The following is a 137,352-nucleotide window of genomic DNA, read 5'->3' as shown; positions in this document are numbered from 1 at the left end:
AATAGATCGCTCTGTGCGTAATGACTCTATATAATAGATCCCTCTGCGTGTAATGACTCTATATAATAGATCCCTCTGTGTGTAATGACTTTATATAATAGATCCCTCTGTGTGTAATGACTTTATATAATAGATCCCTCTGTGTGTAATGACTTTATATAATAGATCCCTCTGTGTGTAATGACTCTATATAATAGATCCCTCTGTGTGTAATGACTCTATATAATAGATCCCTCTGTGTGTAATGACTCTATATAATGGATCCCTCTGTGTGTAATGACTCTATGTAATAGATCCCTCTGTGTGTAATGACTCTATATAATAGATCCATCTGTGTGTAATGACTCTATGTAATAGATCCCTCTGTGTGTAATGACTCTATATAATAGATCCATCTGTGCGTAATGACTCTATATAATAGATCCCTCTGTGCGTAATGACTCTATATAATAGATCACTCTGTGTGTAATGACTCTATATAATAGATCACTCTGTGTGTAATGACTCTATATAATAGATCACTCTGTGTGTAATGACTCTATATAATAGATCACTCTGTGTGTAATGACTCTATATAATAGATCCCTCTGCGTGTAATGACTCTATATAATAGATCCCTCTGTGCGTAATGACTCTATATAATAGATCCCTCTGTGTGTAATGACTCTATATAATAGATCCATCTGTGCGTAATGACTCTATATAATAGATCACTCTGTGTGTAATGACTCTATATAATAGATCACTCTGTGTGTAATGACTCTATATAATAGATCCCTCTGCGTGTAATGACTCTATATAATAGATCCCTCTGTGCGTAATGACTCTATATAATAGATCCCTCTGCGTGTAATGACTCTATATAATAGATCCATCTGTGCGTAATGACTCTATATAATAGATCCCTCTGTGCGTAATGACTCTATATAATAGATCACTCTGTGTGTAATGACTCTATATAATAGATCACTCTGTGTGTAATGACTCTATATAATAGATCACTCTGTGTGTAATGACTCTATATAATAGATCCCTCTGCGTGTAATGACTCTATATAATAGATCCCTCTGTGCGTAATGACTCTATATAATAGATCCCTCTGTGTGTAATGACTCTATATAATAGATCCATCTGTGCGTAATGACTCTATATAATAGATCTCTCTGTGCGTAATGACTCTATATAATAGATCACTCTGTGTGTAATGACTCTATATAATAGATCACTCTGTGTGTAATGACTCTATATAATAGATCCCTCTGCGTGTAATGACTCTATATAATAGATCCCTCTGTGTGTAATGACTCTATATAATGGATCCCTCTGTGTGTAATGACTCTATGTAATAGATCCCTCTGTGTGTAATGACTCTATATAATAGATCCATCTGTGTGTAATGACTCTATGTAATAGATCCCTCTGTGTGTAATGACTCTATATAATAGATCCATCTGTGCGTAATGACTCTATATAATAGATCCCTCTGTGCGTAATGACTCTATATAATAGATCACTCTGTGTGTAATGACTCTATATAATAGATCACTCTGTGTGTAATGACTCTATATAATAGATCACTCTGTGTGTAATGACTCTATATAATAGATCACTCTGTGTGTAATGACTCTATATAATAGATCCCTCTGCGTGTAATGACTCTATATAATAGATCCCTCTGTGCGTAATGACTCTATATAATAGATCCCTCTGTGTGTAATGACTCTATATAATAGATCCATCTGTGCGTAATGACTCTATATAATAGATCCCTCTGTGTGTAATGACTCTATATAATAGATCCCTCTGTGCGTAATGACTCTATATAATAGATCCCTCTGTGCGTAATGACTCTATATAATAGATCACTCTGTGCGTAATGACTCTATATAATAGATCACTCTGTGCGTAATGACTCTATATAATAGATCCCTCTGTGCGTAATGACTCTATATAATAGATCGCTCTGTGCGTAATGACTATATAATAGATCGCTCTGTGCGTAATGACTCTATATAATAGATCCCTCTGTGTGTAATGACTTTATATAATAGATCCCTCTGTGTGTAATGACTTTATATAATAGATCCCTCTGTGTGTAATGACTTTATATAATAGATCCCTCTGTGTGTAATGACTCTATATAATAGATCCCTCTGTGTGTAATGACTCTATATAATAGATCCCTCTGTGTGTAATGACTCTATATAATGGATCCCTCTGTGTGTAATGACTCTATGTAATAGATCCCTCTGTGTGTAATGACTCTATATAATAGATCCATCTGTGTGTAATGACTCTATGTAATAGATCCCTCTGTGTGTAATGACTCTATATAATAGATCCATCTGTGCGTAATGACTCTATATAATAGATCCCTCTGTGCGTAATGACTCTATATAATAGATCACTCTGTGTGTAATGACTCTATATAATAGATCACTCTGTGTGTAATGACTCTATATAATAGATCACTCTGTGTGTAATGACTCTATATAATAGATCACTCTGTGTGTAATGACTCTATATAATAGATCCCTCTGCGTGTAATGACTCTATATAATAGATCCCTCTGTGTGTAATGACTCTATATAATAGACCCCTCTGTGTGTAATGACTCTATATAATAGATCCATCTGTGCGTAATGACTCTATATAATAGATCCCTCTGTGCGTAATGACTCTATATAATAGATCACTCTGTGTGTAATGACTCTATATAATAGATCACTCTGCGTGTAATGACTCTATATAATAGATCCCTCTGCGTGTAATGACTCTATATAATAGATCCTGCTGTGCGTAATGACTCTATATAATAGATCCCTCTGCGTGTAATGACTCTATATAATAGATCCATCTGTGCGTAATGACTCTATATAATAGATCCCTCTGTGCGTAATGACTCTATATAATAGATCACTCTGTGTGTAATGACTCTATATAATAGATCACTCTGTGTGTAATGACTCTATATAATAGATCACTCTGTGTGTAATGACTCTATATAATAGATCCCTCTGCGTGTAATAACTCTATATAATAGATCCCTCTGTGCGTAATGACTCTATATAATAGATCCCTCTGTGTGTAATGACTCTATATAATAGATCCATCTGTGCGTAATGACTCTATATAATAGATCCCTCTGTGCGTAATGACTCTATATAATAGATCACTCTGTGTGTAATGACTCTATATAATAGATCACTCTGTGTGTAATGACTCTATATAATAGATCCCTCTGCGTGTAATGACTCTATATAATAGATCCCTCTGTGCGTAATGACTCTATATAATAGATCCCTCTACGTGTAATGACTCTATATAATAGATCCCTCTGCGTGTAATGACTCTATATAATAGATCACTCTGTGTGTAATGACTCTATATAATAGATCACTCTGTGTGTAATGACTCTATATAATAGATCCCTCTGTGTGTAATGACTCTATATAATAGATCCATCTGTGCGTAATGACTCTATATAATAGATCCCTCTGCGTGTAATGACTCTATATAATAGATCACTCTGTGTGTAATGACTCTATATAATAGATCACTCTGTGTGTAATGACTCTATATAATAGATCCCTCTGTGTGTAATGACTCTATATAATAGATCCATCTGTGCGTAATGACTCTATATAATAGATCCCTCTGTGCGTAATGACTCTATATAATAGATCACTCTGTGTGTAATGACTCTATATAATAGATCACTCTGTGTGTAATGACTTTATATAATAGATCCCTCTGTGTGTAATGACTTTATATAATAGATCCCTCTGTGTGTAATGACTCTATATAATAGATCCCTCTGTGTGTAATGACTCTATATAATAGATCCCTCTGTGTGTAATGACTCTATATAATAGATCCCTCTGTGTGTAATGACTCTATATAATATAGGAGTTTCACTTTTTGTATTGAAGAACTGAAATAAATTAACTTTTTGATGATATTCTAATTTAGTGAGAAGCACCTGTATGTGGGTCCCATTATACTGTATGGAGGACTATGTGGGGCCCATTATACTGTATGGAGGACTATGTGGGGCCCACTATACTGTATGGAGGACTATGTGGGGCCCATTATACTGTATGGAGGACTGTGGGGCCCACTATACTGTATGGAGGACTATGTGGGGCCCATTATACTGTATGGAGGACTATGTGGGGCCCACTATACTGTATGGAGGACTATGTGGGGCCCACTATACTGTATGGAGGACTATGTGGGGCCCATTATACTGTATGGAGGACTATGTGAGGCCCATTATACTGTATGGAGGACTATGTGAGGCCCATTATACTGTATGGAGGACTATGTGAGGCCCATTATTCTGTATGGAGGACTAGGCGGGGCCCATTATTCTGTATGGACGACTAGGCGGGGCCCATTATTCTGTATGGAGGACTGTGTGGGGCCATTACACTGTATGGAGGACTATGTGGGGCCATTATTCTGTATGGAGGACTATGTGGGGCCATTATTCTGTATGGAGGACTAGGCGGGGCCCATTATTCTGTATGGAGGACTGTTTGGGGCCCATTATTCTGTATGGAGGACTGTGTGGGGCCCATTATTCTGTATGGAGGACTGTGTGGGGCCCTTTATTCTGTATGGAGGACTGTGTGGGGCCCATTATTCTGTATGGAGGACTGTGTGGGGCCCTTTATTCTGTATGGAGGACTGTGTGGGGCCCATTATTCTGTATGGAGGACTGTGTGGGGCCCTTTATTCTGTATGGAGGACTGTGTGGGGCCCTTTATTCTGTATTCATTCAGACGTCTCATAATTTTGATTGTTTTTCGTCAGTGATTTTCACTTATGGATAAATAAATGAACCCTAAGCTTCTATCCAGTACAGTGTTAATCCTGTGCCACACACGGACTGTACGTGGACTGTACATTGATGGTCTCCGTGGGCTGTCAGGGATTTTCATGGACTCTTAGACTTGTATGGATAATTTAGATCTGTTACGTGGATCAAAAACAGACAAGCCTCCATGATTGTTTTTGTGGAACCCCTTAGTCGGCAAAAAATACATGGAGGTGAACAGCCACAAAGAAGATAGTGACTGCATGCTCTATCCATGCAAATCACAGAGAAAAAATGTCTGAATGTCTGAATTAGGCCTAAGGCATGTGATATAATGCAGCGTAAGATCTATGGGAATTCTTACATCTCGCAGCATCCTACTCCCACAGGGTGCAGACAGGTGCAGAGCTGACAGTCCGGCCCCAGCCACGATTCACCCAGCCTGTACGTCCTTCCTGCGTAGCGACACGGAGCTGTAAGACAGGCATGAAGATCTCGTCATAGGGTGCACACATGAGGTATCTGCTCTAATGCTCCAACAGAGTCGTCCCCTGTGCCGTCCTTCCTCCCTCCACTGCATGGTCTGGACTCGTCCCCTGTGCCGTCCGTCCTCCCTCCACTGAATGGTCTGGGCTCGTCCCCTATGACGTCCGTCCTCCCTCCACTGAATGGTCTGGGCTCGTCCCCTGTGCCGTCCGTCCTCCCTCCACTGAATGGTCTGGGCTCGTCCCCTGTGCCGTCCGTCCTCCCTCCACTGAATGGTCTGGGCTCGTCCCCTGTGCCGTCCGTCCTCCCTCCACAGAATGGTCTGGGCTCGTCCCCTGTGCCGTCCGTCCTCCCTCCACAGAATGGTCTGGGCTCGTCCCCTGTGCCATCCGTCCTCCCTCCACTGAATGGTCTGGGCTCGTCCCCTATGCCGCTTGTTTCCCCTCCACTGAATGGTCTGGGCTCGTCCCCTGTGCCGTCCGTCCTCCCTCCACTGAATGGTCTGGGCTCGTCCCCTGTGCCGTCCACTCTTCCTCCACTGAATGGTCTGGGCTCGTCCCCTGTGCCGTCCGTCCTCCCTCCACAGAATGGTCTGGGCTCGTCCCCTGTGCCGTCCGTCCTCCCTCCACAGAATGGTCTGGGCTCGTCCCCTGTGCCATCCGTCCTCCCTCCACTGAATGGTCTGGGCTCGTCTCCTATGCCGCTTGTTTCCCCTCCACTGAATGGTCTGGGCTCGTCCCCTGTGCCGTCCGTCCTCCCTCCACTGAATGGTCTGGGCTCGTCCCCTGTGCCGTCCACTCTTCCTCCACTGAATGGTCTGGGCTCGTCCCCTATGACGTCCATCCTCCCTCCACTGAATGGTCTGGGCTCGTCCCCTATGCCACCTGTTTCCCCTCCACTGAATGGTCTGGGCTCGTCCCCTGTGCCGTCCGTCCTCCCTCCACTGAATGGTCTGGGCTCGTCCCCTGTGCCGTCCGTCTTCCCTCCAATGAATGTTCTGGGCTCGTTCCCTGTGTCGTCCGTTCTCCCTCCACTGCATGGTCTGGGCTCTTCCCCTGTGCCGTCCGTCCTCCCTCCACTGAATGGTCTGGGCTCGTTCCCTGTGCCGTCTGTCCTCCCTCCACTGAATGGTCTGGGCTCGTCCCATGTACCGTCCGTCCTCCCTCCACTGAATGGTCTTGGCTCGTCTCCTGTGCCGTCCGCTCTACCTCCACTGAATGGTCTGGGCTCGTCCCCTGTGCCGCCTGTTCTCCCTCCACTGAATGGTCTGGGCTCGTCCCCTGTGCCGTCCGTCCTCCCTCCACTGAATGGTCTGGGCTCGTCCCCTGTGCCACCCGTCCTCCCTCCACTGAATGGTCTGGGCTTATCCCCTATGCCGCCCGTTTCCCCTCCACTGAATGGTCTGGGCTCGTCCCCTGTGCCGTCCATTCCTCCACAGAATGGTCTGGGCTCGTCCCCTGTGCCGTCCATCCTCCCTCCACTGAATGGTCTGGGCTCGTCCCCTGTGCCGTCCGTCCTCCCTCCACTGAATGGTCTGGGCTCGTCCAATGTGCCGTCCGTCCTCCCTCCACTGAATGGTCTGGGCTCGTCCCCTGTGCCGTCCGTCCTCCCTCCACTGAATGGTCTGAGCTCGTCCCCTGTGCCGTCCGTCCTCCCTCCACTGAATGGTCTGGGCTCGATCCCTGTGCCGTCCGTCCTCCCTCCACTGAATGGTCTGGGCTCGATCCCTGTGCCGTCCGTCCTCCCTCCACAGAATGGTCTGGGCTCGTCCCCTGTGCCATCCGTCCTCCCTCCACTGAATGGTCTGGGCTCGTCTCCTATGCCGCTTGTTTCCCCTCCACTGAATGGTCTGGGCTCGTCCCCTGTGCCGTCCGTCCTCCCTCCACTGAATGGTCTGGGCTCGTCCCCTGTGCCGTCCACTCTTCCTCCACTGAATGGTCTGGGCTCGTCCCCTATGACGTCCATCCTCCCTCCACTGAATGGTCTGGGCTCGTCCCCTATGCCACCTGTTTCCCCTCCACTGAATGGTCTGGGCTCGTCCCCTGTGCCGTCCGTCCTCCCTCCACTGAATGGTCTGGGCTCGTCCCCTGTGCCGTCCGTCTTCCCTCCAATGAATGTTCTGGGCTCGTTCCCTGTGTCGTCCGTTCTCCCTCCACTGCATGGTCTGGGCTCTTCCCCTGTGCCGTCCGTCCTCCCTCCACTGAATGGTCTGGGCTCGTTCCCTGTGCCGTCTGTCCTCCCTCCACTGAATGGTCTGGGCTCGTCCCATGTACCGTCCGTCCTCCCTCCACTGAATGGTCTTGGCTCGTCTCCTGTGCCGTCCGCTCTACCTCCACTGAATGGTCTGGGCTCGTCCCCTGTGCCGCCTGTTCTCCCTCCACTGAATGGTCTGGGCTCGTCCCCTGTGCCGTCCGTCCTCCCTCCACTGAATGGTCTGGGCTCGTCCCCTGTGCCACCCGTCCTCCCTCCACTGAATGGTCTGGGCTTATCCCCTATGCCGCCCGTTTCCCCTCCACTGAATGGTCTGGGCTCGTCCCCTGTGCCGTCCATTCCTCCACAGAATGGTCTGGGCTCGTCCCCTGTGCCGTCCATCCTCCCTCCACTGAATGGTCTGGGCTCGTCCCCTGTGCCGTCCGTCCTCCCTCCACTGAATGGTCTGGGCTCGTCCAATGTGCCGTCCGTCCTCCCTCCACTGAATGGTCTGGGCTCGTCCCCTGTGCCGTCCGTCCTCCCTCCACTGAATGGTCTGAGCTCGTCCCCTGTGCCGTCCGTCCTCCCTCCACTGAATGGTCTGGGCTCGATCCCTGTGCCGTCCGTCCTCCCTCCACTGAATGGTCTGGGCTCGATCCCTGTGCCGTCCGTCCTCCCTCCACAGAATGGTCTGGGCTCGTCCCCTGTGCCATCCGTCCTCCCTCCACTGAATGGTCTGGGCTCGTCTCCTATGCCGCTTGTTTCCCCTCCACTGAATGGTCTGGGCTCGTCCCCTGTGCCGTCCGTCCTCCCTCCACTGAATGGTCTGGGCTCGTCCCCTGTGCCGTCCACTCTTCCTCCACTGAATGGTCTGGGCTCGTCCCCTATGACGTCCATCCTCCCTCCACTGAATGGTCTGGGCTCGTCCCCTATGCCACCTGTTTCCCCTCCACTGAATGGTCTGGGCTCGTCCCCTGTGCCGTCCGTCCTCCCTCCACTGAATGGTCTGGGCTCGTCCCCTGTGCCGTCCGTCTTCCCTCCAATGAATGTTCTGGGCTCGTTCCCTGTGTCGTCCGTTCTCCCTCCACTGCATGGTCTGGGCTCTTCCCCTGTGCCGTCCGTCCTCCCTCCACTGAATGGTCTGGGCTCGTTCCCTGTGCCGTCTGTCCTCCCTCCACTGAATGGTCTGGGCTCGTCCCATGTACCGTCCGTCCTCCCTCCACTGAATGGTCTTGGCTCGTCTCCTGTGCCGTCCGCTCTACCTCCACTGAATGGTCTGGGCTCGTCCCCTGTGCCGCCTGTTCTCCCTCCACTGAATGGTCTGGGCTCGTCCCCTGTGCCGTCCGTCCTCCCTCCACTGAATGGTCTGGGCTCGTCCCCTGTGCCACCCGTCCTCCCTCCACTGAATGGTCTGGGCTTATCCCCTATGCCGCCCGTTTCCCCTCCACTGAATGGTCTGGGCTCGTCCCCTGTGCCGTCCATTCCTCCACAGAATGGTCTGGGCTCGTCCCCTGTGCCGTCCATCCTCCCTCCACTGAATGGTCTGGGCTCGTCCCCTGTGCCGTCCGTCCTCCCTCCACTGAATGGTCTGGGCTCGTCCAATGTGCCGTCCGTCCTCCCTCCACTGAATGGTCTGGGCTCGTCCCCTGTGCCGTCCGTCCTCCCTCCACTGAATGGTCTGAGCTCGTCCCCTGTGCCGTCCGTCCTCCCTCCACTGAATGGTCTGGGCTCGATCCCTGTGCCGTTTGTCCTCCCTCCACTGAATGGTCTGGGCTCGTCCCCTCTGCCGTCCGTCCTCCTTCCACTGAATGGTCTGGGCTCGTCCTCTGTGCCGTCCGTCCTCCCTCCACTGAATGGTCTGGGCTCGTCCCCTGTGCCGTCCGTCCTCCCTCCACTGAATGGCCTGGGCTCGTCACCTGTGCTGTCCGTCCCCCCTCCACTGCATGGTCTGGGCTTGTCCCCTGTGCCGTCCGTCCTCCCTCCACTGAATGGTCTGGGCTCATCCCCTGTGCCGTCCATCCTCCCTCCACTGAATGGTCTGGGCTCGTCCCCTGTGCCGTCCGTCCTCCCTCCACTGAATGGTCTGGGCTCATCCCCTGTGCCGCCCGTTCTCCCTCCACTGAATGGTCTGGGCTCGTCCCCTGTGCACTCCGTCCTCCCTCCACTGAATGGTCTGGGCTCGTCTCCTGTGCCGCCCGTTCTCCCTCCACTGAATGGTCTGGGCTCGTCACCTGTGCCGTCCGTCCTCCCTCCACTGAATGGTCTGGGCTCGTCCCCTGTGCCGTCCGTCCTCCCTCCACTGAATGGTCTGGGCTCGTCCCCTGTGCCGCCCGTTCTCCCTCCACTGAATGGTCTGGGCTCCTCCCCTGTGCACTCCGTCCTCCCTCCACTGAATGGTCTGGGCTCGTCTCCTGTGCCGCCCGTTCTCCCTCCACTGAATGGTCTGGGCTCGTCACCTGTGCCGTCCGTCCTCCCTCCAATGAATGGTCTGGGCTCGTCCCCTGTGCCATCCGTCCTCCCTCCACTGAATGGTCTGGGCTCGTCCCCTGTGCCATCCGTCCTCCCTCCACTGAATGGTCTGGGCTCGTCCCCTGTGCCGTCCGTCCTCCCTCCACTGAATGGTCTGGGCTCGTCCCCTGTGCCGTCCGTCCTCCCTCCACTGAATGGTCTGGGCTCGTCCTCTGTGCCGTCCGTCCTCCCTCCACTGAATGGTCTGGGCTCGTCTCCTGTGCCGTCCGTCCCCCGTCCACTGAATGGTCTGGACTCGTCCCCTGTACCGTCCGTCCCCCCTCCACTGAATGGTCTGGGCTCGTCCCCTGTGCCGTCCGTCCTCCCTCCACTGAATGGTCTGGGCTCGTTCCCTGTGCCGTCCGTCCTCCCTCCACTGAATGTTCTGGGCTCGTCCCCTGTGCCGTCCATCCTCCCTCCACTGAATGGTCTGGGCTCGTCCCCTGTGCCGTCCGTCCTCCCTCCACTGAATGGTCTGGGCTCGTCCCCTGTGCCGTCCGTCCTCCCTCCACTGAATGGTCTGGGCTCGTCCCCTGTACCGTCCGTCCCCCGTCCACTGAATGGTCTGGGCTCGTTCCCTGTGCCGTCCGTCCTCCCTCCACTGAATGGTCTGGGCTCGTCCCCTGTGCCGTCCGTCCTCCCTCCACTGAATGGTCTGGGCTCATCCCCTGTACCGTCCGTCCCCCGTCCACTGAATGGTCTGGGCTCGTTCCCTGTGCCGTCCGTCCTCCCTCCACTGAATGGTCTGGGCTCGTCCCCTGTGCCGTCCATCCTCCCTCCACTGAATGGTCTGGGCTCGTCCCCTGTACCGTCCGTCCTCCCTCCACTGAATGGTCTGGGCTCGTCCCCTGTGCCGTCCGTCCTCCCTCCACTGAATGGTCTGGGCTCGTCCCCTGTACCGTCCGTCCCCCGTCCACTGAATGGTCTGGGCTCGTTCCCTGTGCCGTCCGTCCTCCCTCCACTGAATGGTCTGGGCTCGTTCCCTGTGCCGTCCGTCCTCCCTCCACTGAATGGTCTGGGCTCGTTCCCTGTGCCGTCCGTCCTCCCTCCACTGAATGGTCTGGGCTCGTTCCCTGTGCCGTCCGTCCTCCCTCCACTGAATGGTCTGGGCTCGTCCCCTGTACCGTCCGTCCCCCATCCACTGAATGGTCTGGGCTCGTTCCCTGTGCCGTCCGTCCTCCCTCCACTGAATGGTCTGGGCTCGTCCCCTGTACCGTCCGTCCCCCATCCACTGAATGGTCTGGGCTCGTTCCCTGTGCCGTCCGTCCTCCCTCCACTGAATGGTCTGGGCTCGTTCCCTGTACCGTCCGTCCTCCCTCCACTGAATGGTCTGGGCTCGTTCCCTGTGCCGTCCGTCCTCCCTCCACTGAATGGTCTGGGCTCGTCCCCTGTGCCGCCCGTCCTCCCTCCACTGAATGGTCTGGGCTCGTCCCCTGTGCCGCCCGTCCTCCCTCCACTGAATGGTCTGGGCTCGTTCCCTGTGCCGTCCGTCCCCCGTCCACTGCATGGTCTGGGCTCTTCCCCTGTGCCGCCCGTCCTCCCTCCACTGAATGGTCTGGGCTCGTCCCCTGTGCCGTCCGTCCTCCCTCCACTGAATGGTATGGGCTCGTCCCCTGTGCCGCCCGTCCTCCCTCCACTGAATGGTCTGGGCTCGTTCCCTGTACCGTCCATCCTCCCTCCACTGAATGGTCTGGGCTCGTTCCCTGTACCGTCCGTCCTCCCTCCACTGAATGGTCTGGGCTCGTCCCCTGTGCCGCCCGTCCTCCCTCCACTGAATGGTCTGGGCTCGTTCCCTGTGCCGTCCGTCCTCCCTCCACTGAATGGTCTGTGCTCGTCCCCTGTGCCGCCTGTTCTCCCTCCACTGAATGGTCTGGGCTCGTTCCCTGTACCGTCCGTCCCCCCTCCACTGAATGGTCTGGGCTCGTCCCCTGTGCCGTCCGTCCTCCCTCCACTGAATGGTCTGGGCTCGTTCCCTGTGCCGTCCGTCCTCCCTCCACTGAATGGTCTGGGCTCGTTCCCTGTGCCGTCCGTCCTCCCTCCACTGAATGGTCTGGGCTCGTTCCCTGTACCGTCCGTCCTCCCTCCACTGAAAGGTCTGGGCTCGTTCCCTGTACCGTCCGTCCTCCCTCCACTGAATGGTCTGGGCTCGTTCCCTGTGCCGTCCGTCCTCCCTCCACTAAATGGTCTGTGCTCGTCCCCTGTGCCGCCTGTTCTCCCTCCACTGAATGGTCTGGGCTCGTTCCCTGTGCCGTCCGTCCTCCCTCCACTGAATGGTCTGGGCTCGTCCCCTGTGCCGTCCGTCCTCCCTCCACTGAATGGTCTGGGCTCGTCCCCTGAACCGTCCGTCCCCCATCCACTGAATGGTCTGGGCTCGTTCCCTGTGCCGTCCGTCCCCCCTCCACTGAATGGTCTGGGCTCGTTCCCTGTACCGTCCGTCCCCCCTCCACTGAATGGTCTGGGCTCTTCCCCTGTGCCGTCCGTCCCCCCTCCACTGAATGGTCTGGGCTCGTTCCCTGTGCCGTCCGTCCTCCCTCCACTGAATGGTCTGGGCTCTTCCCCTGTGCCGTCCGTCCCCCCTCCACTGAATGGTCTGGGCTCGTCCCCTGTGCCGCCTGTTCTCCCTCCACTGAATGGTCTGGGCTCGTCCCCTGTGCCGTCCGTCCTCCCTCCACTGAATGGTCTGGGCTCTTCCCCTGTGCCGTCCGTCCTCCCTCCACTGAATGGTCTGGGCTCGTCCCCTGTGCCGTCCATCCTCCCTCCACTGAATGGTCTGGGCTCGTCCCCTGTGCCGTCCATCCTCCCTCCACTGAATGGTCTGGGCTCGTCCCCTGTGCCGTCCGTCCTCCCTCCACTGAATGGTCTGGGCTCGTCCCCTGTGCCGTCCGTCCTCCCTCCACTGAATGGTCTGGGCTCGTCCCCTGTGCCGCCCGTCCTCCCTCCACTGAATGGTCTGGGCTCGTCCCCTGTGCCGTCCGTCCTCCCTCCACTGAATGGTCTGGGCTCGTCCCCTGTGCCGTCCGTCCTCCCTCCACTGAATGGTCTGGGCTCGTCCCCTGTGCCGTCCGTCCTCCCTCCACTGAATGGTCTGGGCTCGTCCCCTGTGCCGTCCGTCCTCCCTCCACTGAATGGTCTGGGCTCGTCCCCTGTGCCGTCCGTCCTCCCTCCACTGAATGGTCTGGGCTCGTCCCCTGTGCCGTCCGTCCTCCCTCCACTGAATGGTCTGGGCTCGTCCCCTGTGCCGCCCGTCCTCCCTCCACTGAATGGTCTGGGCTCGTCCCCTGTGCCGCCCGTCCTCCCTCCACTGAATGGTCTGGGCTCGTTCCCTGTGCCGTCCGTCCTCCCTCCACTGAATGGTCTGGGCTCTTCCCCTGTGCCGTCCGTCCCCCATCCACTGAATGGTCTGGGCTCGTCCCCTGTGCCGCCTGTTCTCCCTCCACTGAATGGTCTGGGCTCGTCCCCTGTGCCGTCCGTCCTCCCTCCACTGAATGGTCTGGGCTCTTCCCCTGTGCCGTCCGTCCTCCCTCCACTGAATGGTCTGGGCTCGTCCCCTGTGCCGTCCATCCTCCCTCCACTGAATGGTCTGGGCTCGTCCCCTGTGCCGTCCATCCTCCCTCCACTGAATGGTCTGGGCTCGTCCCCTGTGCCGTCCGTCCTCCCTCCACTGAATGGTCTGGGCTCGTCCCCTGTGCCGTCCGTCCTCCCTCCACTGAATGGTCTGGGCTCGTCCCCTGTGCCGCCCGTCCTCCCTCCACTGAATGGTCTGGGCTCGTCCCCTGTGCCGTCCGTCCTCCCTCCACTGAATGGTCTGGGCTCGTCCCCTGTGCCGTCCGTCCTCCCTCCACTGAATGGTCTGGGCTCGTCCCCTGTGCCGTCCGTCCTCCCTCCACTGAATGGTCTGGGCTCGTCCCCTGTGCCGTCCGTCCTCCCTCCACTGAATGGTCTGGGCTCGTCCCCTGTGCCGTCCGTCCTCCCTCCACTGAATGGTCTGGGCTCGTCCCCTGTGCCGTCCGTCCTCCCTCCACTGAATGGTCTGGGCTCGTCCCCTGTGCCGCCCGTCCTCCCTCCACTGAATGGTCTGGGCTCGTCCCCTGTGCCGTCCGTCCTCCCTCCACTGAATGGTCTGGGCTCGTCCCCTGTGCCGTCCGTCCTCCCTCCACAGAATGGTCTGGGCTCGTCCCCTGACCATTCACTGCTCGTGACCGCACCATGTGTCCAGGACACACAGGCGCACGGCTGCTGTATAGAATTTAATACATGATATAACAGTGATTGGATGATAAGAGACGATGTAACAACAGAATAGTGACTGCAGCTCTGGAGGTGATTGGAGGATAAGACATGATTTAATAGCAGAATAGTGAGTGCAGCCCTGGAGGTGAATGGAGTATAAGACATGATGTAATAGCAGAATAGTGACTGCAGCTCTGGAGGTGACTGGAGGATAAGACATGATGTAACAGCAGAATAGTGAGTGCAGCTCTGGAGGTGACTGGAGGATAAGACACAATGTAACAGCAGAATAGTGAGTGCAGCTCTGGAGGTGACTGGAGGATAAGACATGATGTAACAGCAGGATAGTGGCTGCAGCTCTGGAGGTGACTGAAGGATAAGACATGATGTAACAGCAGAATAGTGACTGCAGCTCTGAAGGATAAGACACGATGTAACAGCAGAATAGTGACTGCAGCTCTGGAGGATAAGACATGATGTAACAGCAGAATAGTGATTGCAGCTCTGAAGGATAAGACACGATGTAACAGCAGAATAGTGACTGCAGCTCCGGATGTGACTGGAGGATAAGACATGATGTAACAGCAGAATAGTGATTGCAGCTCTGAAGGATAAGACACGATGTAACAGCGGAATAGTGACTGCAGCTCTTGAGGTGAGTGTAGAATAAGACAAGATGTAACAGCAGAATAGTGACTGCAGCTCTGGAGGTGACTGGAGGATAAGACACAATGTAACAGCAGAATAGTGACTGCAGCTCTGGAGGTGACTGGAGGATAAGACATGATGTAACAGCAGAATAGTGAGTGCAGCTCTGAAGGATAAGACACGATGTAACAGCAGAATAGTGACTGCAGCTCTGGAGGTGACTGGAGGATAAGACATGATGTAACAGCAGACTAGTGACTGCAGCTCTGGAGGTGACTGTAGAATAAGACAGGATGTAACAGCAGAATAGTGACTGCAGCTCTGGAGGATAAGACACAATGTAACAGCAGAATAGTGACTGCAGCTCTGGAGGTGACTGGAGGATAAGACATGACGTAACAGCAGAATAGTGATTGCAGCTCTGGAGGATAAGATGTGATGTAACAGCAGAATAGTGATTGCAGCTCTGAAGGATAAGACACGATGTAACAGCAGAATAGTGACTGCAGCTCTGGAGGTGACTGGAGGATAAGACATGATGTAACAGCAGACTAGTGACTGCAGCTCTGGAGGTGACTGTAGAATAAGACAGGATGTAACAGCAGAATAGTGACTGCAGCTCTGGAGGTGACTGGAGGATAAGACACAATGTAACAGCAGAATAGTGACTGCAGCTCTGGAGGTGACTGGAGGATAAGACACAATGTAACAGCCGAATAGTGACTGCAGCTCTGGAGGTGACTGGAGAATAAGATATGATGTAACAGCAGAATAGTGATTGCAGCTCTGAAGGATAAGACACGATGTAACAGCAGAATAGTGACTGCAGCTCTGGAGGAGACTGTAGGATAAGACACGATGTGACTGCAGCTCTGGAGGTGACAGGAGTGTAGGACATGGGTTGATGTGCGGTGTGTATGGGGGGCTCAGCTATGATGTACAGAGGGGCTGCAGGTACTCACTTTTGGCTTGGAAGTAGCAGCGACTCTGTGCACATGGAGACAGCAGGCAGAGGAGCAGAGCCAGGACGGGCAGAGCAGAGGGCACCATGACTGCGGACTCTCGGCTCCGGCGTTCGTTGCCGTTTGAGGGTTTCTTAGTCTCTTGCTCCTCGGATATTTATATGTTTTTGGGGCCAGAACCTGGAAATCCCATAAAACTCATTTCCTGATTTAAAAGGCAGAAAAACAAACCCCAGATGAAGGCGCTTTTGTGTTTAACAAGGTGTGAAAATGTGATTCAGTGCCCTCCGAGGGGGTCTGTGCCGGAGCTGGCAGGGGTCCTGAAGGAACCTCGCAGGTCACTGAGCCGTGTGACGGCCATCTGTCCTCTGCCCCGGGGCCACAGCGCCAGCCGGCGAGGAGCCCACACTCATCCCCTGACCTCAGCCCAGAAGGAGGCAGGTGCCGTGTTATATGGGGGTCCTGTGCCCCCGCAGGCGCAGTGTTATATGGGGGTCCTGTGGCCCCGCAGGCGCAGTGTTATATGGGGGTCCTGTGGCCCCGCAGGTGCAGTGTTATATGGGGGTCCTGTTCCACCTCATGCTCAGTGTTATATGGGGGTCCTGTGCCCCCGCAGGCGCAGTGTTATATGGGGGTCCTGTTCTACCTCATGCTCAGTGTTATATGGGGGTCCTGTGGCCCCGCAGGTGCAGTGTTATATGGGGGTCCTGTTCTACCTCATGCTCAGTGTTATATGGAGGTCCTGTGGCCCCGCAGGCGCAGTGTTATATGGGGGTCCTGTTCTACCTCATGCTCAGTGTTATATGGGGGTCCTGTGGCCCCGCAGGTGCAGTGTTATATGGGGGTCCTGTTCCACCTCATGCTCAGTGTTATATGGGGGTCCTGTGCCCCCGCAGGCGCAGTGTTATATGGGGGTCCTGTTCCACCTCATGCTCAGTGTTATATGGGGGTCCTGTGCCCCCGCAGGCGCAGTGTTATATGGGGGTCCTGTTCCACCTCATGCTCAGTGTTATATGGGGGTCCTGTGCCCCCGCAGGCGCAGTGTTATATGGGGGTCCTGTTCCACCTCATGCTCAGTGTTATATGGGGGTCCTGTGCCCCCGCAGGTGCAGTGTTATATGGGGGTCCTGTTCCACCTCATGCTCAGTGTTATATGGGGGTCCTGTGGCCCCGCAGGCGCAGTGTTATATGGGGGTCCTGTTCTACCTCATGCTCAGTGTTATATGGGGGTCCTGTGGCCCCGCAGGCGCAGTGTTATATGGGGGTCCTGTTCCACCTCATGCTCAGTGTTATATGGGGGTCCTGTGGCCCCGCAGGCGCAGTGTTATATGGGGGTCCTGTGCCCCCGCAGGTGCAGTGTTATATGGGGGTCCTGTTCCACCTCATGCTCAGTGTTATATGGGGGTCCTGTGGCCCCGCAGGCGCAGTGTTATATGGGGGTCCTGTTCTACCTCATGCTCAGTGTTATATGGGGGTCCTGTGCCCCCGCAGGTGCAGTGTTATATGGGGGTCCTGTTCCACCTCATGCTCAGTGTTATATGGGGGTCCTGTGCCCCCGCAGGCGCAGTGTTATATGGGGGTCCTGTTCCACCTCATGCTCAGTGTTATATGGGGGTCCTGTGCCCCCGCAGGTGCAGTGTTATATGGGGGTCCTGTTCCACCTCATGCTCAGTGTTATATGGGGGTCCTGTGCCCCCGCAGGTGCAGTGTTATATGGGGGTCCTGTTCCACCTCATGCTCAGTGTTATATGGGGGTCCTGTGCCCCCGCAGGCGCAGTGTTATATGGGGGTCCTGTTCCACCTCATGCTCAGTGTTATATGGGGGTCCTGTGCCCCCGCAGGCGCAGTGTTATATGGGGGTCCTGTTCCACCTCATGCTCAGTGTTATATGGGGGTCCTGTGCCCCCGCAGGTGCAGTGTTATATGGGGGTCCTGTTCCACCTCATGCTCAGTGTTATATGGAGGTCCTGTGGCCCCGCAGGTGCAGTGTTATATGGGGGTCCTGTTCCACCTCATGCTCAGTGTTATATGGGGGTCCTGTGCCCCCGCAGGCGCAGTGTTATATGGGGGTCCTGTTCCACCTCATGCTCAGTGTTATATGGGGGTCCTGTGCCCCCGCAGGCGCAGTGTTATATGGGGGTCCTGTTCCACCTCATGCTCAGTGTTATATGGGGGTCCTGTGCCCCCGCAGGTGCAGTGTTATATGGGGGTCCTGTTCCACCTCATGCTCAGTGTTATATGGGGGTCCTGTGCCCCCGCAGGTGCAGTGTTATATGGGGGTCCTGTTCCACCTCATGCTCAGTGTTATATGGGGGTCCTGTGCCCCCGCAGGTGCAGTGTTATATGGGGGTCCTGTTCCACCTCATGCTCAGTGTTATATGGAGGTCCTGTGGCCCCGCAGGCGCAGTGTTATATGGGGGTCCTGTTCCACCTCATGCTCAGTGTTATATGGAGGTCCTGTGCCCCCGCAGGTGCAGTGTTATATGGAGGTCCTGTGCCCCCGCAGGTGCAGTGTTATATGGGGGTCCTGTTCCACCTCATGCTCAGTGTTATATGGAGGTCCTGTGCCCCCGCAGGCGCAGTGTTATATGGGGGTCCTGTTCCACCTCATGCTCAGTGTTATATGGGGGTCCTGTGCCCCCGCAGGCGCAGTGTTATATGGGGGTCCTGTTCCACCTCATGCTCAGTGTTATATGGGGGTCCTGTGCCCCCGCAGGCGCAGTGTTATATGGGGGTCCTGTTCCACCTCATGCTCAGTGTTATATGGGGGTCCTGTGCCCCCGCAGGCGCAGTGTTATATGGGGGTCCTGTTCCACCTCATGCTCAGTGTTATATGGGGGTCCTGTGCCCCCGCAGGTGCAGTGTTATATGGGGGTCCTGTTCCACCTCATGCTCAGTGTTATATGGGGGTCCTGTGCCCCCGCAGGTGCAGTGTTATATGGGGGTCCTGTTCCACCTCATGCTCAGTGTTATATGGGGGTCCTGTGCCCCCGCAGGTGCAGTGTTATATGGGGGTCCTGTTCCACCTCATGCTCAGTGTTATATGGGGGTCCTGTGCCCCCGCAGGTGCAGTGTTATATGGGGGTCCTGTTCCACCTCATGCTCAGTGTTATATGGAGGTCCTGTGCCCCCGCAGGCGCAGTGTTATATGGGGGTCCTGTTCTACCTCATGCTCAGTGTTATATGGGGGTCCTGTGCCCCCGCAGGCGCAGTGTTATATGGGGGTCCTGTTCCACCTCATGCTCAGTGTTATATGGGGGTCCTGTGCCCCCGCAGGCGCAGTGTTATATGGGGGTCCTGTTCCACCTCATGCTCAGTGTTATATGGGGGTCCTGTGCCCCCGCAGGTGCAGTGTTATATGGGGGTCCTGTTCCACCTCATGCTCAGTGTTATATGGGGGTCCTGTGCCCCCGCAGGTGCAGTGTTATATGGGGGTCCTGTTCCACCTCATGCTCAGTGTTATATGGGGGTCCTGTGCCCCCGCAGGTGCAGTGTTATATGGGGGTCCTGTTCCACCTCATGCTCAGTGTTATATGGAGGTCCTGTGGCCCCGCAGGCGCAGTGTTATATGGGGGTCCTGTTCCACCTCATGCTCAGTGTTATATGGAGGTCCTGTGCCCCCGCAGGTGCAGTGTTATATGGAGGTCCTGTGCCCCCGCAGGTGCAGTGTTATATGGGGGTCCTGTTCCACCTCATGCTCAGTGTTATATGGAGGTCCTGTGCCCCCGCAGGCGCAGTGTTATATGGGGGTCCTGTTCCACCTCATGCTCAGTGTTATATGGGGGTCCTGTGCCCCCGCAGGCGCAGTGTTATATGGGGGTCCTGTTCCACCTCATGCTCAGTGTTATATGGGGGTCCTGTGCCCCCGCAGGCGCAGTGTTATATGGGGGTCCTGTTCCACCTCATGCTCAGTGTTATATGGGGGTCCTGTGCCCTCACAGGCGCTGTGTTATATGGAGGTCCTGTGGCCCTGCAGGTGCAGTGTTATATGGAGGTCCTGTGGCCCCGCAGGCGCAGTGTTATATGGGGGTCCTGTTCCACCTCATGCTCAGTGTTATATGGGGGTCCTGTGCCCCCGCAGGTGCAGTGTTATATGGGGGTCCTGTTCCACCTCATGCTCAGTGTTATATGGAGGTCCTGTGCCCCCGCAGGCGCAGTGTTATATGGGGGTCCTGTTCTACCTCATGCTCAGTGTTATATGGGGGTCCTGTTCCACCTCATGCTCAGTGTTATATGGGGGTCCTGTGCCCCCGCAGGCGCAGTGTTATATGGGGGTCCTGTTCCACCTCATGCTCAGTGTTATATGGGGGTCCTGTGCCCCCGCAGGCGCAGTGTTATATGGGGGTCCTGTTCCACCTCATGCTCAGTGTTATATGGGGGTCCTGTGCCCCCGCAGGCGCAGTGTTATATGGGGGTCCGGGTCCTGTTCCACCTCATGCTCAGTGTTATATGGGGGTCCTGTGCCCCCGCAGGCGCAGTGTTATATGGGGGTCCTGTTCTACCTCATGCTCAGTGTTATATGGGGGTCCTGTGCCCCCGCAGGCGCAGTGTTATATGGGGGTCCTGTGCCCCCGCAGGCGCTGTTATATGGGGGTCCTGTGCCCTCACAGGCGCTGTGTTATATGGAGGTCCTGTGGCCCTGCAGGTGCAGTGTTATATGGAGGTCCTGTGGCCCCGCAGGCGCAGTGTTATATGGGGGTCCTGTTCCACCTCATGCTCAGTGTTATATGGGGGTCCTGTGCCCCCGCAGGTGCAGTGTTATATGGGGGTCCTGTTCCACCTCATGCTCAGTGTTATATGGGGGTCCTGTGCCCCCGCAGGCGCTGTTATATGGGGGTCCTGTGCCCTCACAGGCGATGTGTTATATGGAGGTCCTGTGGCCCTGCAGGTGCAGTGTTATATGGAGGTCCTGTGGCCCCGCAGGCGCAGTGTTATATGGGGGTCCTGTTCCACCTCATGCTCAGTGTTATATGGGGGTCCTGTGCCCCCGCAGGCGCTGTTATATGGGGGTCCTGTGCCCCCGCAGGCGCTGTGTTATATGGAGGTCCTGTGGCCCCGCAGGTGCAGTGTTATATGGGGGTCCTCAAGCCAAGGCTTGAAAAAGATTCCATGAACCGAAACTTTGCCAACTCGGCTAAATAAAGTCCATTTTATTGGAGTTCTGCCTTTGTTTTTTGATCTGTATATATATATATTTATTCCATACGTTGGAATCGAGGTGTATATACTATATACTGAGTTCCACAATATCCAGCCTAGTAGTGGAAGTAGTCGCATCCTCGTCCGTTCCTCGTCAGCCTTGTCTTGACAATTTGAGGCAGCGGTGTGTTGATTCCTGACAACCTGGAAACAGCGGGGGGATATTTGCGGGATCCCCAGGCTGTTCTTCCTTGACAAATGGCGCCAAGCGGTGGGATATAGAGTGTGACGATCTGAGGTTGTGGGTTGTAATAATGACATAGGCAGGTTAACAAAACTATTTTTTATTCCTTACATCCATGGTTTTACAACAATCCAGGTAAATGGCCAAAATACATTGCCCCTAGCCTACAAGACCCCCTTCCCGGTACGGTAGTTCTACTGTCCAAATACTGGGCAATAATCACTGTCTCCCAACTTTTGGTTGGCCCAAGGTCATCAAATCCAAACTACAGAACCCATAGCACATTTATGCAGGCCAGCCGCCAACCGATCTCCAAACTCCATAGGCCATCCATCCATGAGCTCCAAGACCTCAGCCATAGATCTTCACCCCTCGACGTCAATCCACTCACTCTCACTAAAACGTGTGGCTTAATTGTCCTTCCTCTCCTGGGATCAGCTCTCTGGATGGGCAGAAGTGTTCACACCCTCCCCCTTAAACATTTGCTTTTAGCTCAAAGAATGAAGAATATTCCAGAAGCCCATCACCTGGAACGGCATGTGAAACCCCCCATGGTGACGGTTCCATTGGGTCTATATCCACACAATGGGCCTACTGGCTGGAAGAACAATGGCCCGAGGCCCCTGGATACTAACGAGATTAATGGAATGATTGCTTTACATTTACCTTTAGCAATCTCTTCTCTGGCTTTATGTATACATAGGATCCAACCAGTATGTCTTCCTCTGCTTACTGTCACTGAATGGAAACATTGATTCCTGAGGCTGAACTGACAAACAAGGAAATCTAATAAATAATTAAACACAACAATAATATTGATGGAACCGGTGCTCCTTGCTGGAAAAAGTCTGCATTCCTTAGAGCCATGGACTCCACTCTACATCCATTGGTCCAATAGTCTCTGGAACAAGGTCAGCTCCTCACACTCCTCCCCCGCTTATTCAGCATGGACATGAATGTAAGAGGTTTCACCTTCTTGAGAACGAAACTTTGTATCCTCCAGTTTCCTCAAAGTATATTCCATGTTGTCCTTACGAATAAACTCCACAGTCCCCATTCCACCCTGGTGGACATCAGCATAGTAGACCTCTCCAGCTTCTCTGATATGATCTTTCAAACCCTGCCAACTCCCCGATGGGGGAAGCCCTGAGCCGAGGACTCTGTATTCAGTTTGCTGGGACATGGGTCTGTACCTCCCGCGGGGTCCTCTATATGCTCCCCCTGATCCTCGGTTTGTCCTGGGAAACTCCACACGTACCAACGAGAACTGAACTTGTATAAATTGTGACCAACCAAGAGTGCTGACCCCCAGCTAGGGGGATGGTCACTTGGCGGCCTGGCAAATAGTGTTTTTAGTGTTTTGTTATCCGGACTGATCAGGTTGATGGGAGACTCAGTGTCCCAAAGTCCCTGGGTCACCTCCCTGATGTCATTTACCTCCCCAGGTCACATTCCCCAGGTCATTATTCTGGTGGCTCTTGTAATCTGGTTCTCAATTGTTCTTAGATGGTAGCCCTGATTCAAAAAGGTCTTTCTGAGGCCACCAAGGTGTTTGTCTCTACCCATAGGGTTGCAACATATAATAATAATTTTAATATTTTTTTATTTTTGTAGCACCAACATATTCCGCAGCACTTTATATTTTAGAGGGGACTTGTACAGACAATAAAAGACATTACAGAGTAACAATAATCACATAAATCAACAGATACCAGGAGGAGAGAGGACCCTGCTCGCAAGCTACAATCTATGAAGAAATGGGGGAGACACGAAAGGTGGATGGTAAAAATTGCTTGTATTGTACGGTCAAGCATCAATGTAATAAATAGGGTAATCACATAATGCTAAATGAACCAACCAGTATGTGAACAAGTACAGACACAGAAGTCTATTCAGTACATGGAAATGTGTGAACATATGATATGGAGGTCCTGATTTGGAAGGAAGTTTTGTATGGGAGAAAAAAAGGGATAGTTACATAAGAGATGTGAGGCGATAGGCCAGTCTAAAGAAATGCGTTTTTAGGGCACGCTTAAAACTGTAGGTATTGGGGACTAAACAAAGAGTCCTGGGTAGTGCATTCCAAAGAATTGGCGCAGCACATGAGAAGTTTCATTTGTTTATCCTAGGGTATCACGAGAAAGAAGACAGACATCAAGTCAGCAGGGACAAGGAGCAGCATGGCAGATGTGACAACCTACATGGTGAGCTGCAACATGTGCTACATGTTCACAGATCGACCAGAAGCTGAAACCAACTTCACCTGCCAGAAGTGTAGACTGCTGGCTCTTTTAGAAGAAAAGGTGCGGGGACTGGAAGAAAGAATTGCGACATTAAAACTCATCAAGGAAAATGAAGACTTCCTGGACAGAACAGAAGCGTCACTACTGGTCACGGAAAGTGAAGGAAGCGTCAGAGAACCTCCAGAGGCAGACAAGTGGAGGCAAGTGACCAAAAGAAGCAAGAAGACCATGGAGACACCACCAACCACACAACTGAGAAACAGATTCCAAGGACTTGTGGAGGACGAAGATGGCACACCTAAGGATGAAGAACTACCAGCAAGCAAAAAAGAAAAGAGCACCCAGAAACACCCAGAAGCGACAAGAAAAAGGACAGCCAAGAAGGGAAGAAGAGTGGTGGTGGTGGGAGACTCACTGCTGAGAGGAACAGAAGCAGCTATCTGTAGACCGGACATAACCGCAAGAGAAGTATGCTGCCTCCCAGGGGCGAAGATCAAGGATGTTACCGATAGGATACCGAAGCTCATCAGTTCCAAGGATGTCCACCCATTTCTTCTGATACATGTTGGCACCAATGACACGGCAAAGAAGGACCTACCGACAATCTGCAAGGACTTTGAAGCATTGGGGAAGAAAGTAAAAGAACTGGATGCGCAGGTAGTTTTTTCTTCTATCCTTCCAGTAGACGGGCATGGCGTCAGGAGATGGAACAGGATCCTTGATGTGAACAACTGGCTGAGACGATGGTGCAGACAACAAGGATTTGGATTCCTGGACCACGGTGTGAATTACCTCTATGACGGACTCCTTGCCAGAGACGGACTACACCTCAACAAACCCGGGAAACACACATTCGCCAGGAGACTCGCAACACTCATCAGGAGGGCGTTAAACTAGAAGAAGAGGGGATGGGAAGAAAAATGTCGGACACGAACATGCAACCAGGGAACATACTAATGAAAGATATGAAGTGCGACAAAGAAGGTCCAAGACAAGATACTTGGAAGGGAGGTAAGAAAATTTCTGATACAATCCACTGGGAGAAGATTGGAACAAAACAAAATCGTGTAAACTGCGTGCTAGCAAATGCCAGAAGCCTGACAAACAAGATGGATGAACTGGAAGCAGAAATATCTACAGGTAACTATGACATAGTGGGAATAACCGAGACATGGTTAGATGAAAGCTATGACTGGGCAGTTAACTTACAGGGTTACAGTCTGTTTAGAAGGGATCGAAGAAGTCGGAAAGGAGGTGGAGTCTGTCTATATGTAAAGACGTGTCTAAAGCCTACAATACGGGAGGATGTATGGGAGGGAAATGAGGAGGTCGAGTCCTTATGGGTGGAGATACATGGGGCAAAAAACAAGAATAAAATTATCATAGGAGTCTGTTATAAACCACCAAATATAGCAGAAGCCACGGAAAGTCTATTAATGAGACAAATAGACGAAGTAGCAAAAAATAACGAGGTGATTATTATGGGGGACTTCAACTACCCCGATATAGACTGGGAAACCGAAAGCTGTAGATCTCAGAAAGGAAACAGGTTTCTGTCAATTATCAAAGACAATTATTTGTCACAACTTGTGCAGGAACCAACTAGAGGGACGGCCCTTTTAGACTTAATATTAACTAACAGGCCAGACAGAATAACTGAGGTGCAGGTCGGGGGGCACCTGGGAAATAGTGACCCCAACATTATACAATTCCACATGTGCTTCAGTAGGTGCCCAGCAAGGGGGTCACAAAAACACTGAACTTCAGCTAAGAGATGCCCTTCACCTTATAGACTGGGATAGTATCTTCAGTAATAGGAGCACGGATAGAAAATGGGAAATGTTCAAAACAGTCCTACATAGTCACTGTAGAAGGTCCATACCTTATGGGAATAAAAGGGCTAGGAATAGGAGGAAGCCAATGTGGCTAAATAAGGAAGTCAAGAGGGCAATGAAAAACAAAAAAAGGGCTTTCGGTAAACTTAAAGAAGAAGGCAGCGAGGAAGCGCTAATATCTTATAGGGAAAAAAACAAAATCTGTAAGAAACAAATAAGAATAGCAAAAGAGGAGACAGAGAGACTAATTGCCAAGGAAAGTAAAACCAATCCCAAACTGTTCTTTAACTATATAAACTGTAAAAGGATTAAAACTGATGGAGTTGGCCCATTGAAAAATAACCTGGGTAAAATCCTAGAGGGCGATGAGGGTAAAGCGAACCTACTCAATAGCTTCTTCTCCACTGTTCTCACAAAAGAAAACAATTTATCGGAGGAAATGCAGAGTGATAAAGTAAACCCTCCGCTAAATATCACCCACCTAACCCAGGAGGAAGCTCAGAAACGCCTAAATAATATCAAAATAGACAAGTCACCAGGCCCAGATGACATACACCCCCGGGTACTAAAAGAATTAAGTAATGTGATAGACAGACCGCTGTATCTTATATTCAAGCACTCTTTATGGACAGGGACTGTCCCACTAGACTGGCGCCAAGCAAATGTGGTACCAATATTCAAAAAGGGGTCTAAAAGTGACCCTGGGAACTATAGACCAGTCAGCTTAACGTCTGCTGTGGGTAAATTGTTTGAAGGATTTCTTAGAGATGCTATTGTAGAATATCTTAATAATAACTGTCTAACTCCATATCAACATGGATTCATGAGGGATCGCTCCTGATCGCCTTCTACGAGGAGGTGAGCTCACAGCTGGACCGGGGAGAGTCAGTGGATGTTGTAGACCTTGACTTCTCCAAAGCGTTTGATACCGTGCCACACAAAAGGTTGGTATATAAAATGAGAATGCTTGGTCTGGGGGATAATGTGTGCAAGTGGGTAAATAGCTGGCTGAGTGATAGAAAGCAGAGGGTGGTTATCAATGGAGTAAGCTCAGGGGGTGTCAGGGTTACTAGCGGGGGGCCTCAAGGGTCTGTCTTGGGCCCTATATTATTTAATATATTTATTAATGATCTAGTGGATGGGTTGCATAGTAAAATAGCAATATTTGCAGATGATACTAAACTTTGTAAAGTAGTTAACACAGATGAGGATAGGGCACAGCTACAGGAGGATTTAGATAAATTGGGGAGTTGGGCCAAAAAATGGCAAATGGGGTTCAATGCCGATAAATGTAAGGTCATGCACATGGGAAAGAAAAACAGCAGTCACCCATACATATTAAATGGGAAACCGTTGGGGAAATCTGACATGGAGAAGGACCTGGGCGTCTTGGTTAATAGCAAATTAAATTGGAGTGCCCAGTGTCAGGCAGCAGCTGCGAAGGCAAATAGAGTCATGGCATGCATCAGAAGAGGAATAGGGGCATATGATGAGAACATTGTTCTTCCTCTGTATAAAGCGCTGGTAAGGCCGCACTTAGAATATTGTGCACAGTTCTGGGCTCCGGTGCTCAGGAAAGACATATTGGAGCTAGAGAGGGTACAAAGGAGGGCGACTAAGGTAATAAAGGGAATGGAGGGACTAGAATACCCAGAGAGGTTGTCAAAATTAGGCCCATTTACGTTGGAAAAGAGAAGGCTTAGGGGAGACCTCATAAACATGTATAAATACATCAGGGGGCAGTACAGAGATCTCTCCCATGACCTGTTTATACCAAGGATGGTGACAAAGACGAGGGGGCACAGGAGGTTCCTGCACCAGCATAGAAGGGGATTCTTTACGGTCAGAGCCGTGAGACTCTGGAACTCTCTGGGAGAGGAAGTGGTGATGTCCAACTCACTTAATGAGTTCAAGAGAGGCCTGGACGCCTTTCTTGAGAACAATAAAATTACATCTTATGCTTAGTTAATTAATCCAGGGATTTAATCTGACTGCCAGATTGGTGTCGGGAAGTGAATTTTTCCTCAGTGATGTAAATTGGCCTATACCGCATGGTTTTTTGTTGCCTTCCCCTGGATCAACGCTGCGGAATAGCTGCAGTGCACAAGAAATAGGCTGAACTGGATGGACGCTTGTCTTTTTTCGGCCTTATAAACTATGTAACTATGTAACTATGTAACTTTTGGAGATGGGAGTGGGAGGTTCAGATTATTGAGGATGTTAATCTTAGGTCATTAGCAGAACAGAGGGCACAGGTAGGGTGGTAGACTGAGACGAGGGAGGAGTTTTAGGGCGGTGCTGAAGCATGGAGAGCTTTGTGGGTAAGGGTGATGAGTTTATATTGAACTCTATAGCGGATGGGTAACCAGTGCAATGACTGGCACAGGGTGGAGGCATCGGTGTAGCGGTTGGCGAGGAATATGATCCTGGCTGCCGCATTCAGGACAGATTGGAGAGGGGAGAGTTTAGTAAGAGGGAGACTATTTAGTAGAGAGTTGCAGTAGTCCAGACAAGAATGAATCAGAGCGACAGTAAGAGTTTTTGCAGAGTCAAAAGTAAGAAAAGGCCAAATTCTAGAAATGTTTTTGAGGTGGAGATCAGATGAACGGGCGAGTGATTGGATGTAGGGAGTGAAGAAAAGATCTGAATCAAGTATGACCCCGAGACAGCGGGCTTGTTGCTGGGGAGTAATGGTGGAGCCACACACGCAGATGGCAATATTGGGCATAGGTAGGTTAGTGGAGGGAGGAAACACAAGAAGTTCAGTTTTTGTCGGGTTCAGTTTCAGATAGAGGGAGGACATAATGTTAGAGACGACGCTGGTGTTTTGTAATAATTCAGGGGAGAGGTCGGGAGACGATGTGTATAATTGGGTGTCATCAGCATAGAGATGGTACTGAAAACCAAATCTACTGGTTGTTTGTCCAATAGGGGTGGTGTATAAGGAGAAGAGGAGGGGGCCTAGGACCGATCCTTGAGGAACCCAGACAGTAAGGGGAAAAGGGGAGGAAGAGGAGCCGGCAAAAGACACCGTGAAGGAGCGGTCAGAGAGATAGGAGGAGAACCAGGAGAGAACGGTGTCCTTGAGCCCGATAGAGTGGAGTATCGTGAGGAGGAGCTGGTGATCCACAGTGTCGAATGCTGCAGAGAGATCCAGGAGAATCAGCAGGGAGTAGTGACCATTAGATTTATGTTACGCTCACGCCCGGACTGTTTAGCGTGAGCGTGGTTAGTGGTCCCACTGGGCCACGAACCGAGGAGTGCCTGGAGGGGCATGACTAGGGACCTCACCAGATCCGACCAAGGACGCACGGAACGCATAATCGACTCCCTGGTTCGAGGGGGGACGTGGGAGGTGGCCCAGGTGCTACTCCAGGTCAGACCCGATCACACAGTTGTTGACCCACACTGGGGAATGCAGGAACGGGCAGGTTTGGCTGGTATGCCGACAGGCGGGTACTGGCAGGCATGGCTGGTATGCAGACAGGCGGGTACTGGCCGGCACGGCTGGTATACAGACAGGCGGGTACTGGCAGGCACAGCTTGTATACAGACAGGCGGGTACTCGCAGGTAGGTAAACAGGCTGGATTGGGACCAGTACAGAATGGGTTACAGGAACAGAGCCGCAGGTGCGGAGGGGAAGCGGAGCAGGGCAGAGCAGAACAGAGCCGCAGGTGCGGAGGGGAAGCGGAGCAGAGCAGAGCCACAGGTTCAGAGGGGAAGCGGAGCAGGGCAGAGCAGAGCCGCAGGTGCAGAGGGGAAGCGGAGCAGGGCAGAGCAGAGCCGCAGGTGCAGAGGGGAAGCGGAGCAGGGCAGAGCAGAGCCGCAGGTGCAGAGGGGAAGCGGAGCAGAGCAGAGCCGCAGGTGCGGAGGGGAAGCGGAGCAGGGCAGAGCAGAGCCGCAAGTGTGGAGGGAAGCGGAGCAGAGCAGAGCCGCAGGTGCGGACGGGAAGTGAAGCAGAGCAGCAAAGAGCAGAGCCGCAGGTGCAGACGGGAAGCGGAGCAGAGCAGAGCCGCAGGAGCGGACAGACAGGACATGGCTCTGTTCACATGGAACAGACAGGGACAGGGAAACACAGGAAGATAGCTAGAACACAGGAGGTAGACACAGAGGCAGGGAAATGGGACAAGAAGAACCAGATACACACAGGGTACTTGCTATGAAGTAGCGAGTGGACACAAAACTCACAAACAGAAGTACAGAGACAATGAGTTGGAGTTAGGTACTCGTTCAGACACTGCAGGAAAAGGGAAGGATCAGACATAGAGACAAACAGGTAACGAGCTAGGACACAGTTCAGACAGGAACTGACACAGGAACGAGATACAGGAACGAGCCTGGGCATTCAGCCCCTAGGGTGGTGGAAATAGACTAGAAGTCACAGATACAGGTAACGGGCCTGGGTACTCAGCCCCCAGGGTGGCAGAAATAGACTAGAAGTCACAGATGCAGGTAACGGGCCTGGGTACTCAGCCCCCAGGGTGGCAGAAATAGACTAGAAGTCACAGATACAGGTAACGGGCCTGGGTACTCAGCCCAGAGGGTGGCGGAAACAGGCAAGATTCAGGACAGGACCTGGCAACTCACAGTTGCACAGAACACACTAAGAAAGTGATGCTCAGGCACCTCCCACTGGGTTCAGGAGGTTTAAGTATCCAGTGACTCACAGCAATAGGCTGGGGACGCATTAGGACTGTGCACACTGTAACTTTAAGAATCAGGAAGTTCCAGTGCCGCTGCCCTAAGCCAGCAGACAAGAGACATGCACACAGCAAGTAGAGGAGCATAGTGCACAGCCTGGACTGGTAGGTAAGTTGGCGGTCTTGCATGTTGGGAGATGGTAAGCCATGCCAGCACGCTGCCAGGGATGTTACAATGTAGCTGTTAGTAGATCATTAGAGACTTTAGTGAGGAAAGTTTCATTGGAGTGTAAAGAGCGGAAACCAGATTGTAGAGGGTCAAGAAGAGAGTTATCTGAGAGATAGCGGATTAGACGGGAATGGACCAGGCGTTCCAGGAGTTTAGAGATGAAGGGAAGATTAGACACAGGTATGTAGTTGGCAGCACAGTTTTGGTCGAGGGATGGTTTTTTAAGTAATGGATGTATGCTGGAGTGTTTAAATGAGGAGGGAAAAATACCGGATTAGACAGAAAGATTAAATATTTTAGTTAGATGAGTGGTGACAGCCGGGGAAAGGGACTGAAGGAGTTGTGAGGGAATAGGGTCACTGGTGCAGGTAGTAGGGCGAAAAGATGCAAGGAGCCTGATTACTTCTTCTTCCGTGACAGGTTCAAAGACAGAGAGTGAGCTAAATGCAATGGGAGAGGGAGGACCATGCATGGTATTAGGGGATTGGGAGAAAATTTCCTGTCTGATATGGTCAATTTTTTCTTTGAAATAATTAGCCAGATCGTCAGCGCTGTGGTCGGTAGTCGGGGCTTTCACTCTTGGATGGAGGAATGAATGAAAAGTGTTAAAGAGGCGTTTAGGATTTTTGGAAAGTGAGGTGATGAGAGTATTGAAATAGGTTTGTTTGGAGAGATAAAGGGCAGATGTGACGATACAGCGTAAAATCTTAATTATGCCAGACATACTTTCTGATGGCAAGAGCAGTATACCTTTATTTTTATGTTGACTCTTTAATCTGTGTTTCTTCTTTAGTTGATTAACGCAGACTATTATTTGTATAACCCTGAATGTTATCTGCTCTTTGACTCTGAAGCAATGATGTGTATTTACAAGAGCCCCTGTGATACAAACTATGTAAATAAATTAGCTAGAACAATGAATGTTTGCTAGGTATGTTAAATACCATTGTAGGGTGTTTGGCAGTCAATCTTGGGGGATGAGCTGTGGATACTCAAGCCCTGTGGAATAATAATCATCCCTAACTCTTAACCTGTGGATGTGTATTTAAGAAGGGACATGAGTTTGTGACAGAGTCAGTCTTGGAACAGAGATTCGAAAAGACTTTACAAGGAGAATGACAGACATCCTTCAGGAAAATAAATGGATTGCATGGCATCCAAAAAGACACAGATTTTTATTCTACGTGATTCTAATCTAAGGGTACCGGCCCTGACTGGAAAGATTCGGATCTGTTCCATTAACCATCAAAGAGACATGGATACATTTTGGGGAGACCAGGAGAGGACAAAGAAGTCACCTGGCCTCATGGATATGTTGTTTTGAGGTTGCTAGGAGGGACCCACTGGTCGCCTAGAAGCTATGGAGACATTTGGAGTTGCCAGGTTGGGACTCTCGGGTCTCCTGGCCCCATGGAAACTCTCAGAGAGGCCAGGTTGGGACCCTTGGGTCTCCTGGCCTTGTACCTCGATGGACTGCTAGCTTCCTAAGCTTGCTGCTACCTTCTCTCTGTGGGGGCCCGCCAGAAGCGGGGGGGCCCACTGGTTGAGGTAGTCGACCCTGGAAGTCTCCAAAGTCGCAGTTGTTCTATCCCAGGCGGTTGGAGAAGGAAGGGTGAGACTGTGTAATGTTGTACCATCTTGGGCATTTGCTGGAACTCTTCTATGTTTTTATTGTCCGCTTCGTGGTTCAATAAAGTATTGCTGTTTTACCCTCACCCTTCGCTGTCTGAGTAGCGATACGCCCACGGAAGACCCCCGGTCTTCACAGCAGAGTTGTGTGTTTGAAGCATAAACTTATAATGAATGATTGGATTTTCTCCACAGACGTTCAGCGCACCTGGAGCACCGCTGGAGAAAACGTGTGTGCCAGGGTTGTCGCCGCCTGTGCCGAGTTGTTCTATGTGTGGGAGGTGCAGCTTCATCCAGGGCACTCTTCAATGTATCATTATAATGTTTCAATGCAGAGTCAGGACATGAGAGGGAGGAGATCAGGGCCAATGATGACTGCAAATTTCTTTATAAGTTTCTGGGTGTTAATGGCACGTATATTTCTATAAGTGTGGTAAGTGGGGGGTCCTGAGCGGAGCGACAGTTACTGACAGAGAATGACAGAAGGTTGTGGTCAGAGAGTGGAAGAGAAGAGTTAGTAAAATCTCGCACATATCCGATTGTATCTGATGGCTTGGCTGTAAACAATAGAGTTTATGTGTTTCGGATGGAAACTGTCCCATTTAAGGTATGTTGGACGGTTGATTGGCTTCCGGTACAGGGATGTCTCTATTTCATTGTTCTGTAGTTTGATGATGGTGTCCAAAAAGTTAATTTCAGTACAGGAGTAGTTGAGTGTTAGGTTGATGGTGGGATGAAATTGATTAAAGTGTTGATGGAACGTCTTCAGCTGTTCCTCAGACCCCGTCCAGATGATTAAAATATTATTAATGTAACGATAGTAGGCCAGAGGCCTGATGGGACATCAGGACAAAAAGTCACTTTCAAGTTTGGCCATGAAAAGATTTGCGTACTGTGGAGTCATTTACTTCCCATCGCTGTACCAGTCTCCTGTAGATATATGTTATCAAATTCAAAGTAATTGTGGGTGAGGATGAATTTTACAATACAAGATACAATTGGATATGTTCCAACCCTATGGATAGAGACAAACACCTTGGTGGCCTCAGAAAGACCTTTTTGAATCAGGGCTACCATCCAAGAGCAATTGAGAACCAGATTACAAGAGCCACCAGAATATCAAGGAATCATCTCCTACATTACAAAACCAAACAAGAAAGCAACCGGGTGCCTCTAGTAGTCACCTACAATCCAAATCTGGAGGCGCTAAAGTAATAGTGGGGAAGGGCGTAGCCTTCCCTTGAGACTGAGAGAGTAAAAGGAAGAGTTCCTGAAGACAGACCTCCCCAACTGTGGTAGGCCAAGCTAAGGGGGTTAGCTTTAGTGGTCCGGTTGGTAGAGCAGAGGGGGAACTTAGTGCCCTTATCAAGCCTAGAGAGATATAGAGCTTGTTCCTGGTATAGTTCCTTCTGGGCTGTAGTACCTGAAAACAGCCACAAGATGCCACTGTTCGGGGTGCAGATGTCAGGATGAGTCTGCTAGCCGAGCTATAGACAGTGATGGGTTAAGGTTCTGTGATGACAGCTCACTGAGGGTGGGCATATTAGGAAAGTCTCTGTTTTAATTTCCTGAATCAGGAAGTGATAGAGTAGTACAAGAAGGGATTGCGACCTGATGAGACAGCCTTACTATAGTGGCTGCTAGGGTAGACGGGAGCTCCGAACCCTCAGACAGTGAGATCCCAGTGCGCAGTTCTCCCCACGCAAGAGCACGAGTCCTGTTCGCTCGCCGTAGAAACTCACCAAAGCGTAGTGAGGACACGGGGCACTTCTGGTCTGCAGGCAGCAGAGGAAGCTAAACAGTACTCCAAGCCAAGACGTGGGGGAGAGATATCGGATCCGTTCACTGTTAATACAGAGGAGTCTCTAGGGCCAGGAATTATAGCCACAGAGATGCTCCGCTTAAAGAGGGAACCAGGGCTGAAGCAGTTAACGGCGCCTGTGAGGGAGATGATTACCTGTCGGGCCTTATCCATTATATCTGACTGTAAATACTGTAAATATTCCTCTTCCCCAAGTAAAGTCCAAGTTCTGGTTAAGAACCTCGTGTCCTCTGAAATTATTGCTGCCCTGGTCCCAGAAGAAAATTGCCTGGAGACAGCCGCGATCGGATGGCGTGAAGTAAGTGAAGAGCACTACATACACAGCCACACTTCAGAGAGAGGACACGTATTGTCTGTAGGGTGCCATAGCGAGAGGGGGCTACAGCTCGCCCACGACTACCTCGCTGGGGCACCTTACATTTGGCGTAGTCGGCAGGATGCGAGCTCCTCGCATGAAGAAAGCGGGTAAGAGCCGACACAGAACACTGAGGAGAAAGTGTTGGAAGGCATGCGGCCCAAGATGGCGGCCCGAAGCATGGATTCCAAGATGGTGATGACGGCGGTAAAGTCTGGGAGAAGAACCGCCCATCGTGGGAGTGGACGGCGCTGGAGAGCGCGAAAAGATGTCCAGCCCCTACGAGTTCCGGCCCGAAGAGGGATGGGCCCAGCGGTGAAGATGCGCCCCAGGATGGGACGTCCAGTGAGGAAGAGGGCGCGGCGCAAAGTGAAGTCCGGCCCCGTGAGTATCAGCGCACGCAGAGAGGGGGCGTGGCTGAAGGCGGAGCGGCCGAGAGTGACGAGTGACGCGGCGGTCGCGTCAGAGGTCCGGCGCAGGAAGAGGCGGAGCTGGACGCGCAGGACGCGCGTCACCGGTAAGCGACCGGCGCCATTTTCTGTCCGGCACGTAAGGAGAAGGAGGTGCGGCAGCAGACGTCCTGAGAGGATGGCAGCCCCAGAGCCTGACAACGTGCGCGAGGCAAGCGGTGAGGAGGAACCCCTGAAGATCACTACACCAGGGGCCGCGGCTGGAAGTCGTCCGCCGGCGGGCGCTGCCCGCGATCCGCTGCCTTTACCCTCCCAGTGGCTGTTCAGTGGGTCACTAGGCCTGATCCGGAGCTGGGCCTGCTAGTCCACGAGCTTCACATGTGGTGCTGGAGCCGGATGCCTGAGGAAACGTCCCCCTCAGCTGAGGGAGGAGAACATCCAGGTGGGGCCGGAGCAATAGCTGCAGCGAAGCTTACAGAAGGTGAGCGGTCCATGCCCCAGCGGCCGGTCACGTCTGCGGTACCTGCCCCAGTAGTTTCCGTGGCAACAGAGGCCCCCAGGCCTTCAGGGGACGGTGCGGAAGGGAAGCCCCCTAAAAGAAAGGCCCCGCGGGAGAATTTCTGATCGTTGGCCTTGGAGGCCCTACATTCCCCCTCGGCAGAGCGGTACGCCGAGCTCAGGAGTCCTAAGTGGGCTACCCGGGACCCCCCGATGACCGCGCGAGAACAGCGGCGATGGACCGATACCTTCCTGAGAGGCTGGCTGGAGGGGTCCAACGCGGCAAGAAGGGAGTCAGTGGAGGAAGCTCAGACCCGGGGGCGGGTCATAGAATTCCGTATCCATGAGGGGTACAGGTTTCTGGAAGAAGAATGGACCGGGCACGAGGTGTTCGTGTCCCGCGAGGCGGTAAAACGGGACTATCTGCCTGACCGTTTACACAACCTGCACGTGGGGGACATCGTGCACTTTGTAAAATGTGAGTGCCAAAACGGGTGGTATGCAGCTGCGGTCACCCGCCCATATAAATGGGAAGACGTCCTAGAGAAGGACCGACAGGTCTTCGAGAGGAGGGCCAAAAGAGAGGCTAAGCAACGCTGGGCTAGGGAAGCCCCTAAAGGCTTTCTGTCCCCACCTAAGGCCAGTACTCCACCGACAGAGGAGCCTGGGAGGCGGCAGTGGGGAGATATTGTGAGCGACGAGGAGGAGGATGTCGCCAGCAGCAAGGAAGCCAATTTCCTTAGTGAGGTGCCAGAGAAGGAGTCGGCACCACAACACCCAGGAGGGGCTGAGGCAGTTGAGCAGGGGGCTGCCAGAGAGACTCAGGCTGGTGTTAGCCAGGAGGTCCATCATTTTTCTGTCACCAGCTACGGCCCTACCCAGGTCGGCTGTGGCAGTGCTACGTCCTTGGACGAGGACCCCGGGCCTAGCAGATACCCCGATCAGCCGTGGAAGTGGAGGAAGCCACCTTCATCTGCAGCATGGGCCGCCTTCATGAGGGAACAGAGGGAGGCCCGGAAGAAGTGAGCTAAGTGGGCTAAAAGGTCCGTTGACCTTTCACTTCTTCTCCTACTAGGACCCATCGGTGGTGGTCCTTTCTGTAGTTTGGGACTGTTACCCAGTGGGGGCGAAGTGCCCCATGTTGACTTCAGTTGAAACAAAAAAAAAAATGGAGGACTGTTCCCCTACCTCCTAGGCCAGGAAGGCCTTAAGCAGCACCCAAAAGTTGCGTGCCCGGGAGAGCTGCTCTTTTTGTTTTTATTTTTGTTTTCTTTTTGTTGCGCTTGTTGCGCCTTTTTCTGCTGGAATTTAAATTGCTGAGGCACACCTTGAGGATGGATATCCTCCGAATCTAAGAGACTTGCGGCCTAGCGGGAAGAACCGGTGACCCCCGCTAGGGCCAAGAAGAAAAGAGACTCACAGGGTGTTACCTGTGACGGTGTGCCTCAGAATGTAGCCCCAGGAGGGGATTAAGGGCTATTGAAGAGTTGACCTGATTTAAAAATGTGGACATGGACACTTCGTTTCCAGGGTCCTTACCAAGAAGGACCGGTGCCTCTGAAAAAGTTGATAGTGGACTGTCCTGAATTGCTGTTCCAGGGCCCTTAACCGAGAAGGGCTGGTCTTCCATTCAAGAAGATGACCTCAGGACCAGTCGCTTACTAAGAATGTTTTAGTAAAATTTAGTAATGTAATTTTATAACTGTTGATTGATGTTTATTGCCTAGTGTGGTCAGGGACGACCAACATTAAAGTGTCGGGGAATGTAATAGTGGGGAAGGGCGTAGCCTTCCCTTGAGACTGAGAGAGTAAAAGGAAGAGTTCCTGAAGACAGACCTCCCCAACTGTGGTAGGCCAAGCTAAGGGGGTTAGCTTTAGTGGTCCGGTTGGTAGAGCAGAGGGGGAACTTAGTGCCCTTATCAAGCCTAGAGAGATATAGAGCTTGTTCCTGGTATAGTTCCTTCTGGGCTGTAGTACCTGAAAACAGCCACAAGATGCCACTGTTCGGGGTGCAGATGTCAGGATGAGTCTGCTAGCCGAGCTATAGACAGTGATGGGTTAAGGTTCTGTGATGACAGCTCACTGAGGGTGGGCATATTAGGAAAGTCTCTGTTTTAATTTCCTGAATCAGGAAGTGATAGAGTAGTACAAGAAGGGATTGCGACCTGATGAGACAGCCTTACTATAGTGGCTGCTAGGGTAGACGGGAGCTCCGAACCCTCAGACAGTGAGATCCCAGTGCGCAGTTCTCCCCACGCAAGAGCACGAGTCCTGTTCGCTCGCCGTAGAAACTCACCAAAGCGTAGTGAGGACACGGGGCACTTCTGGTCTGCAGGCAGCAGAGAAAGCTAAACAGTACTCCAAGCCAAGACGTGGGGGAGAGATATCGGATCCGTTCACTGTTAATACAGAGGAGTCTCTAGGGCCAGGAATTATAGCCACAGAGATGCTCCGCTTAAAGAGGGAACCAGGGCTGAAGCAGTTAACGGCGCCTGTGAGGGAGATGATTACCTGTCGGGCCTTATCCATTATATCTGACTGTAAATACTGTAAATATTCCTCTTCCCCAAGTAAAGTCCAAGTTCTGGTTAAGAACCTCGTGTCCTCTGAAATTATTGCTGCCCTGGTCCCAGAAGAAAATTGCCTGGAGACAGCCGCGATCGGATGGCGTGAAGTAAGTGAAGAGCACTACATACACAGCCACACTTCAGAGAGAGGACACGTATTGTCTGTAGGGTGCCATAGCGAGAGGGGGCTACAGCTCGCCCACGACTACCTCGCTGGGGCACCTTACACTAAGAAGAGCTGCACGGAAACTACAACCCTTACTACAAAAAGATGGCCGATTACAATCCATATTTCCAGAACCCCCACTTCTGTGTTTCAGGCAGCCCCCAAATCTAAGAAGCATCATTGTCAGAAGCTCCCTGTCATCTCCAACAGCTACAGGTACCTTTCCCTGCAACCAGAAAAAGTGTAAAACCTGTCCGTGTATAATGACCACAGACAAGATAAAGATCCTCAATTCGCCCAATTCACATCAGGACTACAAGATCCCAGGGACTTTCAGCTGTATCACATCTAATGAGGTGTACTTAATTATATGTACCAAATGTACAGCTGGGGGTCTGTATGTAGGGGAGACAGGGCAAAAACTTAGGACAAGGATGAGTCATCATCGCCACACAATAAAAGAAAAAATAATAGATCTACCTGTGGCCAAGCATTTTTGTTTCCCTGATCACATCATCATCAATTATCGGTATTAAAAGGTAATTTCAAATCTCAGAGAGACAGAAAAGTTTGGGAATATATATTCATGGTGACCATATATTCATGGTGACCATGATAGTTAATTAATCCAGGGATTTAATCTGACTGCCAGATTGGAGTCGGGAAGTGAATTTTTCCTCAATGATGTAAATTGGCCTATACCGCATGGGTTTTTGTTGCCTTCCCCTGGATCAACGCTGCGGAATAGCTGCAGTGCACAAGAAATAGGCTGAACTCAATGGACGCTTGTCTTTTTTCGGCCTTATAAACTATGTAACCTTCCGAGCAGGAATGAATGTGTCGCATGGATTTATGTCATTCTACATCAACTAAGGAATGTGCTCCTCAGAACTGTGGGGTCATCACAACCCTGGACCAAACCTCAATCATCGGATAATAAAACTTTCACACTCCTTATCTATGAACTAATCCAATATTTACAGCCAGAACTGTTTATCTCTCTCCCATAGTAATAGCTCTGCTTTACGTCACCTGTCTCATCTATTGCATTATTTCTGTGTCCTATTGTGTATAAATATGTGACTCTTCAGATTTTGTGTTATATTAGCCTGATGAAGAGACCTGAGTAGTCTTAAAAGCTTGCAACTTGTTAACATATTTTCAGTTAGCCATTAAAAGGTATCAACCAATGAGGACTCTCAAATCTTGGTATATTGCTAAGCATAGATCTGAGGGGAATGCTTCCCCTGGTGGGTTGGGTTTCAGACTGATCCCCAATTTCTGTGTCTGAATGTTGCATCCTGCCAATTACGCCAAATGTAACAAAGGTGCCAGAATGCAACGCACAGAGACCACGAGGCGGGAACAGTCAGGGGTTGATATAACCACTTTATATACGCTGCTCAAAAAAATAAAGGGAACACTTAAACAACAGAATATATCTCCAAGTGAATCAAACTTCTGTGAAATCAAACTGTCCACTTAGGAAGCAACACTGATTGACAATCAATTTCACCTGCTGTTGTGCAAATGGAATAGACAATAGATGGAAATTATTGGCAATTATCAAGACACCCTTAATAAAGGAGTGGTTCTGCAGGTGGGGACCACAGACCACATCTCAGTACCAATGCTTTCTGGCTGATGTTTTGGTCACTTTTGAATGTTGGTTGTGCTTTCACATTCGTGGTAGCATGAGACAGACTCTACAACCCACAGAAGTTGCTCAGGTAGTGCAGCTCATCCAGGATGGCACATCAATGCGAGCTGTGGCAAGAAGGTTTGCTGTGTCTGTCAGCGTAGTGTCCAGAGGCTGGAGGCGCTACCAGGAGACAGGCCAATACACCAGGAGTCGTGGAGGGGGCAGTAGGAGGGCAACAACCCAGCAGCAGGACCGCTACCTCCGCCTTTGTACAAGGAGGAACAGGAGGAGCACTGCCAGGACCCTGCAAAATGACCTCCAACAGGCCACAAATGTGCATGTGTCTGCACAAACGGTTAGAAACCGACTCCATGAGGGTGGCATGAGGGCCCGACGTCCACAGATGGGGGTTGTGCTCACATCCCAACACCGTGCAGGACGCTTGGCATTTGCCACAGAACACCAGGATTGGCAAAGTCGCCACTGGCACCCTGTGCTCTTCACAGATGAAAGCAGGTTCACACTGAGCACATGTGACAGACGTGACAGAGTCTGGAGACGCCGTGGAGAGCGATCTGCTGCCTGCAACATCCTTCAGCATGATCGGTTTGGCAGTGGGTCAGTAATGGTGTAGGGTGGCATTTCTCTGGAGGGCTGCACAGCCCTCCATGTGCTCGCCAGAAGTAGCCTGACTGCCATTAGGTACCGAGATGAGATCCTCAGACCCCTTGTGAGACCATATGGTGGTGCGGTTGGCCCTGGGTTCCTCCTAATGCAGGACAATGCCAGACCTCATGTGGCTGGAGTGTGTCAGCAGTTCCTGTAAGATGAAGGCATTGAAGCTATGGACTGGCCGCCCGTTCCCCAGACCTGAATCCGATTGAGCACATCTGGGACATCATGTCTCGCTCCATCCACCAACGTCACGTTGCACCACACACTGTCCAGGAGTTGGTGGACGCTTTAGTCCAGGTCTGGGAGGAGATCCCACAGGAGACCATCCGCAACCTCATCAGGAGCATGCCCAGGCGTTGTAGGGAGGTCATACAGGCACGTGAAGGCCACACACAATACTCAGCCTCATCAGGAGCATGCCCAGGCATTGTAGGGAGGTCATACAGGCACGTGGAGGCCACACACAATACTCAGCCTCATCAGGAGCATGCCCAGGCGTTGTAGGGAGGTCATACAGGCACGTGGAGACCACACACAATACTCAGCCTCATCAGGAGCATGCCCAGGCGTTGTAGGGGGGTCATACAGACACGTGGAGGCCACACACAATACTCAGCCTCATCAGGAGCATGCCCAGGCGTTGTAGGGAGGTCATACAGGCACGTGGAGGCCACACACAATACTCAGCCTCATCAGGAGCATGCCCAGGCGTTGTAGGGAGGTCATACAGGCACGTGGAGGCCACACACAATACTCAGCCTCATCAGGAGCATGCCCAGGCGTTGTAGGGAGGTCATACAGGCACGTGGAGGCCACACACAATACTCAGCCTCATCAGGAGCATGCCCAGGCGTTGTAGGGAGGTCATACAGGCACGTGGAGGCCACACACAATACTCAGCCTCATCAGGAGCATGCCCAGGCGTTGTACGGAGGTCATACAGGCATGTGGAGGCCACACACAATACTCGGCCTTATCAGGAGCATGCCCAGGCGTTGTAGGGAGGTCATACAGGCACGTGGAGGCCACACACAATACTCAGCCTCATCAGGAGCATGCCCAGGCGTTGTAGGGAGGTCATACAGGCACGTGGAGACCACACACAATACTCAGCCTCATCAGGAGCATGCCCAGGCGTTGTAGGGGGGTCATACAGACACGTGGAGGCCACACACAATACTCAGCCTCATCAGGAGCATGCCCAGGCGTTGTAGGGAGGTCATACAGGCATGTGGAGGCCACACACAATACTCAGCCTCATCAGGAGCATGCCCAGGCGTTGTAGGGAGGTCATACAGGCACGTGGAGGCCACACACAATACTCAGCCTCATCAGGAGCATGCCCAGGCGTTGTAGGGAGGTCATACAGGCACGTGGAGGCCACACACAATACTCAGCCTCATCAGGAGCATGCCCAGGCGTTGTAGGGAGGTTATACAGGCACGTGGAGGCCACACACAATACTCAGCCTCATCAGGAGCATGCCCAGGCGTTGTACGGAGGTCATACAGGCATGTGGAGGCCACACACAATACTCGGCCTTATCAGGAGCATGCCCAGGCGTTGTAGGGAGGTCATACAGGCACGTGGAGGCCACACACAATACTCAGCCTCATCAGGAGCATGCCCAGGCGTTGTAGGGAGGTCATACAGGCACGTGGAGGCCACACACAATACTCAGCCTCATCAGGAGCATGCCCAGGCGTTGTAGGGAGGTCATACAGGCATGTGGAGGCCACACACAATACTCAGCCTCATCAGGAGCATGCCCAGGCGTTGTAGGGAGGTCATATAGGCACCTGGAGGCCATGTTACAACTCTCCTGTTAGGTTTTTTTAGTTTGCTAGTCACATGACCATTTTGCCTATTTAATCCGGCTCCGCCCTTCTGGCTTTGCTGGACTTCATTTGTATTTACTACTGTTGAGCTAGCTTGTTGCTCTGTTGCCGTTCTCTGTTAGTTTTGCTAGGTCTTCTGACCCCAATGCCTTTTTGTTGTGTGTTTGTCTTTGACTGCTACGATTTCTGCTAGGAGGTGTCCAACTTTTCCCAGTCCCTAGATCTTGTAGGGATCCCTCCCTCACATCTATAGGTCTGCGTTCAGACTAGCCGAGGACTTTAGCGGGTCTGATCGCAGGATCAGGTTCCCCGTTACATCGTAGGGATCCAGTTTAGTTGTATTGTAGGGACAGATCTCCTGTCTTTCCTTAGTTTCTGTAGCAGATCATAACAGTAAGTCCAGCCATAAAAAAAAAAAAAAAAATTTCTCTAAGGATAGACCTCCAGTTTTCCATCATGGTCTCGGTGCAAGATTTGGCTCAACGCTTGCAGGGACTCTCTCTGGAGGTGACCAAGCTCCAACAACACGTGAGTAGCTGTTCTGGAGCGCATTTTGTGGAACCTAAGGTACGTCTGCCTGATCTATTTTTTGGCGAACAACAAGATTTTTTTTCTTTTAAAAATGCTTGTCTATTATATTTTCGTTTGAGACCCGGATCCTCTGGTGATGAATCACAGCGCATAGGGATCATAATGTCACTTTTGCTCAAAGATCCTCAGGGATGGGCCTTCTCTCTCCAACCTAGTGATCCGTGCTTTAGATCAGTGGATAGTTTTTTTTCTGCTTTGGGTTTGTTGTACGATGATCCTGATCGTGTCTCATCTGCTGAGTCTGAATTAAGACGTTTGAGGCAGGGATCAGGTAATGTGGAAAATTATTGTTCTCACTTCCGTCGGTGGTCTGCCCAGGTGGGGTGGAACGATTCAGCTTTGAAAAGCTTGTTTCTTGCAGGGCTATGTGAAAGGGTAAAGGATTTACTGATTGCTTATCCCACACCTGGAAACTTGCAGGAGGCAATGCAATTAGCTATACGGGTGGACAGGAGACTGCGTGAAAGGGTTAATGAGAGCAAATCCTCTGCCATGTCAGCTCCGAGTCCTGAGAGGTTCTGTGCTGACAATGGAGAGCCGATGGAAATTGGGACGATGGCGCCCCGCTCTCAGGAAAAAGACCGCCGACTTTCTGAAGGCTTGTGTTTCTATTGCGGAAATTCTGGTCATTTTATTAAGAGCTGTGTGCTTCGTATGAAGAAAGAAAAAAAAATGGTCAGTTATGCCCGTATTGCCTGTTTAAATTATAAGGGAGTATTCCTATCTGCCACTACTGCTGCTCAGGATGAATTAATGGAATTTCGGGTATTTGTGGATTGTGGATCTACTCTGAATGTGATTGATGGGGGATTCTTGGAAAAACTTAGATTAGAACCTAAAACTTTGTCATCCCCTATTGCTGTGGTTTCTGTCGATGGCTCTCCCTTGAAGAGTGTTACTCACAAGGTCAGTGAATTTCCCCTCACTATTAATGGTGTTCACCATGAGAAATTGGATTTGGTAGTGTTGAATAACTTGCCTTCTCCAGTAATATTGGGATTGCCCTGGTTAAAATTTCACAATCCTGTACTGGATTGGTCTACCAGTGAAATTAAATCCTGGAGCCATAAATGTTATGACAAGTGTTGTAACGGGCGTATTGCAGCTTTGGATAGGGGAGAATTGCCTGTTCCTATTCAGGATTTTTGGAGAGTTTTTTCTGAGAAGGAATCGCAGGTTTTGCCTCCCCATAGAGACTATGATTGTTCTATTGAATTTGACCCTGGAGCGACTCTTCCTAAAAGTCGTTTATTTAATCTTACTATTCCTGAGAGGAAGGCTTTGGAGGAATACATACAGACAAGTTTGGCCGCCGGTCACATTAGGCCCTCTAAGTCTCCTGTGGCTGTTGGATTTTTTTTTGTAAAAAAAAAAGATGGCGGTTTACGTCCTTGTCTGGACTTTCGTGAGATTAATAAAATTACTGTACGCAATCCTTACCCACTGCCATTGATTCCTGATCTGTTTAACCAGTTAGTGGGGGCCAAGTGGTTCTCTAAAATTGATCTCCGGGGGGCATACAATTTGTTGCGCATGAAGGAGGGTGATGAATGGAAGACTGCTTTTAACACTCCTGTGGGTCATTTTGAGAATCTGGTGATGCCTTTTGGTCTTACCAATGCTCCAGCATTTTTTCAGAATCTTATTAATGACATCCTTAGACCTTTAATCAGCAAAAATGTGGTTGTGTATTTGGATGACATTTTGATTTATTCGCCGGATCTGGAGTCTCATTGGCGGAGCGTACGTGAGGTATTACAGTTATTAATGGACAATTTGCTTTTTGCTAAGCTGGAGAAATGTGAGTTCGCTGTACAGAGAATTAGTTTTTTGGGCTACATTATCTCCAGTGAAGGTTTTGAGATGGATCCGGTTAAGGTTCAGGCTGTGCAGGAATGGCCTAGGCCTATTGGTTTGAAATCGATACAGAGGTTTTTGGGTTTCGCCAATTATTACAGAAAATTCATAAAAAAATTTTCTAGTATTGTCAAACCTCTGACCGATCTCACCAGGAAAGGTGCTGATGCGGTTCAGTGGTCTTCTGAGGCCATTGAAGCTTTTGTGTTTCTAAAGGAGAGGTTCACCTCTGCTCCCATCCTTATGCAGCCTGATGTGACTAAGCCGTTTTTGGTTGAGGTTGATGCTTCTTCGGTGGGGGTTGGTGCGGTGTTGTCTCAGGAAAACAAGGATGGAGTACATCCCTGTGCCTTTTTTTCAAAAAAATTTTCCGAGACTGAACTGAATTACGATATTGGTAATCGGGAATTGCTGGCGATTAAACTCGCATTTGAACACTGGCGTCATCTCTTGGAAGGTGCTGAATTTCCCATTCAGGTTTTCACTGATCATAAAAATCTGATATATCTTGATGCTGCCAAGCGCTTGAATGCCCGTCAGGCTAGGTGGGCACTTTTTTTCTCGCGGTTTAATTTTTCCGTTACTTACATCCCGGGTACCAAGAATGTTAAAGCGAATGCTTTGTCTCGCAGCTTTTCTCCCATGGTCGGTGTTGAGGAGGAAGAGGAGACCATTTTACAAGAAGGTGTTGTGATTGCTGCTTTGGACTCCGTTTTGGAGGATGAGATTCTTAAAGCACAGGAGAATGCCCCATCTAACACTCCTCATGGGAGGTTGTTTGTGCCTGGGACCTTTAGGAGAGATTTGTTTGTTGAGTGTCATGAGTCTCGGTTGGCAGGTCATCCAGGAATTTCTGAGACCAAGAGACTTGTGGGTCGCAGTTTTTGGTGGCCTGGATGGCAGAAGGAAGTCATTAAGTGGGTGCGCCAATGTACTGTGTGTGCAAGATCCAAGTCTTCGCATGCTCCTGCTGCGGGGTTGCTTTGCTCTCTGGAGGTTCCTAGTGCACCTTGGACACATCTGGCTATGGACTTTATTACTGACCTTCCTCCCTCTGAAGGTTTCACGGTCATCTGGGTGGTTGTGGACCGTTTTAGCAAGATGTGTCACTTGGTTCCCTTCATCAAACTGCCTTGCGCTAAGACACTCGCCAAGGCCTTTGTCAAGGAAATTGTCAGACTTCATGGCGTTCCTACTGACATTGTTTCTGATAGGGGACCTCAGTTCGTGGCTCGTTTTTGGCGTGCCTTTTGTGACAGGTTGGGAGTTCATTTGTCGTTTTCATCCGGATATCATCCTGAGTCTAATGGCCAGACAGAAAGGAAGAACCAGGATGTTGAGCAGTTCTTGCGTTGTTTTGTGGCAGACAATCAAGAGGAGTGGTCTGAGTTTCTGCCACTTGCTGAATTTGCTCTTAACAACCATACATCCTCTTCTGCTGGGTGTTCGCCTTTTTTTTGTTGTTCTGGGAGACATCCGTCTTTTGGGTCATTTTCCAAATTGGTTTCGGCTGTGCCTGAGGAGGAGAGTTTTTCCGGTGATTTGGAGAGAGTTTGGACGGATGTGCGTGGTAATCTTCAGGAGGCTAACAAAAAATCTAAGAGGTACTTTGATAGGAAACGGCAAGAGGTTTTGTTTGCTGTTGGTGACATGGTTTGGTTGTCCTCTAAGAATCTGCGATTGAGGATTCCTTCTAAAAAATTGGGTCCCAAGTTCATAGGGCCCTTTAAGGTACTTCAGATAGTTAACCAATCTGCTGTTAGGCTGGAGGTTCCTACGTCCTGGAAGATTAACCCGGTGTTTCATGTTTCTCTGTTGAAAAAAGCTGATGTGTCGGATGGTGACGCCTCTGCCACTGTTCCTCCGGTGGTGGAGGACGGGGAATATGAAATTTCCCGCATCCTAAATTCTAGACGGTATAGAGGGAGTTTGCAGTATCTCGTCGCTTGGAAGGGTTTCGGACCTGAGGATAACTCATGGGTGAGGGCGGATGATGTTTCTGCTCCCAGACTTGTCCGAGCGTTTCACAGGAGGTTTTCTGGTAAGCCTGGGCCTAGGGGATCCGGAGGATCCTCTTAGAAGAGGGGGTACTGTTACAACTCTCCTGTTAGTTTTTTTTTAGTTTGCTGGTCACATGACCATTTTGCCTATTTAATCCGGCTCCGCCCTTCTGGCTTTGCTGGACTTCATTTGTATTTACTACTGTTGAGCTAGCTTGTTGCTCTGTTGCCGTTCTCTGTTAGTTTTGCTAGGTCTTCTGACCCCAATGCCTTTTTGTTGTGTGTTTGTCTTTGACTGCTACTATTTCTGCTAGGAGGTGTCCAACTTTTCCCAGTCCCTAGATCTTGTAGGGATCCCTCCCTCACATCTATAGGTCTGCGTTCAGACTAGCCGAGGACTTTAGCGGGTCTGATCGCAGGATCAGGTTCCCCGTTACATCGTAGGGATCCAGTTTAGTTGTATTGTAGGGACAGATCTCCTGTCTTTTCCTTAGTCTCTGTAGCAGATCATAACAGGCCACACACAATACTCAGCCTCATCAGGAGCATGCCCAGGCGTTGTAGGGAGGTCATACAGGCACGTGGAGGCCACACACAATACTCAGCCTCATCAGGAGCATGCCCGGGCGTTGTAGGGAGGTCATACAGGCACGTGGAGGCCACACACAATACTCAGCCTCATCAGGAGCATGCACAGGCGTTGTAGTGAGGTCATACAGGCACGTGGAGGCCACACACAATACTCAGCCTCATCAGGAGCATGCCCGGGCGTTGTAGGGAGGTCATACAGGCACGTGGAGGCCACACACAATACTTAGCCTCATCAGGAGCATGCCCGGGCGTTGTAGGGAGGTCATACAGGCACGTGGAGGCCACACACAATACTCAGCCTCATCAGGAGCATGCCCAGGCGTTGTAGGGAGGTCATACAGGCACGTGGAGGCCACACACAATACTCAGCCTCATCAGGAGCATGCCCAGGCGTTGTAGGGAGGTCATACAGGCACGTGGAGGCCACACACAATACTCAGCCTCATCAGGAGCATGCCCAGGCATTGTAGTGAGGTCATACAGGCACGTGGAGGCCACACACAATACTCAGCCTTATCAGGAGCATGCCCGGGCGTTGTAGGGAGGTCATACAGGCACGTGGAGGCCACACACAATACTGAGCCTCATCAGGAGCATGCCCAGGCGTTATAGGGAGGTCATACAGGCACGTGGAGGTCACACACAATACTCAGCCTCATCAGGAGCATGCCCAGGCGTTGTAGGGAGGTCATACAGGCACGTGGAGGCCACACACAATACTGAGCCTCATCAGGAGCATGTCCAGGCGTTGTAGGGAGGTCATACAGGCACGTGGAGGCCACACACAATACTCAGCCTCATCAGGAGCATGCCCAGGCGTTGTAGGGAGGTCATACAGGCACGTGGAGGCCACACACAATACTCAGCCTCATCAGGAGCATGCCCAGGCGTTGTAGGGAGGTCATACAGGCACGTGGAGGCCACACACAATACTCAACCTCATCAGGAGCATGCCCAGGCGTTGTAGGGAGGTCATACAGGCACGTGGAGGCCACACACAATACTCAACCTCATCAGGAGCATGCCCAGGCGTTGTAGGGAGGTCATACAGGCACGTGGAGGCCACACACAATACTCAGCCTCATCAGGAGCATGCCCAGGCGTTGTAGGGAGGTCATACAGACACGTGGGGGCCACACACAATACTCAACCTCATCAGGAGCATGCCCAGGCGTTGTAGGGAGGTCATACAGGCACGTGGAGGCCACACACAATACTCAGCCTCATCAGGAGCATGCCCAGGCGTTGTAGGGAGGTCATACAGGCACGTGGTGGCCATACACAATACTCAGCCTCATCAGGAGCATGCCCAGGCGTTGTAGGGAGGTCATACAGGCACGTGGAGACCACACACAATACTCAGCCTCATCAGGAGCATGCCCAGGCGTTGTAGGGAGGTCATACAGGCACGTGGAGGCCACACACAATACTGAGCCTCATCAGGAGCATGCCCAGGCGTTGTAGGGAGGTCATACAGGCACATGGAGGCCACACACAATACTCAGCCTCATCAGGAGCATGCCCAGGCGTTGTAGGGAGGTCATACAGGCACGTGGAGGCCATACACAATACTCAGCCTCATCAGGAGCATGCCCAGGCGTTGTAGGGCGGTCATACAGGCACGTGGAGGCCATACACAATACTCAGCCTCATCAGGAGCATGCCCAGGCGTTGTAGGGAGGTCATACAGGCACGTGGAGGCCACACACAATACTCAGCCTCATCAGGAGCATGCCCAGGCGTTGTAGGGAGGTCATACAGGCACGTGGAGGCCACACACAATACTCAGCCTCATCAGGAGCATGCCCAGGCGTTGTAGGGAGGTCATACAGGCACGTGGAGGCCACACACAATACTCAGCCTCATCAGGAGCATGCCCAGGCGTTGTAGGGAGGTCATACAGGCACGTGGAGGCCACACACAATACTGAGCCTCATTGTGACTTGTTTTAAGGACATTACATCACAGTTGGATCAGCCTGTAGTGGGTTTTTCCGCGTTAATTTTGGGGGTGACTCCACATCCAGGCCTCCATTGGGTAATAAATGTGATTTCCATTGATGATTTTTGTGTGATTTTGTTGTCAGCACATTCAGCTTTGTACAGAACAAAGTATTCAATGAGAAGATTTCATTCATTCAGATTTAGGAGGGGGGATTTCAGGGTTCCCTTTATTTTTTTGAGCAGTGTATATAACAATTATTTTAAAGGGGTTAGTAACAACTGAAATCTACAGTAACTTGGAATAACAAAAAGGAATTTTTCAGCAAGTAACAGTAAAGTTCTGTCCTGTAAGGTGATGCATCCTTTTGTGGGAGTCACCATGTGAGTTTTATTTCTCTCCCTATGGCCCTAGCGGGGGTCACCAGTTCTTCCTGCTAGGCCTCAAGTCTCTTCCGGATATAGTCAATCAGATCCCGTTTAGCCTCCCACTCACCAACCGATCCCCCCCCAACCTGAAGTCCTAATCCCAACTGTCCCCGTTACCGTAGGTGAAAGTTGTAAGTGATGGCCCTGTTCATTCACACTGTTCCTCCGCTACTGCAGGCGCGCCTCTCCTGTTGCGGTCTTCTCTTAGCTCTTCTCGGTTTGACCATTGACGGTAATCTCTCAGGCTTGAGGCAGGGGTCCAGACCTTGGCTCTTGAGAGGCGGCGTCAGATCCTGGGATCTTAATCAATGCAGATCACAGGTCCTGACTCTGGCCAACATGCGTAGAACTTGGGGCACTTCTGTGACGGGTCCAGACCTTATCGGGTGGCGTCCGGCACTTGGGTGACGCAGGCCTCCAGCTTGTTAGACTGGGTTATGTGGCACCTCTAGAGCACATCTGCTCTGCGCTCTGCACCTTGGTGCCAAATCTCTGGCTGCAGCGTTTTCTCCGGTGCACATCCGTACCTTGCGTTCTCTTGGCGCCAAAAGCCCCCTGCAATCTGGCACATAGGGCTTTCATGCCTAAGAAATCCTCTGGGTCACCTGATCGGGTCCAACACACAAAGTCACTCCCCTACAAATCTCCTAGCACCATTTGGTTCCTGCTAACACAATTCTTTGTTTTACTTTCACTGCAGTTTGTTCCAGCAGAGGGTCGTGTTCGCTTACAGTTACTTAGTCTCTCTTGTCCATCTCTCTACAGTATAATCAAACCTAGGCTGCTTTAACCAAGGTTATAGTCTGGACTCGGAGTATACTCTGGCCTGTTACACCGGCTTCATTCTGATTAATACTTCATTTTCTGTAGGCATGACAAACTGTTCGCACCACAAATACTGCTGCACATTCCTGCCCTGACCATATGTCTTCAGTTCCTTTGTGTCACTCCTGGCTCTGTGTTTTCTGGTGTTTTCTAGTGTTCCCTGCTCCATTTTTCTGCGTGCCATCGTGGTCCTCGCTGTTCCAAGTGCCAACCAGCAATATCTGCCCTCTTTGCCATCGCCTTCGGTCTGACTTGGAGATTTGCTCGGGAGGTTGTCCAGGCTACATGTGACCTCTCAACCCAGGTAGATGCACTGTCCGAACTCCTGCGGTTACACCTCCAGCTCCTCAACTGTTGCTACAACCTAATTCTTACTCAAGACATACTGCTGGAGGAACATTTCCACTTTTGCCTGCTCCTGCTCATTTTGATGGCGATAATAAATTGTGCAGGTGATTTATGAACCATTGCACAGAACATTTTGAAATTTCTCTACAACTTCTTTCTGATCTATCGAAAGTAGCTTATTGTTTTCTTTGTTATTTGAAAAGGCTTTGGTGTGAGCTGCACAACTATGGGAATGGGATGATCCTATGATGCATTCTCTATCATTCTTTCTGTCTGCTTTCCTTACAGAGTTTTATGAACCTATTGTTTCCAACTCACCCATGCTGAATTCATACTGTGGTTGTCATGGGTATGTCAGATGTTATAGACAGTCGCTCTGGATCTGGCTGTAGAAGGTCACTGTGCTTGGCATTACAAACGCCTTCTTAATCCTTCTGTCTTTAGGACCCAGCGGCAACCTCCCTCCTGCTGCTGATTGACACATCGTTGCTTGAAAGTTAAAAACACTCAGTTTACTCCAGGAAATTGCCAGTGATACTTCTGTGTACAGGCTTGGAGCACTAGCAGTCAGCTAGCTTCTTCTCTGGTGCCCTTGGAGGACAGTTGGCGTTACTCTTCTGGTGTCTGCTCAAACTAAGTTTGTCCCCTTTGTTTGTCTACCTTGTTGTCTTTAGTTTGTAGTGGGGCCTGACCAGGGCTCACCCATCCCCTCCCTATCTAGGACCAAGCTCCAGGGACATTCAGGTTCCTGCACGGCGATAGGTGTGGAACCTATATAGGGACGATACGGCAGACAGCGTGATATTAGATCTGCTTAGGGGTCTCCACTCCCCCTTTCCCTAGTGTTTGGGCTTCCTCCCCCTCTTCCCTTTGTGTTGTGTTTAGTCGTTCCCACACTTTGCGTGACATTATCACCGGCCGAGCATAAATAGAAAAAAAAAAACTGACACGTGGTTTTATTTGTGTGTGGTTTTTTTCCGTATGTGATTTTTTTTTTTTGCTTTCTCCCTTGGTTCATGGTTCTGGTTGCGGAGCTGGCAAAGCAGCTACGCAGGCCTACTTTTCGAAGTGACTGACCTCCGCTAAGAGGTTCAGCAGCAGCAACAGCGGCTGCAGGTCCCTAATGTTGGGGTCTCTGCAGGTAGGCCGGTCCAGCTTGAACCCAAGGTTGCCCTCCCGGACAGGTTTTCAGGAGGTAGGGAAAAGTTTTTTGTGTTCAAGGAACATAATGTAAACCTGCATTTTTTTCTGGTTTTGAGGAAGTTTTTTCTGAGAGGGGGTGTCGGGATTTGCCTCCTCATTGTGCTTATGACTGTCCTACTAACCTGACCCCCAGAGAAAAACTACCAAAGTCCAGACTGTATAATCTTTCTGGCCCTGAGAGACAAGCCATGAAGGATTTCATTGCGGAAAGTCTGGAGAAGGGACATATCAGACCCTCAGCTTCGCCCGTGGCGGAAGGGTTCTTCTTTGTGAAGAAAAAAGATGGCAGTCTACGTCCCTGCTTAGATTTCCGGGAATTGAATCAAATTACCATTCTAGATCCATACCCTCTTCCTCTGATTCCTGATATGTTCAGCCAGGTTGTGGGAGCTAAAGTATTCTCCAAGTTGGTTTTAAGGGGAGCCTACAATCTGGTTAGAATCAGAGAGGGGGATGAATGGAAAACAGCGTTCAATACCCCGGAAGGTCATTTCGAGAGTCTGGTTATGCCTTTTGGTTTGACCAATGCACCTGCGGTATTCCAGCATTTCATAAGTGATATTTTCCATCATTTGGTGGGGAGGTTTGTGGTGGTCTATCTGGACCATATTTTGATTTACTCATCTGATTTTGAGACGCATCAGGGTCATGTTAAAAAGGTGCTCCAGATATTAAGGGATAACAAACTATATGCCAAACTAGAAAGTGTGTTTTTGCCGTCCAGGAGGTGTAGTTTTTGGGGTACCTGTTGTCATCTTTGGGTTTTCGGATGGATCCAGAGAAGATCCGTCCTGTCCTTGATTGAGACCGTCCTGAGACCCTGAAGGCTCTACAGAATTTTCTGTGCTTTACTAATTTTTACCGAAATGTATCAAAAATTATTCTTTAATTGTGAAACCCCTTACTGACAATGAAGGGGTCTGATCTTTCTAAATGGGCGACTGCCGCCCTGCAGGCTTTTTCCTCCCTAAAGAGCTGTTTTGCCACTGCACCTATACTCAGTCAACCCGATGTTTCCCAATTGATACGTTGTAGGTGGAGATTGGGGCTGTGTTGTTTCAGGGTCTGTCCCCTGGTAAATGGCGTCCATGCGCTTTCTTTTCTAAGAAATTATCTGAGAGAAATTATGACTTGGATAATAGGGATCTTTGGCATTCGAAGAATGGCGACATTGGTTGGAGGGGGCTGTCCATCCTATTAATGTTATTACAGACCATAACAACCTGTCATATCTTCAATCGGCTAAACATCTCAACCCTAGGCAAGCCAGATGGTCCCTGTTTTTTACTAGGTTCAATTATATTGTAACTTTCTGTCCAGGGGTCAAAAACATCAAGGCTTCCCTGGTGGCGGTGACCAGGAGAACCCTGCCCCGATTTTGCCCAAGCGCGTAGTCATTTCAGCATTGTACCTTGAACCTGAGAGTGAGGCTCAGGGGGACGCCCCTGCCTCCTGCCCTTCGGGGAGGTTATTTTTACCATCTAATCTGCGCCACAAAGTAATTAGGGAACACCACAACTTTGAGCTTGCTTGTCATCCAGGTGGTAAGGCAACTGCGAACCTCCATTCTTGTCGTTTTTGGTGGCCAGTGTTCCATCAGGATGTGGTTGAACATGTGTCTGCTTGTTTTATTTGCGCGCATTCTAATGACAAGCCCAGGGGATGGGGATGACTCGGTACCTGGGCTTTTGCCTGGCCTTGGGGATGTCGCGGTGGTCGGCACCCAGGCCCATACCCTGGGGTCTCTCTTTAAAAGCGTTGATAGTTGTTAATTTTATTAAAGTTTGTGACGCCACCTGTGGCTTCTGGTGAGAATCACCAGCGCTCCTCAGTCCACTGAGGCTGATGGTAAGGCAGCTCGATGGTATAGCTCCCCACAGGTGGAGCTAGGCCTCAGGGCAGTGTATGGAGAGGAGGATGCAGGACAGTCGAGACCCAGCCGAGTCAGAGCAAGAACAGGGACAGACACGATAGTCACTTCAGTACCTTTTACTGATGGAAATTCAGGCACGTCCCGGAGCACTATAGGGTGAAGGGTGCATGTCAGGATCCTCCCCAATGAGCGGGTGTAGGGCCTCCTGTTACTTGCCTCTGCGTAGTAAGTTTCTGACCTGCCTGGAGCTAGGCCTAACTTTGTCTCTGTCCTGCGCTGGCTGACCTTGTGGTAGAGCCTTTTCTTGGAGTACACGCTCCTCAGCTTGCGGGGCCTATGTGTCTCCCGGCTTTGTTACGTATCAGCACTTTAGCGATCCTGGGACTTGTAGTTCTCCAGGGATTCCGGTTATACCTTACTGGGTCATAGAGATCCCAGTAAGCTTCGGACCCGGTGTCCGGAAAATTCTTCGGGGTGAGCTAGTTAAGCTCCTCTGCCCCCTATGTACTAACTCTCCACTCGCCTTCGGCCTACTCGGGCCCTCACTAGGCTATACACACTAACGGCAGCTTGCCGCGCTTCACCGATCTTATGGCGCTGGCACACCTAAAGCTCACTACTCTGAGCTACAACTGAGTCTAGACTGGCTTACCTCTGCAGACAGACTTCTGCAGGAAATGAACCGAGGACTCTGTCCCTCTCTGACTGTGAGCAGGAACCCTGTTCTGGCTAGACTGCCAACTGAAACTAGACTAAACTGCCTGCCTCCACCTTCCTTATTTATATCCCTAACGGGCTCCCTCTGCTGGTGTGAGGTGGAAGGTGGAGATGTGTGAATGTTTATGGGGGCCTCTTGTGGAGGAATCCATCAATGCACTCTTCCAGGATCTGTGATACCAAGCGCAGCTGGGCGTCACATTCCCCCCTAGCAAAGCTCAGCACTCCCGGGCTGAAGTACATTTTAAAACAACAATGAAAAACATGAACAATGCAATAACAATCTTCCCTTTATGGGAGGCACCAAGCTTAAACGTTGCATAACAATATAAACTAATACAAAGCGTCCTCAGAATTCAAGTCTAATATGTTGAGGTTCCCAGGCAGGATGTACATCTCACAGGGTAGAGTACTTGGTGGTTTTTGAGGGACCTGTCCCAAACCCTCAACGGAGGCCCTGGGATGGCTGCAAGGCATGAAGATCCCGAGTCTGACCTCCAGTAGAGCCACTCCAGACAGGTTTTCCTTCTGAGGTCACCTAAAAGGGAGCACTCCAGGGAGCGCAATTATTTACTAAAGCAATTTTTGGGCTGCACACAGTCCTCAGCCACAAAGTTCTTAGGTAAATAAGAAAGTAAATAGGCAAAGCACAAATTAATAAACATGCACGCAAATACACAATTAATACAGTACAATAATACAGTTTAATACCCCAGGGTAACTATCTACATTTTCAGAAATTTGACTATTTACTGAGTGTGCCTAACAGGGGGTTTGCCTCTCGTGCTTCGTGTTGATCTGCGTAGTGCGGTGGTCTGTGAGGTATCAGAGTCTGTATTTTCAGTTACCCTACCAGTTCTACGTGTGACCAAGTTGTAAAACTGCCTTAACCTCTCTCTTGGACTGGCAAGTTCACCATTGGCTGGGCCCTCTTGCTCTGCTCCTGCCAGGGATCCTTCATTCGGGGATACTTCTTGAGCAGGCTCTTCTGCAGCACTTACAGGTTCAACTTGCTGTGGAGGGCTTTCTGGCTGTTCGTAGAATTGGAGTGTTGGAATGATTACTGCACCTCCTATTTGAGGCCAATCTGCCGGGAAATCTCCTAGGTCAGTGTGTATCACTGCTTCTTCAGGTTCCTCCGGGATTGTGAGAGGCACTTCATCTTGGGATTTCAGTAAGTCTGGACACAACTTTAGGTGGTCCCTGAAAACTGTTGCAGTCGTCCTTCCTCCATCTCGACTGATTATGCAGGTCTTCTTGTTATCAAATCTTGACGGTAACACAGTGTAGGGTTCTCTCTCCCACTGATCATCAAGTTTGTGATTTCTTCTTTTCCTTTTCAATACTATTTCACCAGGTGTGAAGGGTTCTGCGGGCGCGTTTTTGTTGTAGTCCGCCTCCTGCTTTTCTCTCACCCAAGTGAGACTGTCCTCGACACAGGCTTGTACTCTTCTGTACTGCTCCTGTCTGGTCATGTCCCAGTCCTCAGTGGTCATATCAGCTTCAGGCTCAACAACACCAAGCTCCAGATCCATGGGCAGCTTTCCTGGCCTTGCCCGCATGAGTTATGCCGGAGTGCAGTTGGTGGAACTTACTGGTATATGATTGTACAGATCCACCAGGTCAGGTAGTAGGTCTGGCCACTGATTTCTCTCCTCAAGTGGTATGGTCTTTAGCAGGTCGATGATGATGTTGTTCATCTTTTCGCAGAGACCGTTGGTTTGTGGGTGGTACGGTGTAGTTCTTATCTTTTTACAACCGTACAAATGGCAGAACTCCTTGAACAACTCAGCCTCAAAGGCCGGGCCTTGGTCCGTCAGCACCTGCTCAAGGTAACCATGGGGTCTACAGAAATAAGCTTGGAACGTCTTTGCTGCTGTCTCTGCCGTCAGGTCTTTGACGGGGGCTACCACCAGGAAACGTAAGTAGTGATCCACCATGGTCAGAGCATAAGAGTACACTGACCTGCTGGGGAACAACTTGACATGGTCCAGGGCCACGATCTCCAGAGGTCGAGTCGTCTTGATGGGTTGCAGGGGTGCCTTCTGGCTGCTGTAGTCTTTTCTTCTAAGGCCACAGTGTCTACAGTCCCGGCACCATCTCTCAATGGAGCTGCGCATTCCCACCCAGTAGAATCGACACTTCAGCAGGGTCTCTAGCTTTTTCCAGCCAAAGTGCCCCGCCTGATCGTGGTAAGCTTCTAATACCATCTGGATGTCTGTCTTGGGGACCACTATCTGCCATACCATCTCATGGGTTTTTGGATTGACGTACCTCCGGCACAGCTTCTCATGATAGATAAACAGACGGCTTCTCTCGTTCCACAGCTGCTTTGCTTGCAGAGACGCTTCCTTCTCCAGGGAGGCACCCTCTTGGGTTATCAGCTCCTTAATACGGCTGACAACCGGGTCACTGTCCTCGGTCTCTTTCCAGCTGTGCTGAGGCATGGGGTTTAACGTCTTTTCACGCTGCCTCCTGGAGGCTCGTTGCTCGTGGATCATCCCATTCCGGTGAAAGTCAGGTAGCTCTATCTCTTCCAGGTCATCCACTTCTTCTTCGGTGTCTGACTGGTGAGGCATCCTGGACAGGGCATCGGCGTTGGCATTCTTGCGGCCCGCCCGGTATTTAATTGTAAATTGGTAATTTGACAGCCGAGCCATCCATCGTTGTTCCAGTGCTCCCAACTTAGCTGTTTCAAGATGGGTCAAGGGGTTGTTATCAGTGAAGGCAGTGAACTTACTGGAGGCTAGGTAGTGCTTAAACCTTTCAGTGATGGCCCATACCAAGGCAAGGAACTCCAACTTAAAGCTGCTATAGTTCTCTGGGTTCCTCTCAGTCAGGCGGAGCTTCCTGCTTGCGTATGCGATCACTTTCTCTTGGCCATTCTGCTTCTGACTTAAGACAGCACCCAGCCCTTCGTTGCTGGCATCTGTATACAGCAGGAACGGTTGTAGTCAGGGTAGGTTAGGATCTCATTGCCTGTCAGGATCTCCTTCATCTCCTGAAACGACTCGGCTTGCTCCTTAACCAGTGGAATGGGGGATTTCTGCCTTTGGAGGACTGCCCTACCAGGAGGTCTTGCAGAGGAGCTGCTTTCTTAGTGTAGTCTTTTACGAACTTCTGGTAGTATCCTACTAGTCCCAAGAACTGACGCACCTCCTTGAGGTTCTTCGGCTCCGGCCACTTCTGGATGGCTATCACCTTCTCCGGGTCTGGTGCTATCCCTTCCGGACTGACAATGTGCCCCACGTACTGTACCTTTCTCTTGAGCAGGTGGCACTTTGAGGGCTTCAACTTCATTCCGTACCGGGACAGTGACTCAAATACCTCTGCCAGGTGTTTCAAGTGATCCTCGTACGTTCTGGAGTACACTATTACATCGTCCAGGTAAAGTAACACAGTCTCGAAGTTGCGGTGTCGCAGGCAGCACTCCATCAATCTCTGGAACGTTCCGGGGGCATTGCAGAGTCCAAACGGCATACTGTTGAACTCGCAGAGTCCCATCGGGGTAGTGAAGGCCTTCTTCTCCCGATCCTCCTCAGCCACAGCTACTTGCCAGTACCCACTAGTGAGGTCAAGGGGGGAAAAGAAATTTGCAGACTTTAAGGCAGCTAGGGACTTCTCTATGCGTGGCAAAGGGTATGCATCTTTATGTGTAATGCGATTTACTTGACAATAATCTACACACATTCTCATGCTCCCGTCCTTTTTCCGAACTAGCACTAAGGGAGCTGCCCAGGGACTACAACTATCCCTTATTACCCCTACCTTTCTCATGTCATGCAGCATTTCCTTAGCCTTCTTGTAGTGAGCTGGTGGTATAGGCCTGTAACGTTCTTTGATTGGGGGATGGTCGCCTGTGGGGATATGATGTTGAACCCCCTTAATCCTCCTGAAGCCAAGTGGATGTTTACTGAACACCTGCGAATACTCTTGAACCACCCGGTGTACACCCTGTTTTTGATGGGCAGGAGTGGTGTCTGTCCCAACATGGAGCTGTTGACACCAATCCTCCACCTGGGTTGCAGGGTCATTATCCTCTACTTCATCTGGTGAGGTTAAGGACTCCACCTTGTGAATGCAGTTGTTATTTACAGCATGTAATTTGGCAACAGTGGCATAACGGGGCAATTTGACCTCGTCTTCCCCACAATTAAGAAGACAGATGGGCACCCTCCCATTACGTACATCTACCACTCCCCTGGTGGTTAAGAGCGTGGGTCTATGCTCGGAGCAAAGGGGTTCTACTACCGCCTGGTAGCTCTGTCCTCTAAGACCTATAGAAACTCTACACCAGATGAGCATTTCACTCATTGGGGGGATGACAATGGGTATTGGGTCCGTCACCCGCACGTTACCGATTTCACCGTCTGTTAACCTTACGTGCTGTTGATACATCAGGACTCGGATCTCCTTCTGCAGTGCCCTCCTCTGTCTCGGTCTGGCAGTGTCGGCTATCTGTTGGAACAAGAACACAACTCCTCCCAAACAGTTACCAACAATGTTAGTGCCTAGTACCATATACGGATTGGTGTCATCAGGATTAGTCTCTACTACAATTAGCCCCTGGTCCTTCAGCTCCACTCTCCTCACCTTTACAGTCACATTCTTAACCCCGATTAGGTTAAGGGGGAGTCTGTTTGAGGTGTAAGAGTTGTGCTGTGTGTGGAGAGAGCTCCTGGGAAGGGAGGAGAGCCAGGCGGAGGTGACCGAGCGGACCGCGAGGACCAGTAGGAGGCGACCGGAGGGACGAGCGCAAGAGAGCGCTATGGCAGCTTGCAGTGCCGGCTAGCGGAGGGTGCCAGGTGGTGCTGACCAGGAGGTGATCAGGAGGACCGGTAAGAGGCGACCGGAGGGACAAGTGCGCTGTGATAGCGTGCAGCGTCCCTAGAGGAGGTGAGTGAGGGGCAGGAGGCCGCGATAAGCGGCCCTACTGAACCCAAGTGTGTACTGTACTGTATTGTATTTGTATCTGTATTGTAATTGTATTGTATTCCCTAGTCCATATTTAATTGATTACCCCCCGTCCATATTTAATTGATCACCCCCGTCCATATTTAAATTGATTCCCCTGAACACCCCCGTCCATATTTAACTGATCCCTCTGACCACATTAAATTGACCCCCCCGTCCTCATTTAATTGATCCCCGACCACCCCCGTCCATATTAAAGTGATCCCCCTGACCACATTTAAATGATTGACCCCCCCAGCCCATAATTGATTGATCCCCCTTGTCCTATTTAATAGATTCCCCTTGTCCACTTTTACTCATCCCCAGTCCCTATCTATTTGCCTTATCCCCCACCATATTTAATTAACCCCTGTCCATAATTAATTGATTGATTCCCCAGACCACAATTAATTATTTCCCCAGTCCATATTTATTGATATTATTGATACTTATTGATCCCCAGTCCTTAGTTAATTGACCCACCGTCCATACCTATTTATTTGCTTTACCCCCCATCCTATTTAATTAAACCCCCTGTCCATAATTAATTGATTGATTCCCTAGTCCACAATTAATTATTTCCCAAGTCCATACTTATTGATCCCAGTCCATAGTTAATTGACACACCGTCCATACTTAATTAATCCACCTGACCCACTCAGCTGATCCCCCGTCCATACTTAATTGATACTTAATTGATCCCCCGTCCATACTTAACTGATCCCGCGCCGATATCTAATCGATACACTTGCACATCCCTAATTGATCCCCGTCCATACACCTATATATAAATAATTGTGTTTTGTACTTGTACATATATACTGACTGTATCCCCATATTTAGAATGACGTCCATGTTGGCCGGAGCCGTGCAGTGTACATCTTGCGCAATGTATGCATTCCCTGAGCTACCGCTCAGGGATCCATACTGCTGCGAGAGATGTGAGCATATCGTGCACTTGGAAGCCCAAATCCTGGATCTAAGTGCTCAGATAGCGGTACTGAGGAGCATCGACAACATGGAACAGAGTTTGCTGCTCACCGAGCAGACACTCAATGGGTCAACACTGGGGGTGGAGCTTAGTGGGGAAGCGCAGGCTGAACAGGCAGGGAGCTGGGTAACAGTTAGAAGGGATAGAGGGAAGAAGTATAGGAAGGCTGGTTCAGAACCGGCATTATTGGAGCACGACAGATCCTCTGACCGCCGGGGGAGTGTATGCTCCAGTAATGAGGGGGGGGGGGGAAGTGTAGGGCAGGCTAGACAGGTCCTGGTAGTGAGTGACTCTATTATTAGGGGGACAGACAGGGCAATCTGTCACAAAGACCGGGATCGCCGAACGGTGTGCTGCCTCCCTGGCGCTCGAGTCCGGCACATCGCGGATCGGGTTGACAGGTTACTGGGTGGGGCTGGCGAAGACCCAGCGGTCATGGTCCACATTGGCACCAATGACAAAGTGAGTGGTAGATGGAGGGTCCTTAAAAATGATTTCAGGGATCTAGGTAGGAAGCTTAGGGCAAGGACCTCCAAGGTAGTTTTCTCAGAAATACTACCAATCCCGCGAGTCACACAGGAGCGCCAACGGGAGGTTAGGGAGGTGAATAAGTGGCTAAAGAGTTGGTGCAAGGCAGAAGGGTTTGGGTTCATGGAGAACTGGGCCGACTTCGCTGTCGGCTACAGGCTCTACCGTAGGGACGGGCTGCACCTCAATGGGGAGGGTGCAGCGGTGCTGGGGAAGAAGATGGCTAATAGGTTGGAGGAGTTTTTAAACTAGAGACGGGGGGGGGGAAACCAAGGAAATAGGTGGGATGTGAGGCAAGCAAGGGGGAAGGGGAGAAGTGAATATAATGAGGGTGGAGAGGGGGGTGGGGATAGTACAGTTAGATCGTTAGAGAAGAATAGGATGCTAAATAACCCCAAAGTTTTATCTTGCATGCTGACCAACGCAAGAAGCCTGACCAATAAGGCGGATGAGCTGCGGGCGCTTATATCGGAGGAGAGGTATGACATCGTAGGTATAACAGAGACTTGGCTAGACGATAGCTACGACTGGGCGGTAAATTTAACAGATTATAGTTTATTTAGAAGGGACCGGAAACAGGGGACGGGCGGAGGAGTCTGCTTATATGTAAAGTCACGTCTAAAACCCAGACTAAGGGAAGATATAGGAGAGGGAGAAGAGGGGGTCGAGTCCATGTGGGTAGAGATAGAGGGGGTAAAAAATAAAAATAAAATATTACTGGGGGTCTGCTATAAGCCACCCAATATAACAGAGGAGAATGAGAAGCTGCTATTAGGACAAATAGACAAAGTAGCAAAACATAATGAGGTGATTGTAATGGGGGACTTCAACTACCCGGATATTGACTGGGAAACAGAAACCTGTAGATCTCAGAAAGGAAAAAGGTTCTTGACAAATATTAAGGATAATTATCTCTCCCAACTAGTGCAGGAACCAACGAGAGGGACGGCCGTGTTGGACTTAATATTGACTAATAGGCCTGATAGAATAACTGAGGTACAGATAGGGGGGCACCTAGGTAATAGCGACCATAATATTATCGACTTCAAAATGCCCTTCAGTAGGGTTATCAATAAGGGAACAACAAAAACATTAAACTTTAGGAGGGCGAAGTTTGATCAGCTGAAAGAAAACCTTCAACTTATAGACTGGAACAAAGTTCTTAATCAAAGGAATACGAATAGTAAATGGGAAACCTTCAAAAGAATTCTGAATACTCAGTGCGAGAGGTATATACCGTATGGGAATAAAAGGGCCCGAAATAAGAGGAAACCAATATGGTTGAACAAGAACGTAAAAGGGGCGTTAAATAGCAAAAAAGAGGCATTCAAGAGATTAATACAGGAAAACAGTAAGGAGGCACTAATGTGTTACAAGGAAAAAACGAGAACCTGTAAAAAACAAATAAAAATAGCAAAGGAGGAAACAGAGAGACGTATTGCTAGGGAAAGTAGATCCAATCCCAAACTGTTCTTTACGTATATAAATAGTAAAAGGATTAAATCGAATAATATTGGACAGATAAAAAGTGATGAAGGCAAAATCATAGAGAAAGATGAGGATAAAGCTAATCTATTAAATACATTTTTTTCGTCAACTTTCACAAAGGAAAAAGAACTAACAGGAGAAATGAGAAGTGACAAGCTTAATCCTCCACTAAGTATGACAAATCTAACCCAAGCTGGGGTACAGAAACGCCTCAGTAACATTAAAATAACCAAATCACCAGGACCTGATGGCATACACCCACGGGTACTAAGGGAACTAAGTCATGTGATAGACAGACCGTTATATCTTATATTTAAGGACTCTGTTGAGACTGGGTCTGTACCACTTGATTGGCGACAGGCGAATGTAGGGCCAATATTCAAAAAGGGAGCGAAAAGTGACGCCGGAAACTATCGGCCGGTGAGTCTGACGTCCGTTGTGGCCAAAATTTTTGAAAGCTTTATTAATGAGGCAATCATGGAGCATATCAAGATGCTCCATGATTGCCTCATTAATAAATAATAATAATAATAACTAATAATCTATTAACCCCGAACCAACATGGATTCATGAGGAATCGCTCCTGCCAAACAAACCTGATTGACTTCTACGAGGAGGTTAGCTCTCGAGTAGATCAGGGGGAACCAGTGGATGTCGTGTATCTCGACTTCTCAAAAGCGTTCGATAGCGTGCCACATAATAGGTTGGTATACAAAATGAGAATGATGGGGCTGGGGGAAAATGTCTGCAAGTGGGTAGCTAACTGGCTAAAGGATAGAAGGCAGAGGGTGGTTATAAATGGAATATACTCAGATTGGGTAAGCGTCACTAGTGGGGTACCACAGGGGTCTGTACTAGGCCCAATGTTATTTAATATCTTTATTAACGACATCGTCAACGGGATAAATAGTAAAATATCAATATTTGCAGATGACACAAAGTTATGTAAAACAATTAATACAAAAGAGGATAGTGCAGACCTACAGAGGGATTTGGATAAGCTGGGTAGGTGGAGCATTAAATGGCAAATGAGGTTTAACGAGGAGAAATGTAAGGTCATACATATGGGAAGGAAAAATGGAAGTCACCAGTACTCACTGAATGGGAAATCATTGGGGAATTCAGAGATGGAGAAGGACTTGGGCATCTTGATTGATAGCAAACTAAATTGGAGTGCCCAAAGTCAGGCGGCTGCTTTAAGGGCAAACAGGGTAATGGGATGTATCAGAAGAGGTATAGCTGCAAAGGAGGAGAACATTGTTCTTCCACTGTACAAAGCACTGGTCAGACCACACTTGGAATACTGTGCTCAGTTATGGGCCCCAATATATAGAAAGGATATAAATGAGCTTGAAAAGGTACAAAGGAGGGCAACAAAATTAATAAGGGGAATGGAGGGACTGCAATACCCAGAGAGGTTGGCAAAACTAGGACTATTCAGCCTGGAAAAGAGAAGGTTGAGGGGGGACATAATAAATGTGTACAAATATGTTAGGGGACAGTATAGAGACCTTGCCCGGGATTTGTTCAAAAGGAGGGATATTACGGTAACAAGAGGGCACTCACTAAGACTGGAAGAGAAAAGGTTTCAGCACCAGCATAGTGTAGCATCGGCGTCTCTGCCCCGTTCTAGGCAGAGACGCCGTCCCTCTCACCTCCCCGCTCCTGGCGCGGCGTCCTCCAGCGCTGCTCTCCCCGCTGCTTCCGGCACGCGCTCCTTCCCCGGCAGTGTGCTTAGGGCGCGCGCGCGCTCCCCCTCTCTTAAAGGGAACGCGCGCGCCGTCCTAAGGAGTCCCCGGCCAATTGCCGGAGGACCTCCCATATAAAAGGCACCTCCTCCAAAATGGAGGTGCCCGAGCAATGTTGTAGCACTGTTCACTACTCTGCTTCAGCCCTCAGGTCCCGTTGCCAGTTACCTGCCAGATACCTGCCAGATTCCTGCCAGTCTGCTGTCTAATTCCTGCCTGATATCCTGCTACCTGCCTGCTAGCCTGAGGTCCGACGGTCTGCCTTACTACTCCTGTCAGTCTGTCTAAGGACCAGCTTGCCCGCTCACCTGGGAGCGCACATCAACTACCTGCCTGCTTGCCTGAGGTCCGACGGTCTGCCTTCCAACTCTTGTCAGTCTGTCTATGGACCAGCTTGCCCGCTCACCTGGGAGCGCACATCTGCTACCTGCCTGCTAGCCTACCCGGAGGCTCTGCCGTCACGTGCTGTGACCACCTGCCTGTCCAGTGACTCCTGCCCGCTCACCTGGGAGTGCTCATCTGCTGCCTGTCTGCTAGCCTACCCGGAGGCTCTGCCGTCACGTGCTGTGACCACCCGCCTGTCCAGAGACTTCTGCCCGCTCACCTGGGAGCGCTCATCTGCCGCCTGTCTGTTGGTCTTCCTGGAGGCTCCGCCGTCACATGCTGTGACCACCCGTTTATCCAGAGACTCTCGCCTGCTCACCTGGGAGCTCACGTCTACCATCAGCCGCCACAGGTCGTACCAACCCTTTACCCAGAGACTGCCCCGGTCACTTGCCGTGACCATCTGCCCGTTCACCCAGAGACTGCCCCGGTCACTTGCCGTGACCATCTGCCCGTTCATCCAAAGACTGCCCCGGTCACTTGCCGTGACCTCCTGCCCGTTCTTCTAGAGACTGTCCCGGTCACCTGCTGTGACTGCCTGCCTGGTCGCCACCCGCTCCCTTACAAGGACCGCCCCCTTGTATAGTAGCTCAGAGGTTCCGCCTCCCAGACCCGTTACAGTTTGCTCGGGCCATGGAACCCGGTGGCCCCCAAGCTCCCTCGCTCTCGGACCTGTGTCATGAACTGTCCCGTCAGAGGTCCCAACAGGAGTCCATCCTGGGTCACCTGCGGAATGTCAATTCTCGCCTGGACACTCTGACTGCTCTGCCTGCAACCACCGCCAGTGCCATGACTCGCAATCCGGCAGCTCCACTGCCCACTAATAACATGGTATCCTACCCCGGACCCCGGCTTTCTGCACCTCCTCGTTTCGGAGGCGACTCCGCCCAGGCTCGGGGCTTCATAAATCAGTGCACCCTGCACTTTGAACTCCTGTCTCACCAGTTTAACTCCGACAGGGCCAAAATTGCCTTCATCATGTCCCATCTCACCGGAGAGGCCCTGGCCTGGCTAAATCCTCTATGGGAGAGAGGAGACCCCCTGGTGTCCGACTTGCCTGCCTTTCTCACGGCTTTCCGGAAAGTCTTTGACGAACCCGGACGGAAGACCTCATCCGCATCATCTCTGCTACGCCTCCGTCAGCGAAGTCTCACCGTGGGCCAATATGCCATACGGTTCCGTACCCTTGCCTCGGAGCTGGCCTGAGATAATGACGCTCTGGTTTCCGTCTTCTGGGAGGGTCTGTCCGGCCATATAAAAGATGAACTTGCCGGTCGGGATATTCCTACCACTCTCGATGACCTAATAACTCTTGCCACCCGGATTGACCTGCGGTTCCAGGAGCGTGCCAAAGAGGTCACCCGTGAGAGGAGGTTTCCACGTCTAGCTCCTACTTTTCAGAAACCCGTCACTCCCTCCGTCTCTCCTCAGCTACACTCTCCTGAGCCTATGCAGGTCGACCAGACCAAGATGGTCGGTTCTCGCCAAGAATCTCGCCGAGCCGAGGGAAGCTGTTTCTATTGTGGCAGTATGAAGCACTTCATCCGTTCCTGCCCGGAAAAGCCGGGAAACGCCAGTGTCTAGGACCACTCGGAGAGGTCGTCCTAGACAAAAGTAAGCCCTCTCCGTCTCTGACCTTACCGGTCTCTATTGCTTGGGGAGAAAACCGTCTCTTTGAACTCGCCCATCTGGATTCTGGAGCTGCTGGAAACCTCATCTCCCAGTCTCTGGTAGAGAGATACCATATTCCCACCAAGTCCCTGGCTGAACCATTGTCAGTCGCCTCCGTGGATGGAAGACTTCTCTCGGAGACCATCCTGCTAGTCACCGAACCCATAACCCTGCAGGTGGGAATGCTGCACTCTGAGGAGATCTCATTCCATGTGCTGTCCGGACTTTCTCACTCCCTGTTGCTAGGTCTACCTTGGCTCCAGACACATGAACCCGTATTGAACTGGCGGTCCGGTGAAGTACTCCGATGGGGTCCTGACTGCCATAGGACCTGCCTGGTCCCGGTCCGTCCACTTCGCCCTCAGCCTACTCCAGCTAACTTACCTGGTCTCCCGGCTCCCTACTGGCCCTATGCGGACGTCTTCGGTAAGAAGGAAGCTAAGACGTTGCCACCCCATAGGCCATACGATTGCCCGATTGACCTGGTACCTGGTACCACTCCTCCCCGTGGGCGTATCTACCCGTTGTCTGCAGCCGAGACCCGAGCCATGTCTGAGTACATTGAAGAGAATCTGGCTAGGGGATTTATCCGAAAATCTACCTCCCCGGCTGGAGCCGGATTCTTCTTTGTCAAAAAGAAAGACGGCTCGCTACGTCCCTGTATTGACTACAGAGGACTCAATCTCATCACGGTAAAAAACAAATATCCCCTGCCACTCATCTCTGAATTGTTTGACCGTCTCAAGGGCGCCAGGATCTTCTCCAAGCTGGATCTACGAGGAGCGTATAATCTGGTCCGTATCCGTCAAGGAGACGAGTGGAAGACGGCATTCAATACCCGGGACGGTCACTACGAGTACCTTGTGATGCCCTTCGGTCTCTGTAATGCTCCCGCGGTCTTTCAGGAACTAGTCAACGACATCTTCCGTGACCTCCTGTACTCCTGCGTAGTGGTATACCTGGACGATATCTTGGTCTTCTCTCCGGATCTCCCCACACACCGGAGGGATGTTCGTCAGGTCCTGCTTAGGCTTCGGCAGAACCACCTTTACGCCAAATACGAGAAGTGCCTCTTCGATCAGACCTCCCTTCCGTTCTTGGGCTATGTCATCTCCCAAACAGGTCTGCAAATGGATCCCGAGAAGCTCTCTTCCGTTCTAAAATGGCCTCGTCCTGAAGGTTTGAAGGCGATACAGCGATTCCTGGTCTTCGCTAATTATTATCGTCTTTTCATCCCACACTTCTCGTCTCGGACTGCTCCCATATCTGCACTTACCCGTAAGGGGGCTAACCCCAGAACATGGTCGCCTGAAGCCGAGGAGGCCTTCCTTTCCCTAAAGAAAGCCTTCGCCTCTGCTCCCGTCCTGCACCGTCCGGACTATAATAAACAATTCTACCTGGAGGTTGATGCCTCCTCTTCCGGAGCCGGAGCGGTGCTCACCCAGAAGTCTTCTACTGGGAGAATGGTAACGTGCGGCTTCTTCTCCAAAATCTTCTCCTCGTCGGAGCGCAACTACTCCATTGGAGACCGGGAATTGCTAGCCATCAAATTGGCACTGGGAGAGTGGCGCTATCTGCTTGAAGGGGCTCTCTACCCGGTAATTATCTACACAGATCACAAAAACCTGGCATATCTCCAAAATGCCCAGAGACTCAATCCTCGCCAGGCCCGGTGGTCGTTGTTTTTTGCCCGCTTCGACTTCATTCTTCATTTCCGTCCGGCGGACAAGAACGTCAAAGCTGATGCCTTGTCCCGGTCCTTCCTGTCCTCCGATCAAGAGGAGGAACCTACGCACATCATCGACTCCTCCAAGGTGATGAATGTGGCCCCCTTGGATCTGACTCGTCTTCCACCCGGTAAGACGTTCGTAGCTGTGCCAGATCGGGAGAGGGTTCTTCGCTGGGGACATTCTTCTAAACTAGCTGGCCATGCTGGCCAAAAGAAGACCTTCCAACTTATTACCCGGCATTACTGGTGGCCTACCCTGCGTAAGGACGTGGTAGACTTCGTCGCGGCCTGTTCATCCTGTGCCCGTAACAAAGTTCCCCGACATCTACCTGCCGGCCATCTCCTGCCCCTTCCCGTACCTGCTGCTCCTTGGCAACACATCGCTATGGACTTTATCACCGACCTTCCAGTTTCTGCCGGTTGCACTGTCATTTGGGTTGTCGCTGACCGTTTTTCTAAGATGGCCCACTTCATTCCCCTGCCTGGTCTTCCGTCTGCACCCGAGCTGGCTAAAGACTTTATCCGCCACATCTTCCGTCTCCATGGTCTGCCCCTCCACATCGTGTCGGATCGTGGGGTTCAGTTCACCTCTCGCTTCTGGAGAGCCACATGTAAGCTGCTGGACATTACCCTGGATTTCTCCTCCGCTTACCACCCTCAGTCCAATGGTCAAGTGGAGCGGATCAATCAGATCTTGTCCAGCTACCTCCGGCACTTCGTTGATGCTCACCACTCGGACTGGGTGGATCTCCTACCATGGGCCGAGTTCTCTTATAACAACCATGAGAGCGAGTCCTCTTCCAAATCCCCGTTCTTTATAGTCGGTGGCCAACATCCCCGGATTCCACTTCCTGTCTCCGTTTCTGTGGACAACCCTGCTGCGGAGTCTCTTGTCAGCGAATTCGCCTGCTCACCTGGGAGCTCACGTCTACCATCAGCCGCCACAGGTCGTACCAACCCTTTACCCAGAGACTGCCCCGGTCACTTGCCGTGACCATCTGCCCGTTCACCCAGAGACTGCCCCAGTCACTTGCCGTGACCATCTGCCCGTTCATCCAGAGACTGCCCCGGTCACTTGCCGTGACCATCTGCCCGTTCATCCAGAGACTGCCCCGGTCACTTGCCGTGACCTCCTGCCCGTTCTTCTAGAGACTGTCCCGGTCACCTGCTATGACTGCCTGCCTGGTCGCCACCCGCTCCCTTACAAGGACCGCCCCCTTGTATAGTAGCTCAGAGGTTCCGCCTCCCAGACCCGTTACATATAGGAAGGGGTTCTTTACGGTAAGAGCAGTGAGAATATGGAATTCACTGAGTGAGGAGACGGTAATGTCAGATTCACTAAACCAGTTCAAGCGGGGACTGGATGCTTTTCTAGATACCAGGCAGATTTCTGCATATACTTAAAAATAGAATAAAATAGTAGGTTGATACAGGGATTTATTCTGACTGCTGGTTTCAGAGTCGGGAGGGAATTTTTCCTCAGGTGAAGATTGGCTAAATCATTTGGGGTTTTTGCCCTCCTCTGGATCAACTTTAGCAATTACAGAACTAACAGGTCGAACTTGATGGACGCAAGTCTTTATTCGGCTTTACTAACTATGTAACTATGTAACTATGTGTAAACAGAAAGATTTGGAGCTGGCGGACGTAGGTCGTCCATGGACCAGAACCTCTTGTAGAGGACGTCAGGCATGATGGTTACCTGAGATCCTGTGTCCAGCAGAGCGTGCGTCGGGATCCCGTCTAGCACAATGGACAGGAAAGGTCTTCCTCTGACGAACCTGTTGTACCAGTCTGATGGGCCTGGTGAATTTACTCCTGGATGTCGGCCCTCAGCCCCAGGGTTTTCTCGTTTAAAGGACAATTCTGGGTGGTGTGTCTGGTCTTGCAGCAGCGGTAGCAGGTAGGGTCCTTCGGCGGACGGCGCTGGTCACTGGTCCTCGTACAGGGTGGTGTTGGCCTCCTCCTCCTTCGCATCCAGGGGACATCCTCAGGGCTATCGGCTAACAGGATTTTCCCTCCTTCCTCGAGCTTCGTCCGCAGCTGCAGGGCACTCAGCACAGTAGTCAAGGTTTTGCTCAACTGACGCACTTCAGAGCGCAGACTGTCCAGCTCACTAGGGGACGTTGCTGGAACCTTAGCTTCAGCAGCCACTGGGGAAAAGGTGGGTGTAGCAGGCACTGGGTAAGCCCCACCCTGGTAGCATTGGATGGCATTTGTTTCCAGGGGCTGCAGTCCTTTTATAGCCATGTCCTTAAGATTATCAAAGGTGGCATCTGGATGATCCAGGGACCAACAACGCATAGTCCTGCTCTCCTCTGGAGACCTCAGTCCCCGGACAAACTGGTCTTTCAGCATTTTATTCTCATTTTCTATGCTGGTTGGACTAACCAGTTTCAGAGCCCGCAGGGCCCCCTGTAGATGCCAGGCATAGTCCCGAACATTGTCCTCCGGCTGTTGAGAACAATTGTAGAACCTCATCGGGAGGTCCGCCTCAGTAAGATCCTCAAAGACAGTCTGTAGCTTTTGAAATATTGCGGACACTGACTCCTGGTCTGCGGCCGACCATGTTTCCACTTCCCGTTCCGCAGCACCAGTCAGTTGTCCCAATACAAGAGCAGCTCTTTGCTTGCCTGTCATAGAGTACATGTCTAAGATACCGCATATCTTCCGCTTGAATCCAGACAGGGTATCTGGTTTGCCGTTGTACTGGGGGAGCCACTTTGCTCCAGGAATGTACGGTAGAGTTATGGGGATGACAGGAGTTACAGGCGCTGCAAGTGGAGCGGCTGCCCCGGCCTGCCCAGCGTCGGGCACGGGTTGAACATCAGGGACGTTGGCCGGTATCCCGGCATTGTGCTGTTCGTCGGACATTCTGGCGCCCCCCTAGCTAACCGTGGCCTACCTTCTAGTTTTTCTTCCGGTAGGCCGCTGCACCGCAGGTGACGGTCATCTTCAGGACCTTGCGTCGCTTGCGTCCTACGTCAGAGCGTTCAGCGATGCTCCTTACAGGACCTAGTGCTTCCTGGTTTGACGTCGAGGCGTGGGGTGTGTCCGGAGCTTCGCGCTCTTTTGCGGGTACGCCCCTCAGTTTCCCGCGGTTACGCCCTTCTTCTCACTCGGCGGCCCAACAATGGCGGCCATCTTCACCACAGTTTAATGTACACAGTTTTTATTAAAGGCACACAGTACCCGGTGGCAACGGGCATAACACTTCGTCGTTGCAGCGGGCACGCGATCCTGTTCGTGACGCCAGGAAAGATGACAAGCCCAGGGGATGGGGGATGACTCGGTACCCGGGCCTTTGCCTGGCCTTGCGGATGTCGCGGTGGTCGGCTCCCGGGCCCGTACCCTGGGGTCTCTCTTTAAAAGTGTTGATAGTTGTTAATTTTATTAAAGTTCGTGATGCCACCTGTGGCTTCTGGTGAGAATCACCAGCGCTGCGCAGTCCACTGAGGCCGGTGATAAGGCAGCTTGATGGTATAGCTCCCAACTGGTGGAGCTAGGCCTCAGGGCAGCGTATAGAAAGGGGAATGCAGGACAGGCGAGACCCAGCCAAGTCAAAGCAAGAACAGGGACAGACACGATAGTCACTTCAGTACCTTTTACTGATGGAAATTCAGGCACGTCCCGGAGCACTTTAGGGTGAAGGGTGCATGTCAGGATCCTCCCCAATGAGCGGGTGTAGGGCCTCCTGTTACTTGCCTCTGCGTAGTAAGTTTCTGACCTGCCTGGAGCTAGGCCTAACTTTGTTTCTGTCCTGCGCTGGCTGACCTTGTGGTAGGGCCTTTTTTTGGAGTACACGCTCCTCAGTTTATGGGGCCTATGTGTCTCCTGGCTCTGTTACGTATCAGCACTTTAGCGATCCTGTGACTTGTAGTTCTCCAGGGATTCCGGTTATACCTTACTGGGTCATAGAGATCCCAGTAAGCTTCGGACCCGGTGTCCGGAAAATTCTTCGTGGTGAGCTAGTTAAGCTCCTCTGCCCCCTAGGTACTAACTCTCCACTCGCCTTTGGCCTACTCGGGCCCTCACTAGGCTATACACACTAACGGCAGCTTGCCGCGCTTCACCGATCTTATGGCGCCGGCACACCTAAAGCTCACTACTCTGAGCTACAACTGAGTCTAGACTGGCTTACCTCTGCAGACAGACTTCTGCAGGAATAGAACCGAGAACTCTGTCCCTCTCTGACTGTGAGCAAGAACCCTGTTCTGGCTAGACTGCCAACTGAAACTAGACTAAACTGCCTGGCTCCACCTTCCTTATTTATATCCCTAATGGGCTCCCTCTGCTGGTCTGAGGTGGAAGGTGGAGATGTGTGAATGTTTATGGGGGCCTCTTGTGGAGGAATCCATCAATGCACTCTTCCAGGATCTGTGATACCAAGCGCAGATTGGCATCACACTAAAGTATCGCATACCCGTTCATCTGGAACTCTTTTTCTGCTATCAATTCCTAGCAGGCCATGTACACACTTGTCCATGGATTTTATTACTGACCTACCAGTATCTGCAGGCAAAACTGTGGTTTTGGTGACTGTAAATAGGTTCAGTAAAATGGTTCACTTTGTCGCACTACCGGCACTTCCGAATGACAAAACTCTTGCTCAGGTGTTTATAAGTGAGATCCTGAAGCTTCCCTCCAATGTGGTGTCAGACCGGGGGACCCAGTTTGTTTTCAAGTTCTGGAAAGCGTTCTGTTTTCGACTGGGGGTGCAGCTGTCCTTTTCCTCTGCCTTCCATCCTCAGTAAATGGGCTGACCAAGTGCGTTAACCTGAATCTGGAGACTTATCTCAGGTGTTTTGTCTCCGAAAACCAGAAGGATTGGGCATCTTACTTACCACTGGCAGAGTTTGCTATTAATAATCATCGCCAAGAATCTACCAGCAGGTCACCGTTCTTTGGCGCATACAGTTTCCATCCATAGTTTGGTACTTCTAGTGGGGGAGGAGCTTCGGGAGTTCCTGAGGTGGAACATTTTGCTTCATTGCTCTCCTCGTTGTGGCAGGGAGTATTTGAAGATCATGGGAGACAGGTACAAATGTATGGCTGACCGGAAACACTCGCCAGGTCCGGACCTGAGTGTGTGGTTGTCTACCAGGAATATCAAGTTGAAGGTTCCTTCCTGGACGCTGGGACCTAGATTTATTGGTCCCTATAAAATAACCGCCATCATTAACCCAGCACGTTTCGTCTTGAGCTACCTCAGGCCCTTAAGATCCACAATGTCTTTCACAGGTCTGTGCTCAAGAAATAGGTAGAACTTCTTTAGTCTTCTCCCCTGCTGCCACTCCCAATCATGTCCCTAGAGCTTAGCCCTAGATAGGGAGGGGACAGGGTGAGCACTAGTCAATCCCCACTACAAATTAAAGACAACAAGGTAGACAAACAAAGGGGATACACTTAGGTTGAGCAGACACAAGAGAGATAACGCCAACTGTCCTCTAAGGACACCAGAGAAGAAACTAGCCAACTGCTAGTGCTTCAAGACTACACAGGGGTTTATAGAACTAACACTGGCGACTCTCTGGAGAAACTGAGACTATTTAACTACCCAGCAAGGGTCAATCAGCAGCAGAAGGTGGAGGTCACTGATGGGTCCTAAAGTAAGAAGGATAAAACTATACTACAGAGATGAGGGAATCAAGAAGACATCTGCAATGCCAAGCACAGCGACCTTCTACAGCCGGCTCCAGAACGACTATCTGTCGCACCTGACACACCCATGATACTGTAGCTCGGAGCATTTTAAGCAGGGAAACGTCAGACCCGGGGAGAAGGAGGAAGAGGAATCCTCTTCACTGATGAAAAACTGTTTGTTCCTATGTCCATTTTCTTCAGTTCCTGTGTGTTCATGGGACAACCCTTTGTGGCGCCCCTGAGGGTTCGGTCGCCACAGGGGTACTGCATCTCTTTAATGAGGTGTGGTATCTCTCCTTCGAGGTAAGGATGGTGCAACTGTCAGGACCTCACCTCTGCATCCAACACTACACCTCTCCCACCTGTAGGGGGGGGGCTTTAAGGCACCAGGGTGCTGCTCCAGCCGGGATAAGTGGAGATGGGGGAACCAAAGTAAAGGGGAACCTAGTAGTGGGTGAGGGTGGAGGACACACTTAGAGGTTACACAACAAAAATTCATATTTAATTAACAGCCATCTTGGGCTTATGGTCTATGATTGTGATCTTCATCACTGAACGTGGCTTTCTGTGTGAACCTGCAGTTGATGGGGACACGGTACTCGTGCTCTGGCCTTGAGTCGAGGAGCGGGCAAGAGTTAACGGCTGTCTCTACCCGGAGGAGTAAAGCTCCGCAGGCAAAAGGATCCCAGGGGGATGCAGACGAAGCGTTATACGCCACCTGTCCTCACTATTCTGGCCTAGTCAGAGGGATTCCTGCTGCAAAAGGGGTGCCGGCCCCCAATATCTGACTCTGCCACTTCAAATCTTAGTCGGAGAAGCCCGGAGGCTCAGTGGATCCCACCGGGTAACGGACGGAGTGGAGTCGCCACCCGTACCCTTATTCTGTGCATAGTCCAGAGGGAGACCCGGCCTTAGTACACACACGGACAGGAGAGGACCTAGTGGGAAAGTCTAGGGACACTCTGGTGCGGGGTCCTGACCAAAGCACCTGAACTACCCGGAGGTTGTCGGACCCCCGGTCCTGGTGGTCGCAGCGCGCCGTGAGGAGCAGGGAGAAGCCTTGCAGCTGTGCATAATACCGTGAGTAAAGCTTGAAAGACTACCCCTATGGCCTTCGGTTTCTTATTGCAACGCGGCACCGCACAGCACCGCACCACTTCTTCCACTACGACTCCCATCCTCTTGTCTTCTCTGCCCTGAGGCCCTGCTCCGCCTGTGGGGAGTAGTATCATCTTCTGGCTGCCACTACATCCCGCCTCAGAGGACTGAACGCAGCGCTGGTGGGGGATCACCAGACACCACAGGTGGCGTAGTCAATTCAACCACTCGATCAACATCAACTCTGAAAGCCCATTACACCCTTTTAATGTGACGGCCCTGGGCACGGAACGAGTCCAGGCCACGGCTACAACCCACCGAACATCTGACCTAGCTCCGAGTACCCCCATCTCCCAGGGAGGGCTGTGAGCGTCACACCTTCACTGACTACAGGGAATTTTATTGCCCGCTCTTTGACAAAAAAAAAGCTGAAAATTCCTTTAATTTCTCTTCAGACTCCTCCGAACGTAATCTGAACGAATGGCTCCACAATTACAGAAGGTCATATCCAATTCCAGACAGAGAAGCTGATAATGAGGACACTTCTTTTTTAGTTTTGCCTTTTTCTGAAGCACCAGTACTTTTGAGACTACCATGACTAAGGCTACATGCTTCGTCCAACCAAATCACCCAGTGGGCTCCTCTTCCTTACTAAATTCCCTGAAAGCTCCACCTCATCCACCTTCTCTGGAGCTGTGCTCTGCCTGCATTTTACCTTTTCCTTAACAGGACTTTGCAGATGTCTTTTCCATGTAGAAGTGTGAGACACTACCTTCACATCAGGCATATGACTGAGCCTGTCCCCTTCTTCCAGCTAGTGGACCACCCAGAGGGAGAGTTTATCCTTTATCTCTCCCATAGGCGATGTCCACCTGCATTAAAGTCAATCTCGAAAGGGGATAATTCAAAAATCGAAATGTCTGGCTGGAGCTGGCTACTTTTCCTTAAAGAAGAAAGACAGGTCTCTGTCTCTGCGACCATGAATAGAGTATACGGGTCTGAATAATAACCCACTGAAAGATCATCACCCATTCATAGAATCATAGGATGTAAGAGTTGGAAGGGACCTAGTGGGTCATCTGGTCCAACCCCCGGCTCAAAGCAGGATTCACTAGATCATCTCAGACAGATGTCTGTCCATCCTCTGTTTGAAGATGTCCATTGAAGGGGAACTCACCACCTCTCGTGGACGCCTGTTCCACTCATTGATCACCCTAATCTTATTACTATGTAGAAGTATATGAGGGGACAGTACAAAGACCTTTCTACTGATCTTTTTACTCTGAGGCCTGAGACGGGGACAAGGGGGCATCTTCTACGTCTGGAGGAAAGAAGGTTTAATCATAATCACAGATGCGGATTCTTTACTGTAAGAGCAGTGAGACTATGGAGCTCTCTGCCGCATGATGTGTAATGAGGGATTCACTACTAACATTTAAGAAGGGCCTGGATGCCTTTCCTGAAAAGTATAATATTACAGGTTATAAATACTAGATTCCTTGATAGGGCGTTGATCCAGGGATCTAGTCTGATTGTCGTATGGAGTCGGGAAGGAATTTTTTCCCCAATGTGGAGCTTGGTGTTTGCCACATGGGATTTTTCCTTCCTCTGGATCAACATGTTCGGCTATGGGGTGAACTAGATGGACTTAGTCTTCCTTCAACCTTAAAAACTATGTTACTATGTTACTACGTTACTATGTTACTATGTATATAACCTCATAGTGACATCACACATTATTATATAACTATATAACCTCATAGTGACATCACACATTATTATATACAGTGCCTACAAGTAGTATTCAACCCCCTGCAGATTTAGCTGGTTTGATAAGATGCAAATAAGTTAGAGCCTTCAAACTGCAAACGAGAGTAGGTTTTATGAACAAAAGCATAAATCTTACAAACCAAAAAGTTATGTTGCTCAGTTGAATTTTATTACAGGTTATAAATACTAGATTCCTTGATAGGGCGTTGATCCAGGGAACTAGTCTGATTGTCGTATGGAGTCGGGAAGGAATTTTTTCCCCAATGTGGAGCTTAGTGTTTGCCACATGGGGTTTTTTCCTTCCTCTGGATCAACATGTTCGGCTATGGGGTGAACTACATGGACTTAGTCTTCCTTCAACCTTAAAAAACTATATTGCTATGTTACTAACTGTCAAAAAGTGTCTTCTAATATCTAATCTGTGTCTCCTCCCATTTAGTTTCATCCCATTGCTTCTAGTCTTTCCTTGTGCAAATGAGAATAAAGATGATCCTTCTACAATGTGACAGCCCTTGACATATTTGTAGACAGCTATTAAGTCTCCTCTCAGTCTTCTTTTTTGCAGCTGAACATTCCCAAATCCTGTAACCGTTCCTCATAGGACATGGTTTGCAGACCAGTCACCATCCAGGTAGCTCTTCTCTAAACTTGCTCCATTGCCCCTCATGTCTGAGTTAATTAACAGGATTTATAAAGGTTCACCAAATTAGATCTGTCTGAAGTCTATAATTTTATCCGCATCTAAGAGGGCAATGAATGGAAGACATCATTTAACACCAACAATGGTTACCATGAATATCTAATTATACAATGCACCGGCTTTGCTCCAGCACTTTCTGAATGAGGCTTAGCACAAATCACTCTGTTTACCAGATCCCAGGGGTTGGCCTGCACTTCACCCTTTAACTCCTGTACAGGCATCTGGACGTACACAAGGGCGCCTAGGTTGGGGCCATGGAGTCAACTGCTGGACTGTGGTGGATGCTGGCAGAAAAAATGGTCCAGTTGTCTGGAAAGAGCCAGGAGGTAGTTGTAGGGACAAAATCATAAGGCAGGAGAATAGTTAATAAACAAGTCAAGCAGTGGCATACCGCCAATGGCGGCAGGCCACGCCACTGCTATGGGCCCGTGAGCCGGGAGGGCCCAGAAGCAGCGGGGGAACAAGGAGGATAGATGCTCAGATTCCGACATAAGCTGCTGGCAGACAGGACGCAGCGCTGGAGCAAAGGTGAGGAAGGAAGGTGAGTATAAGTGTTTATTTGTTTTATGTGTGAAATGATTGGGCCATGCATACCAGGATTGGGGGATGAGAGGTGCCATACGTACCAGGATTGGGGGATGAAGGGGCCATACATACCAGGATTGGAGGATGAGGGGTGCCATACGTACCAGGATTGGGGGATGAGGGGGCCATACATACCAGGATTGGGGGATGAGGGGTGCCACACATACCAGGATTGGGGATGAGGGGGCCACACATACCAGGATTGGGGATGAGGGGGCCACACATACCAGGATTGGGGGATGAGGGGGCCATACATACCAGGATTGGGGGATGAGGGGGCCATACGTACCAGGATTGGGGGATGAGGGGTGCCACACATACCAGGATTGGGGATGAGGGGGCCACACATACCAGGATTGGGGGATGAGGGGTGCCATACATACCAGGATGGAGAAATTTATCAGTAGCTGCTGCATTTTCCACCCTAGGTTTATACTCGAGTCAATATGTTTTCCCAGTTTTTTGTGGTAAAATTAGGGGCCTCGGCTTATACTCGGGTCGGTTTATTTAAAATATATAGTATTTTAAAATCATTGAGTATGTGGTGCCCATAATACTGCTGGACTGTGGGGTGCATTATACTATATGGGGGCTGCATTTTACCCTATGGGGTATGTAATATACTATATGGAGGACTACGGTGAGTGCATTATATTCTATGGAGGACCATGGGAAGTTCATTATACTATATGGAGGATTATGGGGGGCTCATTATACTATATGGAGGATTATGGAGGGCGCATTATACTATATGGAGGATTATGGGTGTCGTATTATACTATATGGAAGGCTATGTGGGGTCATTATAATATTTTGAAGACTGTGTGAGGGGCCATTATACTGTATGAAAGCAATTATACGGTGTGAAGGTTTGTATTGGGTCCATCATACTGTTTGGAGGGCTAGTGCGGGCGTCACAGTTGGGGGATCATACTGTGTTGGGGTCACCATACTTTGCCTTGGGAGTTGAGGTGGGGTACAATAGGGTCATTATATTGTGCATGTGGAGGCTAATGTGGAGGAATGCACCGTGGGGGTATCATACTGTGTTTGGGGGGCACTTTTATTGGCATCACACTTTATGGGGGCAATGAAAGAGGAATCAAGGATTTCAGCAGGAGACAAATTACTATGTAAAGGATGGAAGGTTGTGAGATCTGCTCTTCTGTGACACAGACAAATATATATATATATTTTGGGGGGGGCAATTAGAGCTTCTGCTATGGGGCCCCATGATTTCTATGTATGCCCCTGAAGTCAAGGTCAAAATCAGGAATATTCTCTGTTTGCACAGCTTCTGTATTGTTAATGAAATCCTTGTGTTTCATGTTGATTGGTTCACTGTTCTATTTATACCAGCTTGATAATCATTGTCCTATGACTAAAGGCTGTAGCATCGGCGTCTCAAACTCCTGCCGGACAGAGACGCCGTTCCCCTCACCGCCGCTGTCCCGGTCCGGCGTCTTCCTGCTCCCCTCTTGCTGCTGCTGTGGCGCACACCGCGCACTGTGCTTAGGGCGCGCGCACTCCCTCCCTCTTAATGGGGTCGAGCGCGCCGTCCTAAAGAGTCCCTGGCCAATGGCCAGAGGACTTCCCCTTTATAAGGCACCTCCTCCAAAATGGAGGTGCCTGTGCAAAGTTGTTGTTTTGTGTGCTAACACTTTTCTCAGCCCTCAGGTCCCGCTGCCTGTCAGCCTTGCCCGCCAGTCTGTCTAACAGTCCTGCCCGCCAGTCTGTCTATTAGCCATGCCCGCCAGCCTTCCTACCCGGAACACCTGCCAGTTACCTGCCGTGCCTGCCAGCCTGCCTACCCGGAGCACCTGCCAGCTACCTGCCGTGCTCGCCAGCCTATCTACCCGGATTTCCCGCCAGCCTTCCTGCCGTGCTCATCCACTGTACCGGTCAGCTCCTGTCATCTGAACCATGGGAGTCACCTGCTCTCACACAAGGTCGGTCCCAGAGTGGCACCTGGTTCACCTGCCCGGTCCCTCCCTGGTTCACGGAGTCGACTAAGCCGCCGTGTGACCTGGGTTGTTCCGAGTAGCCACTTAGTTACGCCCCTCTGGTCCCTCCTTGCACCGAAGCACAAAGGTTCCACCACCTGGACCCGTAACAGTGTGCACAGGCCATGGAATCCGGTGGCTCCCAGGCTCCTTCGCTCTCAGACCTGTACCAAGAGGTCTCTCGCCAGAGATCCCAACAGGATACTATTCTGTCCTATCTGCAGACAGTCAACTCCCGCCTGGACTCGCTATCCACCCAGACTGTGTCAGTCTCTAATCGAGTGGTACCCGCTCCTGCGGCACCTCAACCCAGTGGCTCATAGGCCGTATGATTGCCCTATCGACCTGGTACCTGGTGCTTCTCCTCCCCACGGGCGAATCTACCCTTTGTCGCTGGCCGAGACCCGCGCCATGTCTGAGTACATAGAGGAGAATCTTGCTAGGGGATTTATCCAGAAATCTACCTCCCCGGCTGGAGCAGGATTCTTCTTCGTCAAGAAGAAAGACAGCTCTCTACGTCCCTGTATCGATTACAGGGGCCTAAACCAGATTACCATAAAAAATAAGCACCCCCTGCCTCTCATCTCGGAGCTGTTTGACCTCCTTAAAGGCGCGAACATCTTCACCAAGCTCGATCTTCGTGGGACGTACAATTTGGTCCGGACTCGCCAGGGAGACGAGTGGAAGACGGCATTCAACACCCGGGACGGTCACTACGAATACCGCGTGTTGCCCTTCAGTCTCTGTAATGCTCCAGCCGTCTTCCAGGAGCTGGTGAACAACATCTTCCGAGATCTCGTGTATTCTTGCGTGGTGGTGTACCTGGACAATATCTTGGTTTTCTCTCCGGATCTGCCCTCACACCGGAGGGATGTTCATCAGGTTCTGCTGAGACTCTGGTAGAATCGCCTAAATACGAGAAATGCATCTTTGAGCAGACCTCTCTGCTGTTCCTGGGTTATATTATCTCCGAGACTGGTCTGCGGATGGACCCCGAGAAGGTGTCTGCCGTCTTAAAGTGGCCCCGATCGGAGGGGTTGAAGGCGATTCAACAATTCCTGGGCTTTGCAAACTATTACCGCCTCTTCATTCCTCATTTCTCCTCCCGGACTGCTCCCATCTCTGCGCTCGCCCATAAAGGCGTAAATCCCAGGGAATGGACTTCGTCTCCCTTAAACTAGCCTTCTCCTCCGCTTCTGTGCTACACCCTCCGGATTGCAACAAGCAGTTCTTCCTGGAGGTTGATGTCTCCTCCTCCGGTGCCGGAGCGGTGCTCACCCAGAAATCCTCGTCCGGGCGAATGGTGACCTGTGGATTCTTCTCCAAGCTCTTCTCCTCGTCCGAATGCAACTACTGCTGGCCATCAAGTTAGCGCTGGAGGAGTGGCGCTATTTTATTGAGGGTGCTCTGCACCCGGTGGTCATCTACACTGACCATAAGAACCTTGCTTATTTGCAGAATGCCCAAAGACTAAATCCGCGTCAGGCCAGGTGGTCTCTATTCTTTGCCCGATTCTGCTTCACTCTGCACTACCGCCCGGCGGACAAGAACATTAAGGCTGACGCTCTATCCCGCTCGTTCCTGTCTTCCGACCAAGAGGAGGAGCCACTACATATCATTGACCCCTCCAAAGTAATGACTGTTGCTCCATTTGACCTATCTCATCTTCCACCCCGTAAGACCTTCGTAGCGGTTCCAGATCGGAAGAAGGTTCTACTCTGGGGCCATTTATCCAAACTAGCCGGTCATGCTGGCCAGAGGAAGACCTTTCTGCTCATTGCCCGACATTACTGGTGGCCTTCCCTGAGCAAGGATGTTGTGGACTTTGTCGCGGCTTGTTTCTCTTGTGCCCGTAACAAGGTTCCCAGGCACCTTCCAGCCTGCCGTTTCCTTCCTCTTTCCATGCCTTCTGCTCCGTGGCAACACATAGCAATGGACTTCATCATGGATCTTTCTGTTTCTGCCGGTTGTACAGTCATTTGGGTGGTCGCCGACCGTTTTTCTAAGATGGCCCACTTCATCCCTCTGCCTCTGTGCTGGCTAAGGACTTCATCCATCACATCTTCCTTCTTCACGGCCTACCCCTCCACATTCTCTCGGATCGCGGAGTTCAATTCACTTCGCGCTTCTGGAGAGCCACGTGCAAGCTGCTGGATGTCTCCTTGGATTTCTCCTCTGCTTATCATCCTCAGTCCAATGGTCAAGTGGAACATATCAATCAGATCCTTACCAGCTTTCTTCGGCACTTTGTCAACGCTCACCATAGCGATTGGGTTGAGCTCCTGTCCTGGGCCGAGTTCTCCTATAACAACCATAAGAGCGAGTCTTCTACTAAATCCCCGTTTTTTGTGGGTCTCTCATCAGCGAATTTTCGGCTATTTGGGAAGACACTAGATTTGCGCTTCTTTTGTCCTCTGAGCAGATGAAGAAACATGCTGATATGAGACGTCTGGATCCGTCTCAATTCCGTCCGGGAGACAAGGTCTGGCTTTCCTCCAAATATGTCCGTCTCAAGATACCTTCTTATAAGTTGGGTCCGCTGTTCATCGGTCCATTCAAGGTTCTGAACCAAATTAATCCCGTGGCTTACAAGCTGAAACTCCCGATCACCTTACGGATTCCCAACTCCTTTCATGTATCTCTCCTCAACCAGTTGTTCTTAATTCTTTCTCTGAAGATCCAGGTACCACCCCAGCTCCAGTCTCCGCTGAGGACGTCTTTGAGGTAGAGAACATTTTGGACACCAAGAGGGTAAGAGGAAAGACTTTCTTTCTTGTGGATTGGAAGGGGTTTGGCCCGGAGGAGAGGTCTTGGGAACCCAGGGAGAACATTCATGCCCCTCATCTTCTTAAAAAATTTCTCACCGGCCTAAAGAAGAGGGGGTGTAAATGGGGGTGTACTGTAGCATCGGCGTCTCTGCCTCCTGCCGGGCATAGACGCCGTTCCCCTCACCGCCGCGGTCCCGGTCCGGCGTCTTCCTGCTCCCCTCTAGCTGCTCTAGCTGCTGCTGTGGCGCGCACCTGCAGAGGCCGTGAGGGCCTAGGGTACTCGGTAGCTGGACCGGCAGTCTTCCAGGGAAGTCACGGTGGCAGTGGCCCAGCTCCGTGGCCCTGGCCGAGCAGATGAGGGGAGTATTTACAGGGGATTTGTAGTCTTTATGTGATGCCACCTGTGGTGCCTGGTCAGGGATGACCAGCGCTGCTGTGTGGACCCTGGGGGATAGATGGTATAGCAGCTAAGTTGAAACACTTCCCACAGGCGAAGCGAGCCCCCAGGGACTGAGAAAGCTAATATGAAGGATGGCGGCAGGGGAAACAGGGTGCAGAGAGCAGGGTGGCAGCAGTAATGATAGTCACGGTGGTAGCACAGCTGCGGGGAGGTGCAGAAGAAGAAGACAGACACGAGGAATGCAGTCTGGTTACTGCAGGGAAAGCTGTGGAGTCCGGGGCACTGGTCACTAGGTCCAGGAGGGTCTGGTCAGCCTGGAAGCAGTCGGAGTCCGCCCCGTCAGGTGGGTTTGGAGGCCTGCCTGCTGCGCTTCTCCGTTGCGGGCCCCGCTGCCTGTGAGCTATCCTGTGGTCCCTCTTCTTCACTCCTGCCCTAAGCTCCGTACTAGCAGGCAGTGCGAACCTATAATGGGTACTGCCATCTTGGGTGCAGCTCCAGGCTCTAGTTCTACCGCTGTGCTGCCGGGCTTCTGCTTGTGGCGAGAAAACTTGCAGTCTCCTGTACCCCAGATTCGGTTGCTGGGACGTTCAATCCCTGTACAACCCAGGACTTTGGCGTCCTCTGCTCTGCTGCCTGGGGTGAGCTCTTCACTTGCTCTGCTCCCCTGAACTTTCTCCTTCTCTCTCTGCTGCTTTCTCCCCCTCTCCCTCTCCTGAACTTTGCAGCTAAAGTTCATCTGAATGTGAGTAAAATACCCTGGATGACTTCACACCCCGCTTCAGCCTGTTATTTCCTGCACGGCACTGCACCCACCTTTCCTCATCACACTGCCCTGAGGCCTGCTCCACCTGCGGGGAGCCGTCCCATCTTGGCTGCCTGTAACACCGGCCTCAATGGACTGAAGCAGCGCTGGTGCTCATCACCGGAAACCGTAGGTGGTGTAGTTGAAAAATACCACTCTTACTTGAAAGTCCATATATTTTTATGTGATGGCCCTGGGCACGGAATGGGTCCAGGCCACGACTGCCTCCCCCGCTACCCCTACACCGACCCGGCTCCGAGTAACCCCATTTCCCAGGGAGGGCTGCTAGAGCGTCACAGAAGCACAGAGGTTCCACCCGTAACAGTGGCGCTTTTTTGGCACCAGAAACGCGTCGGGTATTTTTTCTTGGTTTTAACATGGATTAATAAAGGTTTTTGATTTTACCTGTGTGCTGGATACAGATCCTCCCTTTTTTTTCCTTTATGGCTGTGCTCACCAGCAGGATCGGCACCCTCCGGTGATATTATTCTCCTCAGCATTGTTATGGATTTGCCTGGATTTGTACCACCCGCATGGAGTCTCCCTGTCCCTCTCTCTTATCTAAATTACAGTCTTTTCTTCTGATGGTGGGAGGTGAGTAATAGAGTCCATAGAGAGGTGGATCCAAGGACTTTTTGAAGTATATAAGGGTTGGAGGGCAGGAGGTTGGAGGTAGGAGGTCTGATGGGAAAAGTACGGGAGCTTTGGCTTGGACACATATTCCTCACAGTCTCAAACTATGGTTGGCACCAAAAATACCTGGCCACAAGTAGAAGAGTACTAATAATCCCGGAATGACCTACAAGAACTGCGTAGTGGGATTCCTATGGGACTCACAAATGGAACTGATAGGGAGCAAACAATTTTTAGGTGGGAACATCATCAGGGGCTAACTCTTTTGACCTAGGGATCAAGATAACAGTGATTTTATAATTGCCACCTTCGAGAAAGTGGTCAACTCAGTCAGTGGTTTAGCAAACTTGGAAATTTTTTTATAAACTTCCGACAATAATTTGCTAAAAAAAACACTGCAAGGCCTTCAGAGACTTTGGTTGTACCCACTCCTTAATAGCTTAGTCTTTAGAGGGGTCCATTTGTAAACATTTAGTAGACAAGATTTACCCAAGAAAATTTACTTCTTCAACCAAGAGCACACATTTTTCAAGTTTAGTTAATAGAGAATTGTCTCTGAGTCTTTGGACTACAGTATGTACATGTTGGATGTGTGACATAATATCAGGTCAATAAACCAAGATGTCAGCCAGAGACAACCACATATTGGTTATGTCTCTGAATATTTCGCTAACAATTTTTGGAAAAAACAGCTGGCGCATTACTGAGCCCAAAGGGCATCACAAGATCTTCATAGTGACCCTCAGGGGTGATACATCCCGCAATGTTGTTAAGTTCCCGTCAATAGTTGGTCTGAGACCACCATAATATTATCCCCAAAAAAGAACCTTGCCACCACATGAACCCTCCTGCAGACTGTCTGCTATATAATCTTTCATTGTTGGACGTTCTGGACCAGAAGGATTATATCTTTTACCCTTGGAGAGATGGGAGTTTGGTACCAGGTCTATGGGGCAATCATAATCTATGTGTGGGGGGAAATTTATGGATATCAGACCTTATTATTTCTAAATAGTTTCTCTAGGAGGTTCCTGAAGAACATATGTTCCAGAGCAGAAATGAGGGCTAAAACTGGTTTAAAACTGGTGGCAGTGTAAAGTGGGGTGTGGATATGGGGACCGTTTGTGGGTGGCACTCAGCTGATTGTTGGCCTATTGCAATAGTAAGCGGATGAGTGAGTGGGAAGCAAAGTCCCCTTTTATGGTCACATCTGAGGAACGTGTGTCGCAAATGAGCGGTCTTCACGACATATTGGTGCCAGCGGTAGTTGTGTTCTTGACACTGAGTATTAAGGGGAGCCCGTCATGTAAAAAACGCTATTAAACTGCAGGTATGGGGTTAATCTGCAAGTTAACAGCGGTTTTATTCCTCCCAGCCACCTTGGGATTTCAGGCGGCTGCTCGGTCGCCGCTCAGTACATTGTGGGCTCTGGCAGGAGCAAAGACTGCAAGACTCTAATTAACAAGAATTCAATCACAGGTCAGTCTAATTATTCACTACACAGGTGTAAAGCAGACAGGGGACTATAAAAGGGCAATATTTACTACAGAAAAACCCCTTCCCATTTCATGCTGTCAGCAATGGCACCACATGGAAGAGAAATGTCACAGGACCTGAGAAACAAAAGGTCAAGGCTACAAGAAGATCAGCGAAGGTTTAATTATCAATCAGATACTGGAGTAAAAGTGACAGAAAATGTAACAAATAAAATCAAACAAATCCACCAGCTACATTTTTATAATGCTAATTTAGCTATTGAGTATAAGCAATAAGCTCGCAAAAATTAGAAATAGCAACTCAACATACTATTAAATGCAAAATTACATACACGTCAAAAGTGTTAGAAAAAGCAGAAAGTATAATGAACGACAATCAGCAGTACATAGGTATCAAGGCAGTGTAAGCACAACTGCAACAATAGGTCAAAATTATATGAGTGCATAAAGATTTTTGTATGTTATAAACGCAGTGGTCTTAGATGCAGACATACAAATTCCAAATGACAGACGTGTGGCATTAATGCTCTTATCCATGATAATAGTGTAAACCACATGATAGAAGTCCCCAACGCGCGTTTCCCATATTTAGTGTCTTGTTTCCTCAGGCGGACTGGTATACTGATCTGACCCACAAGAACTTAAATATCTTGGATGCTGATCAAGCGATCAAAGTCCAAACAATAAGATTAAATCAAAGTGGCAAATGCGCACCCCCACTCGTGCCATCCAACAGCCCAGGGCCATCAAGGTAAGACCGCCCATAACAAGGAGTGGGGACATGTCACAATGGTCCCAGGCATGGATGCCATAAAGATGCCGCGAGAAGAACAGAGACACAGAGCAGCGGGGTGCCCACACGCACATCATATCCCACTGGCATGAATGAAATGTACATTTCTATGGGATTGGGAGGAAACTCAGAAACAGAGGCTGCAAGTGAGTGGAAGATTCCAAATAAAGTGCCAATATACGGACAATAAAGTGCATAAGTGCCACATAGTGAGATATATTACCATCATAAAGCAATTTCATAAAAATCTATAAGTAATAAATGATGAGAACGTGTGCAGATGTTATACATAATGAGGTTCATATGAAAAAGATAGAAAGAATGGAATATAGAGATCAATGGAGAGAGATGAGAAGGGTGAACGCACGGCAATATTCACCAGACGCAGCAGGTTATTCCATAGTTCAATCTATGAGAAAGACGAGCAACCCGTCAGAAACATAGAAATAGTGACCAATTAAAGCATAACGTAAAAGCAGAAGAAACAAAGAAAAAGTAAATCAGAGCCAATCATTTCTACAGGAAAGATGCAAATCTAAGTGTCTCGCAGAATCATCGGAGAGCTTTGCACCTTGAGAACCGTATGTTTAGTTCCTCTTTGTGCAAGTAATGTTTTAGTGTTTCCACCGCTAGCACCACCATGGATGATGTCAATACCTCAGTCATGAGGGACATCGAGTTACAAACATGGGACATTTTAAAATGACGCGGTATCGTTTTCAATACTGTAGTCTTTTTCTGAGCTCCTCTCAGCTGATGTGTGATCGCATCGAAGTTCAGCTCAGCTTTCATGTGGTCAGAAATCAGCATAGAGGAGCTCAGAAAACTACAAATAAAGGAGTTACAAACTCCCCGTCAGAACAAGCCCACTGATGGTTCCAGGGGCGGACACAGACTGTAGTGGGCCCCTGTGCAAGAAATTTTTGGGGCCCCCCCCGCCCTTCATAAGGCAACAAAGTTATGTAAACATAACCCCCCCATGTGCAGCTCACCCCCCCTTACATCTCTCATCCCCCCCCATGTGCATCTCTCATCTCCCCCATGTGCATCTCTCATCTCCCCCCCCATGTGCATCTCTCATTCCCATGTGCATCTCTCATCTCCCCCCCATGTGCATCTCTCATCTCCCCCCCCATGTGCATCTCTCATCCCCCCCATGTGCATCTCTCATTCCCATGTGCATCTCTCATCTCCCCCCCATGTGCATCTCTCATCTCCCCCCCATGTGCATCTCTCATCTCCCCCCCATGTGCATCTCTCATCTCCCCCCCATGTGCATCTCTCATCTCCCCCCCATGTGCATCTCTCATCCCCCCCATGTGCATCTCTCATCCCCCCCATGTGCATCTCTCATTCCCCCGTCCATCTCTCATCCCCCCCATGTGCATTTCTCATCCCCCCATGTGCATCTCTCATCCCCCCATGTGCATCTCTCATCCCCCCATGTGCATCTCTCATCCCCCCATGTGCATCTCTCATCCCCCCATGTGCATCTCTCACCCCCCCCATGTGCATCTCTCATTCCCCCCCATGTGCATCTCTCATTCCCATGTGCATCTCTCATCCCCCCCATGTGCATCTCTCATCTCCCCCCCATGTGCATCTCTCATCTCCCCCCCATGTGCATCTCTCATCTCCCCCCCATGTGCATCTCTCATCCCCCCATGTGCATCTCTCATCCCCCCATGTGCATCTCTCATCCCCCCCATGTGCATCTCTCATCCCCCCATGTGCATTTCTCATTCCCCCGTGCATCTCTCATTCCCCCCATGTGCAGCTCACCCCCCCTTACATCTCTCATTCCCCCCATGTGCAGCTCACCCCCCCTTACATCTCTCATCCCCCTCCGTGCATCTTTCATCCCCCCCGTGCATCTCTCATCCCCCCCCGTGCATCTCTCATCCCCCCCGTGCATCTCTCATCCCCCCCCGTGCATCTCTCATCCCTCCCCCGTGCATCTCTCATCCCCCCCATGTGCATCTCTCATCCCCCCCGTGCATCTCTCACCCCCCCATGTGCATCTCACATCACCCCCCCATGTGCATCTCACATCCCCCCCATGTGCATCTCTCATCCCCCCCCATGTGCATCTCTCATCCCCCCCATGTGCATCTTTCATCCCCCCCGTGCATCTCTCATCCCCCCCCGTGCATCTCTCATCCCCCCCGTGCATCTCTCATTCCCCCCCATGTGCATCTCTCATCCCCCCCATGTGCATCTCTCATCCCCCCATGTGCATCTCTCATCCCCCCGTGCATCTCACATCCCCCCCCATGTGCATCTCACATCCCCCCCCATGTGCATCTCTCATCTCCCCCCCATGTGCATCTCTCATCCCCCCCATGTGCTTCTCTCATCCCCCCGTCCATCTCTCATTCCCCCGTCCATCTCTCATCCCCCCCATGTGCATTTCTCATCCCCCCCATGTGCATCTCTCATCCCCCCCATGTGCATCTCTCATCCCCCCCATGTGCATCTCTCATCCCTCCCATGTGCATCTCTCATCTCCCCCATGTGCATCTCTCATCTCCCCCCCATGTGCATCTCTCATCTCCCCCCCATGTGCATCTCTCATCTCCCCCCCATGTGCATCTCTCATCTCCCCCCCATGTGCATCTCTCATCCCCCCCATGTGCATCTCTCATCCCCCCCATGTGCATCTCTCATTCCCCCGTCCATCTCTCATCCCCCCCATGTGCATTTCTCATCCCCCCATGTGCATCTCTCATCCCCCCATGTGCATCTCTCATCCCCCCATGTGCATCTCTCATCCCCCCATGTGCATCTCTCATCCCTCCCATGTGCATCTCTCATCTCCCCCATGTGCATCTCTCATCTCCCCCCCATGTGCATCTCTCATCTCCCCCCCATGTGCATCTCTCATCTCCCCCCCATGTGCATCTCTCATCTCCCCCCCATGTGCATCTCTCATCTCCCCCCCATGTGCATCTCTCATCTCCCCCCCATGTGCATCTCTCATCCCCCCCATGTGCATCTCTCACCCCCCCATGTGCATCTCTCATCCCCCCCATGTGCATCTCTCACCCCCCCCCCCATGTGCATCTCTCACCCCCCCAATGTGCATCTCTCACCCCCCCAATGTGCATCTCTCACCCCCCCCATGTGCATCTCTCACCCCCCCCCATGTGCATCTCTCACCCCCCCCCATGTGCATCTCTCATCCCCCCCATGTGCATCTCTCACCCCCCCCCCGTGCATCTCTGATTCCCCCCACTCCTGGTTAATTAATTGTATTTAAAAAAAATAAAACTTGTTATACTTACCCCCATGCGATCCCTGCAGAATCCTGGTGCTCGTCCACGTCGCTGCCACCACGTTCTCCTGACGTTCATATAGCCATCAGCTTTTGTTTTGGCCAAAAGATTTTTAAAGCCGCCACCACGATAAGGTAGACTCTTCTGGCCGGGCCCTACTCTAACCTATTAAAATTTTCTTAAAATATCCAATACTCTTTTTAGATATATTTTTATTTAGTTTTCTTTAAGGGAATGTGTCATATACATTTTTTTTTTTTAAAATGACCAATAATACCACATACAGGGAATACCGCCACACCATCACCAGACCACATATTACCACAACATTACTAATATTACCATAAGTGTCATTATACACGGGAGCTCTATACATGGTATGTATAATGTAAGTGTCCAGGTAATCTAGTGATCACCAGTGACATTATACACAGGAGCTCTGTATATAGTGTACAGGTAATACAGTGATCACCAGTGACATTATACACAGGAGCTCTGTATATAGTGTACAGGTAATACAGTGATCACCAGTGACATTATACACAGGAGCCCGGTACATAGTATATAGTGTAAGTGTACATGTAATACACTGACTCACTGGTGACGTCTCTAGGTGAAGTCCTTCAGCTACGCTTTTCTCCTTCATCCAGCACAGACCGCCATCACGTCTTCCAGCCAGGACTCGTCTCTGCATAAAATAACACAGTTATCTAGAGCACATTCCCCAACTTCTACATTACGCAGCTGAATACAGACGTGCATCCACCATCAATATATGGTTAGTTATTATGCAACCTATCATTCCAAATATAAATTGTAATCCACCACGGTGCCCCCATTAACTGTAAATAGGCACTCAATATATAATTTAATTAGAACCTCTACTCTTTCCGCCAATTTGTTACCAGTTACACTCCTGCATCCGCAACACCCCCTACTCTATACTTCCTGCTCCCCGCATTCATTATTTACATGCACCCCCTGCCCTAATTCATTATATCATGTCCGTGCTCTCCCCACCCCATCATCATTTATCATTTACTCTCCCCCACCCCACATTCATTATGTGCAGCTCATTATCCCCCTACTCCCAATTCCCCCATGTGCAGCTCATTTTCTCCCAATTCCCCCATGTGCAGCTCTCACCCCCCCATGTGCAGCTCTCAAACCCCCCCATGTGCAGCTCTCACCCCCCCCATGTGCAGCTCATTATCGCCCTACTCCCAATTCCCCCATGTGCAGCTCTCACCCCCCCCATGTGCAGCTCTCACCCCCCCATGTGCAGCTCTCACCCCCCCATGTGCAGCTCTCAAACCCCCCCATGTGCAGCTCATTATCGCCCTACTCCCAATTCCCCCATGTGCAGCTCTCACCCCCCCTATGTGCAGCTCTCACCCCCCCTATGTGCAGCTCTCACCCCCCCATGTGCAGCTCTCACCCCCCCCATGTGCAGCTCTCACCCCCCCATGTGCAGCTCTCACCCCCCCCATGTGCAGCTCTCACCTCCCCCATGTGCAGCTCTCACCCCCCCATGTGCAGCTCTCACCCCCCCCATGTGCAGCTCTCACCCCCCCCATGTGCAGCTCTCACCCCCCCCCCATGTGCAGCTCACACCCCCCCCATGTGGAGCTCTCACACCCCCCCCATGTGCAGCTCTCAAACCCCTCCATGAGCAGCTCTCAAACCCCTCCATGTGCAGCTCTCACCCCCCCATGTGCATCTCTCATCTCCCCCCCATGTGCATCTCTCAGCACCCCCCCCATGTGCATCTCTCAGCACCCCCCCATGTGCATCTCTCATCTTCCCCCCCATGTGCATCTCTCATCTTCCCCCCCATGTGCATCTCTCATCTTCCCCCCCATGTGCATCTCTCATCTTCCCCCCATGTGCATCTCTCATCTCCCCCCCATGTGCATCTCTCATCTCCCCCCCATGTGCATCTCTCACCCCCCCATGTGCATCTCTCATCTCCCCCCATGTGCATCTCTCATCTTCCCCCCCATGTGCATCTCTCATCTTCCCCCCCATGTGCATCTCTCATCTTCCCCCCATGTGCATCTCTCATCTCCCCCCCCATGTGCATCTCTCATCCCCCCCATGTGCATCTCTCACCCCCCCATGTGCATCTCTCACCCCCCCCCATGTGCATCTCTCATCTCCCACCCCCCCACCCATGTGCATCTCGCATCTCCCATTCCCCCCACTCCTAGTTAATTGTATTTTAAAAAAAATAAAACTTGTTATACTTACCCCCATGCGATCACTGCAGAATCCTGGCGCTCGTCCAAATCGCTGACACCAGGTTCTCCTGACTTCCGGCCATGTGACGGCGCCATCACATGACCGGAAGTCAGGGGAATCATGAAGGCGCTGAGATGTCCCGGACCCGGCGCTTAGCATGGGGCCGGGGGCCCCATGAGGAGAGAGACGCACAAGAGGGGGGCCCCCAACGGGGCTCCGAGGGGGCCCCTACTGGCCGGGCCCCATGCTGGAGTCAGGGCAGTCATGCCCTGATGGCGGCCCTGCAGGAGGGGCCCCCTTTCCCTCGGGGCCCCCGTTCAATGAACGGGCTGCACGGGCGGTAGTTCCGCCCCTGGATGGTTCCTTAGTTAACTCATTCTGCATCAAGCAATGTACAGGGATACGAAAAGCCTGTGTCAGGCACACCACTTGCTTGTGACACACGTGCCTTGGATGCTCCTGTTCAGGGGGCGTCCACTTCTCACTCTTTTGACCTATCGCTGTCAGGGTTTCACAGGGACGACACCGGGGAGATCACACATTATCCCACCGCTGTCGTCACTTTGTCAGGATTGTCAGGGATTCGCACACACATGATCCCAATTACTCACTACGTAGGTATCGGCAAGCACGCAGTGAGCGTATGGCGTACACACCTCCGGATTCCAATGCATGGAATATGTGTATATGTGACGCCTCTACTCAGAGAAGCCCGTGTTTTACCCTGGGTGTTGGGGGACTCTGTGTCGGGCCCTGTGATGGAGAGATGAGATGCAGCCGTGGCCCGGGCCCGACCCGTGCTCAGGGCCATCACATTAGAAAGAGATGGTGTGGGCTTGTCTGGGTTGAGTGGCTTATTTTATCGACTACGCCACCTGTGGTGCCTGGTGAAGGGTCACCAGCGCCGCTGCAGTCCACTGAGGCCCGGTGTCATGGCGGCTAAAGTTCTCACTGCTCCCCACAGGCGGAGCAAGGCCTCAGGGCAGGCAAACAGGAAAGAGAGGGGGTAACAGTGCGGGGAGTACGGGCACCGCGTCGCATGGTATGGCGCATAATGAACAGTCTGGAGGCCATAGGGGTGAACTTCCAAGGCTTTACTCACTTAGAGATGTCAGCGGAAAGGCGACTCCCTGCTCCCCGCGGAGTCCTGCGGCCACCAGGGACGGGGGTCCGACCACCTCCGAGAAAGTCCAGTGTTCGGTAGCGACCCTACACCAGAGTGTTCCTGCACTACAGATTTCACCCTTTCCCGTTTGTGCGTGTGTAGATAGGCCGGGTCTCCCTCTGAGCTCCTCTCAGGACTAGGGCACGGGTGGAAATTCCTCTCCATCCGATACCCGGCGGGATCCTCAGGGCCTAACCGGGCTTTCCCGTACAGGACATAGAGTACAAGGTCAGGTGTTGGGGGTCGGTACCCCTCTTGCAGCCGGAATCCCTCTGAATAGATCAGGTAGGCGAGGACAGGTGGCGTACTCCACTCCGTCTGCATCCTCCCCAGGACCCATTTGCTGGGGAGCTACACTCTGAAGCTCCCGGGCCTTCTTGATCCTGGTCCTTGGCCGGGTTGAGACATTCCTTGTCTGCAACCTACCTCTCATCCCAAGGCCAGGGCACGAGGGCTGTGTCCCTTACCGGCGCAGGCCCACACAGGATCTGCGCTCCCGGAGGGAGGTCACATTACACACAGTATTTTGACCGCACAGTACGACTAACTAATTAACTAATTACCAGAAGGACCATTTGACAGACAGACTGCCAGAAGACTAGCCAGGGCTAGACAAAGGACCAGGACCAAGATGGCTTTTTATTAAATATGAATTCTAAAGTGCAGCTAACTTGTAAGTTCTCCACCCTCACCCACTAACTGGTTCCTACCACTTTGTGTTCCCCAGTCTCCCTGTAACCAGGGGAGCAGCACCTAGTGCATACTAGCTCCCTCTGGTGGAGAAATGTGGTGTTGGATGCAAAAGGTTAGGTCACAACCATCACACTGGCCTTACCTCAGAGGAGGAACACTACACTCCATTAAAGAAGTGCAGCATCCTTGTGGCGGTCGAACCCTCAGGGGCGCCATATTCCCCCCTGGTAAAACACAGCACGTCCGCGGGCTGCAAAAGAAGTAACACCCAGGAAATTTTCTTTTTATAATAACAAGCAAAACTATCATCCCTTTATGGGAGGCACATATCTTAAACGTTACATAACAAGGTGCATAGTATAAAAGTATAAAATTATAAAAGTGCTAGCATTTTTCCAGAGACATTATTGCAGGCAAACAGACAGGTTATGTGCAAAGACGCAGAGTCAGTTCAGAAGTGCGAGGGACCTGTTCTAAACCCCCAACGTTGGCCCTAGGGTGGCTGCAGGGCATGAAGATCCCGAGTTGGACCTCCCAGAGAGCCATCCTGACAGGTTTTCCTTCTGAGGTTTGAGGTAGAGAATATCCGCGGTTTTGTATAAAACCAATATGGAGCACCTAAAGAGATGCAAACTATATACAAGGGGGAAAGAGTCTGTCTGCTAGTCCACAGGGACACGGGTCTCTAGAAACCGGGTTAGAAATTAAGCATAATAGGAAAAGTCAACTTTTAAACTTGTAAACAAAACTGCAACAACAGCCGGGGGCTGCTTTAAACTTCGGGCTGCCGTCTTGGAAAGGGCTCATTCCTCCTGACGGAGGCTAGTCGGTCCCCTGAGGCTGAGCGCGGGGTGACGTTGCTCCCGGACACTTTGTGTACGTCCAGGGCGTACCACCCACGCTCCGCCTGGTGGCGAGTGAAAGTCACTGTGTCGCCCGGGAAGAGGTTCCGACCTCGGTGTCCCTTCTTGAGGCGCGGCTCGACGTCCCGCCGGCTGACGAACACATCGTCCTGGAACTGGGGACACTGGATGAACCCCCACCCCGCCTCATGAAGAAAATGGATGACTTGGCCTTCATACCAGGGACTGGGACGGGTGGCCTCCTCCTGACGCGCCCGAGTTTTTTGCAGCAATGGTCCGGGCCTCGAGGCGCTCGCAGCGTTGCTCCCGCCGACGCTGCTCTCATGCAAGCTGGAATATCTGGTCGCTGCACCACTGGCTCCTCCTCCGCGCTTCAGCCTGGGTCTCCCGGGGGAAGCCCATTAGGTCGCCCCCCTGGTTTTCCCAGGCCCACTCCTCAGCCTCGGGCCAGGTTACTGCCGGTGCAGGTAGCGGGGTTAGAACGGGTTGCTACGAGTCCTCTGTAGACGCGGACCAGTCCGGGTTGGAGCCGGTAGCTTCCTCCGCAGCTTCAGGCACCTCCGAATCAGGGTTTGGGCGGCATCGCAGGTCCCCACCCATGGCTGCCGATTGAAGCTCTGGAGCCAACGCTTGCTCCCAGGTGACCGCGTGGGGAATCAGGTACTCCGACATGAGGTCCAAGATAGTCACGGTAGGCTCTGCAGCCGGGGCAGGGGTTGCACACACACCCGCCGCTGGTCCGCTCTCGACCTCTGTCACCGCATGCCCTTGTCCTGGAACCTCAACTCCTTGGCGGCGGTCACGGATACGCAGCAGCATCTCCTCCCGCCACGCAGCCGTCGCCGCCTCCTGGGCCTCTCTCTGCCTTCTTATGAGTTCCGGAGCTTCCTGCTGGAGAAATGTAATATCTCCCGGGGTCAATACGCTGCCGCCTTGCTCTCTGCCGGGTGAAGGGCCTGAACCGGGTTCAGTAGATGCGTCGACTTGCTCCCCAGAGGCATCCATGTCTGCCTCTGTTGACTGCCAAGCTCCGACTGCAATGGCCGCACCTTGTTGCTTTGCTTCTTCCTCCTCTTTCGGGGCGGTTCCTGGGCGGAATGCTGACAGGCCCGCCTTCGTTCAGCCCATCCAGTTTGATGGGCATTACCCCGCGGACAGTCTCTGATGGAAGGGGCAGTCCACATTTTTGGCGCCAAGCGGGAGCCCAGCCCAAGATGGGAGGCATTCAAAGACAGTCTTTTCACAACATTATGGCATCTGTTCTTCTTGGGCGGGCGCCATTTTAAGTGTAAAGCAACAGTTCAAGGTGTAAGGCACACAGTACCCGATAGCAATGGGCACTTCTTCCTTTGCTGCGGGCATGCGGATCCTGCTGACTACGCCAGGTTGCGGGCACGCGAATCCTGCCGACTACGCCAGGTTGCAGGCACGCGATCCTGCCGACTACGCCAGGTTGTGACGCCTCTACTCAGAGAAGCCCGTGTTTTACCCTGGGTGTTGGGGGACTCGGTGTCAGGCCCTGTGATGGAGAGATGGGATGCAGCCGTCGCCCGGGCCCGACCCGTGCTCAGGGCCGTCACATTAGAAAGAGATGGTGTGGGCTTGTCCGGGTTGAGTGGCTTATTTTAACGACTACGCCACCTGTGGTGCCTGGTGAAGGGTCACCAGCGCCGCTGCAGTCCGCTGAGGCCCGGTGTCATGGCGGCTAAAGTTCTCACTGCTCCCCACAGGCGGAGCAAGGCCTCAGGGCAGGCAAACAGGAAAGAGAGGGGGTAGCAGTGCGGGGAGTACGGGCACCGCGTCGCATGTTATGGCGCGTAATGAACAGCCTGGAGGCCATAGGGGTGAACTTCCAAGGCTTTACTCACTTAGAGATGTCAGCGGGAAGGCGACTCCCTGCTCCCCGCGGAGTCCTGCAGCCACCAGGGACGGGGGTCCGACCACCTCCGAGAAAGTCCAGTGTTCGGTAGTGACCCTACACCAGAGTGTTCCTGCACTACAGACTTCACCCTTTCCCGTCTGTGCGTGTGTAGATAGGCCGGATCTCCCTCTGAGCTCCTCTCAGGACTAGGGCACGGGTGGCAATTCCTCTCCATCCGATGCCCGGCGGGACAGGTGGCGTACTCCGCTCCGTCTGCATCCTCCCTGGGACCCATTTGCTGGGGAGCTACACTCTGAAGCTCCCGGGCCTTCTTGATCCTTGTCCTCGGCCGGGTTGAGAAATTCCTTGTCTGCAACCTACCTCTCGTCCCAAGGCCAGGGCACGAGGGCTGTGTCCCTTACCGGCGCAGGCCCACACAGGATCTGCGCTCCCGGATGGAGGTCACATTACACACAGTATTTTGACCGCACAGTACGACCAACTAATTAACTAATTAGCAGAAGGACCATTTGACAGACAGACTGCCAGAAGACTAGCCAGGGCTAGACAAAGGACCAGAAGAACCAAGGACCAAGATGGCTTTTTATTAAATATGAATTCTAAAGTGCAACTAACTTGTAAGTTCTCCACCCTCACCAACTAACTGGTTCCTACCACTTTGTGTTCCCCAGTCTCCCTGTAACCAGGGGAGCAGCACCTAGTGCATACTAGCCCCCTCTGGTGGAGAAATGTTGTGTTGGATGCAAAAGGTTAGGTCACAACCATCACACTGGCCTTACCTCAGAGGAAGAACACCACACTCCATTAAAGAAGTGCAGCATCCCTGTGGCGGTCGAATCCTCAGGGGCGCCCCATATACGCACCCGTACGGTCACTGCCAGCTTCACGATAGCCCAATTAATATTATTCGCTGCCACCATTGACCAATTTTTTAAATATAATACAGGCCTGATTGTACACCTGCTTTCTGGTAGCGTATATGGCTTCGGGGGAGGACGATTACAGAGCACAAGAAACAGAACTACAATTTTAGAGAGACAGTGTTTGTGAAAAATATGCAAAGATTTTACAAGGGGGGACAAAACAGTGCATATGCATTTACACAAAATAAAAAGGATTAATGAAGAACTTACTCGACAGATCGCAGAGACGATTCAGTGTAGCTGGAGGGGAGGTGCTCCAATTTGACTGTTATCTTACGGGACCCCTTGCTTATAGAATATATACCTCTCTGCAATGAGTACTGACCCATCTTCAGCTGGGTCTTTTATGCTGAAGGGGGAGACCTGCCCACACACCCCCTGTGATGACATCACGTGGGCTGGGCTCCAGCCTTAATATTTTTATTAACATATCTAACTTCTGGGATAACTTATCATTGGTTGATCGCAGAAACTTGCAAGTGACGCCATATTCTTTATTATGCATTTACCTTTAATTAGAGACTACACATGGCATAGCTGCAGTCCGTTATTTTGGTACTTTTGAGCCACAGCTCACCAGAGGGGCTCACAGCTACGGAAAAATAAGCGCGTTGTTCCTTAGCTTACCCTGCCGCTAAAGATATGTGTCCCCTTATTATCGGAATCATAAAACTTCCGATATTCCATATTTCATGTCAGTGCCTAAAAGCCTGGAGTTTGTAGCTGGGAATTGTCCTGGCTATTGTGAATAGTGTTTGAAGCTTAAACGAGCTGCATCCTCCTCACCCATGTGTAAATTTATCACAGGCCGGTGCCACTAGAAAAGACACTCGTATGTTAATTCGGTTGTAGCTCTCTTTGTACTGGCAATTGCCTATTAGCCACTTCTCCTGTATGTGATAATTTGCATACAGACAGCTCCGTAAATTGTCAGCTCTTCTCCTTTGACAAATGGTAAAGAGGAGGGAGAATGAGGGGTTTGGAAAAATACTTAATATATTCTTAATATTTTTATGACAATCACAATAGGCTGACAATGAGCTAGTGCCCCCCACAGCTGGTCCACATGTTCACACCACACTGTCTGCTGCTACCACTGGCCGTCTTGCTAGGTCACACAGTAGCACAGACCACCCGGCTTTCTCAGCATACCCATACTCTGCAGACAGGGGGTCACACAAACAAGTTATTTTCTCTCCTCGACGCTGTGTTGGCGATGCAGCAATGGGGGACTGTAAAGACCCGGGGTCTTCCATGGGCATAATACTACTCAGACAACACAGGGTGATGGTACAACAGTGTGGGAATACTTTATTGAACCACAAAATGGACAATAAACAGATAGAACAGTCCCAGCAAATACCCAAGATGGTATAACATTACACAGTCTCACCCTTCCGCTGGCCCGCCTGGGATAGAACAGTTGCAACTTTGGGACTTCCAGGGCTAACTACCTCAACCCTGGCCTCTCCGAGAATTTCCATGGAGCCAGATGACTGGCTGGTCCCAATCTGGCTTCTCCGAATGTCTCCATGGGTTCCAGGCGACCAGAGGGTCTCACCTGGCAACCCCAAACAACATATTCATGGGACCAGGTGACTTCATCATCCCAACCTGGTCTTCACAAATGTATCCATGGTCTCTCTGATGGTCAGTGGAGCAGATCTGTATCTTTCTAGTCAGGGCTATATAGCCTTAGGCTGCAATCATGTAAAATCTAAATCTGTGTCTCTGGGTAAAGCCATCCTACCAAGCTGATGGTGTGAAGAGAGTCTGAGCTTTGATTCTTCTGGTAAAGTCTCCTTTCAACCTCTGTTTCAAGTCTCACTGTTATCCAAGCATATCTCCTTTTTAAGTACACATGCACAGGTTAAAGGGTTAGGGAGGGCATTACTCACAGGGCTCAGGTCTTATTGTTTGAGCTAATAAATTTACATAGCTGGTATCGCAGGGGCTCTTGTAAATAAACATCATTGTTTCAGAATCAAAGAGAAGACAACATTCAGGGTTATACAAATACTGGTCTGTCTTTCTTGACCAGCCACAGAAATACACATACATTTACAAGTCAACACAAAGATAATAGTGTATTTCTATTGGATTAACAAATCTAAACGTCTGGCTGATTAAGTTTATAGGCTGTATCGTCACAGGGACAAATGCATTACATTGTAGATGTCATATACAAGTAGTGCAATGCTTAATAATCTGCAAGAGATGGAATAATAAAGACACATAAAAGGCAAAAACAGGATAAACTAAGAGGGATAAATACAGAAACGTCTCACAAACTGGATCCGGAATAACTTGGGGCAGAGGAGAAGCTGGGAAGTATGGACAGAACTGCCGTACCCACTGCTTTTCCTGGGTCTGACCATGAAGTGTTATTTAAGGATTCATCCACACCCCTCCCCCCACTGAGGTCACAGGAGCAGGACACCATTAATGTCTAATTCTACCTTCTGTCATATATAAGATGGCCACCATGTTTCCACTCCTATTTTTTACCAACCATGACTACGATTCTTCCATAATCTGGGTGGTATTACGTTCTGTGATTTGCTTTGCTGAGCATTTGCAGCTACAGAAGCATTAGGTTCCCACACACAGACGTGGCCACGGGTGGCTTAGACGTGGGACATTGCCATGTGGCGGGAACGTTCTTCACTCGCATTGTGAGGTCTCTGACGAGGAGCCGGACCAGCAGCCTCAGGGGCAGGTACCTTCCTTGCATTGATTAGCACCTCTGTGCACCTCCCAGCAGCTGTCAGCTCCTCGCTAATTTATCTGCACCCAGGAGAAGCCACTGGGTCCCAGGACATAAAATTGTGCTCCATATCGGCCCGTGAAAACAAAATTTTTCAATATTTTACATGAAACTGACTGCAGCCTGAAATACATTTAGATAAAGAGTCCTGGAAGGAGACAGTGCGCCCCCTGAACAGCCAGGCGTGGCCGTGTAGCGCGGGTCTATCCCCCAGCACCGGTCTGTGCTCTGTGTCCCCAGGTCCTCTGCCAGTCTGTAACCTTCCATGTACATGACCTGTTAGAGGCCCATCACTGCTCGCTGACTCTGTGCCTCCATGTGGCTGCTGACTAGGGGAAGTTTAATGCTCGTCTCCTTCCTCGCTTAATTAACCAGCAATTTATGCTCATAAAAATGCTCATAAAATGTGCTAAGTGGGAAACTGGAAGAGCCAAGGGCGACCTGTGCCAACTCCTCCGTGCCAGCCTCCCGGTCATCCTGCAGCTCGCAGGTGCTCCCCCTCATTCCTGCCGCAGACCAGGCCCTGGGAGACGACACATTCCTTTCTACTGAGAACACAATGTGGACGGGCCCTGGAGACCCGGCGGTGCCAAACCTGACGGTGCCAAAGAGAAGGGACAGGAAACCAGCGCAGGAGCGGGCGACTCATCCCAAAGTGTAAGTCCCCTTCATCCAGCCCACAGTTGGAATCGATAGACAGGTATTACAATAGTTCATCATGAGTATAACGTCGTCAAACTTCTATTTACTTTTTAAACCACTATTCTCCTCCCCCGACCAAAAGTCCAGAATGCTAGGCTGTTTGTTAGGTGCAGACAATTTGCACTGACAGCCAACAGTTTGGTTGTAGCAGTTACAGTTGTTAAATTCAGCTATGAAAAAGTTGTAAAACTTTACCCTTTTTATTTTTTAGGTCAATTTCCCTTGAAGAAAACGTCAGTGTAACCCAAAATGCTACATCAGAAAGTAGGTGCGAAATGAAAATTCAGCCGCAGTGTGCAGTGCGGCTGTCAGGTGTGCGCTTGGTAAATTGGACATTAAAGACAGATATTCAAAATTGTAAATGGTACATTTAATAAAAAATGTTAGCAATCTGCATATTTGTGAGGTAGACGGTGCAGTCTAAACTTCTGGATTGTGGAGACTTACAATTTAGATTAAAAATTGCCCTCATGGTTTGTAATTGCACTTTATGAGGATTACAAAAAAATGCTGCTATTGAGGTTCTGTTACTGCAGTGTATCACAGATCAATTACTTCACAGTCACACTGACTCTGCAAGTTTTGAACCTTCTTATATATCACACTGACTCTACAGATCCAGCACCTCCGTATATATCACACTGACTCTGCAAGTTTTGAACCTTCTTATATATCACACTGACTCTGCAGGTCCAGCACCTCCGTATATATCACACTCATTCTACAGGTCCAGCATTTCCCTATATATTGTAAGTCGTGGACCGGGGTGGGCTTCCCAAGATACAGTGAAGCCGTGCACAAGGAAAGCAGTAAACACTAAACTTGTCAAATGAACTTTTACTGTTAAACTCAGACTGATTACGCCTCCACCGACCAACAAAATGTAGCATGTTAATTCACACACACCCGGTCAGAACTGACTGGGACCGTTGTGCTGTGTCACTCAGTAGACACCGAAATGTTGACTGCGTTACTATAATTTACCTAGTTGTGCACCCGCCTAGTGCTGCTACCGAGTATTTAACTGGAAAACTTGAACAATCAAATGGATACCAGGGGTGACCTATTAATGATGCAGTACAGCAGCTTGCAAACTTAACAAAACGACTCTTAACCCACTAGGTAGAACCCAATTATTGAATTATACACCTTCGAGTTCACTTTAAGGACCATGTGAGTGCAATGGGCCGCTCCTCGTAACACCTCTGTATACTTTGGTAGATTCCCTTTAATGCTGTAGTCTCTGTAAGTCCCCAGTGTTTCAGCAAGCTGAGTCTGATGGGCACTGATGCATTCAAGTGCCTGTATCTGCTTGTCTGAGTTCGGCACCAAACCTACTGTGTGCGTTCACACTTCCACCTGCCACCGTATTCCTCGCGGTGGGCCTGAGCTCAGTACTTACCGACCTGTGTCTGGTCTCTGTGTTGTTGCAGAGATGAGCCCTCCTGAAAAACGTCTGTTTGACCTTGAGATGCTGAGTCTCTAACCGGTGCGTGGTATCACAGCTGACTTGCTGGAGGGCCCTCAGGGTGTGTCACAGATGTTGGATTCTGGAGATTTGGGCTCTGCCATTCCCTGTGGACGTCATCCTCCAAACTTCACCCCTGCTTGTGAAATTAGAACACGACAGTATCCTCTGCTACCTGGTGCGGTCTTTGTCCCCTTGGAACACACAGCTCCACGGATGACGCTCAACGGAGATGTCACATGACCTCTTCCTCCCAGCTCTCACCTCACTCTCCAAAGATGGCCACTGAATCAATGCTTTCCTGTCAGGCCCTTCCTCCCAATTGCCTGCACTACCCACTGGCCTGGGGCTCCATCTGATTCTTTCCAAATTGCAGTTTAAACTAGCGGAGTCTATATAACATAACACAAGTCTCTGTCAACAGAATAGCTGTTTCTATGTCTCCTCACAGAACTAGATAACTGTCTCTGAATAAAAATCCTGCACAAACCAGTTTAAGCCATAGTCCTTGTAGCGTTACAGGGGAAACAGAGGCCTCCTGTGGCCGGTGATTAGTACTGCAGGCAAGAATATTCTCAGTGTCCATGTACATTACTAATAAAATAGAACAGCAGCTGCAAATTACAAATTGCAAAGGTTAATGGTGAGTGACAGTCAGCAGCATATTCCCCATCACCTCACATGCCACCCCACTAGAGGTTGGCGTCCTTGACAAACCTCTTATACAAATTCGTCTTGCGCATAATACTGTGGAGGTATACCAGCATTGAGCCTGGCCGTCCTGCGCAAAGGCGTAGGACAAGGAACGTCGGACACATTTATTAGGGCGTTCCCCAAGTGGCTAGCTTGACCCAGCTATAGTCCCCGCTAGTGTCTGGACAGAGACAACCTACCATTCCTCATCATAGTAACCTCTTTCGTGGCCATGGGCTCTTCAAAAGTGCAGCGTCTTAACATATTGTTACGGATCCGGGTGGTGGAACCTCTGTGCTGCAGTGCAAGGAGGGGCCATAGGGGCGTGACTAAGTATCAACTCGGTCCGACCAAGGTCGCACAGCGGCTCAGTCGACTCCGTGAACCAGGGAAGAACCGAGCAGAGGGACCAGGTGCCACTCTGGGACCGACCTTGTATGAGAGCAGGTGACTCCCACGGGTCAGAAGGCAGGAACTGACCAGTACAGCGGATGAGCCTCGGCTGGCAGGCTGACGGGTGGTCCGGGTAGACAAACAGGCTGATTAGGCAGATAGTCAGGCGAGTGTTCCGGGTAGGCAAGCTGGCGGCACAACAGGTAGCTGGCTGGTGCTTCCAGGTAAGCAGGCAGGCAGGCAGGCATGGCAGGTAACAGGCAGGTGCTTCCAGGTAAGCGGGCTGGCAGGCACGGCAGGTAACAGGCAGGTGCTTCCAGGTAAGCGGGCTGGCGAGCACGGAAGGTAACAGGCAGGTGCTTCCAGGTAAGCGGGCAGGCAGGCACGGCAGATAACAGGCAGGTGCTTCCAGGTAAGCGGGCTGGCAGGCACGGCAGGTAACAGGCAGGTGCTTCCAGGTAAGCAGGCGGGCAGAGCCCATAGACAGACTGGCGGACTGGACTGTAGAGAGACTGTCGGGCAGAAGAGAAGTCAGGCTAGCGGACTGAGCAGAAGATCAGACTGGCGAACAGGACTGACTTGTAGAGCACCTGGGGGCTGAAGCAAAGTAAGAATCACAAAGCAACAACCTTGCACGGGCACCTCCATATTGGAGGAGGTGCCTCTTATAGGCAAAGCCCTCCAGTGATTGGCCGGGGACTTTTTAGGATGGCGCGTGCGGCCCCTTTAAGCACAGAGCCAGGGAAGCTGCGTGCACCAGCAGCAGCAGGGAGGCCGGAAGATGCTGGAGCAGGACTGCTGCGGTAAGGGGGACGGTGTCTCTGCCTGGCAGGGGGTAGAGACGCCGATGCTACACATATCACGGTGAAGGTTCCCTGTAAACCAGAATGGCAGGGTCCATCTTCCTCTTCACCGCATATGGGGCCACCCCCCACCCCCATCTAGCTTCCTGGATGGTCTCACTCGGTTGCCCGGAGCATACTCATCCTTCTGTATGGGTCTCGGATTGGGATGCACAACTCACCACAGGTGCTTCCCACAACCTTGTGCACCATCCTAAGTGGTATTTCTCGGAGGTGGTCCCATTGGATATGGAGGTCTTCAATCGCCCGGCCTGTCCTCTCGAACATGAGCATTTACGTTGAGTAACCGGTGGTGCTGTGTACCCAGTTGTTATATGCCCTCATTAGCTTGGGTAGATATACCGGCCACTGGGCCTTTTGACTATCCTCCAGAGTCCACAGCATCTGAAGCAAATTGCTGTTGAACCGCAAGCATGCCCCATCCCTTGGGGGTGGTATAGGGTTTTGCGGGAACGCTCAATGCTGTAAAGCTTGTACAGCTCAGTCATCAGCATGCCCTGAAAGCATGCCCTCTGATCTGAATGAATTCTCTGCGTACACCCGAACACCTATATAAAGTGCTTGCAGACTGCTTCAGCAACCAACTCACCATCTGGTCCCTTGTGGGTACGGCCACCACATATTTTGTGAAATGGTCTGTCATGACCAGACAGTACGAGTACCCCGAGAATCCCAATCTGTACGTAATCAATCATCAGGATCTCTAGAGGTGCTGATGTCCGCATGGCCTAAACAGGAGCCCGCTGCTCAGGACTCTTACTCAACCCACAAGACCGCCATTTGAGGCACGGTATGGATACCATGTTGTCCAAGTCTGGGAAATACACCAGTTGCTGGAGCCACTTGTACATATTATCACTCCCGAAATAGGCACCCCTCTCATGGGCTTCCCAGGTGGCCGCCGTTCTTAATAACATGCTTGTACTGCAACTCTTACCGTAAGTATACAGTTCTGCACAGGAGCCCCTGGGTAACACTCAGCCTATCCCACTGCCTTAGTAATTTCTGGTCCTCCAGAGCCAGGCGGGTCCGATCTTCTGGTCGGGGCCAGATGTTGATCTGGACCCACCTCTTCTCTCTCCGTAGGACATTGTTACCATCCTGAACTTTTCTCCAATCAGTCTTTGTTGTCTCCAACATCCTGCATCCCGGAAGCCACACCACTAGAATGTGTCAAGTTTCAGAATAAGGGTGATTGGCCGAGATTCGGGGTTTCAATGTCCTCTATCTCTTCATCAACACTCTGAGTCGGCAATCCTATGGGAACTCGAGAGAGCGCATCGGTGTTGCCATTCTCCCTTCCCGACTGGAACCGGATGTGGTATTGATACTTGGAGAGGCGAGCCATCCACCTCTGTTCAAGCGCCTCTAGCTTGGTATTCTTCACGTAAGTTAACTGGTTATTGTCTGTCATTATAGCCACTTCAGAACCCGTCAGGTACTCTGCAAACTTTTTGGTCATGGCCCATACCAGCGCCAAAAGTTCCAATTTAAAGGAGCTATAGTTTTTGGGGTTTCTCTCCGATTTCCTCAGAGACCGGCAGCTGTAAGCAATTACTCTCTCTCATATATCTTGAATTTGAGACAACATGGCCCCCAGACCATGTAGACTCCCATCAGTGTACAACAAAAACGGGGCATCGAACCGCTCATAAGCCAGCACTGGTCAGGTCCTCCTTTACAGCCGCATAGGTTTCTTGCTGCCATGGACTCTACTCAATGGGCAGAGTCTTGGGTCCCCCTGCCGTGCCCTTCAGCAACTAGTTTATTGGGCCGATTAGATAGGCGAACTTCGGTATAAACCTTATAATACCTGGTCAGACCTAGAAAGGCCCATATCGCTCACAGGGTATTTAGCTGGGGCCACTTGTGGACAGCCTCCACCTTGCTGGTGGCCGATTGTACCCCTTCCTGGTTGACCACATGTCCTAAGTACTCTATCCGGTGTTGGAACAGCTGACATTTCCTGGGCTTGATCTTGAGGCCTTGGTCTCACAGCCACCCATGGACCTTCCCCAGTTTCTGGAGGTGATCCTAAAAGGAGGTCCCGAACACCACCACATCGTCCAGGTATATTAATACCGACTCAAAGTTGAGATCACCCAGACAGTACTCCATCAGCCACTGGAATGTTCCTGGAGCTTTGGACAGACTGAACGGCATCTGATTGAACTCGTGGGGTCCCATAGGCATCCCGAACGGTCTGGGCATTCAGTTTCCAGTAGACTATACAGAATCGGAGGGACTTGTCTTTTTTTCTGCATCAAGACCACTGATGCAGCCCAAAGAATTTGGCTCTCCTGGATCTCCTGAGTCTCCAACATGCTGGCCACCATTCACCTCCTGGTATATCTGGAGTGGGATTTGCCAGTAGCATTCCCGAATTGGTAGGGATTTCTTTGTCAATGGCAGAAGCACACCCAAAGTCCTTGTCATGTCTCGAGGACACCTCCTGGAATTCCCACAGAGTATCTTCCAGAATCTTCTGTTGTCCACGAGTTAAGATCCCACAGTCCAACCGCATCTGGGCCAATAACTCGGCCATTCCACTCTTACGTCTGGTCCTCCCTTCGCTGGACATCTGCGACATAGATCCAGGACGACCTTTTATCTGGATGTAATGTGAAACTTTCCCATAGAAGGATTTCTCCATTAGGAACATATGTAGCGCCCCGAGGGCTCGGCCGCTACAGGGGTATTGCACCTCTGCCAGAGGTGTGGTATTCCACTCCCGGGTAAGGATGGAGTATGGACCAGGGTTCAGTTAGCTGCATGCAGCACACACACCCCATTTCCCAGGGACAGCTCAACGGTGCTCCCACTAGACATAAGTGCAGGCACGACCGACCATGTCCCTGCTGGAGTGGGGAGGGAGGGGTGGAACACCCAGTGCTGTAGGGGCAGATAGGGGTTGGTTCCTGAGCGTAGATAGGAGCCCATTGGTTGCTGGTCACCTGGGCTCATGGCTAGAGGGAGGTATAAAAGGTGGGCACCATCTTAGATCTAGGTCAGTTCAGCCAGAGGAGAAGACAGGGAGTAGAGGCTCTGTAGGAGCTCTACTCCAGGAGGGCCTAGTGAGAGGCCGAGGAGGAGGTGAAGGGGAGCTGAGATTCTGGCTCATCTCAGCTCCAAGAGAAAGGAACAGAAAGGAACAGAACAGGAACTGCAAAGAAGGAGAGACAGAGAAACAGAAGGGCTCAGGAACAAGAAGGTGGAAGGGACCCTAAGAACCCACAAGAATCCAGGGTGCAGGGTCAGGCAGATTAAGGGTACCGGATCCCAAGTTGGTGGAGGAGAAACAACCCTCAGCCAAAGACCGGTCGTCGTGATCATCTATTGGTGCGACACCTCATCAAACCTGCTAGGAAGGCACCATATAGGACAGCGGAGGACGGGGCCCACGTTTAACCGCACAAGTCCGCGGCAGCTGGACAAAAGTGGGTCACTGGTGAGGCAGGCCAGAGAGAGGATAAAAGGGGGTCCTGTGCCATGCTCCTGAGCTGCCTGGGAGTTGACCGAGCCCCTCACCTGGTGGACGCAGCACGGCTTGGGCGGTCACTGCTGACAGAAGTGACCCGGAACAAACGAACTGTGAGTAAAGACCCTGGACTGTAACTTGTTGTCTGTGTGCTCCTTCGCGCCTCCAGCACTATCAGCACCGGGACTCGCACTACCATCACTCCCACCATCCACTACACTGCCCTGGGGCTGCACTCTTCCCGTGGGGAGTCACATCACCTCAGCTGCACCCATCATCAGCCCCAGCGGACTGCCTTGCAGCGGCGGTTCCTAATAACCGCAATCCACGGGTGGCGTAGTCGGACATTATCTCGAGTACGTAGCAGACTACCATTGGTCTGACCACCCTGAGCCGCGGGTCCGGGCCGCCACTACTACTCCCAGCGTCTCCCTATCGCCCGGATCCGCGTGCCCCACGGCCCAGGGGGCGAGTCAGCTTTGGCGTAGTCGGCAGGATCGTGACCAACCCGCCACAAACGGGTATTGCGTGCCTGAAGAAAATTGCACATGTACCTTAAAAAGAAGTTTCCCGCCGTCCGGAGTCGTTTCCCGCCATCCGGAGCCGATTCCCGCCATCAGACGCCATCTTGGACCGTTTCCCGCCATCTTCATCCGTCTTTCCCGCCCTGGCAGAGCGGACGCCATTATGTGTGCACCAAAAGACAGCAGGAAGCCACCTCCCATCGTGGGCCAGGTCCCAGAATGGCGCCAAAGAAGGGGCCTGCCCCCACCAGCCATGAATGCAGCAGTGGAGATGTCTATCAACATGGGGGGGCTGCCCCTGAAAGTGATTGTCACCAAGTTGCCCCGGGGCCGCCCCCAATGGGGGTGGGAAGAGAAGAAAACTGCGGGGCAGGGGGTGGTCTGGATCAGTCCAGACAGACCGCACCCGGGAATGGACGCCCTGAGCAGCACCAGTCTCCTGGCCCGAAGCCTGCTGCAGGCCGAACCGCTCTGCAGCCTAGCAGAAGTCCTGGCGCAGCTCCCCAGAGATCCGGAGCGTGCGCAAGCTGCACTGGAGGACCTGGAGCGGAGGATGGTCCGGGCGCAGCAAGATGCACTCACAGAGTGGAGAAAAGAACTGGCCCGGCAGGCCGAGACCCACCAGCGACAGACTTCAGCCGCACCCCGCGGTTTGCCTGCCTCGGAGGACGGCGCAAGAGGAGAGAGGACCGGAGGCGACGCCGCGGAGGGAGCCGCGAGGACTGAGGCAAGTGAAGGGGACGTTACCACCCCAAGCCCAGCAACCGCAAGCCTGCCCCAGCCCCCAGTCGAGGCACCCGAAGCCCCACTCACCGCGCCTGTTGCCGCGTCGCCGCTACTTCCAGCTAGGCCTCAAGCGGTGAGCGCCGCGGCCCCGCCCGTCGCCACGCCCCTTGACCCCGGGCGCCGTAAAGCGAGAAGCGTCACCGGCCTGGTCGCAAGGCCTGGATGACCCGGGCGCCATCGCTGAGCCTGCGCCCCTGTCCCGGACGGGACTACCACCTAGCGCGACCGAGAGACCCCTGGCGTAGTCGGACATTATCTCGAGTACGTAGCAGACTACCATTGGTCTGACCACCCTGAGCCGTGGGTCCGGGCCGCCACTACTACTCCCAGCGTCTCCCTATCGCCCGGATCCGCGTGCCCCACGGCCCAGGGGGCGAGTCACATACACTTCGGTTACCAGGCTATTTCTGGCAATGATTAACTCGCTATCTAGGACATTGATGTAGCATACAGGCACACACCCATTCTTCACAATGGTGAGAGCCCAAGCTAACAGTGGTTGAATCAGCTATCGGGGTGTTCATCGGCACCTTTACCCATCCAATGGACTGACTATACCTGGTGCTCTATCACAGACTATAGCTCCTCACCATTTGTTGCAGAACATTCTGGGTTGGCCGCTGTGTGGTGGCTAGTTGTCAATATTTAGGCTCTTCTTTGGCGTAGAGATGATGGTCTAGGTCTCTCAACATGTTCATAGCTAGTATTACATCTAATCCTCTTCGGGGCAGATGGACCACCAGCACGACCCACTTCTTGCCAATATCCTGCCCAAACAGTTGAACCTGCACACAGACTATCCATTGAATATCCACTTGCCTGTTATTGGCAGCCGTCAGCCTGATGACTCTTGCGTCTTCCGGCTCCATCCTGTGCCCGAAATGTCTCTCAAAGAACTCCAGAGACATAATAGTGCACTCTGACCCGGTGTCAACTAGGCAGCGTAACTGCTGGCTTTCTAACTCGGCTTCCATAACGGGGCTACTGGCATATAGGTCATCATGTTCATTGCGCATGGGGCTTGGCGCTCGGTGAACTGCCGCAGGACGCCCAACTACTGCCGCAGGAGAGAGTTTAACACCGACTCGGATCACATCTGTACAGAACACTCTATGGCTAGATGGTCATATCGTCGGCAACGCCAGCTTGAAACCCCCAGAAGGGTCGCTATTTCGATGTGTCATGTCTCACGAGATCCCGCATCCTGGCTGGCTTTGCTATAGGAGCACAGGTCGTGGTGCTGTTGGCAGTATATGGGGTGACTAAGTCCTCAACTGAGCTATTTTGAGACGGAGCACCCGCATTTTCTCCTGCAGTGCTGTCGTCAAGGTCTGGACTGCTTCCCTCAGGATTGCTGCCTGTTCGGATCCTGTCGGAGCTTCTGTGACTTAGGCACTGTTCACCGACTTCTTGATCACCGGATTTGACTCCTCTTCCTGTTCTATAGCAGCCAGGTAGCTGTCGATGAACGTCAAAGCCGAGTTACCCCGAGTGATCTCTCGGAGCTTGTCTTGCAAAGACTGATTAGATATCCCAGCAATGAACTGGTCCCTCAGGAGCCAGTCCAGCTCCTGAAAAGTGCCCATACCCTAGGGTCACATCTCTGGATCTCCTGCATCACCTCTTGGAGGGTGTTCACCTACCGCATTAGGATTTCCTCCTCATGCTGTGGCCAATTGAAGAATTTGCTCCTGATCTGCACCACGTGCATATGAGCCCCGTGGACCCTCTTCAGCAGGATAAATATCTTCTCTATGAAGTCTCTCTTGGATTCAGGGTGTTCCATCACTGTCTGCCTTGTGTTACCCTCTAGTGTATTCCGAGTGACCGCACTGCGAACCCTCTTGATCCAATCCTGAAAACACATGTTGCTACCATCAAATTTTACCATGTGGTGTAACATGGTGGTCTGTGCTGGAAGGTACGCTACCTGGGCTGACATAGCAGGAGCAGGCTGCATTGGTGACACTGGGGCCGGTTGAGCCAGGACAAGCTGGCCCTGCTGGGCAAGAGTACCTTGAGCTGGGGCATGGGCCAACACTGGAGGATTACTACCCTCCGTGTTCCTGTCCATAATGATTGCTGTATCCTGCTGTCAACACCAAGTTGTAAGCCATGGACCGGGGTGGGCTCCCCAGGATACAGCGAAGCAGTAAACACTAAACTTGTCAAATGAACTTTTACTGTTAAACTCAGGCTAAGTTCACACAATGCGTTTGTGATGCGTTTTCGCGGCGGTTTTCCGCGAAAAAGCTTGTAATAGGTCTGCCAGGTACTGTAATCTGAATCGGGATTTGCATTGCGGTAAAAACCGCAGCATGACCATTGTTTGGGCGTTTCCGCCGCAAATTCGCGCCCATTGACTTGCATTGAATCGCAAGCAAACATGCAAGTATAATATCTATACCTGCAGATATGCTGCGTTTCAATGAAAGTCAATGGGCACATTTCCGATCGCCGCTCTTGCTGATAACAGTGGGAGCGGTGTGGATGGGAGGAGCAGTAGTCTGCTCTCCCCAGCCCGCATGCCCGCGGTTAAAAAAAAAGAAAAAAAAGTGCAAATAAAAAAATAAACATTATACTCACCTGTACGGCTGCCGCCGGTGTCCTTCTGGTCCCCTGCGATGCCGTCTCCCCGGTGGCCAGCGGTATACTGCCCGCAGTGTACTGAGCTGCCAGGACCTGCGCTGACGTCACTGATCAGCTGATGATCACGTGAACATCAGCTTATCAGTGACGTCACCAATCAGCTGATGGTCGCGTGATCATCAGCTGATTGGTGACAACCCCGATCAGCTGATCAGTCACATAAGCGATCAGCTGATGCTCACCTAACCCTGGGAACATTCGCAAGAATGTTCCCAGGGTGGTAAGCTCACCGGGGCTGATCAGCTGATCAACCCCAGTGACCTCCTGCGTCATGTATACTGATAGGAGTGATTTTACACTCTGTCAGTACACAGTGCTGTCTTCTAGAGCAGTGACATCAGTGATTGCTGATGTCACTGCTGTAGAAGTCACCCAGATCATCGTGGGACAATCGTTGGCGGTACGTGGACTACGTCGTTGACAGCGGACAGATGAGGGATATGGTTGTTTGTTATTTTACATTTTTTTCAGAAGATCGATGGCCTCGCGGACGAAGCATAATAAAAAAAATTGTAGAACCGTGTGTTTTTTATTTCATTAAAATACTTTATTCTGGTCATCTCTTCTATTGAAAAAGCGGCGACCATTTTACTAAGCGGTAAGTAATGGAGGCGTCTTATAGACGCCCTCCATTACTAACCTGGGCTTGACGTCAGCTGCCAATACAAGGCTGACATGAACCCCAACCCCATTAGCCCACTCGCCACCGCTACAGGGCAGTGGGAAGAGCGGAGGCTAAGCGCCAGATTTGGCACACCTTATGGATCCGCCATTTCTGGGACTGCTGAGGGGTGATATTAATAGCTGCAGAGGGGGATAGTATCCATGGCCCCTTCCCTGGCTATTAATATCAGCCCGCAGCTGTCTAGTTTAGCCTTTGCTAGTTAGATTTTATAGCGGGGCCCCACGTCAATTTTTTTCTGGGGTCCCCCTGTAATCTAGCCAGTAAAGGCTAAACAAACAGCTGCAGGCTGATATTAATAGCCTGGGAACGTTGTCTAATGGTCCCTTACCCGGCTACTAATATCAGCCCCCAGCAGTCGGCTTTCCCTCTGCTGGTTATAAAAATTATGCGGGAGCCCACGCCATTTTTTTTTTTATTTTATGCTCTATGCTCACGATCCGGACCTAGCAGAGCTTTGGACGCATATTTTTTGCTGCATCCAAAACATTGCATTCTATTGAATGCAGGTAAATCCACATGTGTTCACTGAACCATGCATATTTACCTCATTCTATACATTCCAGTGGTCAAATTTCTGTTGCAGAGACTAGCAACTCCACAAGAGAATTTGACATTCTGTGGTCCTGAAAGACTCGCCGCATATCAGTGATCCGCAGCCTCTGATGCACGCATAGTGGACATGGGATTTCTAGAGATCCCATCCACTATGCTGTAACATCTGTACACTGCAGGTTTGACGCTGTATAAACACGCAGCATCAAACCTGCAGCGGCTCCTGACCATGGCCACATACCCAAACTCACCCGCAGCATGTCAATTTCTGTAGCGGACACGTTAGTCTCCGCTGCAGATTTTGACTGATTGAAGGCTCATTATATGAGGTGGATTCACATGTGCCGACAACAAAAGTGCGGCATTAGAACACTGCATTTTGGACGCAACAAAAATGAGCTGCGTCCAAAGCACTGCTGAGTGCTGATCGGGGGGACGTAGCGGCTAACAAACCAACTGTGAGATGTTAATAATGGCCAGGGACCATGTTTGCAAAAGTCACCTTCCCAGTCTAAAAATACCAGCTCACAGCAGCTGCATAAATTACATGAATAGAAATATTAATGAAGATTGGGTGAATGGGACTAGCTGACACCCAGCTCTTTTGTTTGGTGATGACAAGGTGTCAATCAGTCCTTTTCATGACCAAAACTAATTAAAGAAAAGTAAAGAGTTAAATAAACACACAGACACCGAGCAAACACTTTATTTGAAATGCAACAGACACATTCTTTAATCATTCAAATTAACCAATATACTCACCCCAGTTCTGACGGTAATCCAAGGGTTTAAGCAATGTCCCACCAAATAACTTTATTTAGCTCCAAAAAAGCATTCATTGATGTACAAAAACGCTTCAGAACCGCATAAAAAAAGCGTCAAAAACGCCAAGCTTTTTTCCTGCCAAAGAGATGCAGAAACGCTCAGGAAATTTCTGCTTCAAATCCTTATCGTGCGCACATAGCTTCAGACTGATTATGCTTTCACCAAGCAACAAAATGTAACAGTTTATTTCACACCCAGAACTGACTGTGACCACTGTGCTGCATCTCTCAGTATGCACAGAAATGTTGACTACGTTACTATAGTTACTATAATTTACCTAGTTGTGCACCCGCCTAGTGCTGCTACCGAGTATTTACCTGGAAAACTTGAACAAACTAATGGATTCCAGGGGTGGTCTATTGGTGATGCAGCTCAGCAGCTTCCAAACTTAACAAAACAACTCTAAACCCACTAGGTAGAGCCCAGTTATTGAATTATACACTGTCATGTTCACTTTAAGGACCATGTGAGTGCAATGGGCCGCTCCTTGGAACACCGCTATATACTTCGGTAGATTCCCCTTTAATGTTGTAGTGTCTATAAGTCACTAGTAGTTTAGCAAGTCTGATGGGCAATGATGCATTACAGTGACTATATCTGCCTCTCTGAGTTTGGCGCCTAACTAACTGTGTGTGTGCATGCTCCCACCGTAATCCTCGTGGTGGGCCTGAGCTCAAGAATAAATGATGGTAGTCTCAGGTTTGAAGCAGTAGTGGATGGTGAGATATGCAGCATGAAATTCAAAAGTTCAAAACATTATTACCATTTTGCTCATCAGTGTATATCACACTGACTCTCCAGGTCCACCACTTCCATATGTATCACACTGACTTTGCAGATCCAGGTCCTCCCTATATATCACACTGACTCTACAGATACAGCACCTCCCTATATATCACACTGAAGCTGCAGGTACACCACCTCCCTACATATCACACTGACAGTACCTCCTCATATATCACACTGACTCTGCAGGTCCAGCATTTCCCTACATATCACACTGACTCTGCAGGTCCTGCAACTCCCTATGTATCACACTGGCTTTCTAGGTGCACTATCTACCTATATATATATCCCACTGACTTTACAGGTACACTACCTGCCTATATATCAAACTGACTCTGCAGGTACACCACCTCTCTATATATATCACTGACTCTGCAAATCAAGCATCTCCCTATATGTCACACTGCCTCTGCAGGTACACCACCTCCCTATACTGTATATCACACCTACATATAACAATGACTCTGAACTTCCAGCACCTCCCCATATAGCACACTGACTCTGCAGGTCTAGCACATCCTTATATATCACATTGACTCTCCAGGTGTACTGCCTCCCTATACAGTCATGGCCGAAAGTGTATATATATATACACCTGAATTTGCGGGTACACTACCTCCCTATATATCACACTGACTCTGCAGGTACACAACCTCCCTACACAGTCATGGCTGAAAGTGTTGGCACTTGGCACCCATGAAATAGTTTCAGAAAATGAAGTTTTTCTCAAAGAAATTTATTGCAATTACACATGTTTTGTTATACACATTGGGAGGAGCTGGCCTTGTTCTAAAGATTATTGGACCAATGCACGTAGAGCGGAGTCCATGGCTCTAAGGGATCCAGACTTTTTCCAGCACGGAGCACTGCTTCCATCGATCTTATTATTGTGTTTTATTACAGATTTGCTTGTTGTGTTTTTATTAGAAATTTGCTTACTCATTAGTTTAAGTGCACTAATTTCACTTTGAAAGTGTTCAGCTTCAGGAATCAATGTTTCCATTCAGTGATAGTAAGCAGAGGAAGACGTGCAGGCTAGATCTTATGGATACATAAGACCAGACAGGACATTGCTAAAGGTAGATGTAAAGCATTCATTCTATTAATCTCATCAGAATCTCAGTAGCCTCAAGCCATTGTTCTCCTAGCCACTAGGCCCATTGTGTGGATGAGGATAGTAGACCCAGGGGAGCCATCACCACAGGGGGCCTCACATGCAATCCCAGATGATGGGCTTCTGGAATATTCTTCATTCTTTGAGATAAAAGCAAATGTTTAAGGGGGAGGGTGTGAATACTTCTGCCCATTCAGGGGGTTGATCCCTGGGTTGGAGGAAGAAGCCACATGTTGCAGTCAGGAAGTTGGGAGAGTGACGTCAAAGGGAGAGGATCTAGGCTGAGACCCTGGAGCCATGGATAGATGGCTTATGGAATTTGGAGATTGGTTGCCAGCTGAGCACACATGCTACAATTGTGGGATCTGTCATTTGGATTTGATGAACTTTCTTAAGGACTATTGCTGCTCGATACATGAGTTTCGGTCGTGTTATCTGTCATCTTGATGAGTATGGACTGTGGCTATAGACTATACTGGTGGGAGATACAAAATCTGTGAGCCAACCAAAAGTTGGGAGACAGTGGGTATCACCTGGTACAGGGGCACTGGAACTATCGATCCCGGGTTGGGAACTTGTGGACTAAGCACATGGTATTTTGGAAGCTTTACCTGGAATTGTTGTAAAACCATAGATGTAATGAATAAAATATTGTTGCATTGTTAACCTGCCTAGGTGATTATTACAACCCACAACCTCAGATCTTCACACACGTTTATTTAATTTGTATGTATTGAAAATCACAAAAAGAAAAACAGAGGAAAAAACGGCAAATTGGACATAATTTCACACAAAACTCCAAAAATGGTTTGGATAAAATTATTGGCAAAATACACATAATATTTGGTTGCACGCCCTTTGGAATAAATAACAGCAATGAATCACTTCCTATAATGATCAACTAGTTTTTTACACCTCTCAACTGGAATTTTGGAACCCTTTCCTTTGCAAACTGCTCCAGGTCTCTCAAATTTGAAGTGTACCTTCTCCCAACAGCAATTTTAAGATCTCTGGATAGGTGTTTAATGGGATTCAGATCCAGATTTGCTGGTGTCACGGGTTTGTCAGAAGTGACAGACAGTTGCTCTGCAGTGGGTTGCCGGAGATCTCTACGTTTGGTATTGCAGATGCCTTTTTAGAGTCTGTCTCTAGGACCCAGTGGCTACCTTTCTCTGGCTAATTAACACCCTGGCCTGGGTGTATAAATACCTGCTGTGTTCTAGAGGGAGTTGGGGGCGATAGCCATTACTCCTTGTGAAGGCTTCAGCAAGAGCAGTACTACTTTCTTTCTGGTGCTTGAGGATGTGCGCTCATTTGTCTGGAGTCATCTAAAGCTAAGCAATTTCCCCTTGTTTGTCCTTCCTTGTTGTCTTTAGTGTTCAGTGGGGATTGACTAGTGCTCATCTCTTCCCTTCCCTAGCCTTAGCCCAATGCTAGGGAAAGACAGGGCGAGGAAAGCGTGCGGCGATTGGTGAAGAGCCAATGGCACTATTGCCGGCCAAGCACATTTTGAAAAGGAAAAAAAAACAAAAAACTGACACTTTTTTTTTTCTCTCGGTGTGTTTTTGGGCGTCAACCTTTTTTTTTCTTTTCTCCCTTGGTATGCGTACTGTTGCAGAGGTCGCAGAGCAGTTCCGCTGTTTGTCTCTGGAGGTGAATGACCTCTACTGTGAGGTTCAGCAGCAGCATCAGCGGCTACAGGTCGCCAATGTGGGAGTCTCTGCAGGTAGGCTTGTCCAACCTGAACCCAAGGTTGCCCTCCTGGACAGGTTTTCAGGAGGTTGGGACAAGTTTTTTGTATTCAAGGAGGCCTGCAAACTGTATTTTAAACTACGTCCTTACTCCTCCGGTAATGAGGAGCAACGGGTTGGTATTGTGATCTCCCTACTGCAGGGCGATCCTCAGTCATAGGTGTTTTCTTTACCACAGGACTCGGTTTGTCTCCAGTCTGTGGAGTGGTTTTTCAGGGCTCTGGCCCTCATCTATGATGACCCTGACCGAGTCTCCTTGGCTGAGTCTAGGCTACGTTGCCTTCAGCAGGGGAATCGGTCAGTGGAGACGTACAGTTCTGAACTCTGTAGATGGGCAACGGATTCCAAATGGAATGACTCAGCCCTTAGAAGCCAATTTTGTGAGGGGCTTACTGAAAGGTTGAAAGATGCCTTGGCTGTATATGAAACCCCTCAGTCCTTCGAGGCTGCCATGTCGTTGGCCATACGTCTTGAGAGATGCCTTCGGGATAGACGTGTGAGACCACTTCCTCTGGGGCCTTCTTGTTGGGGATGTGTACCTCTGCTGGGGGAGTGGTCTGGGGATGAACCAGTACTGGGGGAGGTGGAGGAACCCATGCATTTAGGGGGTGTCTTTGCATCATACATCTCCCCGGAGATTCGCAAGAAAAAAGGCATATGTTTTTTTGTGGGAAAAAGGGACGTTTTATGGGACCTATCCTTCAATTACTAAACAAAAGGAGACTCGATTAACTCTTGGTAGTCTGGAGTTGGATAAACAAAGGGTGCATTTGTTGCCAACCTGCAGTTCTCGCTTTGTCCTGACAGCAGAGGTGGTGCTAGAGAGCAAAACCGAGAAAATTTCTGTGTTTGTTGACAGTGGAGCCGGAGTCATGGTTGATGCTAAGTTTGTGAAAACTCATGGTCTTGCTTGCTGTACTTCAGCTGAACCAATTTCCATCTTCACCATCGACTCGGCGCCACTTGCACGAAAGCATTTACTCAGATTGTACATTATGTAAAACTGAGGGTGGGGTCAGTTCATTGTGAAATCATCCCTTGCTAAGTCCTGGAGAATCTTCCCACACCGATTGTTTTGGGTATACCTTGGCTTGTTAAACATAATCTAATAGTGGATTGGCAAACCGGGGAGATCATTGAATGGGGAGATTACTGCCATGAGAACTGTTTAGATATTTCCCTTGCTACAGTCTCTACGGAAATATTACCTGCTTTTCTGTCTGGTTTTGAGGACGTTTTTTCTGAGAGGTGTCAGGATTTGCCTCCTCATCGTGCTTATGACTGTCCTATTAACCTGACCCCGGAGCTAAGCTACCGAAGTCCAGACTGTAGAATCTTTCTGGCCCTGAGAGACAAGCCATGAAGGATTCCATTGCGGAAAGTCTGGAGAAGGGACATATCAGACTCATCTTCGCCCGTGGCGGCAGGGTTCTTCTTTGTGAAGAATAAAGGTGGCGGTCCACGTCCCTGTTTAGATTTCCAGGAATTAAATCAAATTACCATCCGAGATTCATACCCTCTTCCTCTGATTCCTGGTTTGTTCAGCCAGGTTGTGGGAGCTAAAGTATTCTCCAAGTTGGATTTAAGGGGAGCCTACAATCTGGTTAGAATCAGAGAAGGGGACGAATGGAAAACAGCGTTCAATACCCCGGAAGGACATTTAGAGAGTCTGGTTATGCCTTTCGGTTTGACCAATGCACCTGCCGTATTTCAGCATTTCATAAATGATACTTTCCATCATTTGGTGGGGAAGTTTGTGGTGGTTTATCTGGACCATATTTTGATTTACTCACCTGATTTGGAGACACATCGGGGGCATGTTAAGCAGGTGCTCCAGATATTAAGGGATAACAAACTTTATGCCAAACTGGAAAAATGTGTTTTCGCTGTTCAGGAGGTGCAGACTTTGAGGTACTTGTTGTCATCTTCGGAAGGTACTTGTTGTCATCTTCGGGTTTTTGGATGGATCCGGAGAAGATCCGCGCAGTCTTTGATTGGGAACTTCCTGAGAACCTGAAGGCTCTACAACGCTTTCTGGGCTTTACTAATTTTTACTGGAAATTCATCCAAAATTTGACTAGTGCTCATCTCCTCCCTTCCCTAACCTTAGCCAAACGCCAGGGAAAGACAGGGTGAGGAACGCGTGCGGCGATTGGTGAAGAGCCAATATAGGGACTTTAGGGGAGACAGGGTGATATTCTATCAGCCAGGAGGTCTCCACTTCCTCCTAGAGTCTGGGCTTCCTTTCCCTCTTCCCTTTGTGTTGCACTAAGTCATATCATAGAATCATAGAATCATAGAATCATAGAATGGTAGAGTTGGAAGGGACCTCCTGGGTCATCTGGTCCAACCCCCTGCTCAAAGCAGGATTCACTAGATCATCTCAGACAGATGTCTGTCCAGCCTCTGTTTGAAGACGTCCATTGAAGGGGAACTCACCACCTCTCGTGGCAGCCTGTTCCACTCATTAATCACCCTAACTGTCAAAAAGTTTTTTCTAATATCTAATCTGTGTCTCCTCCCATTTAGTTTCATCCCATTGCTTCTAGTCTTTCCTTGTGCAAATGAGAATAAAGATGATCCTTCTACAATGTGACAGCCCTTGACATATTTGTAGACAGCTATTAAGTCTCCTCTCAGTCTTCTTTTTTGCAAGCTAAACATTCCCAGATCCTGTAACCGTTCCTCATAGGACATGGTTTGCAGACCAGTCACCATTCTGGTCGCTCTTCTCTGAACTTGCTCCAGTTTGTCTATGTCTTTTTTAAGATGTGGTACCCAAAACTGTACACAGTATTCCAGATGAGGTCTGACCAAAGAGGAGTAAAGACCGATAATGACTTCACGTGATCTAGACTGTATGCTTCTGTTAATACATTCCAAAAATTGTATTTGCCTTTTTTGCTGCTGCATCACACTGTTGACTCATGTTCAGTCTATGATCTATTAGTATACCTAAGTCTTTTTCACATGTACTGTTGCTTAGCTCTATTCCTCCCATTCTGTATATGCTTTTTTCATTTTTATTGCCCAGATGTAGTACTTTGCATTTTTCCCTGTTAAAAACCATTCTGTTGTCTAAGTCTTTCCCACACCTTGCATGACAGCTGGCCACTTCAGAACTCTCCAGTACTTTGTTTCTATCGTTTTCTGGGTGCTTCTTGAATTATGTTTGGGGTCATTGTCCTGCTGGAAGACCCATGACCAAGGACGCAAATCTAGCTTTCTAACACTGGGCACTACATTAAGACCCAAAATCCATAGGTAATCTTTAGATTTCATGATGCCTTGCACACAGTCAAGGCACCCAGTGCCGGAGGCAGCAAAACAACCCCAAAACATCTTTGAGCCTCCATCATATTTGACTGTAGGTACTGTGCTCTTTTCTTTGTAGGCCTCATTTTGTCGGTAATCAGTAGAATGATGTGTGTGACAACACAGCTTTTAATGTTAATTATCCAGACATGTAAATGCAGTAGGCGAGGAGCCATACACCTTTGTTTTTATGTTGACTTTTAATTTATGTGTTTTTTTCTTTGGGTAGGACAAGAAACATGGACATTTTGTCATAAGTCTGAATGTTGACTTCTCTTGGAGGTTGAGTTGATATTTGTTAATTGATGAATAGCTGGTATTTACATCTTATATCAGGTCCCACAGCTTATTGTACTGTTATCTTTGCACAGGGTTTGTGAACAATGAATGTTTGCTAAATATGTTGATTAACGATTGTGTGGCCCTGTGGCTTGTTGACTCACAGAGCAGAGGAGTATAAGCTATGCAGATCGATTATATGCTCAAACAATGGAGAGCTAAACTCATCTCACATCCCCCCTGACCTGTAGATAATATTTTGAAGGACAGTTGTGAACTATATAAGGGGGATACGCCTCTGTATCAGGAGTCTTTTAGAAAACCACAGACAGGAACACTCTAATTGACAGCTCTACAGGACAGCATGGCTCCATCCAGAGGGATAGAGATCTAATCCATTGACTATCACAGAACCCATGGATACATTTGGGAAAAAGCCAGGTTGGAACCCACCGGTCACCTCATTCCATGGAGATGTTTGGGGTAGCCAGGTTGGGACCCACCGTCGCCTGCAACCCATGAATACACTCAGAGAAAACCAGATTGGGACCATTTGGTCACCTGGTTCCATGGATATGTTCGGAGAAAGCCAGGTTGGGACCATCCGGTCACCTGGTTCCATGGATATGTTCGGAGAAAGCCAGATTGGGACCATCCGGTCACCTGGTTCCATGGATATGTTCTGAGAAATCCAGGTTGGGATCATCCGGTCACCTGGTTCCACGGATATGTCCAGAGAAGCCAGGGTGGAACCCTCGGGTCTCTTGGCCACATAACTCAATGGACTGTCAGCTTCCTAAGCTTACCGCTACCTCCTCTCTGTGGGTGTCCACCCAAAGAGGGGTGTCAGTAGTTGAAATAGTTGGCCCTGGAAGTCCCAAAGTCACAGCAGCTCTATTCCCAGCAAGCCAGCAGAAGGGTAAGTCTGTGTCATTTTTTTCACCATCTTGGGTGTTTGCTGGGACTGTTCTATATGTTTATTGTCCGCTTTGTGGTTCAATAAAGTATTGCCACGCTGTTTTACCCGCACCCTGTGCTGTCTGAGTAGTATTATGCCCACAGAAGACCCCGTGTATACACAATGTGCTTTACCAAAAAGCTCTATCTTTGTCTCATCTGTCCACAAGATGCTTTCCCAAAAGGATTTTGGCTTACTCTAGTACATTTTGGCAAACTGTAGTCTAACTTTTTTAAGTCTCTGTGTCAACAATGGGGTCTTCCTGGGTCTCCTGGGATAGCATTTAATTTCACTCAAATGTTGATAGATAGTTCTCACTGACACTGATGCACCCTGAGCCTGCAAGACAGCTTGAATTTCTTTGGAATTTGATTGGGGCTGCTTATCAACCATCCGGACTATTCTGCGTTGCAACCTTTCATCAATTTTTCACTTCCGTCCATGTCCAGAGAGATTAGCTACAGTGCCATGGGGTGTAAACTTCTTGATTATGTTGCGCATCATGGAAAAAGGAACATCAAGATTGCTGGAGATGGACTTGTAACATGGAGATTGTTGATATTGTTCAACAACTTTTGTTCTCAAGTATGGCACACACAGACACATAATGCAAAGATTGAGTCAACTTCTCCTTTTTTATAAGGCTTCAGGTGTGATTTTCATATTGCCCACACCTGTTACTTGCCACAGGTGAGTTTAAATGGGTATCACCTGCTTGAAACAAAGCTGTTTACCCACAATTTTGGAAAGGTGCCAACAATTTTTTCCGGCCCATTTTTCTTTTAAATTATGTTCAATTTGCTTTTTTTTCTGTGTTTTTTTGTGCTGTTCCAATATATACAAAGGAAATAAACATGTGTATAACAAAACATGCTGAAAACAGCCTCAAACCATGATGTTCCCACCTGCAGACTTCACTGTTGGTATGGTGTTTTTGGGGTGATATGAAGTGCCTTTTGGCCTAAATATGGTGTATATTATGACATCCAAAGAGGTCCACTTTGGTCTCCTCTGACCAGACTATATTTTCCCAGTGTTTTACAGTCTTGTCTAAATGTTGTTGAGCAAACTGTAAATGCACTTGAACATGCTTTTTGTTCAGAAATGCCACCTTACGTGGTGAGTGTGCATGCAGGACAAGGAGGTTGCATGAGTTACTTATAATTTTCTTTGAAACAATTGTACTTGCTGTTTCCATGTATTTCTGTAGCTTTCCACAGGTGGTCCTTGGCTCTTGGACAACTCTTCTGATAATTATTTTCAATCCTTTGTCTGGTTGTGGCCTGTTTATGGTGCAATGTTGTTCTTTCTATTTCTGGATTACGGCCCCAACAGTGCTAATTGGAATCTTCAGTAGTTCAGAAATTCTTTCATGACCAATTCCATCAGTATGTTTTGCAACAATAAGGTTGCAAAAGTCTTGAGACAGCTCACTGGTTTTACTCGTCATGAGATGTTTTTTTGTGTGGCAACTTGGTAATGAGACACCTTTTTATCAGCCATCAGTTGAACCAGCTGACATAATTTTTCACTAAGTGGAAGAATTGCTTTCTAATTAGTAACAGATTTCAACTGGTGTCAGGACTTTCCAGGGCTTTTTGCTCCTCTCCTTCTTCATGTGTTCAATACCATTTCCCCTTCATCATTTCTCATTATTACACATAACTTAATTTATGGACATCTATGGTTTGATTTATTTACCTGTGTGGATTGGATGGGTTGATACCAACATATAGTGAGAAATTCATATCAATAGCACCTTTAGGAATATATTTATTTAGAAAATTGGTGATGTTTAATACTTATTTCATTTGATGTAAATCACACTGACTCTGTAGATCCAGTACCTCCCTGTATATCACACTGATTCTGCAGGTCCAGTACCTCTCTACATATCACCTTGACTCTACAGATCAAGCAACTCACTATATCTCATGCTGACTCAGGTTCGAAGCAGTAGTGGATGGTGAGTAATGTTCAAAACATTATTACCATTTTTCTCATCAGTGTATATAACACTGACTCTGCAGGTCCAGCACTTCCCTAAATATCACACTGACTCTACAGGTATAGCACCTACCTACATATCACACTGAAGCTGCAGTTACACCACCTCCCTACATATCACAATTCTCTGAAGGTCCAGCACCTCCTCATATATCACACTGACTCTGCAGGTCCAGCATTTCCCTACATATCACACTGACTCTGCAGGTCCAGCTGTGGGGGTCGTGATGACATTCCACTCGTCCTCCAGTCACTCCAAATTCAAACTATGAGCATGGGTCAACCATTCAAAGAGTGAGTCAGACAACAAGCTGGTTCAAACTCAGAGCAACTCAGAAGACTACTACAGACAACGTTCTCAGCAATGTTCTGTGTTTATTTTTTACATGCACAAACCTAAATACACTACATAATGGGGAGGGGAAAGGGGTTGTCCGGAGCGGGGTAAGCCATGAAAGTCCAGTGTCTGACCACTCCTGATTGGTCCACATCTCCTTATCTCAGTCTCTGGGCAGATATTGCAGCCGTCAGCTTATAATCTTGTTTCGTTTCTCTGAAATAAGTCTTGGCAACACTGGAACTGTCTTAGTTTAAGTTTCGATTTGAGTATTACGTAGCAAGGAAAGCTTATTGTTATAAGACACAAAATGGTGGTTAGTACATTAGCAAAAAAGCGTATAAAAGTTACAAGAATATAAAAGTGGAAATATATATATTCTCTTTTACCCTGACACAGCAACTCCCTATGTATTACACTGGCTCTCCAGGTGCACTACCTTCCTATATATAACCCAGTGACTTTTCAGGTACATTACCTCCCTATATATCAAACTGACTCTGCAGGTACACCACCTCTCTCTCTATATATATCAGTGTCTCTGCATATCAAGCATCTCCCTACATATCACACTGACTCTGCAGGTACACCACCTCCCTACATATCCGGTATGGATACTGGAAATTAAATGACAAAACTTCCCATATACCTTCAATGTTAAACACGTAAAGCACATGGATGGCATGTTTACAGGGACCCATAGACTTGTATTGGCCCTTGTCATCTGTGCTGCTGGGAAAACTGGGACATGTGTGCAGCACCATAGGTTAAAAAGGGTACATGTGGCATCTGTGAAAAAAACGTCACACGTATGGATGCCACACATACCGGAGACACGGTCGTGTGAAGATGGCCATACAGTCAGACAGAAAACATTAGAAGAATTGCCGTCTTTTTGTACATTCTACCTGACAAACAGCAGAATAAAAAGCGATAAAAAAGTCCTATAAGTCCCCAAACTCCCCTGCTAAATCCCTTCTGGCTCCGGTGCCGATGCTCTGGGGTCCCACCGGTCATTATTCACTTTGCAGCTATAACAGAAGGTACAGATACAAGATCACTGCAGCCAAGTGCTAAGACTGGTAAAGACCCCCGGAGCATCGGTGCTGGAGCATTTCATGCTAATTGTTTTTACATTCTCAGGACACCCCTGTAAGGTCTGTTCACACACACCAATTTTACTGCGGATTGTTCCACATCAAAGACCAGAGTGTTGGCAGGAAAAATCTCAGCGTTTTCAGTTGCAGTTTGGTTTCCAAGTCATTTGAAGATGAAAAAAAAGCTGCAAAAATGCTGAAAGATTTGACAGATTTATTGAAAAAAAAGTGTCTTGTGGTCGGTGTCTTTGTCTGGCCGCTGTGCTGGGATAGTTTGGGATAGTATAATAGACTGCACTATTCCCCACAATAGTATATTCAACCCTGTTACCGGGATTGTGGATGAGGGGTGCCATGCATACCAGGATTGGGGATGAGGGGTGCCACGCATACCGGGATTGGTGATGAGGGGAGCCACGCATACCGGGATTGGGGATGAGGGGAGCCATGCATACCGGGATTGGGGATGAGGGGTGCCATGCATACCAGGATTGGGGGGTGAGGGGACCATGCATACCAGGATTGGGGATCAGGGGTGCCATCCATACCAGGATTGGGGATGAGGGGTGCCATACATACCAGGATTGGGGATGAGGGGTGCCATGCATACCAGGATAGGGATGAGGGGTGCCACGCATACCAGGATTGGGGATGAGGGGTGCCACGCATACCAGGATTGGAGATGAGGGGTGCCACGCATACCAGGATTGGGGATGAGGGGTGCCATGCATACCAGGATTGGGGATGAGGGGTGCCATGCATACCAGGATTGGGGATGAGGGGTGCCATGCATACCAGGATTGGGGATGAGGGGAGCCACGCATACCGGGATTGGGGATGAGGGGAGCCACGCATACCGGGATTGGGGATGAGGGGTGCCATGCATACCAGGATTGGGGATGAGGGGTGCCATGCATACCAGGATTGGGGATGAGGGGTGCCATGCATACCAGGATTGGGGATGAGGGGTGCCATGCATACCAGGATTGGGGATGAGGGGTGCCATCCATACCAGGATTGGGGATGAGGGGTGCCATGCATACCAGGATTGGGGATGAGGGGTGCCATGCATACCGGGATTGGGGATGAGGGGTGCCACGTATACCGGGATTGGGGGTGAGGGGTGCCATGCATACTGGGATTGGGGATGAGGGGTGCCATGCATACCGGGATTGGGGGTGAGGGGTGCCATGCATACCGGGATTGGGGATGAGGGGTGCCATGCCTTCCAGGATTGGGGTTGAGGGGTGCAATGCATACCAGGATTGTGGGTGAGGGGTGCCATGCATACCAGGATTGGGGGTGAGGGGTGCCATGCATACCAGGATTGGGGGGTGGAGGGGTGCCATGCATACCAGGATTGGGGGTGAAGGGGGCCATGCAAACCATGATTGGGCAATGAGGAAGCCATGCATACCAGGATTGGGGGTGAGGAGTGCCATGCGTTTCCAGGATTGGGGATGAGGGGTGCCATGCATACCGGGATTGGGGATGAGGGGTGCCACGCATACCGGGATTGGGGGTGAGGGGTGCCATGCATACTGGGATTGGGGATGAGGGGTGCCATGTCTTCCAGGATTGAGGTTGGGGGGTGCCATGCATACCGGGATTGGGGGTGAGGGGTGCCATGCATACCGGGATTGGGGATAAGGGGTGCCATGCCTTCCAGGATTGGGGTTGAGGGGTGCAATGCATACCAGGATTGTGGGTGAGGGGTGCCATGCATACCAGGATTGGGGGGTGGAGGGGTGCCATGCATACCAGGATTGGGGGTGAAGGGGGCCATGCAAACCATGATTGGGCAATGAGGAAGCCATGCATACCAGGATTGGGGGTGAGGAGTGCCATGCGTTTCCAGGATTGGGGATGAGGGGTGCCATGCATACCAGGATGGGGATGAGGAAGCCATGCATACCAGGATTGGGGATGAGGGGTACTATGCATACCGGGATTGGGGATGAGGGAGCCATGCATACCAGGATAGGGATGAGGGGTACCATGCATACCAGGATAGGGATGAGGGGTGCCATACATACCAGGATAGGGATGAGGGGTGCCATGCCTACCAGGATTGGGGATGAGGGGTGCCATGCATACCAGGATAGGGATGAGGGGTGCCACGCATACCAGGATTGGGGATGAGGGGTGCCACGCATACCAGGATTGGGGATGAGGGGTGCCATGCATACCAGGATTGGGGATGAGGGGTGCCATGCATACCAGGATTGGGGATGAGGGGTGCCATGCATACCAGGATTGGGGATGAGGGGTGCCATGCATACCAGGATTGGGGATGAGGGGTGCCACGCATACCGGGATTGGGGGTGAGGGGTGCCATGCATACTGGGATTGGGGATGAGGGGTTCCATGCCTTCCAGGATTGAGGTTGAGGGGTGCCATGCATACCGGGATTGGGGGTGAGGGGTGCCATGCATACTGGGATTGGGGATGAGGGGTGCCATGCCTTCCAGGATTGGGGATGAGGGGTGCCATGCATACCAGGATTGGGGATGAGGGGTGCCATGCATACCAGGATTGGGGATGAGGGGTGCCATGCATACCAGGATTGGGGATGAGGGGTGCCATGCATACCAGGATTGGGGATGAGGGGTGCCATGCATACCAGGATTGGGGATGAGGGGTGCCATCCATACCAGGATTGGGGATGAGGGGCGCCATGCATACCAGGATTGGGGATGAGGGGTGCCATGCATACCGGGATTGGGGATGAGGGGTGCCATGCATACCGGGATTGGGGGTGAGGGGTGCCATGCATACTGGGATTGGGGATGAGGGGTGCCATGTCTTCCAGGATTGAGGTTGAGGGGTGCCATGCATACCGGGATTGGGGATGAGGGGTGCCATGCCTTCCAGGATTGGGGTTGAGGCGTGCAATGCAATACCAGGATTGTGGGTGAGGGGTGCCATGCATACCAGGATTGGGGGTGAGGGGTGCCATGCATACCAGGATTGGGGGGTGGAGGGGTGCCATGCATACCAGGATTGGGGGTGAAGGGGGCCATGCAAACCATGATTGGGCAATGAGGAAGCCATGCATACCAGGATTGGGGGTGAGGAGTGCCATGCGTTTCCAGGATTGGGGATGAGGGGTGCCATGCATACCGGGATTGGGGATGAGGGGTGCCACGCATACCGGGATTGGGGGTGAGGGGTGCCATGCATACTGGGATTGGGGATGAGGGGTGCCATGTCTTCCAGGATTGAGGTTGAGGGGTGCCATGCATACCGGGATTAAGGGTGAGGGGTGCCATGCTTACCGGAATTGGGGATGAGGGGTGCCATGCCTTCCAGGATTGGGGTTGAGGGGTGCAATGCATACCAGGATTGTTGGTGAGGGGTGCCATGCATATGAGGATTGGGGGTGAGGGGTGCCATGCATACCAGGATTGGGGGGTGGAGGGGTGCCATGCATACCAGGATTGGGGGTGAAGGGGGCCATGCAAACCATGATTGGGCAATGAGGAAGCCATGCATACCAGGATTGGGGGTGAGGAGTGCCATGCGTTTCCAGGATTGGGGATGAGGGGTGCCATGCATACCAGGATGGGGATGAGGGGTACCATGCATACCAGGATTGGGGATGAGGGGTACCATGCATACCGGGATTGGGGATGAGGGAGCCATGCATACCAGGATAGGATGGTTGGGACAGGATGGGGGCAGCACATACCAGCATGGGAGACTATATACCAATAAAAATGCTCGCCACCCGGGCGTAGAACGGGTTCAATAGCTAGTTTAAGATATAATGGTGTGAGTAGGGTCCGCGCTCCTCCGTGTGCAGATGATGATACCAGTGTATGAAGTTAAAGCCCATCTGTCTCTATACATACACACAACAAATGATAACAATGGGCGTCAGACTTGGCTCCTCCCAGCAGCAGTTACTTTTGAAAAAAAGCAAAAAAACAAACAAACGGTATTATGTTCATATTGTTGTTATCAACCATCAGAAGTATTATCTATTTGTCATCAATATGGAGTGCAATTATTAAGCAACCCCATATACTTATTTCTTTCTTTGTGAATATATACCTTAATAAGACGCACTCCTTCTGACTGGGATTGAACCTGTCAATCATTCTTCTTCCTCTAGTTAAAGGGCTGCATGGCACCGATCGCGGGGCTTTCACACCATATGCACATGTGTAAGATGCCTTCTATGAACCTTTATTCTTCTTTCAAGATAAAAAATTATTACATACAAAATTGTCAAACCCTTATAAAAACTGTCCGAAAGAATTAGACGCATAAAACAAAACAATAGTTACAATGAAATAAGAATGGATTTTGGAAAAACCTACAGTCATTTTGTGATAATGAAAATATAATAGCTAGGGAACGTCCTATACTCTTTTTCTTACAGTGATTGTAATTGATCAAATTCTTGTTAATCATTTGCATTAAGTCATGAGCTCATCTATAAAGAAGTGAGACCTATATGCAAGGAATATATATATAACATGTGTTGCATCTCTATAAGGTGAACACCTGCTGTATGCAATCCCTATATCTTCATGCTGATGACACAACTATACACCTCATCCCCTGACTTCACCCCCTGACCTCACCCCCTGACCTCACCCCTGACCTCACCCACTGACCTCACCCCCTGACCTCACCTCCTGACCTCACCTCCTGACCTCACCCCCTGACCCCACCCCCTGACCTCACCCCCTGACCTCATCCCCTGACCTCACCCCCTGACCTCAACCCCTGACCTCACCCACTGACCTTGACGCGCCTCCTGGGCCGAGTGTACACGTGTGTGGGTTACCCGGAGCCGGGTCTCTGGGGATTGTAGTCTCCGTGGCGGCGACCCGGTCCCGTGGCTCAGGGTGGTCAAATCAGTGGCGGTCTTGTATAAGTTTTAGGTTAATTGTCCGACTACGCCACCCGTGGATTGCGGTCAAGGCGTACCGCCGCTGCGAGACAGACCGCTGAGGCTGGTGTTGTGTGTGCAGCAGAGAATGGGATAACTCCCCACGGGAGGAGCATAGCCTCAGGGCAGTTAGTGTGGATGATGGGAGTGATGGTGCACGGGTGTAGCAGGGACAACTCAGAGTCTTTGCAGTGCAGTTCAGGGTCTTTACTGATGATGATAAGGCAGACCCTCCCGGGAGTATTGGCTAGCATAAGGGACCTGGTCAGTCTGTGAACAAGCAGGAGCTCCCCTGGCCAGGTGGAGTTGTAGGCCTCCCCGTCTGTCTGCACTTTTCCTGGCTACCTTGCTATAAGGGGGTGATAGTAGCCTACGTCCCTGAGTGTACCGTGTAGTGCTCACCCGTATGGCTGGTGACTTGGGGCCTTCTGTTAGCCTCCACTCCTCGATGGCAGTGCTGGTCCCTTGCTCGTGACTGAGCCTCCGGGCTTCTATGGCCAGAGGACCTGGAATCCCCTGCCGGCTGGTTTCTGCTGCTGGACTCAGAGGTTCCCACAGCCTTGGACTCCGTTGTCCGGTCGTAGTGTCTTCAGCCAGGACGAGCAATATCTGCTCCAGTCCCTGGCACTCAGCTCCTGCTCCTACAGAGCTCCTAGCTGTTTCTTGCCCTGTGTCTGGAACTGCTCTCCTGGCTCTAACTTCACTAACCCCGCCCCAGATCCAGTTTATATAGGGCAGGTTCCTCCCCTATCTGGTCTGGGACAGGAGGTGTTGCATGTTCAAGGGCTCCTGACCAGGGAACCTCCCACTTGCTCTCAGATGTGATATTTCTATCACTGTGGCAACCAGACCCCTGGGGTGCCACAATCTCACCCCCGCTGTACTACAGAACACCAGTGACTGTCTGGCCGCAGTTTCTAACATCATGTCCGCTCTCTACCTGAAACTCAACCTTTCCAAAACTGAACTTCTTCTGCTCCTGCCGTCTACTCACCTCCCTAAATCTGACATCTCCCTCTCCGTGTGTGGCACCACAATAATGCCGAGCCGGCAGGTGCACTATCTGAGCGTTGTGTTTGACACCAATCTTTCCTTCACCTTCCATATACAGGGTGGTCCAAAAGTAGGTGGCCAGAAAATAATAACATTTATTTTGATTTATATATAAAATTATATTTAGTAACACAAGCATAAAATTGACAGTTACATTTTATTCTGAGCAATAATACAAAAGCCCTTAAACGTTATCAGCGCAGGGGCTCACACTGTTTTCCATTACAATTTGCGCAGCTTTGAAGTCGCCTCTTTTGCTTCAACTAACTTTTTTGCACAAGTCTCTTTGGATATTAATTTCTTGAAATGCATCTCTTATGGAATTTTTCAAATCACTGACACTTTTTTGGTTTTCGACTATAAACTTTGTCCTTGAGTACTCCCCAAAAGAAAAAATCCATTGGGGTCAAGTCTGGTGAACGTGCCGGCCAATCAACTGGGCCTCTTCTTGAATAATGTGGAGGGGCCCCATCTTGTTGGAAATAAAGGTCATGTGAATTAGGCTGTTGCTGTAACTGGGGAACAACTTGATTCATTACAATTTCGAGATACTTATCTCCTGTGACTGTTCCATCAAAAAATATTGGTCCTAAAACACCAAAACTTGAAATACCCCCCCAAACATTGACACCAGGCTCATTTAGTTGTTGCTCTAATGTTAAATGCATGTTCTCATTATACCAGTAAATACAATTATGTCTGTTAATATGGCCGGAGAACTGGAAAGAAGCTTCATCACGCCACCTAATGTTATCGAAAATTACTGGATTTTGTTTGATAAATCTCCCCCTTCATAACCTTATTACACCTACTTTTGGACCACCCTGTACAATCTCTTGCCCGCTCTTGTCGCTTGCACATGAAGAACATCTCTAGAATCCGCCCCTTTCTCACCTTGGAAACTACAAAACCCCTCACTGTTGCCCTGATCCACTCCCGCCTGGACTACTGTAACTCTATTAATTGGCCTCCCCCTCACTCGACTTTCCCCCCTCCAGTCCATCCTTAATGCTGCTGCCAGGGTCATCTATCTGGCTAACCATTACTCGGACACTTCAGCTCTGTGCCAGTCATTGCACCGGCTGCTCATGAATTATAGGATCCAATTTAAATTGCTTGTTCTCACCCACAAAGCCCTCCACAGTGCGGCACCCCCCCCCCCTACATCTCCTCCCTCATTTCTGTTTATCGTCCTACCCGTTCTCTACGCTCCGCAAGCGACTTTCGTCTAACATCCGCACTAATCCGCACCTCCCACTCCCGACTCCAAGACTTCTCCCGAGCTGCACCTATTCTCTGGAATGCTCTACCCCAAGAAATTAGGATGAACCACAACTTACACAGTTTTAGGAGCTCCCTAAAAACACATCTGTTTAGGGCGGCCTATCACGTTCCCTAATCAAAGTCCTTTTATACTCTTATAGCCCATCCCTTATTTCTCTAAACATAAGTCTCCACCAAACTCCACCGCACCCAAAAGCCCTACAGATACTGGCTGGTGACTACAGATACTGGCTGATGACGATCTCATGCAGCCTTTATCTATCCCTCATCCCCTCAAGATGGCCGGACCATCCTTGTAAATAAGCCCCTGTACTTTGTGTCACCCCACCTCATTGTAGATTGTAAGCTCTTACCAGCAGGGGCATCATTATTTTTGCTGTAATTATTGTATTATCTTTAGTTATGTTACTTATGACTGTTGTGTATGAACCTCTGAATTGTAAAGCGCTGCGGAATATGTTGGTGCTATATAAATAAAGATTATTATTATCTCACTGCAGTTTCCATCTCATAGGAGCCAGTATAATATAGCAGAGCTGTGAGAGCTGCAGCTGTTGATATGTTTGTAAGGAGACAGCATTCAGTTCTGCTGTTCTGTGTTATTGCATGGCTCACTCTGGTAACACCTCTTTTTATTAAAAATAATATCTGGAGGCAGAGTCTCAGGGAGGTCTATACCCTGCCCGCAGTCCTGAACAGCTCATTTACATGTAAGAAAAACATGCATTTCTCTAGAATAAGACATGAGTTTGCAGATAATAAGGTGTCATGTTATTCAGCTTCCTATGACCGGCTGACCATATATACGGCTCAGGAGGGACAACCCTACTGACAGATGCCTGTCATAGAGAAAAAAATAAAATCCATAAAGACATCTCCAGAGAGGGGACATATTACCCTCACATTGAACATATGGGATTACTTGTGTCTGGGGAAGAGAGAAACTAAATATAACAGGGGAAGTGAGGGAGCTGATACTTCCATCTCCATTGTGTTATGTGCTTTGCAGAGAGACCCAGCAAGACTGACATCAAGCCAGCAAAGGCGCAGTCATAGACGCACCTGGTACAAGCTGCCCTTGAGGGCCAGGAATACTCTTCCCCCAGCTCCTAGTAAATGGAAGGGGGACTCTGGCAGAGCCCTTCCCAGGCTGACTGTCACTGGACAGCTGGTGTCTGATGATGCGGCTGGTGCCATTCAAGAACTAGATGAGTGCCTCTGCAAGAACCCCAGGAAGTTTAACCTGAAGAGAAAAAGAGAAAACCCCTGAACAGATAGCAAACCTAATGCTAGCACCACTCACCACCACAGCACATAGGACCTGTAATAAATATCAAAGGACTGAGCAGGGAACTGGGTTAAATAGCCCGCCTAATGATCAGGTGTTGAATACCTCCCAATCTTCCCCAGTCAGTCACACCCTGCTAGCTAGCACAGCAGATTGGACAACATCCCACCACTGCCTAGTGCCAGAAACAGCAGCGTCCTGCAATGCCTGGCAACCGGGGGAAATCAGTGAGAGACACCGCATCCTCACACATCCTACAACACCAGAACGTGATGCTCCATATGACGCACCCCCCTGGGCCTCTGTTGTGTAGCGTTGCGCACGCGGGGACTACCCGGAGCCGGATCTGATAGGGGTAGTAGTCCTCGTGGCGACGATCCGGTCCGTGCCCAGGGTGTCAAACCAAGTGGCAGAATTTAGTAGAAGATGTTATAGTGTTCGACTACGCCACCCGTTGAATGCGGTTATGAAGCCGCCGCTGCAGGGCAGACCGCTGAGGCCGGTGGTACAGTTGTGCAGCGTGGATAGTATAACCCCCAACGGGAGGGGTATGGCCTCAGGGCAGCGGACGTGGATGATGGGGATAGCAGAATTGCACGCAGGCACCAGGAACCACTCAGAGACGGTGCGGTGTAGTTCAGGGTCTTTACTGGTGGCAAAGGTAGACCCTCCCGGGAGTACTGGCTAGCGATCGGGGCCTGGTCAGTCCGTGAGCAGATGGGATCTCCCCTGGCCAGGCGGAGTTGTAGGCCTCCCCAACTTATTGTACTCTCCCTGGCTACCTTGCTAGAAGCGGGTAAAAGTAGCCCACGTCCCTGAGTGTACCGTGTGGTGCTCACCCGTATGGCCGGTGACTCGGGGCCTTCTGGTAGCCTCCGCTCCACAACGGCGGTGCTGGTCCCTTGCGTGTGACCGTGCCTTCGGGTTTCTTGGCCAGAGGACCTGAAATCCCCTGCCGGTCGGTTTCTGCTGCTGGGTATGGATCAGTCCCCACTGCCTCGGACTCCGTGTCCGGTGAGATCTCTTCAGTCAGGACGAGCTCTATAGCTTCCAGTCTCTGACCCCTTTTATCACTGCTCCCACATAGCTCCTGATCTTGCTCTCTCTGTATCTGCTCCACTCCAGACCAGACTGTGTCTCTGTCTGGGACTCCTCTTCTTCTCCTCTAACCCTGCCTCAGCCCCAGTTTATATAGGGGAAGTTCTTCCCTCCCAGGACTGGGCAGGAAGTGTTGCATGCTTAGGGTTCCTGACCAGGAGACCTCCCACCTGCTCTCAGACGTAATATTGCTATTACTGTGGTAACCAGACCCCTGGGGTGCCACATTCCCCCCTAGTAAAATTTAGTACTCCGGGACTAAACATATTTTTGAAAACACAACAGGGTATAAACAGGAACAATACAATAAGGGAAAACACGTTAGGGCGGTCACAGCGTGTCCGCAACCGGGTGCAGTTTTTGAAGCAATAAGGGTGTCCATTTCACCAAAGAACAGGGAGCCGTAACCAGGTGGGGGTCTGTCCTACCCCGAGTCTTTAGCAGTCTTAGTCCATTCCTGGGTTGCGCTCCAAACATATATACAAAGAATTCCGGTTAATCCACAAAAGACACCTATAAAATAACTGGAAAAACATAATTATTTACAAGCAACAGTAAACAGGTAAATACCAATAAAACAGTCTGAACACTTTAGATCCTCCAACGTACTGGCAACTGGCCTCTAGTGGCCCTAGTAGACCTACGGAGCTTACTGACCGGTCCTAAGCTACAGGGTGTAGGAGCTGTCAAAGGTAAGCTGGGCAGCTGTCTACGGGTTCTTTAGCTCACTAGGGGCACGGCAGGCTCACTATAAGCAGAGGGTCGATTCTCCTGGTCTGCTTGTGTGGGGTCTTCTGCCTCCTGGACCGGCTGCTCTTCCAGCTCTACCTGTTTTTCCGTAGGCACTTGGGATGCTGGCTGGAGGAAGGTGAGGACGGGTACCACAACAGCGCCATTTACTTGTGTCCAAGACCGAGGGAAGTCTCCGAGTACAGTACTGACCATTTCTTCCCTTTTCCTCTGCGGGTCGAGGGTTTTCTTGATCTTCTTCAGGGTTTCGTAGCTGCTCGGGACACTTCTTCAGGTGATCTCGGGAGACAATGGCTGTGGTTTCTCCTCCATCCTTACTGATTGTGCAGATTTTTGGGTTTTCATGGCTTGATGGCAGTACGGTGTACGGGTCCTTCTCCCACTGGTCGTCCAACTTGTGGAGCGGTCTCTTCCTTTTCAAGACCTGCTCTCCAGGTACCAGGGGAACAGCGGGAGCATACTGGTTGTAAGTCTTCTCCTGTCTTTCTCTTGCTTGACAGAGACTTCGCTCGACGCTCTCCTGTACTTTCCGGTACTGCTGCTGCCTCTCTGTGTCCCAGTCTGCTTCTGGTGAAGTGTCCTCAGGTGTCAGGACTCCCATATCCAGATCAACAGGCAGCTTACCAGGTCTTGCTCTCATTAGGTAAGCCGGGGTACAGTTGGTAGAACCTACAGGGATGTGGTTGTATAGGTCCACCAGATCAGCCAGTTTCTCAGGCCACAGACTGCGTTCTTCCAGGGGCAACGTTTTCAGAAGGTCTATCACCACCTGGTTCATCTTCTCGCAGAGTCCATTGGTTTGCGGATGATAGGGTGTTGTTCTTATCTTCCGGCAGCCATACAGAGTGCAGAACTCCTGGAAGACTTCCGCTTCAAAGGCAGGTCCCTGGTCCGTCAGCACCTGCTCTGGGTATCCGTGTGGACGGCAGAAGTGCTGCTGAAAGGCTCTAGCTGCTGTTTGAGCCGTTAAGTCCTTGACGGGGACTACAACCAAGAACCGGGAGTAGTGATCCACGATGGTTAACGCATAGACGTAGCCACTTCTGCTGGGGGTCAGTTTTACATGATCCAAGGCTACCAGTTCCAACGGCTGCCTGGTGACGATGGACTGCAGGGGAGTCTTCTGACTGGCACGGTCCTTCCTTCTTAGGTTGCATGGGCCACAGTCTCTGCACCACCTCTCGATGGTTCCTCTCATGCCTACCCAGTGGAACCGCCCGCGCAGCAGGAACTCCAGCTTCTTCCATCCGAAGTGCCCAGCTCCGTCGTGGTATGCCTCCAGTACCATAGCCGCGTCTCTTCTTGGCACCACTACTTGCCAGATCAGTTCATGCGTCCGGGAGTTAACCATTCTGCGGCACAACTTCCCCTTGTAAAGGAACAGTCGACTCTTCTCAGCCCACAGTTGCTTGGTTTCCTCCGGAGCGTCTGGGTCAAGGCGAGCATCTGGCTGAGTCAGCATCTCCTTCACCAGTCGGACGGCGGGGTCACTGTCTTGCGTTTCCGCCCAGTTGTAATGAGGTAAGGGGTTGAACGTAGCGGATTGCTTACCCCTTACACGGTGGGAAT

At 50.4% G+C, this 137,352-nt stretch overlaps 1 long non-coding RNA gene across 1 annotated transcript; it reads right to left on the bottom strand.

Moving 5' to 3' along the window:
* Positions 1–15,852: 15,852 nt before the first annotated feature.
* On the bottom strand, positions 15,853–102,490 carry LOC141169811 (uncharacterized). The gene is made up of 3 exons (XR_012252301.1): positions 102,250–102,490; positions 90,210–90,299; positions 15,853–16,051 (listed from the first exon to the last, which is right to left on the bottom strand). It is a non-coding gene; the product is annotated as an uncharacterized lncRNA (long non-coding RNA).
* Between the last annotated feature and the right edge of the window lie 34,862 nt (positions 102,491–137,352).

This window comes from Phyllobates terribilis, unplaced genomic scaffold (genome assembly GCF_046119375.1).
Source record: "Phyllobates terribilis strain yellow unplaced genomic scaffold, ASM4611937v1 Scaffold_1__5_contigs__length_1240528914, whole genome shotgun sequence".
Taxonomy (NCBI): Eukaryota; Metazoa; Chordata; class Amphibia; order Anura; family Dendrobatidae; genus Phyllobates; species Phyllobates terribilis.
Note: the sequence above shows the minus strand (reverse complement) of the source record. Positions and strands in the feature narration are given on the sequence as shown.